We start from the raw sequence: 144,179 nt of genomic DNA on the forward strand, positions 1-144,179 counted from the left end.
TCGCGATAATTGCGACCGTCGGCCTCGTGACGAGACCCTATGGTAGGGCCTAGGCTGCCGCAAGGCCGAGTGGAATTTCTGCTCTAATAGTAGTGATGTCAGTAAGACCTCCCTACAAGCGCCAGGCATTCCTAAGGGAACGTCTGCATTTGTCCAGCCACCCCCCTACCCTCCCACAAAACGGGGCGAGCTGTCACTCACCATCGACAGCCGCCCCGTCTTGTTGCGAGCCTCGTAGTGACTGAACATCAGTCGCTTGGCGGGGCTCGAGCACGTGCACACCGGACGCGGCGTATGCGCAGTGCATAAACATCGGGCCGCTTGCGAGCAGCTCTGAATCAGGACCTTAGACTCAGAATGAATTTGGATGCAGGGAGTGTGGTTTTCAGTTGGCGCTCCTGGGAGGTAACAGGGGGGTGGCTAGGCAGATGAGGGATGTCATGGGGCGTGTCGCTGACAGCGGCTGTGTCTAAAGATGCATAACCGCTCACAATAGGACGCCATATTCAAAGGGAGAAATGTTACCTGTCATAGGGCTGGTGCAAGTTTCTACGGTGTGTCCGATGGTGGTGTCTAAAGACAAACAGAGACGGAATTTCCCAGGCGCTAGAAGCTGTAAGTGATTTCAAGAAATTGACCGTGGCATTAGCATAAAGACAAAAGAGGCAGCTGCGTATATATGTCACTCTGAATGAGGCCCTTAGACTGCTAACTTTGCCACCTAACTGGTCGCAGTCTAACCTAGTCCCTGATATCACTGGGCCTGATTCAGAGCCGCTCGTAAGCGGCCGCTCGTTCGCTCCGAGCGATGTTCGCACAACTGCGCATGCGTATGGTTCGTAATGCACATGCGCCAACCAGTCAGTGCTGTCAGAAATCGAGCGCTCGCAAAATAGCGAGTGCCTGCTAATTTGAGTGACAGGATGAGGCATTTGTTGGTGGTAACAGGGGAAGGTGCTTGAAAACGGGGAGTGGTGATCCGAACGCAGGCGTGCCAAACGGTCAAAATGGGCATTTTAAGGGTGTGCATAATTAACAAAGCAGCGTCATCGACCACGTCACTTGGTTGTCTCGCATGATTGCGGTAGAAAAATCCTACCACAAGCACTGCGAGCAGTTCAGACGTCTTTCGATGTACTCGATTAATCTAATAAATAGCGGAGATGACGTATGATGCGAGCAGCCAGGGGGCGTCTTTACAAAATAGCGAGCGCATGTTTCATTCGCTCGCTCAGACATAGAGGCATCAACAGACCGCAAAGAGCGAGCGCTCAGTTTAAATAGCCGGACCCTTTTTCTGAACGAGCGAGCGCAAATAGCGTCCGGCTCTGAATCAGGCCCACTGTCCATTATACCAACAAAAAAAAACACAATTTTGAAACAATCTTTATATTAATTCTGATATATACGAACATTTTAATATTTGAATATCTCTTCAACCCTCCTTCACCATTTTGTTAAAAATAAATTTAAAAAATCAATATAGACCAAATGAGAAATAAAAAAAAAAATCCTGAAAACTCCACATAAAGAGAAGAGCCAACTGCAGCTAAATAATAAAGTCTGTAAACCACCAGTACTAGCCTTCTCCAGGTAGCAACCAAAACCATTTCCCCTCATTGGTAGATGAAGGGAAGTCCCAGTGGCTCCCAGTGTAATCATTTCATCTGCAGGGGAGAGTTTATCTTAGTTTTCCATTTCTATCAGAGCAAGAAAGAAGTTTTGTGAAGGTTTATTTTAAAATTGTGTCTGATTTTTCTTTTACTGTTTTGTTATAATGAGGTGTTTCCAGCCCTGTGCTGACTAGCACTTTTGAGCAGCGAATCTGGCAGAGAACTGAGCAGCGAATCTGGCAGAGAACTGATTCAGATATAACAACATGAGAACTTAACAAAAGGGGGCCAGGACGCCGTGACCAGCTTGCCAATGCGAAAAGCCCCATGAAGGGCCATTGCAAAGGCAAATCAAAACAAAACTGACTTGAAGGGAGATGGATGAATAGGTGAAATAACTAACAATAAACAACCCAATAATGCCACGGAAGTAGAACACCTGCTAACAGCAGTTACAGGGTCCAAATGTACCCAGCCTTTAAGGGCATTCTGTACCTCCCATTGGTTCTAATCTGAGCAATACATTGTAAACGTCTGCGGGGCAATAGACCGCTGTGCTAACCCTTCCATTCCAGCTAGATAACCTGACAACAATGAGAGGGGCAAATGCCACCAACCAAATCTGCTAGGGGTGCCAGTTGTCTAAACTTATCCCACTGGAAATGGGAAAGTGCACCCGCAACAGAGTTGGAATGTGACAAGTCACTAACCAGATGTTAAGCGACAGGCAGCGCAACGCAAGCTGCACCAGTAAAACCGGAAGGCATGAACCACCCCAGGATTATCACACTAAAACAGCACGTGTCAATCCTGCAACTACTCTAACCGTAATTCCAGAGAACAGCTCCAGCAGCAAAAAAACCTGTTAAGCAATTCAATCGGATAGCCAGGGAGAAGCCGACTAGGAACCCATCAAATAAGAGCAGAACCAAGAGAAGCCCGCTACATCAGTAAAAAGCTGGAGCCGAGTGCTAGCCACGGAAGGGGACAAACAAAATTAGACACTATTAAATTTAGACAAAAAGACGTCCCAAATCCAAAGGTTCCTACAGACTTCAGCAGATAATATAATAAAATGGAGTGGCTTGTGTACACTCTATGTTGTACATTTGAGCTTGCGACAGAAAACTCTGCCCGTTGGTATAGCTCTACAAGCAAAATTAAAAAGGCCCAAAAGTGATTCAATCTGTCTCAAGGTAACCTTACCACAAGACAAGGCTAAGACTACAGCATTGCATTAGCAACTTTTTCAGATGGCAAATTATAACAGCAAGAGACCTTTTCAATCTCAGTGCTACAATATGATAAACAAGTGCAAGGGTCCTCTCACTTATCAATCACTGCAGTGACCCTGAACTTGGAAAACAAGACCCACAATGAATAAAGCAGCTGAGCACAATGGGAGGAACCAGCTGGCCCACACAGAGGTATTCATGAGGGTACAGTAGTGGTCTACCCTGAACTCCCCTGTACCCATGCAGTTGCACCAATGCAAAGAGAACTAAAGGGTTCAAAATTGGAGCATGAGACTAAACAATCGATGGGCAGGCATTTGTTGATGTAAAACCCATTGTCCAGACTAAAGCCCATGGACCAAAAAGAGTCTGGGTGCAAAGGCAATAGCCGAAAGGCATATTCAACATCGACCTTCTCTAGCAGCGCATTTGGACCCGCGGACTTTACAAGTAGGGCCGTTTCAAAGGACTAATAACAGAACCTGGTGAATGATTGCAGGATTGTGTCACTGACTGATATACCAGGTGGGTGAGAAAGGTGCAAAATGAGATTAAATTTCCCAGGCACCTACTTTAGGAAAGCACCAATTGTGCTCAAGGAGAATCAGCAAAGAGCCCAACTATGTGCCCCAACTGAACCTCCTTCATCAGCTTGTCCTTAAGAACCTGGGATATCTCTACTGCCAACCGCATGTTTCTAGGGTAACCCATGGCCTTTTTCTCCAACAATCGGAAGCTGAAACCCCTCAATGAAACCCTGCAGCAAGAATGCCACCTCCATCCGCAGTGGACACATAGCTAATCACTTCCTCAAGGAACCTACTCAAACCGCAGACTTAGTAGCCCCAGAGCCAGAGGGTTTGGCAGCAGTGGAGGGTTCAGACAACTTAAAGCAATACTTGACTGGATGCAGAGCCTAACAACGCAAGCGGTTCGGGTACATACCGCTGTTCATTACAGCAGTATGTACCAAGAATTTTGCAAAAGACAGCTCTCCTGGTAAGAGCTGTCCTTTGCGATGCTGCCGGGCAGAGGGACTTTCAGGTCTTAACACCCAGAAGTCCCACTGGCGTCCTTCTGCGCATGTGCAGAAGGATGTCGGCCATGGGGGCTCATGGGAGGGATCCGATCACCTTAGAGCATCCCAATAAGAAGCCCAAAGGATTCTATTGGGTAATGCCACCTGAAGATGGTGTTACCCATCAGGACGAAGCACCAGAATGCATCGCATTCCAGGTGCTTAGTACATTTGGAGAATGCTGTAAAACTCCCAAAAACTGCATTTTGGGGGGTTTTACCGCATTTTAACCTTCGGTACATACATCCCGGCCATGGTATGTATGACATGCTGCTTACTATGAAACTGTCAATGCCTTCTGCACCTAAAAAGTTAGAGCAAATATGTCCACATACTTCCCTTTCATAATGTGCTCTTGCATACCTGGATGTAAACCCCACAGCACGGCCGTGTTAGCGCTGTGCACAATGGCGCCTGGGAAACCAAACCACTATCACTGCTTCTGTTCCCATGGTGATTACTACCATGCTGTGAGCACATACCCGAGTGACCTCAATATGACTGCTTCACCTTGTGACATTGTGCACCCCTCAAGCTAGTGCTTGATATGGAAGTGAAGGTATCCTCTTCAAGCACCCAATCATGATCCATCTCACCTGCCAACCAGTCGGACTACTGTAACAATGGGTGGCAGCAGGGGGAGCCAGAAACTTGCTCTTGACACCACTCACATCTCTGCAATTGCTGCACCCTGAAACAGAAGAGGAAGATGCAGGAGTCTTCCGAGCAACCACAGCAAAAGCACGCCAAGTTGGAGCACAGACAGGCATAGTAGAGGGCGAGGTAAGTGCAAAAAGATGCAGAAACCGTTGGTGACACAGCAGGAACACCATATAGCAAATAAAGCTGCACCACCAGTGGCACTATGGACAACCTGACATCCCCACTCCCATGTGCAGTGGAACCCACTACCGCAACCCCAATGCCTGCTCCACCAGTATAGGGGTAAGTGCACACACCATAGAAACCAAAATACCTATTACTGCCCTTAGGTCAAATGGTGCAATTGCAGGCACAACTGCAGAGCACCCCCCTGTGAGCTGCCAGGAGGCTGCAAAGGCTGTGGTTACTAGGGATGATTGACATCCCTTAAGCTCCACCCCTGGCTGCAGTTGCATGGGCCGCTCAGTGCCGAGAACCAAGCTGACGTGGAGTCCTCCAATCAGTTCATCCAGGGGCCCGGCCAGCAGGTAGTCCTCTGCTATGCACTGTGCTGGATGTATAAAAGGCACCGCCATCCAGGCAAAAAAGAGGCAGAGCCCTGCCTCACAAGTTACAAAATGCAAAGTCAACTAATTGCAAATCTGCGCAACCAATGGATGTTGCAAATTACCACTAAGGGAGTCACCGTCCCCTATATATACAATTGACAAAATACCAATGTGGTATAACGCTGCAACTTATGAGTATGCGGCAGTCTCTCCAACTTCAGAGAAGATTTCTTTTCATAGATGTCTCTGAACCTTTGATCAAATTGATAGGTGTGGGATCAACTTCAATCATTGTAAAGCTACCTACTGAAATATGTAGCTGTATCCTGTCTGACTGGCCCCTTCATCTCTTCATCAGGGACAGGCAAATTAACTTTAAAACAATGATTTGGGAAGTAGAACTCTGGGCCTGATTCAGACCTGGACGCTATTTGCGGACGGTCGTTCCAAAAAAGGGGCCGGCTATTTAAATTGAGCGCTCGCTCTTTGCGGTTTGTTGACGCCTCTATGTCTGAGCGAGCGAACGAAAAATGTGCTCGCTATTTTGTAAAGACGCCCCTTTGCCGTTCGCAACACACGTCATCTCCGGTATTTATTAGATTAATCGAGAACATTGAAAGGCATCAGAACTGCTCGCAGTACTTGTGGTAGGATTTTCCTACCGCAATCACTGCGAGCAGTTCAGGCTAAAAGACAACCAAGTGACGTGGTCGATGACGCTCATTTACTAATTATGCACTCCCATTAAACGCCCTTTTTACCGTTAGGCACGCCTGCGTTCGGATCTCCACTCCCCCGTTTTCAAGCACTTTCCCCTGTTACCACCCACAAATGGTACATTCTGTCAATCAAATTAGTAGCCCCTAGCTGTTTTGCGAGTGCACGATTTCCGACCGCAATGACTGGTTTGCGCATGCACATTACGACCCATACGCATGCGCAGTTGTGCGAACATCGCTCAGAGCGAACGAGCGGCCGCTTACGAGCGGCTCTGAATCAGGCCCTCTGTCAGTAGCAAGTTAGCATTCTAGGATATTCGCAGCTCCTCCACAGCTTCTCATCACAGGCACAGGGAGAGGGAGAGGGAGGGGGAGAGAGAGAGAAAGAGGGGGAGAGAGAGAGAGAGAGAGAGAGAGAGAGAGAGAGAGAGAGAGAAAGAGATGATATCTCCACCCCCTAAACATACCCCTATCATACTGATTGGACAGGTAACCAACTATATTTTAACCTCTTAAATCTCTTTGACATGGCTACAACCCTACACTCTCTAGGGGTTTAAGCTCACTCCTGCTCATTGCAAGCACTCACTCATCATTACAGATAGGGGCAGATTCAATTAGCAGTAGTGTTATCACAGGGCTATAGCTCCAGATTTAACACCCGGGACTATTCATTTATTAGCCAATTTCTCTGCGCTGTCAACCAGTGGCTAAAACGCATTGGACCTCATTCAGACCCGGTCACAAGCGCTGCGCACTCGCAACCGGGTCGATGTTTTGGTCCTGCGCGCACACTGTGGCCGCACTGCACGTGCGCAAGCCCCGGAGCGAGAGAGAAACTCTCTCGCTCTGGAGCTGACTACAAAAGGGCCGGCTGTCGATGTTGATCGACAGCTCGGCCCGTTTTGTAGGCGGGGCGGTGGCTACACAAACTGAGGCGTTCCTGATGGAACGCTTGCCGTTTTGTGGGCGGCCGCACTGACATCAGCAGTGATGTCAGTGGGGAGCTTCCTGCTTGATCAGAGCAGGAAGCTCCCTGGGGCTTGCGGTTGCCGAGGCCCAACCTTAGGGTCTCGTCGCAAGCCCCGATGGTCGCGATGGTCTTGATCATCGCGACCATCACCCTGGTCGGTCACTAAGCTGTGGGTGGTAACCACAGCTTAGCTAGCGACCAGGAGGCCGCACTAAAAAATAGAAGTAGCCGCCCTCATTCAGAAAGAGCGTTTGCTTCTTGCGAGCACCTCTGACTGAGGGGCATTAACCCATAGATTCTGGATTACGTGCCCGGAATGTATGGGTTACTGCACGTGGCAAGCACCAGAGGGTGCATTTAATGGAATGTTTTCCTCACAGCTCCCGAGACTGCGAGGAAAAATCTGCGCTAAGTACACCTTCTGGGGGCTTACCATGCAGAGTAGTGACACTAATTGAATAGCTCAGTGCAGAGCTTTAGTAGCGAGGTATACCCAGTGGCTAATTTGATCTGCCTCATAGGTGTCACTTTGGGCCTGATTAAGAGCTGTACACAGTGTCAGTGTTTGCGCAGTTGAGCAAAAAGTCTGAGAAACCCCTATGGCGCACGTGTATCACTGGGTGTATGCAGAAACAGCTGCTGTGAATGGAGTCGCTTGTAACAGAGCTGGAGACGGTCAGCCATTGGCATTCCTGAGAGGTGGCCGGAAGTGAACACAAAATAAGGGCGTCTCATGGGCGTGTTATGGAAGTATCAAGGGCATGTCAGTGAATGCGGCTACGTTGTCAATTGCACAGCCTGCGGTTAAAGAGGCAGTGATTAGAGACAGTTCAAAAGGAGTCACTACACCAGCCATAGGGCGTCATAAATGTCGATGGTAATTGTGATGGTTCGCTGATGGTGGAGTGTTTAAGTTCAGCAGCTCACATTGAAAGCGAGTGTCTCACGGCTTGCAAACTCCAGCAGTCGCAATTACACATTATGGGGAAGGCTGAGACTAGCATTTACATATTATCGCAGCAGTGAATCTAAAAGAAATCTCAGCCGCAACTGCATTAGCGCCCACCTCTGAGCCTCTGAGCCAGGCCCTTTGTTTGATTGAATATATTGTTTTGACTTCTTACTGAGATGAAAGGAAATTTCTTTGGGAGGGTTGCCACCTTCAGACCCGCTCGCTAAGATGCATACTCTCCCTGCTGCCGATGGTATGCATTGTGCGCATGTGCATATCTTAGTGAAAGTTCACAATGCATTTGCTCGCTGCGCATAGACAGCCCAGCAGAGGGAGTGACAGGGGAAGCCGTTTGTAGGTGGTAACAGGGGCTGGCCATTAAAGTCAGGGGAGTGAAGGTGCAAATGCAGGAGTGCCTGAGCATCTCAACGGCATTTTAGAGGTGTGCATAATTAAAAGACAGCATCATAGTACACGTCACCTAGCTTGTTTTTACACTGAAGTGCTTGCAGTGCTTGCGGCAGGGTATGGTCAACCTCAAGCGCTGCTATAGTGACGTGCACAAGTGGTCATCTTAAAACAGACTGGTGGGTTTCTGCATACACTATGTGATCGCTCTCTAAGAAATACTTGGCGTGCTAATGCATTGCTGTGCGGGAGCACTGCCTACGCAATTTGCATACACATCATGCGAGCGATCGCATCTAGCGAGCGGCTCTGAATCAGGCCCTCAGTTCACACCCTGATCTCCTGTGCTCAAGTATTCAGTTCATTTGCCAATCTCCTGTGTTCAAGTATTCAGTTCATACCCTGATCTCCTGTGCTCAAGTATTCAGTTCATTTGCTTATCTCCTGTATTCATGTATTCAATTCTTTTGCTGATCCCCTGTATTTAAGTATGCAGTTCATACCCTGATCTCCTGTGCTCAAGCATTCAGTTCAGTTGCTGATCTCTTGTGTTCAAGTATTCAGTTCACACTGATCTCTGGTGTTCAAGTATTCAGTTTATAGTCCCGGTCTTCCTGCCACTCCCAGGTACCTGTCCAGAAGGCCGCGACCTGCTCACTTGGTGCAGTGAAATCCATATCTCAACTGGTGGGGTCACTGGTGAAGACCACCAAGTGAGTTAGACTCCGCCCCTTTGGGCAGGCCTAGCCAAACCTGGGTTTGACTGCAATAGGGAGACCTAGCACTATCACTTACCTGCTTGTTCCCAGCCATCCTAACCCCCTGGCTTTTTCCCATAGGGTTCCTGACACAACCCTTATTAAGGAAAATGAATCTGTCCTGCGCTCCTATACAGGGCTGCCAGATGTACCTGCTCTATTTACTCCTAACATTGACCCAGCTTTGGCCTCTATAGTGGGGGATAAAAGACAAAATGACCCCTCAGATCATATGTTAAGGAAGATCCAATACAAGATAGCGGACGCAGCCAGCCCCTTCTTTTCGTACTAGATAAAGCAGACAGAGAGGGAAAGGTACCCTAGATTCTTTGGTGGCATCTAAGCTCGCTCTTCTTAAGGCTATTAGCAGAGCAACTCTTATAATAGGTCAAACATTTAATCACATCACTAATACCCCGCAGAACTAGGTGGTTAACTAGTGCAGGTCTGGCAGACCTTGCTCCTAAATCTATGGAGTTCCCTAACCTTACAGATGCCAACCTCTTTGGGCTGCAGTTTATAGAGGAGGTCAAAACACAAAGCTAGGAAATTCTTTTATGAAATTAAAAAAGTGAATGAGCCTCCCAGGAGGAGGCTTCATGCAAAGATCCCATGATACCCCTCGAGAATCATCCTCAGGTGCATGGAACAACACCAGAAGAGGATGCGGTTTTCAGTAAGTCCACACACACGCTCACTTCACCACAAAATCCTAAAAGAATCATATGCGGGTGGCAACAAATTACCACAGACAAGTGGTTACTAAAAATAATACAGTCAGGATTAAACCTCCATTCAGTCCGCTTCCCTCACCAGGCATTTCATACTCCTTGTTCAAGGAGTTGCAATCCTCTGCTGGACTATGTACTGACTCTGACCCTACAACAAGGGATGTCCAGCTATGCCTGGACAATACGACCGCAGTGTTCTATATAAACAAGATCGGCAGCACCAAGTCAACATCCCTATGCAAGGAGGCGTTAGAAGTCTGGGATTGGGCAGTCCAGAGAGACATACTTCTGGTTGCAGCTTATGTCCCAGGGGAGTTAAACGAATTAGCAGACTCCCTATCCAGAAAAAGAATCTCCCTAGATTCAGTAGCACTGAAAAGTCAAATCTTTCAGAAAAATGTTCACACATTTGGGAATTTACAGATAGATCTCTTTGCCAGTCCCACGGACGCTCAGATTCAGCGGTTTGTTTTCAGAATATGGACAAAAGGGGTGTGGAGGATGGATGTAATTTCCTTGGATGGATCTGACTTGCTCATATGCTTTCCCTCCCCCTGCCCTTCTCCTGAAAGTCTTACAAAAAATCAGGGAGGACAGAGTGCCGCAAATTGTAGTAGTATACCCCATATGGCCTTCCAGAGTCTGGTTCCCTCTGATCAACCAGTTCCAAATAGGTCTGAAAATTCCCCTAGGGTTATCCCAGGAATGCTTTCAGGGGACCCCAGACCTGTTAGAGACACTTCCCCAATGTATGTGGATGACAATATTACTAGGCTGTTAAGTGATGTAGCTTTAGTATCACCCACAAAAGCCCTAATCAATGCCTCTTTAAGGCTCTGGTCAAGGGCTAGATATTGTACAATCATTAAAGAATTTAACCTTTGGCGATCCAAAACAAACCCCTCTCACCACTCTTCACTGCTCCACTTAGCATTAGACTTCCTAGCCCCTAAGAATGAGTCAGGCTTAGCATTGGCTACCATTAAATCATATGGTTCCGCTTTAGCTATTATGATTCCAAACTTAATGAACAACAAGCTATATCTACATTTATTAAGAGGCATATATCTCATATCACAGAATCCAATATTTTTATTTTATCCCGTAAATTATTATCTTTGTTAGCTCTAGCCATAGCAGCCAGAGGAGGTAAACTAACCCTTATACACATCTCAGACCCATGTTTAGCACAGACTCCTACAGGGTACCACATTATCCTAAAAGGTCACACCAAAAACACGTAATTTAATAATCCCATAGTTGAATTCAATGTAATCTATGACCCTTCAGAACCTAACCTTTGTGTAGCTTCGTGTCTGTCTTCTTATTTGGCCCTGAGTGCTCAGATGAGAGACAGTATCACGCAACTCTTCATTACATGTAGGAAACCCTTTCACTCAGCAAGATCCTCCACTTTCAGAAGATGGATTGTAGCATCCATGAGGGAGGCAGAGGTAGATACAAACCAATTCAAAAGTCATTCCCTTCGGGGAGCAGCAGCCACAAATGCGGCAGCTAAAGGCATCCCATTAAGTCAATAATGCTAGCAGCGAGATGGTCCTCAGCTCGTACATTCGCTAAGCACTATTGGAGACCAACCGATCTACATAAGATCGAGTTTCTCAGAGTAACCACCAGGTATGTGGTAGTCTACCCACCTGCTGTCGCTAGGTGACAAGCCTCCCGGAGAACAAAACACTAGTTTGCAGGAATCTAAGACCGGCAAACTGGATTTGTTCTAGGGAACAGGATTGCCACCTAGCAACAGCTCTCACTCTACCCACCCTTTCTCCTTTGGCTAGGACTGTTGTTTCCTCTGGAGATTCTATGTCTGGGTATTAATAGTTTTTTCTCATATTATCCCTCAAGGCGCAGCAAGGGACCCAAAGCCTCAAGCAGCCACCAATAAGAACCAGAAATAGAATACCAGCCAGCGTTTAACTCTGTTCCGGAAAGTCGCAACCAATACCATTTACAGTTTCTTTATTTCTTTCCAGTTCCGATCTAATTAAATAAGCAGTTTCTAAGAGTTAGCTGTTAAAGTTCAATAAACTTGTTCTTGGTTGAAAATCACTTGTGTCCTAGTCTTCAACCACAGACATAGGGGTAAATTTACTAAGCATCGTGTTTGGGCAAGATTGCAATCTCATGCGAGTTTTGCCTGTTTTTCCGACTCGCAAATTTACTAAGGGCAAAGTCAAACAGATGTTCCAGATGATCTGTAACAACATATTCCATTTATATGACCAAGTCAAAGTGGACCTAGAACCTGACACAGCACATTCCCCCTCTGTCTCTGGCTACTAGTAATTTTCAGTCTGTGACCAGTAGGGTTCTCGTGATATCCCAGTCAACATCCTCATGGTACATACAGTAACTCTGGTAATGGTGGCATTTTAGCCACTAATGGATACCTGCACCTGCTTCCGTAGCCAGGAGTCACAGTGGCATGCAGTCAGGGAAGTTTTTTTTTAGCATTGCAGGCATGCCTAATGTCCTGGGTGATATGGCATTCTTGCATCGGGTCAATCTGCTGGCAGCCTTTCATCCAAACAGCCTATGGTGAGATTTCATGACCTCCTGCACAAAGGACCATGTTCTACTCCACAGAAAAATTCACATTGCGCCCCATCTTGGTCTTGCCATTCTGCCTCATCACTGCTGCCTGTACTGCCTTATAGGGCCTCTTTAGATGCAACCTCCTCCACCTCACTCTCTCCCTGCCTCTCCTCTATCCTGGACATATTCCTTTCCCCCTCCCTATACAAATGCAAAACACACAGTCAAAAAGACAAACGCACACAAACCTCCTCTCCTACTACACACACACATGCCACACATGAAAAAAACACTGACGGGACCAAAGAAAAACAGAAAATTGTGACAAACAGATATATGACAAGATAATAAATAAGCACAATACCAAGCAACAGTCTATTCCAGTAGCCAAAAACTCTCCTACACCACTAAACACACTCCTCACTGTCCCTCTGCAAACTCCAACCAACAAACCCTCAAAAGTTTGGCCATTTGTGGTGTTTTTATATCCTTAGACAGTGTGTGCATGATGTGACTGCTTCAATCAGGACATGTTTCTAGGATGATGTATGCATTCTCCTGTGTGTTTTCTAAACACAACCATTCTCACATGTGTTTTATGAACACCCATTCTCACATGTGTTTTGCCTAAAACTCACACGACAGAACACTTTTGCATCCACCATCAAAAAACACGATTTTGCAAAACTTACTTCTTGGTAAGTTTGCGAGTTTGGTCTGGGACAACTCACGTGTGTTTGGGGGAACCTGTTCGAGTTTAATCTTGCCCAAACACGATTCTTAGTAAATTTACCCCTTAGAATGTAGAGACAGTTAAGCCTAAAATGTTCTTCTGTTTATCCACTATCCCTTCTAGAGTTGGTTAGCGAGCTTCTGAAAAAATCAGACCAGTAGTGCCTGCATGCATGCACGTGACCGCGGGCGTGCACATGACCTACCGTGCACATGACCCGCGCGTGTATGCGCACACCGCTCAATGTTCAGGGTAGAGGGAGTGAAAATTCTTTCACTTTCCTCTGCCCCAGCGTATTCGGGAGGCTTGCTGCCTAACCCACCCACCTGCTGTTGCTAGGTGGCAATCCTGTTTCCTAGAACAAATCCAGTGTGCAGGACATAGATTCCTGCAAACTAGTGTTATGCAGCTCTTTTGAAAGTTAGAGGGCTGCCCACTGTTGCCTCTGAAGTGTTTCAGGTTACCTATCACTGGACTATCTTCTATGTTCAGTGACAAATTCATTCATGTGGTTTTTAACTCTTACTGTTTCCATTTCACTATTTTACAAACTGACATCATGAGAAATAATAGGAAGACTATAGCTTCAGCTTGGTATCTGAAAACTCCAGGAAGCAAGAAGTTGATAAATAAGTAATATCCTCGGCTTTACAGACATTGAGAACTCTTTCTGAGCCCTATGGGTCTATATAGCTTTTTATCAAGCCTATATTTTCTGTTAATCCTGTAGAAACTGTTTTTATCACTAAATTAGTTAAGAGACCTATTTATCAAGCCAATATCACAAGAGATATCACTTATATATCTCCTGCAGTATTGTCAGAATGGTAGCACACTGCCACCCCCATACAATGTATGAGGATATTGCAATTGTGCTCTCTATCCTATTGAAAGAGGTACTGGGGTGCAAGAAGGGATGCAATTACTTTCCTAAGCCACCTACTGGCTCTTACAATGCACATTTGCAACCTAAGGTTGCGCTTACCCAGCAGTGCAAACTGTAAACATCTCCCGCTGTCCTTTAAACCACTTCGCTGCCGAGGTTTTCTCTACCCTTGGGCTGAGGCCATTTTTTAATGTTAACGCTCGTCACATTCCAATATCACTGATTTTCTTATGTGCTACCCACTCAAATTATATCTTATTTTTTTCAGAAGAATTTTTATTTTCACAAAATATCATTAGTCTTTTTACTTATTCTACCACATTAACATTTTTTTTAACCCAAATAGTCAAAAAAGTGCTATTTATTTAAATTTAAAAGAAAGTGAACCAAAAATAAACTTTTTTTTCTTCTACTAACACCACAATTAAATAGGTATAAGAAGCGCTGACTCAATATATATATATATATGTGTGTGTGATTGTGATTGTGAAATCTATTGTAAAGAATGTAAAATATTACTCTATCTTCCGTTACTGTGGATCAAATAAATCTGCAAAACCATTCAAACAAAAGGGGGGAAACTGAAAAGAAAATTAAATTAAATTAAAATAATATAATATAAAGAAAAATAATACAAATAAATATAAATATAGATAAAATGAATCAGAGTGATAGTGTTTATGGTCTTTCAGGGGTTAAATGGGTGGCCGCTGCTGTACTGCAGTGCTGCGGGTAACTGTCCCTACCTTTCCCTGAGACGCGGAGTTTGTTGTCTGCACAATTCTCCAATGCCGGTGGTAACTTCGGTGCTCAGTGTTAGAGGGACACGTGTCCTGTCTTAGATGCAGTGGCTCGCTCCTGACCCGCTCTAGTCTTCAGTCCCCTTTTTGGCTTGCTGGCCAAAATGGGAAAATGCTGATGGTGTGTTTGGGTGAAAAGGCTCCAACGCGTTTCGTCCACATGACGGACTTTATCAAGGAAGCCGAACTGCCAGTAATTGCTCCCATTAGTACTCTGGGGTTTACGATGATTGGCTGATAGGTGCTGTCACACCAATGTTGATTAATTACCTCATTAGGGTTCTACACTTTATTAGTAAGAAACATTAAAATACTTTAAAAACACCTTGTGCAAGCCATACACGCTGCTTGCTGTTTAACACATTAAATGCTGTAAAATCATATTAAAATGATAACTAAATAAATGAACAGATAAACAAATAAATAAAATAAATAAAATAAAATAAATAAATAAAATAAGAAAGAGTAAAATGATAAATTAAATAAAATAAAGCAAAATAAAATAATGGTTTGCAGAAGTTATTAAATTAATGAACTATGAGTATGGTCTCAGTATGAATTAGGGATGTGCAGGCTCGGTTCTACTCGGTTCCGTTCGGTTCTTTTTACCGGATCTTATTGGGTTTCAGCTGTCACGAGTTTTGGATAGCCAATAAGATTCGGTAAAAAGAACCGAACGGAACCGAGTAGAACCGAGCCTGCACATCCCTAGTATGAATATTATTTATCCGTCAAAAATTAACTCAGTTCAAAATCTATATTAAGGCCCCCTGGGTACAGGTTTAAGGTTTAAGTTTTTAAGCTCATAGATCCAATGGGTTTCTTTTTAGACATGCGATGTAGATAGTTCCCTCCTCTCCAGTCTTGATCCACTCTTTGTATTGCCATGAATTTTAATCCATTTGGGTCATTGTTATGTTTCACGTGGAAGTGGTCTGAGACACTATGTGTTCTTAGTCCTCTTCTGATGCTGTTAATGTGTTCACAAATTCTTGTCTTCAATTTTCTTTTTGTGCATCCCACATATTGTAATCCACATTCGCATTGTAATAAATAGATAACTCCTATGGTATTGTATGTTAAGTGTTGTTTCACCGTATATTCTTTGTTGGTGACCTGTGACTGCAAATTCATAACTCCTTTGGTTGATACTGTTTCCATTGTGCTGCATCCTTTACAATGGTTACAGTAATAAAATCCTCTGTTACTTTTGTTGCCACTTGGTCATGGCAGTGGAATATAGCTAGAGATTAATGATGTTTTCAGGGTGTTCTCTCTTCTGTAGATCATTGCTGGTTTTAATGGGATGGTCTCTGTTAAAAGTGGGTCTGTCTTGAGGCTATGCCAATGTTTTGTCAGAATATTTTCCAATAATTTTGTATTACTGTTATATTTCGTGATGAAGGCTATCTGTGGTGTGTTTTTTTTCTTCAGGTTTCTTGTATTTAATGAGGTCATTTCTGTTCTTTTTGTACGTTGCTTTTAGACTGCTTTCCAATAGTTCTTTATTATAGCTTCTATCTTCAAATCTCTCCCTCAGTTTATTGCTCTGTGTTGTGAAATCCGAATCTTTTGAACAATTCCTTCTTAGTCGTTGAAATTGTCCCCCAGGTATATTCCTAATACATTGAGGATGGTGATTACTTGATGCCAGTAAATAATTATGGCAATCCACTTCTTTTATATATGTTCTCATTTCAATCCTATTGTTTTCTATATAAATTTTAAGATCTAAAAAGTTTATGGTGTGTTTACTGTATGATGATGTAAACTCCAAGTTAAAATTATTCGAGTTGATGTATATCAAGAACTTTTCCAAGTCTTCTTGACTTCTGTCCCAAATCAATAACACATCATTTATATACCTTGTCCACATATGTATATTTGCTCCATAGGGATTGTTCTCCCAGATGTAATCATCTTCCCATTTTGACACAAACAGATTTGCATAACTCGGTGTGAATCGACTGCCCATTGCAGTCTCGGTCTGTTGTTTATAGTACTTGCCCTCGTACCAGAAATAGTTATGTTCTAAAATGTATTCTATGCAGCTCATGATGAAATTAGCTTGACTATTTGGAATGTCCGATTGATTGCATAGATAATGGTAAGTGTGGGCGCATCCATCTGCATGTCTAATACATGTAGAAAGTGATTTGACATCACAGGTGACAAGTATAAATGAATCCTTCCACTCGACATTGGCTAGTCTTTGTAGCGTTGCTATGGTGTCCTTTATATAATTCTTTGGTATGGCTACAATTGGTTGTAAATATCAGTCCACATATCCCGAAATATTGGATGTAATAGATCCTATGCCTGATACTATTGGGCGCCCTGGGGGGTTTCTTTTGTCTTTATGAATCGGGATTTGATAGAAGACTGGTAGTCTGGGTACTGTTGTGTTGAGGTAGGCATACTCATTTCTGGTTAGTATGTTTAAATGTAGACCTTCATCTAAAAGTTCTGTAAATTCTTTTGTGTACCTTTCTGTTGGATCTGCTTCAAGTTTTTGATATGTTTCAGTGTCCATAAAAAGTCTAGCTGCTTTGAGTTTATAATCTGCAGTATTCATAATGACCAGGCCACCACCTTTATCCGCTGGTTTGATTATGATATCTTTATTGGTTCTTAGTTCCTCCAGAGCCTCTTTCTCTTTTTTTGTTAAATTCATTTTAATTTTAGGTTTATCTGGTAACATGTCAATATCTTTCTCAACCAGTTTTTGGAATATTTCCAGACCTGCTCCTTTCACATGATAGGAGGTGAAATGACTTTACGGCTTAAAATGTGTGTGATTAAATTCTTTATCTGTACTATTCTGAACTAGTACTTCATTTCTTAGGGCTGGTTCCTTTGCGAAGTATTTTTTCAAACAGACCTTGCGTATAAATGTATGCAGGTCTATGTACATTTCAAATTTGTTAGGTTTCGATTGGGGTGCAAATTTTAAGCCTTTACTTAATAGGCTCAATTCTCCTTCAGTAAGTGTGGTAGAGCTTAAATTGAATATGCCTTCCCTCAGAATAGAATTGGTGTTTGAGTTCGCTTTTTTGTTCAGGTGTTTTCCTCCCCTCTTACCTCTTTTGTGGGTAGATTTTTTTTCCTTGATTTGTGGTGTCAACGGATGTGGATCCTCTATTTCGTCTAGAAATTCTAAAAAATCCTCATCAGATTCAAGTTTTGTTCTCTTTTTTGATGCCGTTGATTCTTGCTTTTCTTCTTTGTTTTTTCTGTGAGTCTCTGTCTTAGTTGGTAAGAAAGTAGCAAATTCTCTTTTTGTGCTTCTTTTTTCCCGATGTTGAAGGATTTTTTGGCTGTATTAATATTATATGTTCTATCAGGAATTTGAATTGAACTGGTAGCATTGCCGTAGCTAAAGTTCCTTGAATTATAAGGTTGATAATATCGGTGTGGCTGCACTTTGATTGGAGTTTGTAGCAGATGATTTCTCTGTTTATATTTCTTGGGTCTGTCCCTCAATTGGGGTTTATATGTATTGTAGGGAACTTTTGGGATGTTTTCAGCCTATTTGGTCTGATTCTGTCCTTTCTTTACTCCACGTTTTTCTTCTAAATCCCTTACAAATTTTCTCCTTTTCCTCTCTTTAATGTCACATTCTAACTCGTCAATTCTCTTATTGGTGAGACTGAAAAGTTGTTTGTAGTCTTCCATGTTTTTCCGAGGGTGGAACTCATCTTCCAACATTTTAATATTCTCCTGTATGGTTTTCAATGACTGTTCTCTGTCTCTGATGATAATTTCTATCAGAGCCTTTGAACAGTTTGTAAGTATATTGTTCCAATTATCCATAAACCTATCGTTTTTCGGAATAAAGGTGGGTTTTTTAAAGATTGTTAACCCCCTTGGAACCAGATTCCACTCAAGATATCTTTTCAGGGTTGTTATTTCCCACCATTGTTTCATTTCTGTTATACATAATTTTTCAAATTGTAAAAATTTGTCACAGAAGCTTTTTTTGACTTCTATTTGGATATAATTTTCTTGTAAATCTATATTAAAAAATTCCTCTAAGTTTATACTCCTTTATTTTTGTGTGATGTCTGACATGACAGAGGGTGCAGCTGAATTAATCATGTACAGCTGGTATACACTAAAGAACCCCAGTGTACTAATGGGAGCAATTACTGGCAGTTTGGCTTCCTTGATAAAGCCCGTCACATGGACAAAACGTGTTGGAGCCTTTTCACCACAAACACACCATCGCCATTTTCCCATTTTGGCCAGCAAGCCAAAAAGAGGACTGAAGACTAGAGCGGGTCAGGAGCGAGCCGGAGCAAGCGGCTATCACCGCATCTAAGACGGGACACAGTGCATGTGTCCCTCTAACACTGAGCGCCAAAGTTACCACCGGCATTGGAGAATTGTGCAGGCAACAAACTCTGTGTCTCAGGGAAAGGTAGGGACAGTTACCCGCAGCACTGCAGTACAGCAGCGGGCACCCATTTAACCCCTGAAAGAGCATCAACACTGTCACTCTGATTCATTTTTATCTATATTTATATTTATTTTTATTATTTTTCTTTATATTATATTATTTTTATTTAATTTAATTTTCTTTTCAGTTTCCCCAATTTTGTTTGAATGGTTTTGCAGATTTATTTGATCCACAGTAACGGAAGATAGAGTCATATTTTACATTCTTTACAATAGATTTCACAATCACACACACATATATATATACCGTATATATTTTGAGCCAGCGCTTCTTATACCTTTTAAACTGTTCTTTCCTATTGCAAAATAGAAAATATAGAAGCAGCTATAGGATTCCAGGTGCGCTATTTTTATTACTTTCTGAAACCACAATTAAATACTTTGTAGATCTTGTTTTGCCAATAATCCACCTTTTGAAAATATTAATTCTATGTGTAGGTTTTGATGAAAAAATATGAATTTGTAATGAAAGTGCATTTTTGTTTCTAAATTTTTGCTGTCTCGATTTTAACTTACTTTGTGTAGGAAGAAAATGGGAGCCCAACAAGCGCTACCATTTTATAAACTCAACAAACTAACATTATTGGGTCTATTCACGATGTTAATTATCGGAGTCTGAACAGACCCCGATAATTAACATTCTAACTCACTCCGAAAGGATCCCTCCTCGCAACCTGGGACTCCTTCCCACAGGGAAGGAGCGGTTTGAGAGTCCGGAGCAGGAGCACTCCCCATCTGAAGATGGTGAATGCTCCCGCACGCAGGCTCCGACAATAAAGTATTTTTGGAGCTTGATGAAATCTGTCCCCATACTAGTGTATGGGGACAGCGGGCCATACGTGAGAATAAGGTAAGCAGGATATATCTGTAATATCTCCTGCTTTACCTTCTTGATGAATGGCCTGAATACTTAATTTCTCCAATTAAAATTTTCACCTGCTTTTGTAGAAATTAAGTGATGATGAATAGGCCCCTAAATGAGGCACCATTTTTTTGATCTGCCATAAGTTAGGGAAGATATGAGCTTTAGATTTCCCCATCTTTGGAAAATTTATTTTTTTGTACTCTTTCAGTTATTGTCTGGGGGTCACCAGACAATAACTACTAAAAGAGACACAGGTCCAAATGCAATAGGGTCTGTGTTTTGAAAATGTCCGAGTATAGCGATATGCTCACACATTTTTAGAACTCACCCAATATAATAGGATGCGAGAACATGCAAATTTGCATGTTGCTCGCATTACTGCAACTTGTAATGGCAAAACTTGCATCCAGATGTTTTGTCATTGTGAAGATACAACTCGTCCAGTGTAACAGAGGGGGTGATTCAGCTTTGGATGGAATTGCAAAGCTGTCGCAAGCATTGCTCATTGTGGGGATCCCCATGGCGCTGGAGTGTGGGCGTCCCCATATTGCCCAGGGTCTGCTGACCACTGAACCAACAATCCGCTTTCTGGAGCAAGGCACCTGACTATCCAACCAATCCGGAACCAGCAGGAGCTATAAAGGGACTTTCAGAAATGCTGGCCAATTGCCAGTGCAACATCTTTCACAGTCAGCCCTGTGACCAGACCCTCTGCGCTCCTGTGGGTTCTTCATCTCTACCATTGGGAAAGCAAGTGTCTACCTTGTATCCAGTAATTTCAGTTCCAGCCTTGTTCAGAGCAATTCCGATTTCAGCCCGGTTCAGGGGAATACCATTTCCAGCATGGTTCAGAGCAATTCTGGTTCCAGCAAGGTTCACAGCAATTCCAGTTGCAGCCTGTTTCAGTGCAATTCCGGTTCCACAAACCCCAGAGTGGTAGTGCAGAGCCAACTGCGTGTTATCCCGCTCATCACATCAGCATCTGACAGGAGTCAGCGCCAGGCTCCAAACTTTGCATGATCAGCTGGCTGTCCTATTTACACCACTTCACGGGGGGCCAAAGCCACAGCTTGTGGTAGCAAGCCCATACAGAGTTTGCTGCAAATCTGCCTGCTCACAATGTCAGCGCCAGATTGGTGTAAGCATTGGGCTCTGAGTAACATCTGATAAGCCTGCCGTCTTTTCTATACATCATCTCACGGGGTGCTAAAGTTGAAACATGATATAAAGGAATAGGACGTTCAGTACCACTATAAGAGTACCAGCCTTTAATGTCTGTTCTACCAATTGGGTAAGATACATTGAATGGCAAATATTGTGTGTGGCTGTCTTTTCTCTACAAGCTCCGATTTATGAACCCTATACTACAAATTTAACCCATTTGGTGGCTTCCAGGCCTATAGATTGACAAACTTTTTGGAAGCATCTCATATAAAGGATTAATATCTAAGGTAATATCTAAGGTCATTTTGGTTGTTTTTTTATATTATATAATTTTTTATGATTATATCCAAGTATACGTGTATTTTTGTAATTATCTCATTCACATATGCGCATATGTTCTTCTGTCAGACATACCCCTTTTACACCAAAGTCCCAGGTGTGACTGGGATTTGGAACAGGTTTCAACCAAAGACAGACCCCTTTTCCACTGTGACGCCAACCCAGGTTATGCCTAGGACGGCACCATTCACAGTGGTCCCAGGTCTGCAGTGAGCCGGGTCTTCCCGCATCACAGTGGATGCTTTAAGATGATGTAATCTCCAAGCGCCACTGAAGCCGGCCAATCAGCTAGCATGCCGCATGACCTAGGTCATCGGTCATGCCGTTTACAGCATGACATGGGAACGACCCGTCCCCAACCCTGCAAGCTAGTCGTGTCTGATCCCCGGGTCACTGGACCTGGGTTGATCCGCTTACACTGACAAAAATCCTGGGTTGATGCGCATTCATGTGCAAAAACCGGATATTTTAATGTCATTGAAAAAAGGGTATCACAGGGGTGTCAAAATTATTTTATGTTGGGAGCAACATAAAATTGTTCCTGCACTTTCCCCCATCTCCCCTCCCTTCCACTTCCCTCCCCTCCACCATTCCCCTCCCTCTTACCTGAGCAGCGGCTGCGGACTGTCACGGGCTGTGCTTTACAGCAATAGGCTGCACGGCCTCTGCACCGCACGGAGGTGCAGGTGTAATGTGGAGTGTTTTAACTTAAAGACCACACATTACACCTCCTCCTCCATGCAGTGCAGGGGCCGTACAGCCTATTGCTATAAAGCACAGCCCCTGACCGTTCACGGCCACCGCTCCTTTGAAATGTTTGGGGGGATGAGCTACCCCCTTGCCTCCCCCGTTCTGATTCAGTTACAGTATATTTGATGTTTAATGTGTATTGTCTTTAACATAGTAGTTGCACATTGCTTTTTAAATTTACCAATTTATATCTGATTTTTGCGCTCACTCTTTTTGCTATGCATGCTCTACATGACTGCTGTCTAGGCTGCATGGCTTCTGTCATCCATGACATCACTAGATCTGCTGGAGCATAGGAAAACACCTGGGAGGTCAGTCATTGGTAGAGTCACAGACCAGATAAGAGGCAGGAGCTGCCTGCAGTAAGGGGGAAAGGTATCAGCACCATAGAGCAAGGAGGAGGTAGTATGTAGTCTTTGGGGACTCCACAATATTCAGGAGTCTCACAGACGTTCTGGGGGAGTATGTGAGTGTGTCTTAAAGGCAAATGTAAAAATATACTCCTTTTCATTTTGAATGTAGTACAGTTAGGTAATGAAGACCGAGGCCATGTAATTGGTGCAATCTGTCACTGGAGTGCAAGAAGCATTTAATGGGAGAAATAGAATTCAGTAGCAGTACTATATATGTCAAAAACTGCTTACTAAATTGCAGAAAGCATTGCCAGCACACATAAGAAAGACAGAAAGGAAAATGATCTCTCTATTTTCCTTACTTTGTCTTTTTTATTATGGGTAGATTTATGGCTTTACAATAGTAACGTTATATCACAGCTCACAAAGCTTCACATTTTACAGGGTATGGTCTGTGAGAGTGAATAAAAGAATAGACTGTGTGAAGATCTAACACTGGAGTCAATAGGAATGATACTATGCTGTATATCAGAGTTAGGCTGCTGTGGAACTATAAGTGTCAGCAAGATGGTAGTTCCTCAACAGCTGTATTACTATATACTGTACTGCCCAAGCTTGCAGTTGATAAATGCTTGTGAGTAGGTCAATCTCTCTTGTTGGCCTGAAAAGGCTGATTGCTATTATTATAGGGTGAAGATGACATTTTCAATTATAACAAAATGCAGGATGCGGTTATAGAGAGGCCCCATAGAATATAAATACCTGGTGCTATCCGTTCCGCAATGTTTGTTATGTCGTTGCTTTCAATGCAAGGTTACATACATTTTATTTATACTGACTTCACAAAATAAATGGAAAAAAACATGCCTGCAGGAAAACTCAATAATCAACATGTAAAAAATTTACATGCATGCCACATAAACATACACCATCTCACTTCATTCCATATAGATGTGCAGGTATGACAGCACAACAGGCTTGCCTACCTTCCCGATTTGGCCAGGAGCCTCCCGAATATTGGGTGCCGCTCCCGGCCCCTGGAAAGGGAGGCAAGCCACCCAACCCCACCCCCCAGGGTAAACTAGAAACCCCCACAGCGGGGGCTCACCACCGTTCCCAAAAATGAGAGTGTGTTGTCCCCATTTTCCAGCAGGGATGAGGCCAGAGTCTGCATCGGTGGACGCAGATTTCTTGGCTTCGCAAGTGACCAGGCACTGGCCAGACTGAGGTAAGCTTCAGCTTACGCTGCCTTGCCAAAAGAGCAACAGGTTGCAATGGTTGCGATGGTAATCCAAGACAGTGTCTACGGATGCTGCACTCAGATTCCCGATTATCCGGCGCCGTCCACCATTGCAACCAATGATCGCCATGGTTATCCCAGACTGCGACCTCGGTCACAGTGCTGGGATTGCAAATGCAGCAGGGTTTGTCAGACACCTCCTGCTGCATTTGCATATTAGCAAGGACGGAATTGCAAAGCTGCTTGTGTGCGGCTTTGCAATTCCATCCTGTGTTGAATCACCCCTCAGATCGCAAATGCAGCAAGGAAGTATCTACAATTACATTTTGTTTGACAGTATTGCCCAACCTGTGCAGCTGTGCAATTCTGTCCATCTCTGAATCAGGCCCTAAGTCCCCTGCCAATCTCTCTATGGGTAACTCTCCCTCGGCAACACTCTCAGGGCCTGATTCAGAGATGTATGCTAACCTGGTGGTTAGCGCACATCTCCGAAGCTAAGTGGTCTGCGCTTACGCAGGACCCATTCTGCGCATATGCAGAACAGGTTCTGCGATACTGCATGAAATTCCCCCAAGTCTCTGCCCAATTGACAGACATAAGCATTTGGGGGATAGTATGGGTGCTGGAATGGCCTGCATTCTCGCAAATGGGGGCGAGTCATCCCAGTATTCTGAGAGTCCTGAGACCAAGGTTTGCATCCATGGACACAGACTTCCTGGCTGTTTACAGTGTGTACTATTTAGCACCTACACAACTGCATTTCTATTAGATATATAACAAATATACAGTGTATATGAACTGAATCAATTTTCAATCAGGATGTGGGACTAAATGGCTGCCCTCACTGTGTGTTAGCAACAGATACTCTGCAGATGTCAGGCTTTAGGTGGTTGGTTTACACAGGATTGGACACAAGTGGGCTTCAGTGAGCCTGCTTCCATATACAACCTAAGTGTCTCTGTGTGGACACTGCATATCTTCTGACAAACTCCATGCTCAATTAGTGAACCTTCTCTAGATCAAAGATGTCTTTTAGGAACTGAAGAACTTGATCCTACATTGATCCTCCCTCATATATTTTCTTCAGAATCAAAAAATTAAAATACATTTACAAACTAATCAATCCTTTGTTCCTTTCCCTGCCTTCAACTACTCCATAAACATACTCCATCTCCTTCGGGTCTCTGATCTAGTTTTTTTTATTAATGAAAACATTCTTGGTTTCTCTATAGGGTTGTATAGTTTATTAAACTGCCATACTGTCTGCCACTGCAGTGCCACTTTCCTAGACATGCCATGTTGGAAGCTGAACTGCCACATGTATGTGACGCCCACTGCTGTTGCTTAGCTCAATCAGCCAGATAGCATCGGTGCAACCTTTTGGCCTAAACTGGATGAAACCAACATTGTGAGCTGTGAGGTGGTCAAAACTGACTGGAAATAAATGTTATTGAGATTAATAATACTGTAGAAACAAAAACAGGCCCAAATTATATGATTTCAGCTGTTTTTATGATTTTTAGAAAAAGATACAGATCCAAAACCAAAAGGCGGTTTTGCAAAACCAAATCCAGATCCAAAACATGAATTAGCTACAGATCCAAAACCAAAGCCAGCAAAAATGGCCTGGTGCACATCTCTACTTATTAGGTGCTTTTCCCACTGACAACACCACTGTGCTGCAGCAAAATGTCTTTTGTTTTCTTTTTCCTTTATCTCATCTTCCACCTACTGTGATGGATGCTTCCTTGGTTCTAGCATTTCTGTTTTGTCACTAATTTCTCCAGCTTACACTTCTAACTTTCTGGCCACAACCTCCTGTTCTTTAACCACTTAACTGAAGTGGTCGTATGGGATGCGAATGCAGCCAGTTGTGCTTCAGCTAAGAAGGTGCGAATACAATGCCTCGCTGTGTTTTTGAAAAGGAAATTTGTTCTACACATGTGCAGAACGGATCTCCTCTGACTCCCTGGATTCTCTTGCGGACCCGGCAATTTCTGACCGGTTTGCAGGAAAAATCGTCAGTTAAGTGGTTAACCCAAACTTCTTTTCTCACCCAAAACCATGTGCATGCAGTGACATCTAACTCCAGATGTGTTTTTATTTCTACTGAAACTGCTCCTATCTCGTGTAACTGCCTTTCTGTACTAAGCTTGCTCAGAAATTGAGTGCCCACAAGTATAGTTGATGCATTTAGGTCATGACTTCACTTACGACTGAAGGTGGAACTGGGTTGTGATATGGTGCTCTTATGTAGGCTCGTGTATGCAAAGTGGCTCATGTGCTACACATTCAGATGTGGTCACAATTCAAGATGCATGCTATACATTTATTCCCTTGCTGCTTCTATTGTGCAATGTATGCCCGATTTACTTCCTGCTCTGCATCTGCTCCAAATTCTTTGGTTAGCCAAACCTCTGCCATGACATGCCAAACAGATACATGTAGCTGAGTTAAACTGGATAAGTCTTGCTCCGGAACTTCTTTCTGTGCCAGTTTTTCCCTTCCCATTGTATGCATGCCTCTTACATCTTTAGTTGGTCTTTCTCTAATGGAACATTCTCATCTTCAGCTAAACAGACACACATCTCACCAATCCTGAAGAAACCATCTCTTGCCTCATCCTATCTGTCAAACTACTAGTCTACTGACCTGAGGCACCCAATCTCAGATAAACACCACTCACTTCACACAACTGACACAATCTCACGCTGGACCACACTTGCTCCTCAGCTGTGCTCTCTTTCCACTAGATTGTAAGATCATTATTTCACAGGTCCATTTTTTTCATCTACACTCTTTGTCCCTGTTTTATGAATGCTCTATTGTATCCACTATTGAGCACTGTTGAGCCTAACAAATCAATGTCAATAATAACAGTGGCCTAATTATTGGTTATCAGGTCCGTTCAAAGCTACTTTAGATACTGGAGTGGCAAGTGATCTGTGGCAAGATCATATGAAATGGAAAATATATTCCAAAAGTGCAAAGTTTTAAGCCATCAGAGATAAGCAAAACTAGGCAAAAAGTTATTATTTATTCTGGTGCAAATTAAGATTTAGTTTACATTTAGAATTGGTAAATTGTGAGGGCTACTTGTCTACTTTCCTAGAATGTCTTAGAGACTCCTGCAGAGTACAGCTTTCTACCTCTCTTTAGGGTAGATGTATGAACTGCCGAAGCGGCATCAGCGTATGTTATGTGCGCTGATACCGCTTCTCCCCCATGTATGATTGGCGGGCTGGGCAGTAAATGACAGGGGCGCTAAGCGCCCCTGTCATTATTGCAGCTGCCATCTACAAGATAGCAGCGCGATAACCTGGGCAATGTATGAACAGTCAGCTCAACTGACTCTTCTGCCCATTGCAGCTATCGACAGCTGTAGTTTGGCAATGCCCTATCCCCAGAGCAGGGGCAGCGCTGTCCCTGCTGCAGTGGCTGCCGGCTCCAGGGCTGCACATGGGATTTTGCAATACTTGCGAGATCCCGTGCATGCCTAGTGGAGCCGGCCGGGAGTGAGACACAGTACATCAGCATTAGGCTGATGCGCTGTGTGCTCTAGCAGGGATTGCCAGAGGGGCGAATGTTCACATCTCATCGTTAGTACATCCTGTTTTGCCTTGGTAAAGAGGTGAAGCAGGAAGCGTTATAGCGGCACGATAAGTGCCGCTATAATACATCTTCTCCTGTATCTCCTGTAGCTACTTAAGTGAGACTGTTGTGTTTCACTAGCTGTCACTCACTGCTCCTATGCCAGCCTCTTATGACTAAGGTTGCCTCGACCTGCCTCCTGACTGCTGTCCCCAAAGATAGGAAAGGAAGGCTAGCAATGTAGTTTCTGGCTCACCTCCGTGCTGTTTCATAGGAAGAGGGCTTTGGATGGTCCTGCCTGTTGCCCGTCTCCTAACTGCTTACTAGCACTGCGGGGAATGCTTTTAAGGGCTGGCTTAGTTCTCCAGTCCACCCTGGCTTCGTCTCCAGCAGCTGCCATCCCACCCTCAGCTCCAGCCGCTCTGGCCCGCTGTCACCAAAGGTCTCTCCCAGCCTGTCAGCTGTGGTGACAAGCACGATTCTCCGGTGAGTACTGACGTAGCTCCTGCCCATTAGAGTGCTCCCTCAGGACTGCTCAACTGTCATCTGGGCAGCTCCTTTTATAACCTCCCTCCGTGTCCTGTACACGCGCCGGCTCTGCTCACACCGGGGTCGCGTGCTGTACTGCTGTACCACAAACACTCTATTAGCTAATTGTTTATTAAAAAAATAGCATTTTGAATAAATCTGCATCTGAGTAACATGTATATGTTTTATGTGTATATTTTTATGCTGTTTTTAAGCAAAATTCACTTAATTAAATTGATAATTCGCATCAGCTGAGAATGAAGTGGTTCATTTAAGAGGGTATATAAACCCAGCTAAGACACACAATGAGTCACCTTTGATAAAGCTGCACTAGGACAGCAGTGAAACGCATCAGAATTTATGTCTATATTCTATCAAGAACCACTGTACCCTTGTGGAAATGTTTGAACCAAGACTGGACTATTCACTGTTTGCAGCTGAGACCTTATTGGACATGGACTTATGCTCATTTACTGGTGGATAGGGCTCCACTAAAAAGACATTGCATATTGGTGAGGAATCACACCCCCTTTTCCTTGGATTACTGCTACCATTATCAATACAGGACTTTATCCTCCAGTGGTGACTTTACGGTAAATACCTAATATGTAGTTATTGGATACTAATTAAAATTAATATTGAATTCTCCCCTAAATGCAGCTAGTCCATCTACCAATATCAACTGGTCCACTTTATACATAAACTATAACAACATAATTGGACTGCGCTATTCTGGCTGGTAATAGATATATGATGTGTCAATACTTGTAGCTTAGTAGCACATGTCTGAATGACCAAAAAAACAAGGCTTCTCTTAAAAATATACAATTATAATATAACACAATATGATACACATAACCTACTAACATGACATACATTGTTAAAAATATGAAAAAATTGATAAATTGTATCCAAGTAATAAATTGTTGGTCGATGAATACTAATAACTATGTAATGTATTACCGCTATGATGCACATCAAAGATATCCAATATCCACAATTCTTTAATTATGCTTGGTGGATGTGTTGCTGCACTTCAAACTTGTGCAGCAATTGTGATATACAGCCCGTATACATAGGCAAGTTCTCTTACCCATCGGCAAAGTGGTGAGCCCAAATATATACAAGTAATTGTAGTAGCTGTAACTCGCCTGGTTAGGAAGCTTTGAAGCTCTACAGCAATCTGATGAAAATAACACTGTACTATAAGTCCAATCCGTATTTGGGGAGACCAGGGTACAGATAATGCAGCGGCTGCCGGCTAGCACCCGGTCAATCCCTCCGTGGCTGCTTGTTCTCCGGCACTATCATGGGACTTGCTCAATTGCCGGATGTTCGAGTAATAGTAAAGTGGTTGAGACGAGTTGAATGTCTTTCTTTTCCTAGCAATATTAACCCTCTCGTCAATGCGTATCACCTGTCTGAATAAGGATAAAAAATTTATCTTTTTTTAAAATTATTACTATTATCCTTTATATATATATATATATATATATATATATATATATATATATATATATATATATATACAGTCAGGTCCATAAATATTGGGACATTGACAGAATTTTCATATTTTGGCCTCTATTCACCACCACAATGGCTTTGAAATGAAACAAACAAGATGTGATTTAACTACAGACTTTCAGATTTAATTTGAGGGTAATTACATCCAAATCAGGTGAACGGTGTAGGAATTACAACGGTTTCTATATGTGCCTACCACTTTTTAAGGGGCCAAAAGTAATGGGACAAACTAAACAATCCTAAATCTAAACTTTCACTTTTTAATACTTTGTTGCAAATCCTTTGCAGGCAATTTCAGCCTGAAGTCTGGAACACATATACATCACCAGACGCTGGGTTTCATCCCTGGTGATGCTCTGCCAGGCCTCTACTGCAAATGTCTTCAGTTCCTGCTTGTTCTTGGGGCATTTTCCCTTCAGTTTTGTCTTCATCAAGTGAAATGCATGCTCAATCGGATTCAGGTCAGGGGATTGACTTTGCCATTGCATAACATTCCACTTTTTAGCCTTAAAAAACTTTTGGTTGCTTTTGCAGTATGCTTTGGGTCATTGTCCATCTGCACTGTGAAGCGCCGTCCAATGAGTTCTGAAGCATTTGACTGAATATGAGCATATAATATTGCCCGAAACACTTCAGAATTCATTCTGCTGCTTCTGTCAGCAGTCACATCATCAATAAATACAAGGGAACCAGTTCCATTGGCAGCCATACATGCCCACGCCATGACACTACCACCACCATGCTTCAATGATGAGGTGATATGTTTAGGATCATGAGCAGTTCCTTTCCTTCTCCATTACTCTTCTCTTCCCATCACTCTGGTACAAGTTGATCTTTGTCTCATCTGTCCATAGGATGTTGTTCCAGAACTGTAATGGCTTTTTTAGATGTTGTTTGGCAAACTCTAATCTGGTCTTCCTGTTTTTGTGGCTCACCAATGGTTTGCATCTTGTGGTGAACCCTCTATATTCACTCTTGTGAAGTCTTCTCTTGATTGTTGACTTTGACACATATACATCTACCTCCTGGAGAGTGTTCTTGATTTGGCCAACTGTTGTCAAGGGGTTTTTCTTCACCAGGGAAATAATTATTTTGTCATCCACCACAGTTGTTTTCCGTGGTCTTCCGGGTCTTTTGGTGTTGCTGAGCTCTCCAGTGCATTCTTTCTTTTTAAGAATGTTCCAAACAGTTGATTTGGCCACACCTAATGTTTTTGCTATCTCTCTGATGGGTTTGTTTTGATGTTTCAGCCTAATGATGGCTTGCTTCACTGATAGTGACAGCTCTTTGGATCTCATATTGAGAGTTGACAGCAACTGATTCCAAATGCAAATGTCACACCTAGAATCAACTCCAGACCTTTTACCTGCTTAATTGATAATGAAATAATGAGGGAATAGCCCACACCTGTCCATGAATTAGCTTTTGAGTTGATAGTCCCATTACTTTTGGCCCCTTAAAAAGTGGGAGGCACATATTGAAACTGTTGTAATTCCTACACCATTCACCCGATTTGGATGTAATTACTCTCAAATTAAATCTGAAAGTCTGCAATTAAAGCACATCTTGTTTGTTTCATTTCAAAACCATTGTGGTGGTGAATAGAGGCCAAAATCTGAAAATTCTGTCAATGTCCCAATATTTATGGACCTGACTGTATATTTATATATTTTTTTTTCATTATTTATTGTTTTATTTAATTTTACTTATTCTAGAGCATAACATATCGAGATAAGAATGGAATTTATGTGTTGTGCAGACAGGAAAAATAGAAGAGAAACATACTGTATATCTCTTCATTTACAAATGAAATAATAGTGGATACTATGTTAGAGACATCCCCAAAGTTGACTAAATTATTTCACCAGTTGGAAGATCTCCTGATGGAGGAGATGCGAAACTGATGGGATGGAATCTCATTACAACACTATATAGATAAGAATTTTATTCTGAGAGGTCTAAGATTGTTTAAAAATTTGTCCATTAATGCCAATCCAGACCTACCTAGAAAGTGAAATGCTACACTCGATTCATGTTCCATATCTCTGATGAGATTACTGATAGAATATAGGGAAAACAAAGTGACAGGGATCACAGAAAAAATTGATAGACTGAAAGAAGAACTTATTCAGTTAAAAGCTAAAGCAGAATTTAAAGAAAAAGACTCCACCACAAATGAAAACGTAGTGAATTTTGAGAAGGAATTACTAAATAAATTCATAAATTTTCAAGAGATCCTAATGATTATGAAAATGATAAAGTAAAGACCTAGAAAAAGATCAAAACGTACTAGCCAGAACCTGCAAAAAAAATCCACCTGTGATTGAATATAAATCGAAAACTGCCCCAAGATATATAAATATCCAGGGAAGAGGTAGATTGAAATCTAGTAATAAATAATCTAGTCCTATTCTTACCACTAGACCTAGGCTTAGAAGTAGTTCACCCCCCTCTACATCTAAGGAATTTTTATCCAGGGAAGACAGACTGAAAAACTATCATCACAGAAACCCATTTGGTCCCCTCAAAACAATTACCCCAAAAAGATGAAGAGACTTATAGGAATAAGAGGAAAAAGTAAAATAAAAAAGAAGATTATAAATAATTCAGAGGGGATATTTAACCTATCAGAAAGAAAACTAACAGTTATAGAACTGAGGGTATTAAACAAAGGATTGAATCATGCCCCCAGTAAAGAACCCAATATTTTTTAATAATTTTTAGATTTAAATAAATATGTGAGGACACTGTGCAAATTGCGCTATTTTGTGAACAAAAAATTAAGGGCCTGATTCAGAGCTGAACGCTCTGACCAGAGCGCTCGCTCTGAATCAGGGCTCTCCTACCTGTTTTAGGAGCGTCCTCATGGACACTTGCATAGCTGTGGGTTACCACCCACAGCTTATGCGAGCGTCCATGATGATGGTCGCGATGGTCAAGACCATCGCGACCATCGGGCTTGCAACGGAGACCCTGCGGTAGGTCTCGCTGCCGAAAGCCCTGGAGTCAGAGCCAAAATCACTCCCACTGACATGTCAGTGGGGCCGGCTTCAGACGGTAGGCCTTCCCATGGGAACGCCTCCGTCTGGCTGCCACGCCCCCGGCACGTTCACCAAAGGGGGCATGCTGTCAATCACCATCGACAGCACGCCCCTTTTGGTGCGAGACCCGGAGTCACAGCTTGGCTGTCGCAGTCCGGGTCTCGCGCATGTGCATGACGGAGCTCCCTCCATCGTGCGCATGCGCAGTGGGGCAACATCGACCCGTTTGTGAGCATCCTTTGCTCGCGAATGGGTCTGAATGACCCCCTAAGTCACAACAAGAGGATGTATGTCCAATTGTATTGGACAGAGAGGACTTGGATAGTTTATTAATATTGGAAAACTTACAAGATAAGCCAGAATCCACTACAGGTGATCTTTGTTTAATTTTTTTATATGGATACCAGTAGACCCCTTAAAAAACAACCCAACTTTAAGAATAGATCCAATTTCTTCCATTTGGAACACAAAAGTGCAGCAATAACAGTTTTTTTATAATAAAACATTAGAGTCTTCAAATGTCTCTGTAAATCAGGTGAGAATGAAGAAAACATAAAAAGCAATCTTACTAAGTGGGAATGCAGAGCCTTGAAATGTCTGAGGGAGGACACTTTGATAGTAATTAAACCGGTGGACAAGGGGGGTGGGATTGTTGTCCAGAATAGAAATGATTATATTACAGAAGCACATAGACAACTGCTTGGTGAAGGTTTCTATGTAGTTCTGGATGGCAATCCCACCCCCAAGTTCCAATCACAGTTAAAACATTTGTTAGATGATGCACTTAAAAAAGGGAGTTTAAATAAAGACGAAGCACAATTTTTATTTTCACAACACCCAATCACCCCTATTTTTTATCACATTCCCAAAATTCACAAGACACTTTGTGCACCACCAAGGAGACCTATGATTTCGGGTATCGGTTTACTCACCTCCAATTTGTCTTTTTTGTTGACACACATTTGCAAGCTCACGTCATCAATCTTAAATCTCATATTAAAGTTACACCTATATTCTTCAGAAACTGGGTTCGATTGGACCTCAGGGTGTGGGTTTCTCATCCTGGATGTCCAGGCTTTATATACCCATATTCCCCATGAAAAAGGTGTGAAAGCAATTAAATATTTCTTGGAGCAAGATGCAACACTTTCGGAGGGACTTGATTTTGGATTCAATTTTGTTTATTTTAACACACAATTATTTTTTGTTTGAATCCACTTATTATTTGCAAGCACAGGGGACGGCCATGGGACCAGGTTTGTGCCTAGTTATGCAAATCTCTATATGGGCTGCTTTGAAGAAGACTATATCTGGAGCGGCCCATATAGAGGTAACCTGTTCATCTATGGCCAGTATATAGATGATTTGTTTATTATTTGTAAAGGGGTTTTTGATTTGGCATGTCAATTTGTGATTATTGAAACACTAACACTTTTAATTTGAAATTCACATACAATTTTAGTTTTGAAAAAATAGATTACCTTGACATGTCCTTCCTCATAGAGAAAAATAATATGGTGATTGCCTCAAATTATAAGAAACCTGTTGGTACAGGTAATTATTTACACTATCGAAGTGGACATTATCGTTGTTGGTTGTCGGTGTGGTCTGTCACTGTGCAAGCAGATGTCAGTCGCTTCACTTGCGACGGATCCTGTGGACATATCACTCTTGCCCTATGAGATTGGTATGATATTGGAGGTACGGTATCCACCATGTTGCTAAGCAGATATGTACCTTCTGGAGTAGTCCAGTCAGCATACTGATGTTTTTTTCCACACTTTGTACACCTATCCTTGCTCATAAGTTGTATAGAAGAGGCAAACATCATTTAAATATCTATCACACTACAGGTGGGCTAGTATGGATAGGTCAAATTATGTATCTAGATTTCACATTAGTAGTCACCCATTTTTAGGTTTAGTTTTTATTTGTGGCCCATTTATAGGAGGCGATTCTATCATATGCTTCATCATCAAGCCCCAAGAGACGTAGAAATGAGAAGATGGATCATTTTGGGAAGCTAAGCCTGTATAAGCGCGGTTAGTATAGAGATGGGAGACCTCAAGAGTATCATTCGTATAAATAGTAGTGATCACTGGCTAGTGGGTGTCCTTATTATATTGTTTTATATTTTTCTGTAATAGTAGAGATATACACACATAAATTTATATATATATACTGTATATACATATATATATATAAATATATATATACACTCTCTTTTTCAATTAGTATTATATATTATGTCAAATGAAAATAATCAATGTTTGTGGTTTACCCTATATCTGCTCTATTTTTACTTACAGTATACAGTATGTGAATATTTGTTGGATTGTTTGAATAGGAGCATAGCTATACATAATATATGAATGAAGGTGCAAATTAAATTGTAAGACTATTAATAGATTTAAAGTTTTTATGGGGTACACACCATGGAATTATTATAGGTAATTAGATTGTCTGTACTATATTATGTTTAATACTAGCTTTTTGTGTTAAATCCTTAATGCAATATGCTGAAAGTAGACATTAACCAAATTAAGAAAAGGTATAATGGGCATAGTGGTTAGGTTGAGAATATTATCTTTATGCATTACTCTTTTCTAAATTTAATATTTGTATAGATATAATGATTAATATTTTTTAGCAAGGATTCTCTGAGTTTATAATATTGGATATTATTTCTTAATGTATGAAAGTTGTGCACACGTTTATTTTTATACATGTATGTTAGATAATGTACAAATATACGTGAACGGCAACCTTATGTGTTTATATATTTACTGACCTGCTTTTTAAACAACTAATGGATGACAGCTAAATACTCATGTTCCCAAGCAGTTATTTATGATCAGATCACACAGCTGAAATAAATGACTGAGCTGCTAAATTGATCCTGGTGTGAGAAATTAAGCAATTAAACTCTTGGTTTATAAGGACACTTAAGCTGGCCACACACTAGATCAACTTACAACCAACCAGCCAACTAGTTGATTGGTTGGAATGAAAATCTGGTAAGGTATGAAAGCAAATGTCAATCAGCAATTTGCTCCCAAATGCTGAAAAATGGACAAAAACTGTTGTTTGAACAAATTGTTTAGATCAAACATTTAACAAACTTGTCTGACGGCCATTTTCATCTGTTTTCTGGCATTTAGGAGCAAATTGCTGATCATCACTTACTTCCATACGTTACCAGATTTTCATTCCAACCAGCCAACTAGTTGGATGGTTGGATGAAAGTTGGTCTAGTATGTGGCCAGCTTTAGAACCAACAACCATTGTCTTGAAAAAGCTCCCAACGTGGAGCAAAACACGTCGACGAGAGGGTAATACCGCTAGGAAAAGAAAGACATTCAACTCATCTCAACCCGTTACTACTACTCGAACATCCGGCAATCGAGCAAGTCCCATGATCGGAGACCAAGCAGCCACGGAGGGATTGACCGGGTGCTAGCAGACAGCTGCTGCATTATCTGCACCTTGGTCTCCCCGAATACGGATTGGACTTATCTAGCAGTGCAGTGTTATTTTCATCTGATTGCTGTAGAGCTCCGGAGCTTCCTAACCAGGTGAGTTACAGCTACTATCTATTTGGGCTCACCACTTTGCCGACAGGTAAGAGAACTTGCCTATGTATACGGGCTGAATATCGCAATTGCTGCACAAGTTTGAAGTGAATCAACACATCCACCAAGCATAATTAAAGAATTGTGGATCTTGGATATCTTTGATGTGCCTCCTAGCGGTAATACATTACACAGTTATTAGTATTCATCGACCAGTGATTTATTACTTGGATACAATTTATCACTTTTTGCATATTTTTAAACAATGTATGTCATGTTAGTATGTTATGTGTATCTTATTGTGTTATAATAAAATTATATATTTTTAAGAGAAGCCTTGTTTTTTGTGGTCATTCAGACTGGTGCTACTAAATTAGTATTAATCATAAGTATTGACACATCATATATCTATTACCAACCAGAATTGTGCAGTCTAATAATATTGTTATAGTTTAAATACCTACAATGTGGATTATGCCCCCACGTGCAAGAAGTCCTTATATCTGAACTGATCAACCATAGTGTAGTCCAGTTATCTGAATAGGAACAAGCATTGTTATATACATTGGTTCTTGTATTATAAAGCTGATGTGATAACTGATTTTAATTGTTTAAGCTGTTTTATATATTGTAATTAAATACTAATGCATTATTACTATGAGGTAATTTTGTGCATCTAATTTTTATCAAACATTTGTTAGAAGCGCTGCTATATTTTATGTTATACAGTTCTTTTGTGTGTGTAGGTGACTTCTCCTACTGTTTAGTAACTGCTTTAGAACAACACCCCTAATCAGCGCCCGAATATTACCGTATTGGTTATTTGCTACTGTTCCACAAAGACAGTTGGCAATTAACTCCAGTTCAGGCAGGGCTCCCCCATAATGTCCAGTGGGAGAGTCCTTGCCTCACACTCCCCTTTTAGAAGCAGTTCAGACCAAGTGGGGAATACCATAACACTCCATGATAATGGGGTACAGTCTTTGGCATGATGTAAAACCAATACATAACAACCAAGTCACAGTACAGCATATATTAAATTATCTCATTTAAAACATATACAATAAAGTAAAGATAGAAATATCTCCCAGCAATGCAGGGGTATATTAACAGAAATAATACTAATAAAAGGGGACTCCCAGGCCTAGGGGTACCACAGATAGAACCCTGTCTCTTTTCCCCCCCTAAGGACATCTTCTATCTTGTGACCTGAAGCAGGTACAACATTAGATACAGCGCAGCACATCTCTGAACCCTAGAAGACTGTGCACTAACGAAATAGACCACCAGTGAAACATGAGACCATTGCTCCACATGTCTTTATATCAGTTACCTTTTTTAAATTATTCATTTATTGATATCATGTTTTTTTTATTTGCATAGTTGAATGTGTTTAACTTGCATATCTCTTTTTTCATGTTTGCTTTTTGCACAGGTACACATTTTATTGACCATTTCTTTTATTTAAATTCTTTAAAAGTCTTAGTGTTATTGACCATGTGCTTTATTTGCAAACAAATGTGTATTGAAGTCATGTTGTGCATTTGTATAGGTCTTTATTTATATTTTCACCTAGCTATACATTTAAAAAATGTACAGGCTGGTTCAGCGGAGACCCAACACCCCTCTCAAGACAGCCCTCTGTGAACCCAATATTAAACTGTTCTGTTAGACTATTCTGAATTCATACAATTATGTCACATTTCATCAACCTTTTATATCTTAGAAATACATATTTTGGTTACAATATAAAGGACAAGAATGCAGGTGTAGGCTGTCTAAAGAGGTATTAAGCACCATGCGAAAAATTTGTGTAACAATATATTTAATATTGCTATATGTTATCATGACGTTGTAAATGCAATTTTTTAACAAATTGTCAATTCCATCTTCCTAGATTAAAAATTAATTTCTATAACAGGGTAAATGCCAATTTGAAAATACATAATAACATAATGTCAAATACAGGTATTGCATTCTGGCCTCTCCATTAGGATGACAGAACAAAATAACATGTGTAGAAAAAAATCCACAACAAATAAAAAACAAATCTTTAATAATGGGGAAAAAATAAATCACAAATTGGCAAAAGGTTCACAGCAGACACGTATTCCTCAGGCTCCAAAATAAGTTCACAGCATGCCCCAGTCTTCTTTTTTTTTTCTTGAAAAATAAATACAATAGCCTGAAAAGACGAGGTCAAGTGTGTACTGCAGTAATGACAGTGATTGCCAGCGCTTGCACAATTTTTGCACACTTTTCCAATACAAAACAAAAAAACAGCATAAATGGTTTATAATTTTCTTCCTTTCAAAAGCACTGATGAGCCCAGGGAATTAAGTTCAATAGTCCTTTCTTCTGAATGCGCATCTGATTAGATGGATTGTCTGCCTGTCGTTTCCTTTTGGTTCTAATGCCGGTGGCAGTTTCAAACCAAGCCTCTTGTTGCTTTTACATTAAGCATGGACAAAAGCAACAACTAAGGTGATCAGAAACACAAATTGCTATGGAGAAAAACATATAAAAAAATATACATATCAAGCACCAATATACTCTGTGACACAGCCAGCAATTACAGTCAACTCGCTGTACGTGTGTGTGCACATATTGCACTTTTTCTACACGAAAAATATTGAAGTGATATAAACTCTTTCCAGTGAGTAAAAGCCCATAAATCTAATCTAATACAAATTGATCAATATAAAATAGCTACTAATGGCATTCAGAAATATTTATGAATACATTCTAATACATTGATAGAATTTGAGCTATATGAAATTATATTTATATATGATGTGCCAAGTTCAAGCTATCATCTTCTGAAGGGGTTGGGTATGAAATCCCGGCTGTCGGGATGCCGCTGGTCAGCATACCGACAGCGGCATTCCGACAGCCAGAATCACCCATAGCAACTAATGGTAAGAGTTGCTAACCCCTACCCTAACCTTCCCTCCTAGTGCCTAAGCCTAACCTCCCCCTCCCCACACCCTAATCCTAATCCTCCCTCCTCGGTACCTAAACCTTACCTTCCCCCTAGTGCCTAACCCTAACCCGCACCCTAACGCTAACCTTCCCCTCACACCCCTATACTTACCTTTGGGTTGCCGACGGTCGGGATACTGGTGCCGGGATCCCGACCTGTTGGGATTTCGGCGCCGGTATTTAGACCGTCGGCATCCTGCACGCCAGGATGCCGACTGCATCCCTTTCTGAAGAAATAGGCCAATCGCAGTATCCATTAAAGAGATCCAGTTGGATTACTGACAGGAAGACCACTATGTATATGTGAAAAACAACCTTTATAGTCACAATATGATCTCAAATATCGAATTCACTAATTCTCCTGAAACTATTACATATCTATGTTTGACTGATACTAGTGACTTACTTCTTATATAAAAACAACTCACATATAGGGCTATTTCACACACGCCGGTTTTCTCCGGCCAGAAAACAAATTGTCCAAAGCCAGACGTTTTTTATTCAGGCAATCAGTGTCTTCCTCATGCAAAGGCTTTGAGACATTTTTAACGTGGTGTTTTTTTTCTTACTGTATTGGGCATGCGCAGCAGCTGTACATGCTGAGAAAAGCCGCCGGCGTGTGTGAAAGGAAACATTGTAACATATACTTCACTGACTTGCAGGCACGGCAGCCATCCTTGTCAGTGGATATTCCTGGCTGTAACACGGCGACCGTGCCATGTGCGTACCGTCTGAAAGGACCCATCCATTTCCATACTTAATTACATTTTACACACGGCAAAAAAACGCCCTGTTTTTTGCCAGCCAGAGAAAACCAGCATGTGTGAAATAGCCCTTTAGGTTTAATGAATCTTTATGCCCACTTAATGTGCCACTCACCCAAGTAATACCACTTACACCAACTAATGGCCCCTACACACTACACGACATCTTAAAAGATCTCTCCGATTCTGACACATTGTTACCACCTCATCGTTAAAAATGTGTAGTGTGTATGCTCTACATCGTGGAGTGCGCGCTCCCGTGGGGTGTTCGGCCTCATCGTCTGATCTTATGTGCAGCATGTAAGATCAGGCGATGCGGCTGACGATCCCATGCAGCACTATGCGGGGGGGCCTGCATGTCGGTCACAAGATCGCCCAGTGTGTACGGACCGCCCGATATGTCGTCCCGTCAGCACTGGGACCAGCGGCGACATCGCTGGGTACACACATCGTTTAGTGTGTACCCAGCTTTAGTAATAAATAATATCGTGGTGTAAATCAAGACAATGCTGGAGTGGATGGGACCTCCATTGAATGTCTTTATAAGTAGGGAGGTGGATAAGTACTGAAAAGACGAAGGAGGAAATTTAATGAACGATGATTTGTCAAAATCGTTGATTTTCTGAGTTTTATGCTGCAGGATTTAATTTGAAAATTAATAAAAAAAAATGCACTACTATCCTGATTTTGCTATTAAAAATATTGCCTGCTTTAAAACGCTTTTCATTACATTTCCCAATACAGTATGTCTTAAAGTGCACCTCTAGTACATTTAACATGTAGACAATGTTGGCAGCCCACGTTAGGGGTTAGGGTCACGGTTAGGCTGCGGTTAGGATTAGGATAAGGTTTAATTGAATGTAAAATCATATTGTCGACATGCCGACTGTCAACATTTTGCCAATGTCGACATTCTGTACATGTCCACTTAATATACCACACGCCAAGTACAGGCATCATGCATATAACATAGTAATACACATTTCTTGTAAAGTATCTTTTGACAGCCTGTAGTTGTCAGAATTGTGACATACATCCAATACAAACCTTCGCACCAGGGGCCTGATTCGTTACGGATCTCTATAGCGATCGCAGCTGCAATTACGCACGCAGGGCTGCTGTAAAAATATGCTAATGACTGCAATCACAAAGCCGGCGCTCAGTCAGCATAGACACGCCCACTGCCACTTTCTCACATCCGTAATACATTGCAGTCCTGCGTATACATCGGAAACATCGAGTAACATCGGCCCGTCATGCACAATTACAACAGGTCTGACCTTACTCAGAAATTGCTAACCTCGTAGCACGCAGTGAGTACTCAAGCTGCGTATGGCATCGCAGTGGCTAATTTATGCACGCCCATGCAACGGCGTTCAAATGGACAGGCACATCTGCGTTTCTCCTGCCACTCCCCCATTACCACCCCAAAACGCTGACGTCCTGTCCCTCGGTCTGCGATGGCTCTGTACCTGCATAGGTGATCGCAGTGCAATCGCAATGCTAACTAATGCGCACGCACTGTGGTGCATACGCATGCGCAGTATGCACCATCGGCCGATCTGCATATGCTGTTGCAGTTGCCGTCCGTGATGAATCAGGCCCCAGAATTGCACTTTTTATTGCTATATCATCCTATATAATATGGACTTTTGCACATAAAGAAAATATTATTTTTTAGTAGATTATTATTATTATTATGAAGTGTGAAAATATCAACGCCTCTAAATATTACAGTGACACACAACACGAAATAAAGCAAAAAGTATATATACTAAGAAGACATAAAAACATTTAATAAACAAAGGCAGCTACGGAAATGTTGCAGCGCCATAAACTTTGCATACTAAACATACATGTGACTTTTTCCTTCGAACACAACACTTGAGTTTGATTTGTAGATGGTCTGCATGAAGTAATGTATATTTCAGTGAGATGAGGCTCATTTGTAGCTGAGAACAACAATACTCGCAGATCGCAAGTCGTGAAGACTCCTGCGCTTTGGAATATCTCCTCCTGCGGTGGTGAAGAATGCTGGGCACTGTGAGGCAGACTGTGACTTGTTGTCATGCAAATTCGCTTATAACAACAAAATCACTAGTCTTCCACAAAGAGTCAGCCTGCGTGAGGTCTCTTTTCCCATTTATGGACTTGGTATGTCTCCTGCTCTGAGGTGATTGGGGATGTGGGGGGCAAACATATAAGAAGCACAGCCCTGTCCGGCAGAATGTCTTATTTGATGCCTCTGCAACCGTTACTGTTGTCAAGTCCAGGAGGTCCAAAATCTGTGTCCTATGGCATTGGCAATAGTTGCCCGGAAACTTGGACATAAAGATGCGTAAATCAATGGTGACATCGCTGATACATTTTCGATGGGATGGATTTCATATATAATAAATCCATTGTGAAATGTAGTTTTCATTTAACACACAGCAGTTGTGTTGCACACATGCGTACATGCAGAAAAATATACAGATTCCGTATGTATAAATAAAATGACAGGTTATGATAATCTAGCATGCAGTGTGTCACTTGCATGTATTTTAGGCTATGCATATAGACTCCTTTACATGTAAAATAAAATAAATTACAGAGTAAAAACAAGTATTGCTCTCATTTAATAATGAGGGGGTAGATAAAATATAGTCCACCTATAGCTGAGAGCTGGAGACACATTTAGTTATCTTGTTTAAGGAGTTTGTGTGAAAACTCCTACAAAAAACAACAGACCTAGTTGTACAGGCTGATGGCAGCACATGCACAATAGGACTCCTAAACCCAGCAGTCCTCTCTTCTACCATTAGTTACAGCGGGTATTCGTGCATACCGGCATTATTATGAGTATGCATGCGATAGAGGGTAGCATGTATCGCATAGTATATAAGTACAGGCATAGTATATGCGTGTGATACCTCCCTCCCTGAGGGTTATTTATAACTATTGCTCAAAGTTGCAACTCTGTACTAAACATATAGCTAGACAATGAAAGCAATTGTCTGATTGTTTGATATAATTATAGTGCAGATTTGCACATTTATGCAAAATTATAATAAAAAATAATCCTTATTGACTGAAAAAACAAACTGGCTTTAAGTTCTTTCGTTTTTACTGTAATTTATGTAAAACAGTGTGTAGCTGTATTCAATTTCATGTCTTAATCTGAATGTCATTGCCTTTGCGTCTTAATCTGTCAGGAAATCATCCACTGACTAAACTAATTTAACATTTCACACTACTGATGATTAAAATTCACATAAAGATTTATTCAGTTTGACTGCAGAAGAAGTGTCCAGTTCTGACATTATGTGATAAGAAGACTAAAATTTTGTATTCAAAATTGAACTATCAATAAATGATTCAAATACTGTTAGTGAACTTTCCAACAGGCATTAATAATATATGATATAGTACAGTGGTGTATACACCATGGGTAGAGGATTTGCAGGGTACTCTAACCTATGAGCTCACACTGACTCCTTGTCTTATAGATCAAACCGACGCCCATGGGCCAAATCTCTTGCTACTTGCCACCTTTTCTTTAAAAAAAAATAAAATAAATTCTTGCTTTAGGCTGGGAGGTCAGGCTCCCTTGTCATGATGGCATTGGCTTTGAGGTAGTCACTAGTAGAAGGCCCCTCCTAAGGGAGCAATCACCCAATTAAATATTCTGCTTGTTACAGCAGTGCTCTGACTGCCTGTGAGTTGTCTGTCAACCTTGGACGGGGTGCAGAGCCAGTCAGGGCAGTGCTGTCCATTGATGGTTCTGCTATCGATCGCTTTAATCCATTTGTAAGAAATCATTGATGGTTAAACTCCACAACTGATGTATACCATTGGTGGCCTTCCATCGACCATTAAATTTTGCTAATCAACAATGGTTGATAGCCTAGAGCATAGTGCTAATCCAAGTGATTGTAGCTCTTCACTCCCCTGCACGTGGCGGTCCCCACTCCAGAGATGCATCTGAGCATGCACATTGGCCAACAAATGTGCAGTAAAACCCCTCATATCTGGGTACTGTAATGGCCTCACAACACTGCAGTCATGGTAGTTCTGCCATTTTATCCCTTACAACTTGTAATTCTTATTTAAGATTAGTGGGGACCAGCAAGGACACCCTGAGCATTGCCCCTGACATAACAGTGCAAGGGGCGAGGGTGTACAGGAGGATGGGAGTGAGGCAATATAACTGAAGGGATAGTTATGTGGCATAGTAGAGATGGGGAGAAAAAGGGTTAGCATATAAGCAGAGACAATCTATTGCTGAAACAGGACAAGTTTCATATATTGTGTTACCCAAGTTTTCCATGTTTTCTGTTTCGACAATATGGAAATGTAGCCTTACTGTATGTAATATTGCATTTAGTGTATGCTCTTTTTGTATGGTACAATGGGATCCTGACCTTTCATTTCTATGCAAAACACTGTGGGTCTGAGGTGCAGTGAGCAGTACACCAGAATGTGTAGCATAACTTGTGTGAAATTGCTCTATGCATGACTTGACATGACTTGCATGATGTACACATGTGTCTATGCAGACCAGAATGACTCTGACATGTACTCCCACCTGTACCTGGAGAGGCGAGATGGAAGCAGTGTCTAACGCAGGCAGAGCACAGTATGGGGGCAGTCACATGACTGCAAGACTCATGCAGAGCAGCAGCCAAATGCATGTACAACTGAGTAAGTGGTAGTGGTGGTGGTGGGGGTACAGGGACAGGTGCAGATGCACTGATGATTGGCTAATTGTGAATAAATCCTCTAAAGCTCACAGGTGCATTGATTGTTTGCATTTATTATATGATTTTATTGTCATTTTTTTAAATACATTTTTTTTTACACTGTCATTTGTACATGAGAAGTAATATTATATCTGTTGCATTATAGAAACCATTGAAATCAAACCGAATATTCAGTGCGTTAAAAAAGTGTATCTGGGATTTAAAGCACATGAGCGTAAATAAACAATATACAGTGCATATGTACACGGACTGGCCCTTCAGGCCCTCAGACGTATGTGCTTAAGAATTGCATGCACACAAAAAAATGCATTTCTTCGCCAGTATGCAGAATCGCAATGCCAAGCATTCCTCCGGTCATCGCATGCATGCCGGCGTTGTAAAAGACCCCTCTGTCGGTAAGAGCGGCCCTTAGCAGTGGAGGGACTTTCGGGTCTATGACCCAGAAGCCCCTCCGGCATCCTTCTGTGCATGTCGCTTGGGGTGCTGGGAGGGATCCGATTGCCAAATTGCTGCATTTACCAGGGGCATGGGAGACTCCCTTAACTTTAGGAAGGTGTAATTACACTTATATCCAACTCTGCGTAGCTCTCAGTTCCGTAGTTGCTCCCCAACTGAACTCTGCCTACGTGAGAATACCCTGTTACAGCTGAGTTTTGCCTCTTCAGTCTTAAGGGTAGATGACTCTGCATTGCCCCTACTGTGGGAAATTAAGTATTACAACCAAGAATACTGTTGATAATACCACTTTTCTTGTTTTCCCTATTTGGAAGTGATTGAGGAAGGGATGTCTCAAGCTTTGTAGAGAGTTGGACTTTGGAGTAGTTGTCCAAAGCAACCAATCAGCTTCCAGCTGTCATTTCATAGAACATGCTAGATAAATGACAATTATGCTGGGTACACACTGGCCAATATATATAGGCTGTTCAATTGAATGGCCAATATATTGTGGGCACATCGGCGTGTGTGTATTAGCGATATGTCCGTGAACAATGTTGTTCTCAGACATATCGGGTCGGCTGTTCACAGAGATATCGTGTTGGCTATGCAGCACAGCCGATGGGCGATATATCTCCAGATATATTGGCACATTGTGCTGTGTGTAACGCCTGTACACTTGCTGCATAGGCCACCGGTGACTGACATCACAACTGGACACATGTAAATACCCGCCCAGTTGTGCTGTCAGGCACGACACATCGGGCCAACGATTTGTAAGTGTGTATGGCCAATCCATCGTCCTAGTGTGTACCCAGATTTAGAAACTGATTATTTGCTTTGGTCAACATCTTCTTTATATCTCCCCCTAAAGGTGTCTTCAAGGCAGATGAACAGTGTAAATCATGATTGTACTCAATTATCATACAAGTTTTACAGTTCACCTGAATAAAATATTTAGAGATTGTATGTGTCGATCATCGTTTAATGAGCATCTTTGTGTGTACCATATAACATCCGGCTCTATCTTGTGCAAACTACCTTAATAACTCTGAATGAGATGCACATCGTCTCCTTGCATCAGTGCACACAAAGAGGAATATAAACAGCAATCTGACAAGAGTTTTACTTACTTTGATCCTTGCAATTTTCTCTTAACTTCTGTGCATTATTTTTCCGCAAATGATTCATCATAACAATGTTATCCCACTGTGCAAGCAGAATGAACAAGATGTACTCGCTACATGCACGGTAGAGTAATTGTAGTAAAACATCTCTATTGAAAAACAAAATTACCCTGAATTTTAAGAAGGGTTTTAATTCCACACTCAGGCAATGACTGTTTTAGGGCAGGTACAGTAGCTGCAAATCACTGGACCGTTGAAGAGCATTATACTAAATGCAGCATTTTACTCATAGTTTAAGCTTAAATGAAAGAAATGTGCTATTTATAAATGGGGTTTTATTTTTTTAATCAATAATAGCTCAATAAAACGTGAGCAAAAGGAAATCTCTACAAATATTATATTTCTCTTTATAGTTGCACTATTGTTATAAGATGTCCTTTTAAATCATATACTAAAGAATATTTACTACTGTTTGATGCCGCTCCCATGAAGATCCTCGAGGTAAAGGTACAATTGGGAGGTGCGAGGGCATCCCAGCAATTTGTAGAATTGTGCAGTGGATCACGCAAGCGTGTTGGGTACGGGATGCCAACGCCAGCATCCCGACAGGAATAGGATATAGATACCTGTCGGTTGGTATCCTAACCCTCCCCCTTTCCCTACCCCTAACCTTCCCTTTATAGAGCCTACACCTAACCTCCCCCCTAGTGGCTAAACCTAACCTCCCCCTACCCGCAACCTTAACCTAACCATCCCCACTTAGTGCCGAACCTTAACCATCCCCCTAGTGCCTAACGCTAACCCTCCCCTTAACTGCGCTACTTACCTTCGGATTGCCAATGCCGGGATTCTGACAAGTGTCGGGATTCCGGCACCAGCATTCTGAGCGCTGGAATCCCCGCAGTCGGTATTATGACTGCATCCCAGGCAAGCAATGTGCACAACTGTAAGAGATGAAATAGCTGCCTTATCTGAAAGGTAGGACAGGGAGCATGCAAGGTACTAAGCTATGCTCTCTTACCTACAAAAGTAAGTTCCAAAATTAGACTGCAACAGGTTCCCTCACTAACCCCACCAACCATATAGATTTTGTGCATGCTTGCCAGTGTTGACTACAGTTACAGTTACTACAAATTGTACTGGAAATCTGCATACTAATAAATATTTTAAGAAGGGTAGAAGATAGTAAATTCCACAAACTTTTTAAGTACTAAAAATGTTTTAAAATTAAAACTATAAATTGGGTGTAGAACACCTTCACTAAGGCCTGGACAAGTGGACATTGCCTATTTGTTGATCTGTTTATCGGTGGCATTTCCTGAATTGACAGCAAGAGGAGAAGTGGCAAAAAAATTCAAGAAAATAGCAGGTCTTTGCACGGCATTAGCAAGCTGTAACGTTAGCAGACTATGGGGCCTATTTACTAAGCTGTGCTAGGAGATAAAGTGAACGGTGATAAGGTACCAGCCAACCAGCTCCTAACTGCCATGGTCACAGGCTGTGTTTGAAAAATGGCAGTTAGGAGCTGATTGGCTGGTACCTTATCACCGTTCACTTTATCTCCTAAACAGCTTTGTAAATAGACCCCTATAACATGTAAGCAAAACACACACAAGTAGCCTTATGTTTCGTCAGCTTAAAGTGCATGTTTTTAAAATTAAAAGTTTGGGAGCTGGATCCTCTTATGTCTTTGTTATTACAGAGTCTTGTTTCATTACTGTTTGTTCCCCATTGTAAAGCTCTATGAAGTATACTGGCATTGTATAAATAGATGTTAATAATAATAGCAGGCTGTCTACAGGTTGGATTTCTGTTTTGGCAAAAACCTGATGTAAAATGCTGACGTTTCATGTGTTAATGGCACTTATTTATTTGTATTTATTCCTTTTTTTTGCATGTCACTTTTTTTTTGATTGGTACATTATACTGAGATAATGTAACAACATGAATGCCAAAATACAATGCATATAATTTGAAAATATAGAACAGTATAATTATGAAACAAGGTGCATATTTCTTTCTAGTGCACACAAAGTAAAGAATAGTAAGAACAGCATACACTAGGTAAATAAATAAAAATGGAGAGGGAAGAGGGAGAGCAGAGAAGGGGGATAGGTAGGAATGAGGTTCTGGCATTACCACAAGGACACCTAAAGGCTTATTAACAGCATAGGAAGATAGCTTAGTAGGGCAGAGACAGGGTCACTACCACTTTCCATTAATAAAATGGTGATGGAAACTGGAAAGTTAACATTAGTGATCCAGTAATGTCTTTGTATTCAGTCAGAATGTCAACAGTCAAAATGTCGACACCAGAATGTTGACAGGTTCTAAATGTTGACATGAACATAAGGTCGACAAGAAAAATGACAACATTCACAACTTTCGACATGGTGAAATTTCAGCATATTGACAGTACATTTTATTTGTTATTTTTAGGGTTAGGCTAAAATATGCAAAAAAAACTGTATGTCGACATTCTGGTGTTGACAGGTTAAATGTCAACATTATGAATTTTAACTATGTCAGCATTTGTGAATGTTGACATATTGCTTGTTGAACTAATGTCCATGTTGACATTTTGACTGTCAGCATTCTGAACCTGTCGGCATTATAAATGTCAACTTTTCATACTACACCTGTAAATCGTACTTGTATTTTCTTTAATATAGACATTGAGCTCCTAGATAAATTACTGTACGTATGTCTAATCCTAGGCCAGTTTTCAAAGCTAAGAACCTCTCCCACTTTCTGTTCCCATGTAATTTCACGAGGTTACTTTGAATGATCTTGATGGCAACTAAGACACATTTTCACATTTTGTATCACATGATCCTTTTCATATTTGTAGTGAGGGGTCCAGGCAGCACCTTATGCATTCTTGCTCTGCATATCTAAGTGGGATCTGTGGCCATCAGGTTTTCAGCCCGAAGGCAGAATGCCAGCTAGGTATTTATGACAGGCGTTGAGATACCGACGCCTGTCATAATCCCGACGCCGGAATCCAGGACGGTGCGGACCCAAACGAGGTGAGTACAGGACACCCGTCCTGTTAGCCGCAGGAGGGGGGGTTAGGTTTAGGGCTCCCTGGGGGAACTTAGGGCCAGGCTCCCCCCTCCCCCGGGAGGGTGAGGCTAGGGGAAGAGGGGGTTAGGGTTAGGCACCCCACCCTGGGAAAGTTAGGTTTAGGGTGCATGGAGGGGAGGGGAGTTAGGCTTAGGCACCCCTGGGGGGAGATTAGGGTTAGGCACTAGGGGGGGAAGTTAGGGTTAGGCACCCCTAAAGGAGGATTAGGGTTAGGCGGGGGAGAGGGAAGGGTTAGGGTACTTACCTCACGCTGTCGGGATTTCCGCTGGCATTACAATCCCATTCCAAATAAACATCCTTTCTTTATGCAGTGCAAGAACCCCTGATGACCCAAACACATTGTTATATAAATATTTTTTAATTCATTAGATCCCTCAGAGAAGAGACATAGTAGGAAAATCATTGATTGCCATATAAATGACACTTTCCAGAAGTCTGTAATACCCCTTTTCCACCAAAATTCCGGGTCTGACCCAGAGTTGGAACAGGGTTCCTATCCGGATCAGACCCGGAATTTAGCCGGCGCCGACTCGGGATATTCCCGAGTCGGCGCCGCTCACACCGCAGTCGGGTCTTCATAGACCTGGCATTTCCGTCATGAAAGTTGACGCTTGGAGATGACGTCATCTCCAAGCGCCACTGAAGTCGGACCAATCGGCCGGCTTGCGGCGCACTGCAGGTCATCAAGACCCGGAGTGCGCCGTACACACAGCAGGGTTTCACGGGCAACGCCCGTGTTAAACCCTGCTATTTACCTGGTTTGGATTGCCGGGACCCGGCGATCCAACCCTCACCCCTTTTACACCAAGGAGCTGCCCGGGTTAACCCTGAAATAACACTGGTTTTAGCTCCAGTGTAAAAGGGGTATAAGAAGACTTTTGCCTCATTGTTACTAATGTTTCAAGTTGGCCCTCTATACAAATCTTACACCAGTTCATATCTCACATTAGCTTGCTGCACAGCAAGAGCCTGAACAGAGGTGCACTTATTGTTGATGCTGCACAAATGTGGACGATGTTTTCAGTCTGTGCATGCATCCCAGTCGCACTGCGCATATGCCCCGATGTTTAGTGACGGCTGCTGCAGAACGGGAGCTAAAAAGAAGTGTCGCAGTCGCATAATGTTTATACCCACTGACATATCTATCACATATGCCTGACACTGCTACATTTCTATCACGTTGTCACTTCTCTATTAATGTTCTGTATAGAGCATGGGGTCACACGTACTATACATACAATTCCCATTATCCTCTCCCAGCTATTACATTCTAACCATTTCAGACACAGTGGAAAATTCATTTAAATTCATAATTTGTCTACTGTACATTCTTCCTATGTCATATTGATAATTAATGAGCGAAAAGATCAGTGTAATTAGTCTCCTCTATAATTCCATACCTCCTGTCTCAAAATATGGCATTAAAAGGAAACTCTGCATATATGATTATCCCCAATTGAAAATAATATGGTTTTTCCAATTATTGTTATTACCCTTTTTCTTGTCTTCTATATAATACGTAAAGGTTGTTCCCATCCATTAAGCATTAGTTCCATATGTACTGGTCATTGCACTGATTGCTATCAAGGGTGATAATGGTGCAGCACTAGAATTGTTTCTCTAGTGCTAAACTGCAAACAGGTAATGGCTGGGCAACTACTGTACCATTATAGACTTAGGGGGAGATGTATCAAGGCTTGGAGTGAGATAAACTAGAGTAGTTGTCTAACACAACCAATACGTTTCTAATTGTCATTTATCCAGCATGCATAGTCTCTTAAATAACAGTAAGGCTGGGTACACACTGGAGCGACAGGCATTCGTTCCGACATCAGAACGAAGGCCCGTGAACAGTGATTGTGCATCCAGACTGGATGACTTTAATGAACAACGAAACGATCACCATTACGTCATTCATAACAGTGAGCTGGTCACTAGCGATATCGCTAACCTGGTGACTGTCGCTAGCCACCGTAGGAGCGCACAATCATGCGTACACACTGATCAATGTAGGCGATATGTTGTTACGAAGCGGCATATCGTCCAGACATCGCTCCAGTGTGTACCCGGCTTTAGAAGTTGGTTGGTTGTATTGGGCAGCTACTCCACTTTCTTTCTGTCTAAGGCTTGATACATTTCCCCTAAAGAGGGAATTGTATCAAGATGTTGAATGAAAAGGTGTAAAGTGTATAGTCCATTAAAAATAAAAACTTAAACATTTTTATACTTGTCCAGAAAATTTTAGAAACAGATCCAGGGGTGTAGTAAGAGGAGGGGGGCGTGTGCAATCTCTGTCCGGGGCCCCCTCCTCTCTCTCTGGCAGCCTGCAGTGCACTGAGCATAGCGCCATATCAGTAGACTCTGGGCACTAGTCTGTGCCTAGAGTCTGCTGCCTATGCGAAGGTCACAGAAAAAATGGTGCGGCCGCCATTTTCCAAGTGATTTCCCCACTGTGCATGCGCAAAACGTTGGGAAAATGCCAGAGGCACCCACTTTCCAGGCGTTTTGTGCAGGGCTGCGATACCTGACGCGGGACTTCGGAAAGTTAAGTATTAGAAACTGTGTGTGCCCCGCACACCCTGCACCCATTATAAATACGCCCCTGAACAGATCATACTTTAGGAATTACAGGCATAATTATCGTATACAGTACAGTATAAGAAGAAAGAAATTCAGTTACTGGCGATGTGTTACAGAGCATCACTGTAATGCTTGGCTGTGCACACATCAGCCAGTTATGGTACTCCTGACATTGCAAGTTTTCCTGCACACCTCTATTGAGTGCAAAGTGAAACTTGCGATGTGGGTGGCAATGATGTGCCATCAGATTGAATTGCATCGTCTAATAAGAGTGGTTTACACAGTAAATCATATGTCACACACAGGGCCTGATTTAGACCCGCTCACAACCGCTTGAGCACTCGCAAGCGGGTCGGTGGTGGGCTCTGCGCATGCGCAGCGGCCGCACTGTGCATGTGCAAGCCCCGGAGCGAGAGAGAAATTCTCTCGCTCCGTGGCTCACTACAAAAGGGGCGGCTGTCATTGTTGATCGACAGCTCGCCCCGTTTTGTAGGCGTGGCGGGGGGATGGCTTCACAAATGGAGGCGTTCCCAAGAGAACGCCTGCCATTTGTGGGCGGCCCCACTGACATCACCATTGATGTCAGTGGGAGAGCTTCCAGCTCCTTATAGTAGGGTCTCGTCGCAAGCCCCGATGGTCGCGATGGTCTTGACCATCGCGACCATCATCCTGGCCACTCGCAATAGTCACCCACAGCTATGTGAGCGGCCAGGAGGCTGCACCAAAAAAAAAGCCCTGATTCAGAGCGAGCGCTCTATCAGAGCGTCCGTCTCTGAATCTGGCCCACAGTTCACAGTGATATAATTTACAAAGACTATTGAGAATGTTGTAGAAACATCTTAGACCTTTTCTCCACAGTATTGTTAATAGTAGAGAATTATCTCCTTTATTTATTGTCTTGTCCAGGGGTGTATCTAGGGGTCCGAGCACCCCTGGCAAACTAAGGGACTGGCGCCCCCCTCCAATGACTGCTTCTACTAAAAAAAAAAATAACACACACTGTGGGTAGTTTAATTCACGCATGTGAAGAAATAGGGAGAGTATAATTTTTATTTCTCTTTGTAATATATATATCTTTTATAGAACTTACTCCATTGCAAACCACTATATATAAATTTATTTGTGCAAAAAACACAGGAAAAGCTTAAAAACATTGAATCAAAAACAAACAAAATGCATTATGGGTAAGATAATTTACATATATTCAAATTGGGCTATCTATACTGCTTTACGCTTTCTAACAACTGATACCTACACTCCACCTTTAATTTACTGGGATGATAGATCTTTTATATTTTCCCACATAAGAATGAAAACAGTCCATATTGACCATGTCTTATTCCCAACATGGGGTTAGCCACCACCTAAAAAGATCATAGCCAGTCCCCCAAAATGAGGAAAATATAAATTTATTACACTTACACCAGGGGTAGTTCAATTTACATGCCTGTAGAAATAGGGAGACAATATATATATATATATATATATATATATATATGAAAAGCTGATGATGCCCGGCACTCTGTGGTAGCTCCAGTAGTGCTGCGGTGCCCTCTCAGGATGATCACATCCAATGCATAAGAGTACAGGAATGAGCGGCACTCAGCAGACTAAGTTATGTGATGAAATAAAAGTCCTTTATTCCTACGGCGTTACGGGGCTGTCCCTGAAGACGGGGGCATAGCCCCGTAACGCCGTAGGAATAAAGGACTTTTATTTCATCACATAACTTAGTCTGCTGAGTGCCGCTCATTCCTGTACTCATATATATATATATATATATATATATTTATTTATTTTTTATTTTTTTCAGTTATAACACTTACTACATGAAAAGCACTGTTTATTAATTTCTATATGTCAACAACACAGGAAAAGAGGGCATCAATAACAAACAAGATGCATTGTGAGCAACATAATTTGCATATATGCAAATTACCTTTGCGAATAGAGCCTTGTGATTGATGTGGTGCTTGCACTCTTTTCCTGCACAGTTGACATATTGGAATTAGTGAGTGGTGATTGGTATGTGTTGGGTATTGTGGGGGATGAAATATATTAGTGATAAAAATAAAAAAAATGTACTCTCCCTAATTTTAAATGTTTCTGATATAAAGGGACATATAAGAAGGCTAATACATAGTAACAATTGATGGAGAACACTGGTAAGAGAAGAGGAGACAGAATGAGACCAGAGCTCTTTGCTGCAGCTGACTGCGGGACACTGCGAGGAGACAGGAGATTATGTGCTAGTGATGTCGGGCTGAAACAGCGCCCCCCATCAGCCGGCGCCCCTGGCAAGGGCCATCCAGGCCAATAGGAAGATATGCCCCTGGTCTTGTCTGTCAGCAACCTTAATAGCAGGCTGACACTACATGGAACTGGTTATTGAAACCGTTCCATATCAGTCTGCTCTGGCTTCACAATAATGTGCTCTTCTTAAAGGTAGGTTTACCCCCGACATCCCCTGATTGCCAGTACACAATGCATCAAACCTGACGATGTCACATGAGGCAATGGGAGCGCCCATATCATGCATACACGATATGTTGTTCCGATTTTGGCCAAATCAGAACTACATCGCTCCGGTGTGTACCCGGCATAAATTGAGTACACACCTATACAAGCACATTTTCGATGGGATGTTACCATCGACTTCACTCCATTGCCGCATATACATCTGTAAATCTTACTTGCAATCTTCGATCCCCCTTTGACCGAAATATTGGAAGTAATGATTGTACCACCATACACACTCTCCCAATTTGAGCTGTAGGAGCATCGCAAGAACAGTCGGCAGAATGGTCAAAGTTGCGTATACACACTTCACTTTTGGTTCGATATGGCACCATTGATTCGGATGAAAATGAAACCGCACATAAGATGCGATCTTTCAACATGACCTGTTTTCACCCAACAAAACATGATCAAAGGTGCATACACACTTTTGCTAAACAGGTTGAGAATGCAAAAACAACACAACGATTGTACTGGTATGTACCCATGTTTAGGAAGCAGAAAGGTTGCAGGTGATTGGTCGAAGGTCATAATTTAATGTACGGGAAAAAGAGGTATTGTAGGAGTCAGGGACACAAGGCCTCTCTAGGGGTATGAGAGCGCAGGGGAGGCTTAACTCCATCCACTATGATTTACAGCCACATTCCCTCCAGTGCCCACAGCCCTCAAGGACCAGTACCCTCCCAATGTATCAGTGGCTCTGTTTGGAGCAATGCACTCTGGGCCTGATTCAGCAAGGAATGCAGTTGCTTATACGCATGCAATTGGTCAATTGTTGCATTCTGCGCATGCATATGCATCGCAGTGTGCAAACCAACAACTGTAATCGGGACAGTGACCGCAGAGGATATGCAGACCCATGGCAGAGTGATTGACAGGAAGTGTCCTTTGTGGGTGGTTATGGGAGGGGGGGTTTGTTGGGCGAAACCAGGCATGCCAGTGTGTTTAAATGCCGTTTCACGGGCGTGCATAAATTATCCACTGTGAAACCAGATGTCTCCTGAGGCCTCATAGCATGCACTGAAGTAAGTAATTGCTGTGTGAGGTCTGAGCTTCATTAACTGTCCGATGTTACTCGATGTTACCAATTGTTTCTCTATGTTGGTCAACTATACTGTTGTGAGTAAGGGGAAGTGGGCATCCTTATGTCAGGCTGCAATCTCAATGCAAATGCAATCACTTACTTTTCACCTCTGATATTAGCAATTGTGTTGCATGCTTATAAGCAGAATAGCGATCCGTAGTGAATCAGGCCCTCTGTTTGCTCTGTGAACAGGCTGTGCTCAATCACATCATGACTGACAGCAAAACTCATGAATCATAATTAAACTTGGTTTAACGACACCTTTTACTTACAAACCAAAGGGACCGCCATGGGAACAAAGTTCGCACCTAGCTATGCCAACCTCTTTATGAGCAAGTGGAAGGAGGACAAAATCTGGCAAGGGCATGAGCTTGGTGCGAACCTTGTTCTCTGGCAGAGGTACATCGACGACATCATTTTTATCTGGCAAGGATCAGAAGATAGCCTCCGGAGTTTTATTACACATATGGATAACAATCCCAACAACCTTAGCTTCACTACCAATTTCAGCAAATCAAGAGTAGAAATTCTAGATTTGGAAATTTTCATCAAACAAGGAGAAGTACATACCAGAAATTTTAAGAAAAATGTGGACGTTAACAGCTATATTCTAGCCAACAGTGGACATTTACACAGTTGGCTGGCTAATATACCCAAAGGACAATGTACGAGAATCAGGAGAAACTGTAGTAGGTTGGAGGACTATGAAATACAGGGAAAAGAATTAACACAATTATTCTTAGATAAGCATTATGACCGATCCCTAGTACAGGAGTCCTATCAAGACGTCAAGATGCTTGACAGAGACACATTATTACAGGTAAAGGAACAATGCACCACCAATAAGCAAGATTGCCCCTATTTCGTTACACAATACAATCAATCAGCTAATGACATTAGGAAGATCCTACGTAAACATTGGAACATTCTCCTACAGGATCAAGACCTTAAGACCATCCTTCTAGAACAACCCAAAATTGTGTTCACCAAGGCTCCTGACATAAAACAGAAACTTGTGAAGAATCACATCCCCCCAAAAGTTACCATTCAAAGCACACTGTCTAATAACCTAACATCAGGTTTTTTTTTACTGTGATAGGTGCTACGCATGTAGAATTTTGAAAAAACGTAGCACAAAGGCCTCACGCAACTTTACATCCACCACTACTAGCATTTCTTATGAGATTAAGGAACATATGACCTGTGACTCCAAGGGGATAATCTATCTTCTTAGATGTACATGTGGAATAGAATATGTAGGCAGAACTACGAGACCCTTCAAGCAGAGAATATATGAACATATGCGCAACATCAAGATAGGCCTCGAGCATCACAGTGCATCCAGACACTTTAAGGAAAAACATCATTGAAATTCCTCTGAAATTGACTTTATAGCAATAGACAAACCCAAGCAGAATTGGAGAGGAGGGGATTTTTTTAAATTTTTGAATAAAAGAGAGGCCAATTGGATTTACACACTAGGGACTTTAGAACCCCGGGGCCTTAATATTGACTTCAATATTGCTAGCCTCTTAAACTAATATTGACCATTCATCATGCATGCTGGGGTGCACTTATCAAGGGGATTTGTTCACTTATGTATGGCCAGCTAATACACATAACGTACGTGGGAGGGTATAATCATAATATGATCATTTTACATGATAATGTAGTAACCAGATCCTCTACACGGACACATGTAATTGTTTGGTTTACCACTTATGTACATGGTACAGATATACATTTTCTAATAGATATAGCATCATCAGATAGTTTAACTGGCTATTAATCTGGTATGATCATTCACAGATAGGCGTATATAGTTATTCATTAATTAATTTTATATCATAATCTGTGCGGGCCATCACCTCATTCCAGATATCTTATATTACAATCAGTCTTCAGGAGTTGTTTTTTAAGACTAAGTTAGGTCTATTGGCACTACATTTGACTTGTTTATCCAAAGATAGGCGTACACACAATTATTCACTAACCCCTAGTGAATAATCTGTGTGGAGTATCATTCAGATACTTTTTTATCATGCAATACATTCAGTCATTATGTGTGGTATAGGTTAATTGTTAACATTTCTGCACCTGTATAGTTAGTCATTTTACACTGACAGACTCCGATTTGGAACCATTCCCTTAACCACACCCCCTTTCTTGATTGAACCAACCCCCCTTTAGGGTACATAAGTGCCAGGGGTTACAACCAATGAGCAACTCCTTGACAAAGGCGCAAGCCGAAATGCATTGGAGAGAGACACAGCACCTAGCAGCATACAGCAGTTCGCCAGTGTTTACACAGACATGAATACTTGAGGTCTGTTAGTCACGTGACCATCGCCGGGACAACACACTGAAGATGCAGGACAGAGAATAAAGAAAGAAGACCAGCTGGTTAGGAGGAGGAGCGGCTGCCGGGAGGCCACGTAGGGAGGTAAGTGTCCTCTTAAAGGACTACAGGCATCGGGTCTTCACCCGACCCACGCCGGTAACATCCCTCTTGGACGGAAGCTCCCCCTGTGATCCCTTCCTGTACCATAGACGAGCGGCTGGATCACCCAGCCTCCACGCCAGTGTTCTGGGCAGAACACGAGTGTAGAGCACCCGTCCAGGACATCATAGCCCCATACATATAGCCCTGCAGCCGTACTCCCTCTACGGGAAGACATCCCCGGGGCATCCACCTTATTTCTACAGCCATATTAGCGGGACGCCGCTCCTGCATCTGAACAGTGTTTTTTTCAACACGGATACCTCAGACTGGCTATTTATTTTATCAGATCAGCTACATTTGTGTCTGACCTGCTGTGGTCATTGTTTATTGTTTAACCCACCGTGGTCATTCTAATCAATCTCTGGACATTATCTGGTTCATCCAGGACTATTCATATGGTATTGAAATCTGATCTTCTCTTTTTTACACTGAGTGTATGACACACGCACAGGATCATTGTATAGATCAGTAATAGGATATCTACTATTTTATTTGTTATTATATCTATCAGTAAAATCATTTTGCCATATAACAGTGTGCTGATATTTCTCTTACATCCATATCAATAAGGGATATTGGTATATCATTATTTATATACCCAGTTTAGACGCCTCATTCATTTATGGTCCTGGACCACATCACTCCATTTCCATATATATTGTGTAGGGTGTAGCGCTTCGGAGCTATCATTTAATACTTGACAGCAAAACTCAACAGACCATTCTACCATATAAATTTGCCAAGATGTTATTTATGTCACTGAAAATGGAAGGTTAAACATAGATGAGACATGCATAATATACACACACGATCCCAAATGATGAATGAAATCATGTGGTTCATACTTACAATTAATGATTGTCATTATTCTGTGGCAAAACTCATTTTAATTTTTTTTCGTCCACACTAAAGGTATCTTTCATTGCAGACAGATAATAGGGAAATGGTTTGACAGGTCAGGAGAGGCTGCAGTCACATGTGAAGAATGGTTGTTTCTCTTGGAAGTGAGAGAAAAGCATAACAAATACCCAGCAGCTAGAGTGGCATGGCCTGGCTTAGAGAAATACACGTTTCCAGATACAGAATAAATGCCAAGTTTGAGCTAGATGCCTTAGTGATTTCAGTCCCAGAAATAAATCCTACCCTTCTGCTGTCCGCTTATGCAAATTATCTTACTGAGCCTAATAAGCATGCAGGTATGAGCGAATCTTAGTATCTTCCAAGTTAAACCAAGTTCCTTTTTGCTAACAGCAATTGTTATGCTTCACTAATCATCTTTACTAATATGATTCACTGTATCCAAAAATATTGTAGTATTGCATTGTAATTCAGCTACAGATATTTGTATATATTTTATTAATACACAAGATCCAAATCCAAAATTCAAATTTTATATTGAGACAGATACACTTAGAGGTATATTTACTAAAGTGTGGGTTTACAAAAGTGGATATGTTGCCCATAGCAACCAATCAGATTCTACTTGTCATATATCTAGTACCATCATAAAATGATAGCTAGAATCTGATTGGTTGCTATGGTCAACATCTACACTTTTGTAAACCCAAACTTTGGTAAATATACTCCTTACTGGTAGAAATTAGTAAAATATTTTCTATCAACAGTAATGACTAGAAATACAGGAATGGTGGTTATATTTTATCACTTAATTAATACTACTATAATCTGTAAGGCTATGGTTACAGACAGCACAGAGAAGTGGTGTGACAATAGAGGTTGCTTTGTAGTTGCATAGAACTGGGATATGGTTTTCATGCGATGCTCTGTTGATAACATTTATACTAGAACTTATTTTCAGAATTCTCCCCTGAGTAATTGTTTCTGGTACTTGCACATGATCAGAGACAACATATGGGGTTAAAAATACATCAACAAAATGGAAAATACCATTGCCAGCCCCAATGAGTGTATGTGTGTGTGAGGGGGGGTGGTAATCAACATCTTTAGTAAGAATAATTAAATATATTTTGTACCAGTGTCAGCTGTTTTAAGCTGCTAGCACTGTGCTTGGAACTTGTTTTCTAATGTGGTATATTTGCTATACATTTTATATATGCAATTGTACAGTATCATACCTCCCAACCATCCAGATTTCAGTGGGAAAGTCCACACTTTTCTGGCACTGTTCCACTGTCCCACCCACAGGCAGGGAGAGGTTGGGGAGAAACTGTCACTTGCTGCTCTGCATAGACAAAAAATGGGGGCATGACATGTGGCCATCCCTCCAAAATGGCGTACATAAGGGGGCATGACCTCATGGACACAATGCCATGCTCCCTTTTGAGCTCCTGTGCCACAGGTGCATGCGAGTTGATGAAGGAAACAGAGATAAGATTAATCAAACTTTTTTGTTGCCAATGTAAGAGATTGTAAGAAAACTAAATTAACTAGAATGTCTGTTTGGGGTACTCCAAGAAAGTATTATCTTTATAGAAAACATAGAGGGCCAAAGCAATAACTTCCTCAGTCCATGTATGAGAAGACCTCTGTATAAATGGGATGCGGTCAATATCCTGACCGCTGGGATTGTGGCACACAGAATGACAGCGGCTGAATCCCGACACATGTCCAAATACTGGCACCGGCATCCCGACGGCCAGAATCCCATAGGTAAGTAGCTGCCTTTGTGACACAGAAAAAAAGCCTTCACCAAGCTTCTGGATAATCTACAAAACACACAAGCAGTGACACAAAATGGCGCTCAGATAATAATCAAGTCCACACCTAAAAGGAACACTTCCTGTTGGATTTCAAGATATAGGGCCTGATTCAGACCCACTCGCAAGCAGCTGTCCGCTCGCAAGTGGGTCGATGTTGTGCACTGCGCATGCGCACGACGGCGGGAGCTCCGTCGTGCGCATGCGCCAGATGCGACGAGCAAAGGACTTTCCTTCGCTCATTGTGTCTGATCAAAGGGGGCGTGCTGTCGATGTTGATTGACAGCACGCCCCCTTTGGTGGGCGTGCCGGGGGCGTGCCTCCCTGACGGAGGCGTTCCCAAGGGAACGCCTATCGTCAGAAGCCGGCCCACTGACATCACTAGTGATGTCAGTGGGAGTGATTTTGGCTCTATAGAGCCAAAATCACTCCGGGCCTTGCGGTTGAAAACCTCAACCGCAGGCTCCGGCTCGCAGTGGCGATGGTCGCGATGGTCAAGACCATCGCGGCCATCAAACTGCACGCTCGTATAGGCTGTGGGTGGTGACCCACAGCTATACGAGCGTCCAGGAGGACGCTCCATAAATATGGAGGGCGGCCCTCATTCAGAGCGTGCGCTTTGCTCAGAGCGTACGGCTCTGAATGAGGGCCATAATTTCTGTAATCAGTTCACCAGAAAAGCGTCTTTATTTTTCAGTTGGTGTTGTCATGGAATAACTTGTTCTTTCCAGATGTTTGATATCTCAATATAAAAGAGAGAAACTAATAGTGCAATATTGCCGTAAAACAAATATAACATTTATTTATACAAATTGCACTCACATTTAGACATTTTGTTTATAAATGAAAAATAGAGATGCTTTTCTGGTGAACTGATTACAGAAATTATATCTTGAAATCCAAAAGGGAGTGTTCCTTTTAGGTGTGGACTTGATTATTATCTGAGCGCCATTTTGTGTCACTACTTGTGTGTTTTGCACAATGTATCTTCCTAAGGAATCAATTTAATGTAATAATGTTATAAGTTTAGCAGATTACCCTTTTTGTGGTTTTGTGGAATACAATATAGCTACTAAGTTCCAGAAAAGTGTTATGCTATATTTTAGAACTCATTACTAAACTGTTCACGGACCAAAAAGGTCATGATTTGTAAAACAGCTGAGCATGCCAGATTACCTTTTTCAGTCATGTAATAAGGGGGTTAAGGAAGGTGGAAGATTGTAAAATTGATTTAATAATTTTAAAAATTGACATGTATTAGTATTGAACTGAACCGACAACTAATAAATTAATATGTATGGCCTTCTCATTTGTATGCGGGTATTATTTTTGTAACTGAAAAATGGCAAATGTTTTTTATTTTTTGCTGCAACCCATAGTCCAGTTTATATATGTAATAGAGTGTATTTAGTACTTGCTTGATATATTTTTATATTTAAAATGTGTATGTATAACTCCTACTACCCAGTTATCTGTCTTATATAACTGGCATGTCCAACATGAAAATCTGCTTTCAGATTTTTTTTTTCATAGAAAGAGGTGATTTTCTAAAACATGACAGCCGAGGACAATATCACCAAATCCTCAACTTGAAATAATGTCAAACTAGGTAATTAAATCAATCTGTTATTTAAAACAATGATGGAAATGAAACTTTGTGGGGAATAAAGCTCTACATTAATAAGATATATTGTTTGTACAGTATATGCTCCGCTGTGGCCTAGAGCTGAGCATATGGGCCGTGCCAAGTTGAAATTTGTATGAATTACATAAATTCAGGTACACGGAGAATAGAATCAGAGCAATCATTGTCAAACAAACACTAAAAAAGCTAAACGTGCTCATGATTGAAAGAATAAAATAAACAAACTTTAAAATACTGTAGTCTAATATCTTAAGCACTGATGTTTTCACTGGAAGGGAAACTATTACTACTCCACATGTATTTCCCTGGATTATTCTTCCTCCTACGTTGCTACTGAGCCTCCAAAGAAAACTATTACTGTTGTTGTCAGCAATTGAGGTGAAGAGTCTAAAATTAACTTCTACACAAAGTAATATAAAAGTAGAATGCACAAAAATCCAGGTACTGCTTAAAATGCTGACATGGAGTATTTAACTATAGTGGTACAATGCTATAGGTTGTGGTATAATTAGCCTACGTTCAGGATGTTAATGGTATAATCACTTGGAATATAAGCCTGATCCTAAACCTAACTGCAGCCAAGTGCCATAATTGGGTGATACAGCGTCCTGTGCCAGCCATGCCCCTTGCGCATATAACATCATGGTGAGGGGGGATGGGGTCGCATCAAGGAGCTATATAGGCTGCAGTGTGCATGTCTAGAGAGTCCAGAGGGCGCTCCAGGCGGCACCGTTGCAGCGAATATCCCTTACCACTCCATAGTGGGATCGTCACGGCAGATATAGGTATTTTGTCATGCTTTTTTGGGATAAATTGCGGCAACAAGAGTTTTTTTTATTGCAAAACATCATAATCAATGCATTTGTTTATATGGGTCACAGGAGTATATTTACTGAAGTGAGAGTTTTTAGAAGTGGAAATGTTGCCCACAACAACCAATCAGAATCTAGCTATTATCTTCTAGAAGGTGCTAGTTAAATGTTAAGTAGAATCTGATTAGTTGCTATGGGCAACATCTCCATTTTTAAAAACTCTCACTTTAGTAAATATATCCCACAGTGTCTAAAATACCATTTATGAGGCTGGGGGCTGTGTGTCCCCAATTACATTACTATGTGGTTGGAGTTGCAGATATCAAATTGTTGTTCCCATACACAAAACTGCTGTTTCTGTTTCTTAAAATCTGTCTGCCGCACAAAGCCAACTGGTCAGAAAGGACACACAACACACTTATCAACAGTCTTTTAAGTGACTACTGACTTCTGTTCAACTTTACAACAATTACTTAAACTTCAGCACTATCGAAACTTCTCACGTGTGCTTACTCTACACATTTATCATCTTACTCAGGATTTACAGTTAGGGTGTGATGATGGTGGACAGATTGGATCATTTGCCCCCAGACACCCTAAGAACAAAGATCCTAGGAAAAGAAGCTATTGTGGACCTCAAGGCCTAATCTGGTTTAACAGTGATTATCAGGGTAAGCCCTGGTCTAAAAGTAGTTGCCAGCCCCACCCTTGGTATACTTCCAGGTGGTTGGCTACTCCCCATTTAATTGCATGTGCTGTGGATTAGTGATTACTTCCTCCTCTCTCACTTCCCATGCCTTCTCCATCTCTCTTCTCTCCATCCCTCTCCTCTATTGCCTCATTCCATACACAACTGTCCTCCACGGCACAGATCTGGGGCTGATGTAGACACCGTATGGAGTCAAATAGAGGAGTCTATCTCCTGCAGCTTTCAAGAGCATGTACTGCATGTGTGTTCTGTTGGGATTAATATAATATGGGGATTTATGAGTGGTTATGTCATGTTAGGCTTGGTGGAGGGTACTGATATATTGTGTGTGTGGGGTCATCAGTTAAATTTCTAAAGATAATAATTTAATGTTGGTGCTAAATGGAGAAAACGTAAATGCTAGTAAATTGATATTGTGGTGGTGGTAGGGGGCTTATTTATTTAATGTACATACTATAAATGTATCATGAGGGCTAGTGGAAGGGGACAACCTATTTATTAAATGTGAATGCTATTAAATAATTTTGGCTCTGGTAAAGGGGTGGGAGGCCTATTCATTAATGTAAATGCTATTCATTTAATGTCAGGACAGGTGTTGGACAAAATAGGCAGGTAGACCTAAGTTTTAAAAGCGAGTGCTACTGATTTAATATTTGGGCTACCTGGGAGGAAGAAATCCTGAATGTTTACTCATTACTTGGGTGATGATAGCACTCTCAGATTTACTAAGCGATGGAATTAGAATATAGATATTTATTTTTCCAAGTGAACTTGCTCTGTCACTGCTAATGAAATAATTACTTTGGGACAAGTTTATGAGAAGTTAAACAGGAGATGGTGACAAATATGTATCAATTGAAAAGAAATATAAGCATCCCATGTCCCACAACAGGTACAGAAAATAATTATAATAATTATATGAAGAGAGTGTGTTACAAAATGTTGACGATCAGAAAGTCGACATCAGAATGTCGATATGCCCTGTATTTTACAGATGTAAGTGGCTGGCGCTATGTTCCCTGTGAAGGTTAACGATAGACCCAGAATGCAGCGAGGAACAGCAGGAGCTTTCAACAAGGCCCTTCAAAAGGATAATTGTATTGTGAAGTGGTTACAGCGCTTCCAGTGATCTAATGAAATCTTTTCTTTTTGGTATTTTTCTCCAAAAAATATATGAAAAAGAAAATATATAGTGTAAAACCGTAACAATGTTTTATAAGTCGTGAAAGGTTGATATAAACTCACCCTTTAGAAGTAAGTTGTAGACGTTGGACCTAATGTTCACCGTGGTCCTGCGGTGGTTGCAAAATGCAACACTGGCCTTTAAGGTGAGGTCTTCAATTCCTCCCACACATAGTGTTGTAAATGGGGAAATAAATACAACAAGCCTTCATGGTACAGATCAATTTACCCAGTCCAAGATTTTATACAATATGCAGTGTACTCACCTTGAATGGGATATATTATACGCCTTGGACACTCATTTTCTCATCCCGATGTCCATCGGTATATTACTATGGGTCCTTATACCCAGTCCAAAAATAATTGTGTATATAGACTAATTTCTTTATAAAACGGTAATTTTATTTCTTCATCTGTATATGATAAAAAGGTCTTAGCGGTATGTTGTTAATTTCACCAGACCTCAAAAAACATACAACAATTTCTGTTTAAATAAAAATGTTAAATATATAAAAATGCAAAATGCAACGCTGACCTTTAAGGTGAGGTCTTCAATTCCTCCTACACGTAGTGTTGTAAATGGGGAAATAAATACAACAAGCCTCCATGGTACAGATCAGACGTAGGATCTGAGAAAACATGTTGCTAGGTATTCATTATTAGAATCCTCCACTCATTTATTTCTCTTTTTTCTACTTTTAAGATTTGGAATTATCTTTGCTTTATTTATTTATTTTTTGATTTTTGCAATTTTATATATTTAAAATTTTTATTTAAACAGAAATTGTATGTTTTTTGAGGTCTGGTGAAATTAACAACATACTGCTAAAACCTTTTTATCATATACAGATTAAAAAATAAAATTACTGTTTTGTAAAGAAATTAGTCAATATACACTATTATTTTTGGACGGGTATAAGGACCAAGAGTAATATACCGATGGACATCGGGATGAGAAAATGAATGTCCAAGGTGTATAATATATCCTATTCAAGGTGAGTGCACTACATATTGTGTAAAATCTTGTCTTGGGTAAATTGATCTGTACCATGGAGGCTTGTTGTATTTACTTCTCCATTTACAACACTACGTGTGGGAGGAATTGAAGGCCTCACCTTAAAAGCCAGCATTGCATTTTGCAACCACCGCAGGACCACGATGAAAACTGGGTCCAACGTCTACAACTTACTTCTAAAGGGTGAGTTTATATCAACCTTTCACGATTTATAAAACATTGTTACGGTTTTACACTATATATTTTTTTTTTCTTTTTCATATATTTTTTGGAGAAAAAGACCAAAAAGAAAAGATTTTCATTAGATCACAGCAGGCGCCGGAACCACTTCACAATACGATATGATCTGAATGTCAACATACAAGGGGAAATGTATCAAGCCTTGGAGAGAGATAGGTGGAGATGTTCCCTAAAGCAAACAATCAGTTTCTGTCATTTCATAGACTGTCTTAGATAAATGACAGGTAGAAGGTAAGTGGTTGCTTTTGGACACTTCTACAATTTATCTCTCTCCAATGAGAAGATTTATAACAGTTTGGGAGAGATAAAGTGGAGAGAGTTTGAGAGGGAGATTTATCAATTCTTGGAGAGAGATAAAGTGGAGAGTTGTTTAGAAAATACAAGAAGAAGAATATATTATGCACAAACTGGATCAATAACTACAGTATAAACAAGAACTCCACCCCCATTTTCTTTACTTAAATAAAAACTGCAGTAGCTGTTATTTGTTTAATTTTGTACACTTCTCTAATGCTGGCCATACACGCTACAATTATCGGGGCGATCTGCCTGATATCGGCGGATCGCCCCGATAATTGTAGCGTGTGGGGGGGGCGACCGAGGGTTAAATATTGCTCGGTCGGGCATGCCAGATTGTCCAGCATGCCTGTCCGATGCGATATTTACCAGTAATCTGTCGGCCGCATCGGGCAGTGTATGCCCAGCCGCGGCCGACAGACAGACATTTCCTGTGTTCCTTCCTACGGAAGGAACAGGGAAATGTCTCCTCCCCCGGGGCGGAGAGTGGATGTCGGGCTGATACACTGTGAGAGAAATCTCACAATGTATGCCGGCGACATCTGCGGCTGGCAGGCTGCCAGATAAGTGTAGTGAAAACTTTGGAGGAATCTATGTTTTCTCTAACTTTTCACAGTTTTTTGAAATGACAGTTTCTGCCATTGTAACCAATGGAACTTTTTCCAGATCATATTTATATAACGGTGTTTGGAGATAAATATCTAATTTTTTTAAACAAACTTATCACCATCTCCAGATGGTGATAAGTAGCATTTCCCCTTCAGTTCCTGAGCTATCAGCACTACTTTCCCATAAACATATAATGGGGCTCGTTCAGAGGTGGATACCGCAAGGATTTCAGATGCAAGCGGCTAATGTTTTACACTGCGCATACCTCCCGATTAATACGCCGGTGGACCGGAACTAATTTGGACGCATAGAGATCTATTTTGGGGGCATTTTTTGGGTGTAACGGGGGGTGGCTAGTCAGATGCAGGCGTGTCGTGGCCAGCGACTGTGTCCAAAAGACGCAGTTACACTGGAATCAGTGGCCATGGTCCGACGGACATTCTGTGCCTCCATAGGGCTGCTCGTGTCCGATATTGTGGGCGATGGTACGCTGGTGTGTGATTTTGCGAGGCAGCAGGTGGGTGTCTCAGTAAGAAGTACATAGGTTGTGGCATTAGCATAAAGTCGCAGTCGCGCTGCAGCAAAAGATGTAGTTGCAGCTGAAACTGCATCCACCTCTGAATCAGGCCCAATATATCTGTATCAATAGATAGAGACATGAATGTGTTCCCACAAATTAGGAATATAGAGACCCCGTTAGTACAAGGAAAAGGAGGCAATCCACAGATTAAATTTTTTTATACATTTTGTGAAAAATGCAGGCAAAGTAGTTAACTATATATATATTTTATATATATATATATATATATATATATATACACAGTATGTGTATCCATATGTGTATATGTATCTACCTATCTATATATATATAATATATATATATATATATTTAGTAGTGGAACACAACAACTTCAAGCTGATAGTTGACTAGCTCCACTTTATGCAGTTACACTGGGGGCGATTCAATTCAACGCGAATTGAATAGCGCCAGGAACGAGCTCTCGGAGCTATTCAATTCAGTGCATTTTCTGACCAAAGTGCCACGTCGCACTAAGCAGAAAATCAGCTGTGCACCCGGCACTTTGGTCAGATTTCTCCTCGCATCCCCAGGGGGGTGCGAGAAGAAATCCTTAGCCAGCCCAAACAGCGCACTGAATTGAATAGCTCCGGGAGCTCGCTCCCGGCGCTATTCAATTCACGTTGAATTTAGAGATGAGCGGTTCGGATTCTGTGGAATCCGAACCGCTCCGAACATTGGGGATCCGAGTCCACCCGAACCCTGTTCGGGTGTTCACCGCCTGACTCGGATCCCCGTTCGGGGCCGAACGGCGGCCGCCTGATGTCGGATTCTCACTAGAGAATCCGACATCAGGTCTCCTATTGTGCAGGGCAGAGCGCTGTGATAGTGCTCTGCCCTACACAGATACAAACACACAGCCGCCAGCGGCAGCTGTGTGTTTGTTACAGCAGCCAATGAGAGTCACACAGACTCTCATTGGCTGCTGCACGGAGGGAGCCGGCTGGAGCTCACACATGAGCTCCGTCTTCCGGCTCCCTCCGCAGTGTCTGACAGGCTCAGCAGAGCGGATGGCGCGGGAGCGGGGAATCAGGAATCAAGTAAGTTTTTTTTTTTTTAACTTGTGAAAGTAGTGCAAGGGCCGGGGGTGCTACTGGGGGGGGTCTGCTACTGGGGGGGTCTGCTACTGGGGGGGCCTGCTTCTGGGGGGCTATACTACTGGGGGGGTCTGCTACTGGGGGGGCTATACAACTGGGGGGGTCTGCTACTGGGCGTCCATACTACTGAGGGGCCTGCTACTGGGGGGGGGCTATACTACTGGGGGGGGTCCGCTACTGGGGGGGCCATACTACTGAGGGGCCTGCTACAGGGGGGGCCATACTACTGTGGGGGCATACTACTGGCTGGGCTTACTACTACTGGGGGGGCCATACAACAGGGGGGGCCATACAACAGGGGGGGCTACTACTGGGGCAGCCTACTACTGAGGGGGGCCTGCTACTGGGGCAGCCTACTACTGGGGGGGCCATACTACTGGGGGGGCCATACTACTGGGGGGGCTGCTAATGGGGGGCATACTACTGGGGGGGCTGCTAATGGGGGGCATACTACTGGGGGGGCCTGCTAATGGGGGGCATACTACTGGGTGGCATGCTAATGGGGAGCATACTACTGGGGGGGCCTGCTAATGGGGGGCATACTACTGGGGGGGGCCTGCTAATGGGGGGCATACTACTGGGGGGCATACTACTGGGGGCACTGTATAGGGGACCCTACTACTAAGGGGACTGCATAGGGGGCACCACTGCTGGGGGCATTGTGTAAGGGACACCGCTACTGTGGGCATTGTGTAAAAGGGGCACTACTGTGGGCATTGTGTAAAAGGGGCACTACTGTGTGTCGTAACATAAATAAGAGACATTACTTTATGGTGTAATGTGAATCAGGCCCTATGTGCGGTGTAATGTGAATAAGATTGTGCACTGTGACTCTTTGGGCCGTAGCCCACTATGTAAACAAGTACTGTGACTCTGCTGGCCGTACCCACTGGGTGGGTGCACTACTTTTCATTTCTGCCACTGCTGTGTGGCAATGTGTCATAGATGTGCTTTATACTGTGGTGTCTATGTCATTGTGCCGCTGCTTTGTCGCTTAGTAACCAGTCAGCTCACAGCAACCTTTGGCCAATAATGTTGAAAACAATATTATAAGCTGTGATATGATCTAAATTGACTGGAAATTAATGTTATTGAGGTTAATAATACTCTAGGAAGAAAAAAAAGACAAATTTATGTGATTTTAGCTTTTTTTGTCAATTTTTGTAAAAAAAAATCCAAATCCAAATCCAAAGCCAGTCACCGCAGTTTGGCAAATCCAAATCCAAATCCAAAGCCGGACGACGAATTAGAACCAAATCCAAATCCAAATCCGGCAAAAATGGTCCGGCGCACATCCCTAGTTGAATTGAATCGCCCCCTCTGATAGAATGACAATAACCATATGTGACATTTCTCTCATGATTTGCACTGGTCAAGAAACACACTAGACAGGTGAAAAACATTCGCTCAAAATGTGCAAGTTATTCGCATAAATAAAACAACTGGAAGCGACAAAACTACTCTGCTAGATAACACTGATCAATTTGATGTGCGACACTTGAATATCTGTGTGCGAATCAGTCTGAATCTGTAATACAAATTGATACGAAGCAGTGACTGCGTTTTTTTTTTTTCCCAACTTCATTGTGCTTAATCTGCGACTTTGTACATATTTAATACTAATTCCTGTTCAGTTAAAGTCCCAGCCCAGCATCTCTAGTACACTTTTAGTGCCAATCGTGAAAGACTCATCATTTTACTAGTAACAGTCTGCAAAACGGCTCATCCTACCATACACTGGCAATCTACAGCCTTGATTGGTCGGTAAAATCCAACATTTTGATTCACCGATTCCGATCACTAATTGGTCGGAATCAGTGATCAGGGGACCCCATAAATTGCTGATTTTTTTTTTACACAATCATCTGTAAAACGCAGAATTGCTCCAATTAATTGCTGATGTATGGGCCCCTATACAGGAAAAGGTTAAGGAACAGTTCTAAGTATGCTGTTTCATATATTTATATTTTAATCATATTACATTTTTCATGTTTAATTTTACTTGAAATTGCTTTGCGTACTTACAGTTTATAGATAATTAAGAATTGCATTCAGAAATTCTAAATATCTGCTTACTACACTCTTGCATCAAATGATAAAGACAGGAAGGTAATGAATATATAGTGTGTTTGTTGGCATTTAAACCAAACACAATAAATCTTTAATGTTGACTTCGCAGTGGCTGGTTTCATTATTGATTTGCCCTAGATATGAAGCTGTTTGGGCTGATCTTACATCTGAATCCAAGGGCGGCGATGGTTAATATCACTAAAGCAATATCCTAAGCATCCTGGTGGCCAATCTGCATTATGGGAATCCATTCCTGAGTGATATCCCTGTGCTTTCGGACAATAGTTAGCAAATGTAGCTGAGGCCCCTTTCAGTGCGAAATCAAGAGAGGGAATCAAGTTCCTTCCATCCTATTAAAAATGACTATTGAGGAGGACATCTTGACATTTCGAGAGCATGCTGGCTATTTCGCTCCCCATGTGTGATCCACATTACCAAAGAGCAAAGTGGAAGTAAAAGACGTTATATGGGATTAGAGCCAATTAGCTCAGTTCATGTTCTTGAATGTAGATCAGTAATTCCAAGAAACCTCCCAGAGCGTGATAATGCTCTCTAACAATCCCTTCTCAAGGTTTTCTTCACTGAAAAGTAAAGGCAGGGATGTGATAAATCTGCAGTATTTCTTTTTTCTCCATGTATTCAGCGGGACCTGCTAGTAATTACATTTTTGAAAAATTAATCTGAAATCTCCCACTGAGTTTAGAATAGTATTTTACATATGGCTGAATTTATATTAAGATTCTTTTAAAATTCAGTAAATATGGATAAAATATATTTAAAATGAGAAATTACAGTCCGTATTGCATAGATAATTAATTCTATAAAATTATTTCCTTAGTAAAAAATAAGTAATTTTATAATTATGTTGTTGTCGTTTTAGCTTTACCTTTTCTGCTGGAAAAAGAAAAGAGAATTTTGCTGCCACAACGCAACATTCTCAAAATATATATATGGATGGATATACAGTAGATGTGTCCTCACACACTGGGTACCTTTACGCCATATGGCGCAAGACAGTCTGCATGACAGGAGTAGCATACCGTATTTTTATTTAAATTTTGCGTCTTAGTCACATCACAGAAACAGCAAAAAGCCACTCAGTGTACCAGAGACGCTAGGCTATGGCCCGTATTCAATTTGAGCTGAGCCGCGATACTTTTTCACCTCCCGGACTTTTCGACTACATCGCGTGTTTTGCAGGTGGAAAAGTATTGCGCACGTGCCCGCGTATTGCCATATTCCATTTGAAAGTAGGCGAAAACGGGACCCGGCGAAACTTAAACAAGTGGAAAGTACTGTAAATTTTGGGGAAATCAGCCTGACACCCCCCAAAAGATGCTCTGACATTCCCTTTGGTACCCCACGATTTGGCTTGCTGAAGGTATTTGGTGTTTTTGAACGGGCTCAATAGCTGCTAAATAGCGTTTTGTATACGTGGTGAAGAATAGCATTCAGGAGTTTTTTTGGCAGAAAATAACTTATCCCAGCAAATTTGGGGTACTTGAAAATTGGGGCCAGCATATTTTTTTAAAGTTGCTAAAGTTAAGTTTAAAAAATCATTAACAATCCACCTTCCGCAAGCCCCTGCAATGACAAAAACACCTGGGGCATACTTGGGGACCCCCAAGAGTCAAGTTCGCTAAATTTTAACTTCGTCCCACAACATTTTTTTTTTTGCCCCCAAATTCAAAATGATTTTTTGGGGTCTTCTTAAGTCTTTTTTAAAATTTATTTGATACAGTCTACCTTTGGGGAACTGTCTAAAGGCTGCATGGGGGTTCCTGCAATGTTGCACCCCACAACCCCAATTCTGCACTTTTTTCCTCCTGCTATTCATAGGCGAAACTTTTTCGCTTATTACATGGCATTGACTTTCCTCCTAGGCGAAAAGTCTTCCAAATTGAATACGGAGTAAAGTCAAAATAGGCAAAAATTACGTCATCGGCGAAAACGGCTTTTCGCTACAAAATTATTACGGGCCTATGACTTTAACCACTCAGGAAATGGTTTTACACACGTACAAAATTGCAGATGAAGCACGAAATGGGATTTGGCGTGAAGAAAAGCCACGGCTGCACACGTCGGAGCCCTTTTTACACAGATTCAGACTCAGTTGGACACAGATGTACAAATGTTGCAGTCCCCGTGGTATGGGTGTAGCTATAGTGGGTGCAAGGGGTGCCAATCCTATGGGGTCCAGAGGCTTAGGTGGCCCCAACCTAGCTCATATAGTTGTCTACCATGATCCCAAAATTGCCTGCTAAAAAAATTGGTCCAGCCCATTGCCCAGTCTTGAAAAAGGGGACATGTCAGTGGCAATCTCTGTCTCTCCCTCCCTCTCAGTAAAGCTCCACACTGATCTGATCCACCTCACACACTCCTGTTTCATGCCCACAGACACAGCTGAGCTAATCAGTAAGCCCAACACTGTTGGAGAATAGGCCTCTCCTTTTTTTACATCCTTTGTGATGCTGGGGGTTGGGAATTCAGTTTCAAGATTATGACTGTCCCAGAAAGGGACAGTGGGCCTGATTCAGAGCCGGACACTATTTGCGGTCGTTCGTTCTGAAAAAAGGGGTGGCTATTCAAATGAACCGTTCGCTCTTTGCGGTCTGTTCACGCCTCTATGTCTGAACGAGCGAACAAAACTTGCGGTCGTTTTTTTGGAAACTACGCCCCCTGGCCGCTCGCATCCTACGTCATGTCCGCTATTTATTAGATTAATCGAGTACATCGACCAGCGTATGAACTGCTCGCTATTCTTGTGGTTGGTTTTTCCTACCGCAATCATGCGAGCAGTTCTGTCTATAAAATAACCCAGTGACGTGGTCAATGACGCTGCTGTATTAATTATGCACACCCATAAAATGCCCGTTTTGACCTTTAAGCACGCCTGTGTTCGGATATCCACTCCCCGTTTTCAAGCACCTTCCCCTGTTACCACCCACATACGCCTCCTCCTGACACTCAAATTAGCAGGCATTCACTATTTAGCGAACAAACGATTTTCAGCTGCACTGACTGGTTCGCGCATGCGTATTACAATCCGTACGCATGCGCAGTTGGGCAAACATCACTCGGAACGAACGAGCGGCCGCTTACGAGCGGCTCTGAATCAGGCCCAGTGTGCTTAACTTAAGAAAATCTCCACTCAAAATGGAATGTCTTGCATTATGAAGTATCCCCCTCAGGTAGGAGCTGGTTTGTCTCAGCCCCCTGTGTGGCATAATGTGAATTGGAGGCACTGTGTGACATAATATACTGTCAGAACTTCAATGTGGTATAATCTGAGGGGGGGGGGTACAATGTGGCACTGTGTGGTATATTGTGAACTAGGGCACTTCTATGGGGCATAAAAAGGACTAGTGGCACTATTACTGGGAATGGGATTGTTTTACCGGCGGATGTTTAGCCGCTGGTTCAAATCCCAAAAGGGAGAGCCCGGCAGGACAGAATGCCGACAGCGCAGGTGTTAGTCTAACCCTCCCCTCACCCCCCTCCTAACCCTAACCTCCCCCCATTGTGCCTAAACCTAACCCCTCCTCCCCGCTCCCTAACCTTAAACCTAAACTACCCGGGGGATGCCTAACCCTAACCTTCCCAGGGGGGTGCCTAACCCTAAGTGCCCTAAACCTAACCCTCCCCACCCCCGCGGCTAAGTAGAACGGGCGCCCGTACTTACCTTGATCGGGCCCGCGTCGTTCTACTTTCGGCGTCGGGATTATGACAGGCATCGGTATCTTGACGCCTGTCATAACTCCTTAGCCGTCGTTGGGGGTGTGTAGTCATATAACTACATACCCTATTACAGTATGGTGTATAAAATGAACATGGGCAATATTATGTGGCATAAAATGAACAACCACTGTGGAGAGAGGTGTCTCTCGACTAGAAGTACTGTGGAGGGCCCCTTCAAAATGTTGCTATGGGGTTCACAATGTTCTGTCTACGCCCCTGCCCAGTGGTCACTGGCCCTGATTCAGAGGCGCTCGCAAAAAGCGAGCGCTCGCTCTGAATCAGGGCGGGTGCTGTTTTTTTAGTTGCGACCTTTTGGCCGCTCGCATAGCTGTGGGTTACGAGCGGCCAGGTGATGGTCGTGATGGTCAAGACCATCGCGACCATCGGGCTTGCGACGAGACCCTTTTGCGGTAGGGTCTCGTTGCCGCAAGCCCCAGTGGACTTCCTGCTCTAATAGAGCAGGAAGTTTAGCTACTGACATCACGAGTGATGTCAGTAGGGCCGCCCACAAATGGCAGGCGTTCCTGCAGGAACGCCTCCGTTGCTCAGCCAACCCCCCGCCCCGCCTTGCAAATGGGGCGAGCTGTCGATCAACATCGACAGCTGCCCCTTTTGGATGCGAGCGCCGGGGCGAGTGCTTTGTGCGCTCGCGCTGCGGATCGCACACTGCCTAACAATTGACCCGCTTGCGAGCGCATAGCGCTTGCGAGTGGGTCTGAATCAGGCCCAGTGTTTGTTAGTGAAAAAGACACTCGGAGTGGCCGAGACACACGGGACCTAGCCCCCGAGAGGAGCTATTTGGCGTAAGTTAAGTCACAGTATATGAGGACACATCTATATGCTTATTTAAATAAGTATGTATTAAAAGTGATAATACTAATAATATTGCATGCAGTAACTGCTAAGAGGGTTTGAAAAAATAGAGTATAATGAGATTTATGGGCTGCAAATCAATTAGAAAATAGTGACATACTGTATGAAAAGTGTGTGAAAAAGATTTTGGAAAAATACAGGAGCCAATCAAAATGTAGGCACTCATCAGGTGGGATCAGGTTAAGTGAGTTAATTTTGAAATCCTAAATACATGTACAGACAGAGACAGGTTTAAACTGTTTGGGGTAAATTTACTAAGATGAGAGTTTTTAGAAGTGGAGATGTTGCCCATAGCAGCCAATCAGATTCTACTTAACATCTAACTAGCACCTTCTAGAAGAAAATAGCTAGAATCTGAATGGTTGCTATGGGCAACATCTCCATTTATAAAAACTCTCATCTTAGTAAATTTACCCCTTTAGGTGCATTTTCTGGAAGGTCTTTCAAAATTCCATTTTATAGTCAACCTAGACAATTGCCTGGGGACAATTTGTGGTCACTGTATATGATCTGATTACTTTCTTTGTCTGTTACACTTATTACAGAACTAGAGTATACTGTTTTTTAAATTGTGATTCTAATTATTGATCTTAAAAGTTTATACATAACTTAAAGGAAAACAACCTGGAATATAGCTCGGAAACGGTGTTGTATGTAGCTTAAGTTACCTTTTTCTAACGCCAGTGCCCACTTTTTTTATTTCCCATGTTACAGGGACATACACAATCTTATCGTCCATGGCAGAATGGGGGCATGTACTGTTTGTGCAAGGCAGATAAGAAGGTGCCTACTGAAATGTACTACTGCATGTTTGCATTTGTGCAGTTTTATCAGTTACCTTTTGTGCCACAGGGCCTGATTTGGGTGTGATATGTATTACCGCCGGCAGCTAATCTTAGATTACCGCTGTTTGTACAGCATCACTCTCACCATCTTTTAGATGGCGAGAGCGATGCGGGTCCCATTGCCAGCAATGGAGGTCTGGCGGTGCCTTTCCGGCTTCAGCAAAGCTTTCCAGGTACTGCTGGGTCTCCCTGTCATGCACATCCACAGACGGACTGTCGCGCATGACACTGGAGCCCTAACGCTGCCAGCAGCCCAGCTGAGGACCTCGCCGAGGACTAGGATTCCACTGGACGTCGCGGAACCTCGCCGGAGAGGTAAGTATTACTAAATACCAGTGGAATTTTCGTTTGTATCACAGTGATACTAAACGGAAATTGCTGCTGGTATTTCCCTTTGTTTGTAAATGGGGCCCTCAGTCTGGCTCTGGTTGTAGCAGGTGCTCATGTCACTGGGCCAATTCCATTAAAACCTGTGGTTTTGGGTGTGAGAATCCGCACACCAGTGTTCATGTAGTTCAGCGATTATTTGTAACTGTGCATGCGCAAAGAGTTCTTGAAACCCCTACTAGGCATGCGATACATGGAGAGTATGCACAAAGCTACTACTACAAGTGTGGTGTCAGAAATGGGGCAGCTAAGTGATGGGCATTGCTGGGCATGTTATGGGAGTATTGTGGGCGATTGAGTGAAAGCAGCTGTGTTCCCAGACGCACAGCTGCACCCACAGAGGCCATGTTCAGACAGAGAAACTGCACCTGCCATAGGCTGGTGCAAGTGTCAATGGCGTGAGCGGAGGTGTGCCGATGGCCAAGAATCACCAGCGGTGCTACAGCGCACAGAGACGCAGGAAGTGGGCATCTCAGAGCTTGCACACACAGACACAGGCTACTACACCAGGGGATGGCTGAAACTAGCATTGCATATTATATTATCCGGTGACTCCGGCAACAGACACAACAGCGGACGCAGCAGCATCCACCTCTGAATCAGGTCCCATGGGCTCTATTTATCAACATTATTTTTACTAAAATAATGTGAAAAAGGGTGTTTTCACACCCTTTTCACATTATTTTAGTATCACCTATAGTTATTACAGGGCAATTGGAGTAGAATTCGTAAAATTCTACTCCAACCCCTAAGTATCACTTATTTTTAGTAAGCAGATCGCATTTCCCATAACTGTAATGGGAAATGTGATCTGATCATAGTTACTAAAAATAAATGTGAAAAAAATACCGGGGAAAGCCCTGTGATAATAACGCCACCTGGAGGTGGCGTTATCCAGGGTCTCCCCCGGTTACCGGCCTCCTGCCCTGCTCTAACGGGCAGAGCAGAGCCGAGAGTCGGTCCCTGTAATCAGCTGTGTGGTCTAAACAGACCGCAAGCTGATTACTGTAAAAAAAAAGAAAAAAAAAAATAGTAAAAAAAAAAATTACTTACCTGACTCCAGGGACCGGTGATCGGGCCTCCGGTGATGACTCCCCTCCGGTCAGCTGGTCTCCCACTGTGCACTGCTGCCCGGTCATCAGGTGATCGGGCCCCAGTGCAGTATGGGAGATCACCTGACCGGTGGAATGGAGAACATCACCGGAGGCCTGGAGCATGCAGGTAAGTGTAAGTAAAGGAGGGGGGATCGCGGGGGGTCCGCAAATTCGGGGGCGGGGCTTTGTGCCTGGGGGCGGGGCTTAGCGCCAGAGGGGGGGTAGCTGCAGCGAACGGTCGGCGCATGCACGGGCACTTAATCACGGTATTTTTTGCGAAAATACCGTAATAAGGCTCCGAAGAGGATTAGCAGGGACAGAGCTTTATCGCAAGCTCTGTCCCTGCAAGGGAATTGTAGTAAATCCCTGTGATATTGCCTGAATTCGCAATGCGAATTCACTCGGTAATATCACACTACAATCTGCATTACCAATGCGGATTGTAGTAAATAGAGCCCCATGTGTGCAAATAAGCAGCTGCAATGAGAGTGAAGTCAGTAGAGAGGAAGGAGAAGTGTTCAGGTGCAGACGGCGAGCTAGGAATATAACCCGTTCATATATATGACAATTCTGCCTGCCAGTTACGCCACCTTTTGCAAAATTGGCCTCTTATTTTAGTGCATGGGTCAAGCAGCTGCTGATGCTGGTGGAGCCAATCAGGGCATTATGGTGTGCTGGAAAATGCAGTCAAGCGATGGCCAAAACCAGACAGTACGTTGTCACTTTCTGATCGCCCTAATTGTGTCCCTGCTAATGTCAAACAGCACACTCTTTCTGATAGGAGAGAAACTAGGAGCCAGGCAAGATCAGTGAATAACCAATAGGTGTGATTGTGACTATGCAGTGAGTGCATTGGAGAGTCAGAGGAGGTAATGATATTTGATAGGCGAACTGAATGGTTTCTAAAATAAAGGTGGATAAGAGACGAAGTAGTGCGGAGGCCAAGGTCATGTTGAGTAGCTCCTGCATCTCTCTCATCCATAGAGATTATCTAATGGCAGGTGCCATGCCAAGCAAATGAGTCCCAAACTAAATGGCAGTGACCTTGGCTCAGGATGAACTGCTGGTGTTCGATTAGCACAAAGGATACAACTGTTCTTGATTCAGGCAAGGTGTTCCTGCAGTTCTTTTTCGGCTGCTTGTCATCATCAGCATAATCCATTCCTCTGCCCCTTTGGGTTTTCAGGGTTTTTTTTTTGAAAGCTTATGGAGCACCTGTGAATGTGAACAACAGAGGAGAGCACAAAATGAGCTATACAGGGTATAATTTCAGCACAAAACATGACACGTGCACCTGCTGACAATGAATAGCATTATCACACATGCAACTTGTCCGCGTTTCTCTTGGAGCTTTTAAAGTGCCAGCACAATAGGGGCTGAATGACTGCGTTCCAGGCTTGTGGGGAGGATGCCATTTTTTCTGCCTGTAATAATAACATCTGCAGAATCTATTTTTAAGGAAATTGCTGCACTAAAAGCATTCCCAGCAAAGTACTCCCAGCATCCTCAGCAAGGGACACAAAAGGAAGAGGGAGTGTTACAAATAGGCATTACGGAGGGTGCAATCCACCAAAAGTGGATAAAAGCCTGGACTGTTTTGATGGTATTTTCCAGCCCCTTAAAGTTAAATACTCACCCTGAGTATTTCATTGATTTACTACAGCACTTCATTCGTGTCACGTTTTTCTACAAAATTCTATCTTTATGCTGTTCTCCTTTTTTTTTTTTTTCCATGAAAAGGTTTAAGGGTTCTCATTGAATAATTATTATTTTTGTTATTATTATTATTATTATTATTATTATTATTATTATTATCATTTTGTTAACTAAATATAAGTTGTTTCTAGATTTTACCTTATATTGCTTTCAATTTGCCTTTCTTTTTCTTCTGTGTTAACTATATTGTGGTTTGTAATATACATAGTACATAGGCTTAAAAGAGAATCTATATTAAATATTTAACCATTAACTGACATCTACTCAATTAGCAAAACGGAAGGAAGGAGCAGATTTGTGGTCTCTGTGGTTCAAGGGTCCCCGAGTGTTTTTGCTACAGCTCATTCTCCTGCTGTAGTCGGCAGGAGAACACGGAATTTTACAGTAGCTGAAACCTCTTGTGCTAAGAGCACTGATTGGATGACTGCAACCACTGTGCATGAGGTGATTTTTTCTTAATCTGCTAGAGTTACACCTTTAGAATAGGTGGACATCTTTACTTACAAGTATGTTTTATTTATCTACTGTATACAGAAAAACAAATGAACAGATGATACTCTACTCAGACAAGTATGCATTGTGAATTGGAGATGTTATGTTGGATACTTGGCTAATGATGTAGAACTAGTTAATGATTGAATGACATCATCCTTTGGGCAAGCTACAGCATGGCCCAATCATGGGAGGCATGGCCACACCCAATTGGAACAAAAACCTTTTTGCAGCGCCGCGGCTGGAGAAGGGGGCGCTGTGAGCCACTCAGCCCAGCGCAAATCCAGAGGTGAGCGCGATCAGTGTGATCGCTCTCCCCCACAGACAGAGGAGACAGCTGGTGCTCAGCAGCAGTGAGCAGTCTCCTACTGCAGCCCAGCACACAGCAACGTGTGCTGGGCTGCTGTCAGGTAAGAGGCAAGGGGGGTGGCGTCGGACCCGTGGTCCCCGCTCAGCCCCTCCAGCAAGCCCAGGTCCGGGTAATTAGTACCCGCTCCTCCCCCTCTTGGCGCCCTAAAACAGAAGGTCAATTGGGCCTAAGAAACATTAAACCCTAAGGTTTGGTCCAGGTTAACAACAAAACATATTGTGAGTTGAAAGACTTAAATTGAGTCTATGGGCTGTGAGTGTTCAGTGGAAAACCATTTTGTATTTTGGGTTGGTGACCTTGTGAGAAATTACATAAGGAAGGAGCTGAAGGGCTTCTTTTTCCATTTTGATTTCCAACCTACTGTTCCTGTTTTTGTTTGTATGATTAAGGTGCATGGTTGGTTTTGGGCAATAAACTCATAAACAAGAGATGGGAAATACATGGTGAAAGTTGGAGTGAGATAGGGCACATGGATACCACCCACAAGGTTGTCTAATGTGGTATAAAGGTTGTAGGGGGTGGCAGGCAGCATCATTTTTAAAGCATATTGTGCAAGGGTGTTCAGACCCCATTTTTGTTTTCATTATCATTACTGAATCTCATGATTCTAAATTTCCCTAATTGCTCTTACTTTGGCTGCCACCAGTTTTTCCAGTTTACCTTAGTTAATCTTCATACTTCACATAAACCATTAAAAATTTATTTTTCCAAACTCAAGTCTGTATTTATATTATTTATTAGTAAATTATTTGTCGGTGGTTAGGGTCATCAGCCGTCTGGGCGTTTATATGACTAACATGCTAGGTGTGCAACAGAGCATCTATTATCGTATCTACTGCAGAGTGAGTGCGGAGGCTTTATTATTTACACACATACACACACACACACACACACACACACACACATACACACCTTTATGAATCCAAATTGTAAGAATGTCGAAAAATACTCATAATAGTTATGTATTTATTCTAATTAATTTATGCTTTTAGATCTAAATCAGTGGTGCACAAACTTTTTCAGGCCACTGCCCCCTTGTTTCCATGAAGTCATCCCCAGCACCCCCAACGCCTTGAGGAAAATAATAACACAAAATAGCAATGATTCATTTAAAATTGTTCAAAATCGAATCCACCCCCCTTGGTAAACCCACAACCTAAGAGAGCGGTATTGTCTACTTTGGCTACCACTACTACATAATGTATGATTAGTATATACGTAAACAACACTTAACTGTAAGTTTCAATTACAAATTTGCATAGAATAAATTACAAATAATAGCCAACTACTGCAAGTCAGGGAATCAACTGTACAAGGGACATAAGCTTTGACAGGTCTTATGATCTTCCTGCTTTCAAAGATTGCAATGATTACATGGTTAGTTAGTTAGTTAGTTAGTTAGTTAGCTAGTTAGTTATTTATTAGTAGTTTTTCGTGCTTTAAATAGTCTTCTAATGTTGGTATAAAACATGCTATTCTCTTGGCTCACACAGTGATTATTTTATCTTAAAAAAATTAAATGAAATCTTAGTCTCAGATGTAAGCTAACATAGGGAACATTACAATTTTACCATGGGTCAGCCCATTGCTGGTTTCATGCAATAATGTTAGTAATTACAGTCTAGCAATGTTAGATTGAGACGTCTTCCTCTTACAGGGATTCTACAGACAATAATATATCCATTTCCTCATAAATGCTTACAGTGGCTTCTAAATTCTACATCTGGCTTCTTCCTCCGCATGACATCATGATGTCATACTCCCAGAGGGGGGGGGGGCTGTCAGAGGGCACAGAAAAGCCCTATTATGGCCCTGCCTACTATGTCTGTGCTCATCTCTATCATCTCTAAGATGTAAATAAAATAAAATGTTCATCTTTTATGCTGCCCTTCTGAATAATGCTGAGATAGAGTTCATTTATATAGTAATTACAGAGCTGAGATTATATATTGAATTACAATTTATATAAAATAGCAACTTCATTATCAGTAACATCTTTCTTTCCTGGTATATCAGAGAATCAAGGTTTACTAGAAATTACAGACGGCAGCACACTGTTTTACGTTAGTGTAAGTCTGTGGAATTACAGTGATAACAATTTGATGTCCAGTACATGTAAGACTCTCTAATCATTTCTGGCTTATTACCATGCTCTCCAGGAGATGTCAGTGGGGCAGGTGCAGGTGGGAGGGGCAGTAGGCGTGGCCTCCGTTAATAGCATCATTATGGCTGTGGCTGCTGTACAAGGCCATTGTATGAATTATGAAGCAGGTGGCGGTGCTGCAAATGACACAATTCACAACAAAACACGTCATTAAGCCCAGAGACTGACTACTTCTTTGGGGAAGGTGGTGGTTCTGTAGGCTGATTGAATTACTCCTTGATATTTGGGAGGTTCCTAGACATTCCGAGTGAGTAGGAAATTATGGCTCTAATATATATATTTTTTGTTCATTAGTGTCTCTTTTATCATTGTACATGTGCACATGGTACAGTGATTAAACACGATGGTACACAGGACCACATCTTATTCATTGCACAGTTTTTATGCACTAAGACAGTGGGGTAGAAGAGATGGTGGTAGCGTGGATGTAATATTGTTTTGCAGGTGATATAAACTGGCATAGAGCTCTAATGACAAAACCTGGGGTAGCTCTCTATTGGGCAGCACGATTAGAAAAGATTAGAAAAGATGTTGGGGCAGACCAGTGCTTTATATGTGCTTAACACACCCCTGGAAACACAGAGTTCAGGTGCCTCTATTCACAAAATGTTAATTATGGTAGGTGCACAGTCAGTGGTCATGGGCTTCTAGCAGTAACAAGGAACAGATAACATTTTCAAATTTCTCTCCTGCTCCTAATAATCTTCTCTTTTTTACATTTTAGGTTCCAAAGAAAAGATGTCCTCTCTGGGTCTGATTCTGAAATCTGAAATTCTGAAATTCACAAAAATGTGGCTGTAGAGTAGTTGTGGGCAGGCACGAAAGCCTTATTTGGGGGTCTATGTACTAAGCCTTGGAAAGAGATAAAGTGGTACCTAACCCTAACCCTAACCTCAACCCGTTGGTGCCTAACCCTAACCTCCCCCCGGTGATACCTAACCCCACCCTTCTGCACCCTAAACAACCCTCCCTGGGGGGGGTGCCTAACCCTAAGCCCCCCCGGGGGGTGACTAAAACTAACCCTCCCCACCCCCGTGGCTAACAGCTAATAGTCCCTGCTTACCTTCATTCGGAATGTAGGGCGTCAGGATTTCGGCGTCTGGCTAAAGATAGGCATCGGTATTTAGATGCCTATCTTTAGTACAGAGTCGGGATTCCAGCATCGGGATTCCGACGTCCAGCATTTCCGACGCTGGTAAATAAACTGCATCCCATGTGGGAGATATTTCTGACACAAGCTTCTCTTCTCTGTACAGAGGACTCATAATTGCACAGAGCTTGTTATATATGCCCACGACACTCCCACAAAGGTGGTTACGTGAGGTCACCCCGAAGTGTCCTATTCATGAAAAGACACAGAGTAGGACGGACATACACAAGACAGCCAAAGATTGTTCCTATAAAATTGATAAATTCTAATAATTTCCTGTTCATTCCAAAAAATGTCTTGGCTCCATTATGAATAAGCATCCTCTTCACTTAGATTCTGTTGAAAGGTTTTACAAATGAATTATACAAATTATTAAATGCTAAATGCATCAAGATGCCAGCGTACAGTATAAACAACTTGCTCACTTCGGTTTCTACTGTATTTTTATTTGATATTACATATTTTCACAATGAAGGAAAGGTATGAATCAGATTGTGTATTTATTTTAAGAAACAGGACCAACTAGGGTATTTACTTAGACCAGACCCAACAACAACAGCAACTATCAAAGACAATGAAGGAAGAGAAAGACAGTTTCTTTATCCTACATAATGCTATTAATATGTAGAGGATATAATTACTAGTCCCCAAGCCGAGGATGTAGCAGTGAAAATGCATACTGTAGTAGCTAAGGATCAAAAGGTCTTTGCTGTCTCCTGTACCAGCACCATCTTTCTGAACACATCACTGGAAAGATGGCTCCACTGGCAGCAGTTATAGGTGGGGCCCACGGCACAGAAACAGTGCTTGGTCTGTTCTGGATGCCGCGTGCTCATTACAGGGCCCTCTTTGACCCATGTGCTCATGTGCATTGCACACCCTGCACCCAGTATAGCCAAGGGCTCCATACTTTAAAAGATTCAGTTGTGTGCAGTCTACAGCGCATTTCATCCAGCTTCATTCCCTGCAATCCTGCTGTGTGATTGGAAGATGGCCAAACACAAAGTCCAATAGTACAGTAAATGTCTTCAAACTACATTTAGCAACATGCCCAGTAATGGTCCTATTAATTTTAGTTACAGCTACAAATACAGCCCTTTATTTGTTAGTGTGTCCTTCATTATATACATTATGTAATGGTCCTATTAATTCTAGTTACAGCTACAAATACAGCCCTTTATTTGTTAGTGTGTCCTTCATTATATACATTATTTAATGGTCCTATTAATTCTAGTTACAGCTACAAATACAGCCCTTTATTTGTTAGTGTATCCTTCATTATATACATTTTGTTCACTATGGAACTATCACTATTTATTATCTACATACCAGTCTGTATGTACAGTAACACATACTTGGAGGGGAGATGTCGGTGGGCAACGTTGTGGGATTAGAGCATTGACCAGTGAGACGGAGCCTGATAATGCAATTCACTGAATATCACAACAGTAACACTGCCCATCTCACCATTTCATTAGGAAGTGTCCGGGATGCGGGATGCGGGATTGTGACTTGTTATCCCTCAAGTTCAAGGGTACTTCTCCTCATAATATAAACAATAATTGTAATGATAACATATGGTACTGGCTGCTTATATAGGAGATGAGCATATGTCTATGTCATTTTACATTTAAAGCCATTACTCATGTAATACAAAACCCACATCTAAGAGCATAGAGAGGATTATATCACATGTACTGTCTACAAAGTGGTCAAACTTCAGAAGGCAAGACCTTTACTAATACAAGTCTGTCTACAAGAATGTTAATGGAAAAATGGGATTTCTAACTGGTTTGAAGTCCTTGACACTCTGGTCTTGGAAAACAAGAGTACAATTTGATTCCTGAAGTAAAACCTGATTAAATAAAAAGTCAAGCAGAGATTTGCATTCCCTCTTACAGAGAGCCTTGGGGCAGAGAAATGTATCCGTCCCACTCTGCGGACATGTAAATTGAGTTAGTGTGACGACCAAAGCTGACAGTTAATGAGTTGGAAGCATCTAGGAATAAATGAATAGATCTACATAAATTAGTCCTCCACTGGGAAAGAATTTGCTGCCAGTCCTTTTATTTACCAGGAGTAAAACTTCTTACTGGGTTGAGATGAAGCTTGTAGATGATGCATCTGACTGGAGCTGTGCAGGTAGAGTATCTCTTTACAGCACATGACAGTGACAAGAGCCCAGGTGACTTGCCAACAAAAATGATTACTTTTGTAATCTTGTGGGTAGTTATCACTGAAGTGCACCAGGGAGGCATTTCAGTGTATTTTTCAATAAATAAATCAGTCTCTCTCTCTCCAAGTTAAAGTGTAAACTCTAAAGAGCAGCAGATGGCAGGCAACACTGCAGCATGATCCCATGTTATATAAAGTATACTGTACAATACAGCAATAGATTGGGGATAGCACCTTCTCAAGAACTATTGGGTTTTCTGACAAAGTTTGTTATTGAAAGTGTTTACATTTAACCCAGCAGAAGACTTTGCCACAGATTAGAGACATCAAATAAAGCATGATCATCTATAGACTGACTTCCCGTGACGATTGGTTCAGACCTAAAGATAGCTATCTCCACTGAATGCAGGTGTTATGTGCACTTTAAATGTGAGGAAACATACATAGCACGGGATGCATCAAGCATCGCATTTTGAATGCAATGCATCACACCACTGATCACATACATAGTAGTGTTTAGTAATGCTTTATGCATGTACATTTAAGCAAAAGACAGCTCTTCCAATAAGAGCTGTCTATTGCGGTGTGGGGGCTTCCGGGTTTATGAGCTGGGAGTTCTTCTGGGAATGCACGAGCCACGGGGGACCCTGGGAGGGAACCTACTGAATCCTACTCAATCCCTCTCTGATAAGGCAATGCCATCTATAGCAGAGATGTGCAGTCAGGGTAGGCAGGGGAGGCATAGCCTCTCCTGTCATACTCCTGAGATTTGATATAAAATGTATTAGAATAATGCAAAGAAGTTATTTATAACTTATAAATATCTTCTTTGTTTATTGTACTCATTATTATAGTTAACACTCACCAGCTTTGTGGAGCTCCCTGGGACTGCTGGGAGATGAGAAATGAGGAAACAATAGTTCAGCCTCGCTTCTCTATAGTCAGACACTGCTTGCAGAGCTGGGGGCGGGGCCACACCATGAGCAGTAAGCAGCACTGAAAGAGAGCTAATAGAGGCATGCCTCTGAGTATGGGGAGGTGTGCCTTGAGCACTGCTGGACACCTTGGATGTGTCATGTCAGAAAGTGCACTGCAGTGTTTACATATCAGAGCTTAGTCAGAAGCAGCAAGACAAGACACATTGATGCAGGTAGGAGAATCATTGGACACTGAAACTTAGTGTATAGAGGGGGAGAGTTACAGTGAGTAGGGGGTGAGACAATCTCCCAGCACACACACCCATCTCCATGTGTGCCATTGACCTCTCCGCACGTCACTGATCTGTAGATGCCTATCAGGTCAATGCTCTGGTAAGTATCGCTTTCCGGAGTTTGGTGCATATGGTGATTGCAGTCAAACCTCCAGAAATGGCATTTTCGGAGGTTTGACTGCATTTTTCAGTATCGTGCATCCCGCGCAGCAAATCTAGAAACTGACATAGAAAAAGGCAGATTGCATAGTAGCTGCAGTTAACTGAGTGAAAAACATAGGGTAATGAGGGTAACAAAACAACAAGGCTTATGTGATTTATAGATCGTCATTATAGCTGTCCATATTTTGTGACCAAGAATACACATTTTGTGAATCTGATGCTGATAAGATAAATCACATAGAGTCCCACAGGCTTTAAACTGTATATTCCTGACCTTTCTCTTAAGCTACAGTTATTGCAACCAAGCCATGTTTTTTTTTTTAAATCGACCCCTTTGTTGACTGTTATTTGTACACCAACCACTGATTCACTCACAGCTGCTCCATAAAGCCATGGCTGCTGGAGCCTTCCAAATCAGTACATTCAGGAAAATACAGGGGCTTTACAATTAAGCTAAAGACTTACCAATTACTCTTACAAATGCAAAAATTATTGTAATTATTATTATTGTTGTTTATGTGTAAGACGCCATAGTGCTCACAGCATCATACTGTAAAGAAAACAAAAGCATATGTATAGAAAATAGGGAAAGGCAAGGTATATAACAAGACTGCCAGCATAATAGCACAAGAGTGAGCGTGACAGTAACAAGGCTGCCCAGTGTCAGTAGGGTAGGCTTTATTAAAGAATTACGTTTTTACTGAGCAGTTAAAGATCTGAAGGCTGTGGTAGGGAAATCCTTAAATGGGTTGTGACAGTGTAACAGTCTTGTAGACAGAAGTGAGGTACAGTAGTTATCAGACCAAAGGCGAGGCACAGGTCATAGGCAAATCTATGAAGGCGTGAGGAAGAGTATTTCCAGGTAAAGTTTAGGATGTATATATCAGTGATGCTGTTGAGAACTGTGTAGTTGAGTAGTTTGAATTGGAATTTGGAGTATATGTGTAGGGAAGGCAGACTGGCACAGAGTGTGTGAAGCAAGATAGGCATAGCTTTCTTACTACAATATTTAGGTCAGACTGTAGTGGGGATAGGTGGGTGAGAAGAATGCAGATGGGGGGAGGTGGAAGTAGTCAAGTCAGAAAATTAATGGATGCAAGCAGCAAACCAGAGGGTGGAGTGAAGAGTGACACCAAGGCTTTCGGCTTGGGAGACTGAAGAAGTTGTGGTGGTGGTGGTGTTGATACTGAGTGATATTTGAGGAGTACTGTTGACTTTGGAAAGATGATGTTATCAACTTGTTGAGCATTTGGTAGCATTAGACTATAGTAAAGAAGGGGAGGTTAAAAGTGGAGAGATAGTTTTAGATGTCATCAACATATAGGTGTTACTGGAAGCCAAATAAGTAAATTTGTTCACTAAGTGAAGAGGTGTATAGTGAGGGACAACAAGGATTTTTTTCAGGATGGCAACAAGTAGTGGGATGGGAGAGAAGGATGTGCCAGAGTTATAGGCACTTAGGAAGTAAAGTTAGGATGTCAACAAAGAGTGAATAGTGTTACTAAGGCCAATGGAATGACTGGTGTGTGGGTGAAGAGGGTGATCTACGGCATTGAAAGAAGGCCAGTAGGATGAGTATAGTGAAGTGACCCTTAGATTTTGCTGTAAGCAGACTGTTGTTCTATTTTGTGAGGTCAGTTTCACTGGCACGTTGTGTGCAGAAGTGTGATTTCAGAGAGGCAAGAAGGACGTTTGAGGAGACAGAGTGATTTGGACAGTTGTACACAAGCTGCTGAAATACTTTGGAAGCAAGGAGCTTGAGACAAATATGTTAGTAATTAGTGAGATAGACTAGGTCAATAGATGGTTTTTAAGGAATGCTGAGATTAGTGCTTGTTTACAGGAAAATTGAACATGTCCTAAAAATCTGCCATATGATTCATTTTTTGGGCAATAACATTGTAATAGTGCAATAAATGAACACATTTATGAAAAGTGAGCACATGTAAGACGCAGATAGATCTTATATCACTGTTTTTCCTTTTATGTTACAGTTCACAATGAAAGCAAAAATGTAAAGAAAATTCACTAGAGAATGGTTAAAAAATTGATAGGAAGAAACTGACATCTAATAACAAAAGAACAACTCTGAAATCAAACACACTCCAGCGCTACTCAACCAAAAGTATTTTGACATTCTCTTAAAGATAATCATTCATGTAATGTGAATGACTTGAAAATCCTTCTGAAATTGACTCAGTAATTATGGTTTAATATAACAATTACCTGAAAAATTACTTTGATAAAACTTTTATCATATGCGATTGTGATTTTTATTACAGATCTTGTGTCTGAATTTCATTTAACAGCAGCCTACAGAAATGAATAGCCTGAGGCAACCATTTGTACTACATTTTATTTACTTCCCATTTTTTAAATTGTGGTTTATTACTATATTTGTTTAGCTTCTTTAGGTCCATTAGGCCCCCTACAGAATCAGATATGTGTATTTTGAGTTATTAGTTTCTGAAAATATGTGCAACTCAAAATACAACATATAGCTATAGTAGCATAAAAGATACATTCAGGCATATATACAGTATGCAACCTGAATAGAGCAGTCATCATCAACAATTTAAATAAGATGACGGCTATAACTTTCATGGCTGAAAAAAAGAATAAAATAAATATACATTTTAAAATGGTTATCTCCCGTCCATCCAGATACAGTATATAACCTTCACCGTTACTGCAGCCAGCATGGTTAATTGCTAATGCAGAGGGACAACAAGCACCCGCTAAACTATTAGCAAGTATCATGCAGTGCCAGTAGGGCTTATCACATTGTAACAGGCACCATGGGATCCTTCCAGTTCCAATGTGAAACCTCAGCCTAAACAGCACAATGCTGAAATCCAAAGGGCATATGGCACATAAAACATTTCCATCTGAACTACCACCACCATGTTGAATAGCACTTTGGGTTGTTGGTACCAGGTTAATAGAGTCAATTCAAATGAGATTAAATATTTTTGTGGAGATACAGGTCCTAGCATGCACTGCCAGTCATTTAGAACTTCTACCTGCCTATGGCTGTCAGAATGTCACATGCCTCTGGAGCCTCTGGAGTTCTTACTGGGTCCAACAATGCTGGTCCCCTCTCTCCTCTTCTGTTAAGCTGGCACATTGCTCTGAATGTGAGGGTGGTGGTTTGGGTTTGATTTCCATCTTCTTGCCGGTGTCTCGCTCCGTGATTGTTTATACCTTCTTCCATGCGACAGTTGACAAAGAGGCGTTTTAAGAGAGGAGGGGGCCCATGTGCAGCTTCTGTTTGGGTCCCCCTCCTCTCTGTCAGAGCATTAGATTCTGGCTCACCGAAATCTGCGGAAAGGTAAGTATATCTAAATATGGGTGCAGGGTGTGCCAACCTGGACCCAAGGGCCCGTGTGCACCGTAGACCCTGCACCCATTATAAATACTCTCCTGAGTTGACATCAGGCTGAGTGGGACTGGAGAAGGTTGGAGAATGGGAGGGAGAGGAAGAATGAGAGTAGGAGGGAGCAAAGGAGTAGGCTGGGAAGAGGTAGGCGAGACAGGGGCAGCTGAGGTTATGTGTGTGTACTCTTAGAGAGAGAGTAACAAGACAAGAAGGCACTTATAGTGTAGTAAATAAAATACCAATTGATGGTTGTAATATAGGTATTGTGCACAGGGCCATAGAGAGCTAGCCCAGGCCCCATTACACTCAGGGTGGGGGGGGAGATTACGACCCCTTAAAAAAAAGCACGCTGACAAGGGGGATGCTGTGAGCCCCACAGCAATCAGTGTGACTGCTCCCACTCACCCCCAAACAGGTAGAGGAGACTGCTGCTGCTCACCAGCAGTAGTCTCCTTGGTCCCACTGCAGCACTGCTGACAGGTAAGAGGGAGGAGGAGAGGAGTGGCAGCGGCTGACCCAGGCCCCTCCAGCAAGCATGAACACTGGTAATTAGTACCTATACCCACCCCTCTCGGCTCTCCTACTTCTGCGCAATTTTTAGAAACTATGGATATGCTTATATGAATATGTTTCCACTCAAGTGTAATGGAAATGAGGATAAAGTACTCTCTTAGGACACTTTTTTTTTTAATGATCTCCAAATAATACAAAAACATCACAAACAGCATATCAATCAATAAATTCATCCAAATCCTGCTGCAGACTGCACTTGAATAAGTCAGAGCTCCCAATAGCAGTGGTCCTTCCTGGGTGAGGGTGTCCTTAGAAGATGAACAGGAACCTCCAAAGCATTTTGTTTGAAAATAACATTCCTCAGGGAAACACATTGGCAGTTCCTGTTCATCTTCCAAAGACACCCTCACCCAGGAAAGACCACTGCTATCAGGAGCTCCCATTTATTCAAGTGCAGTCTGCAGCGGTTGGACCATCCCTTCCACAGGATTTTGGTGAATTATATTGATTGATACTCTGTTTGTCAAGTTTGTATTCAGTCTTTGAACACTGAGATGCACACTTGTACACCAGGGGAACGGCTGATGTTAGCATTAGCATAAAGTCACACATGTGACTACCGGCAAAAGAGGCTAAAGAGGTCATAGCAGTGTGCGAGAATCAGGCCCTTAGAGTCCTTAAATACCTTTTTACACCTTGATAAAGGACACTATGTTAATCAAAACATTCCTGTTATGCTTTATGCTTGAATAAACACTCATTTAACAACCAGGCTTTACTTTGAATTATTGGAGTGCCAAACTTTCTTCACTACAGTATATATAGGTTGTTTGTTCTGATTGATGATGATGATAATTATTATTATTATTTAGCATCAATTCAAAACTGTTTTGACTGAGTAGATCTAGAGTATTCATAATTTTAGAAAAGTACAGGAAAAGGCCCAATTACATGTTTATTATTAGAATGTTAAACTCAACTTTCAAGGAAGGCATGAATATTGTATAGTCCAGTGGTTCCCAAACTGTGCGCCGTGGCACCTTGGGGTGCCTTGGAACACTTGTAGGGGTGCCTCAAGTTGGTGGTCCAGCACCAAATCAAATTATTTATGGTCAATGTAATGTAAATAAGTGGACAAACAGAAGCTTAAAACCTGTCCACCACCTCATAACTGACCCTAAGGATGACAGGTAGCACACTTCCTTCATTTTACTACTTTACTACATTTCTCAATAACAAACGTTTGGCTTAGGGGTGCCATGAAAACAATGCTGATACTCTAGGGTGCCGTGGTTCAAAAAAATTTGGGAACCACTGGTATAGTCCCTTGTCAGTCAGTAGAATAGTAGAATAGATTTTAGGGCACTTTTGTTTATATTTGGAACATTGTATAAGCCTGATACCATTTAAGGACTGATTAATTCTTTAGAAGTTGTTCTTACATGTGTCTTTTGTTTGTTTTATTCTGTTAATTGTTCCTTGCCTGTCGTGCTCTGTAAAACTTGTTGCGCCTTATAAATAAACTTTCGTGATAATGTGGTTGCAAACTTTGGAGACAAAATTTGTTTCCTGAGAGCTTGAAAAGTTTGCAATTGCTGTGGAATTAGTTAACTATTAAATGACATAGAAACCTGTTTCCATCACTAAATTGATCCTACATTAGCACTTTCAGTTATAATTTTTTACAACATTGCGGGAATGGGAATGTGACATATAAATGTGCATATCCTGCAACATTGTCAGTAACAAATTGTGGCCACATCCTTTATCCATTTTACACCTCATATGATCTGGCCCCCTTCCAGGTGCTCCAAAACTTTTTTGGTTTGAGGGGCCCTATACAATCATATATATTCATATATACAGTACATATACATATATACATATACACACATACACACACATTTACAGATGTGTCCTTGCTCATTTTTGCTGTTGTCGCGCCAAACAGCCCCTCTCGACGCACCTGGTCCCGTGAGACTCTGTTAGCCAGGAGTCTTATTTGCATCTATTTTTTTGCTGAAATAACTACGGCGCACTAGGAGACGGTGCTGATTGATATGTGAGCGGCTGAGATTGTAAGCGGAACTTGGCATAGAAAAAAGCTGCAACTGCTGCATCGTAGCACTTTGCGTGCTGATTCAGAGACTCAGACACACACAGATATACAAGTGTTGCATATCAAATTAATCAGCACAGTCTCCTAGTGCGTCCTAGTAGCATTGTGACTAAGACACATTTTTGGCATAAAAAGACACCCGATGCTAGCAGAGTTACATGGAAGCTGGTGGCTTACTCACGCCAGGCATATCGCGCTGCAAGGCGTATTGAGGCTAGATGAGCAAGGACACATATGTATGTTAAAATATCATAGAGGACACTATGGGGATGGTCAAAGCTCCCTATACATGAAATGCAGATAATAGTGTATTAGTATAAAATGACAATTAAAATTACAACAATAAGGCGCCCATTTATTATTTATTGGGTTTTAGAACTGAAAAATAGAATTTCTTATCGCTGTTATTCGCAGCAATAAGAAATTAATTTCTACCCAGATGTATTAAAAATCACTTCCAGGGAGAGGCGCTCCGATAGAAGCGCAATTCCTGCAAAGTGTAAAGTGATCGCATCAGAGAATGGGTGAGGCGTTTGGGTCCAATGGGGGAGAGAGAAAGGACAAAGAGGAAACTGGAGGGGGAAAGGGGAGGAACATGTTAAGTGTGAAGGGAGAAGGGTGCAGGCCTGGTCACAGAGGAGGGACCAGTCCACAGTTACCAGCCAGATAGTGTAGAGGTCAGAGTTAGGTGGAGGGGGAAGGAGGAAGACAGAGAAGGACTGTGGGTAAGGAGGAGATAGAGCAGCCGGGGATTATCTTCATGTCTGACCCTTTTGTAACCCTAGATAGTGGCCGCACTGCTTCCCATGACCCAATACATTGATTGGTGTTTGTGGGGCAAGCCACCCCCTTGGCCTCCTGTTTTGGCGCCTATGAACCCTTCTTACTCATAACAACAACTGGACTGACCTGCAAATAAATGGGATGCATGAATATGTCCTAAAACATTCCTCGTTGATTGTTTTTAGTGACTTTAGAAGAGAATAAAGTAAATTCCTGAATAAAGCAAATTCCTAAAACTATTAGGGTAGTGACAAGGCGAAGGATCGCAATATTTCATTATACATTAATACAAGTATACAGCACCACATTAAGCAATTGGTGGACCCTACAGATTAAAAAAACATCCCTTTGGAGGTATCCCAAATTCATAATGTATCAAATCCATAGTGCATCCCACCATATCCCAGATCCATAGTGTATCAAGTTTTCCTAAGTTATTTTATGTTTCTACAGTAGAAATTACATTGTTTAAGTTATTTTTGTGCAAATGTAGAATTCACACAAGATATATACATAGTGTGCTTAGGTATGTCTAAGCTTTGTAACGATTGTATTTGTCAAATTATCATATATCACCTACTGTATAGATGGCAAAGATGAACATTAAAAGGCTCATTTAGAAATGGATGCATTTGCTTGAGAAGTGTAAAAAAGACCAGCATATTTGCTTGCTCCCCATTCCTAATGAAAGGGGCAGGATGGCTGACACTAATCATTCAGTATAAAAATATGTTTTTTAATTTAGCTATTTATTATCACAACATCCAATGGATCGTGTATTCGGAGGATCTCTAGTGCTTTCAGTATGAGGCTGTTTTTACTAGGGATAGGGACCCACATAGTTTTTGCTGGCATGATTCCCCCCGGGCAAGATATTTTGTTTAGCATTCCTGGACTCCTAGCAGAGTGAGCCAGTCCCCCGTATGCTGCCCACATCACTGAGTCTTAATTGCATGAGTTGCATCATCATGGTTGCTTCCTCACTGTAATGCCATGAAATGTGGCATTGAAGAGTGGAAGGTGAAACCACAATGATGGGATTACAGCACCATGCACCCCTGCCCACACCTCATACATGGCTGCCCCCTCTGGTACTCTGTAAATAGCTAAACTAGGAAAATTAGCCCTGTTCTGCATAGGCTGAGGCTGAGTCACATTATGACAGGTGGACCTAATGCCGTGGGTTTAGTATAGTGAACAGCCTCTTATAGCCTGTTGTTGGTTGAGGCTTTTTCATGGGGACCCACAGTGTTCTCCCCCCAGTAATTGCTGCAACCAACCCAGGCTATGAGCACAGGTGCTTTGATCACTTTTGGCGGGTATGCAGTTATTTTTTCTTGATGAAATATCCTTTAACTTCTATTATATATGTATATTTTGTCCTTTATTTTACATACTACAAGGTCTTTGCTGATTATCATCGGCAGCACAGATCTTTGCTCCAGGGAGAGAACATCTGCAACAGATAGCCATCCTGACAAGATTGTCTATGGTTGTGTCTACCTCTAAGTAGAGCGCAATTATGTGAAAATGCCTTTACCGTGCTTAGCTGTAAAAAGTTTCCTGTCTCATTTCTAGGTCCCACAATGCTACTTGTTATTTTGATACATTTGCTTCTCTTTTGTCTACAATTAAATTAAACATTACTCAAATAAACATTTTATGTTTTTATTTTTGTCTGTATTTTATTATGTATGTGCTCTCGGGTTTGGCCTTGACCCCATAGTATTTGTATATTCTCAGATTTGTTTTTTCCCTCAATATATATTAACTGCTTGATATTTATTTTCTACCACAGTTAATTCACAGCTTTATATATTATACCACCTTTATTTAAACAAGTGTTAACTGAATTTGTTTAAAAAAAAAAAGACAAAGGAAAATAAGGGGTAGCTAGGGGGTAATGCAATCAATAGTATACAAATATACAGTACATATTAGATCCTGAACCAAAAACATCAGCAAAATATAATTTACAGGTGACAAAAATTCTTCATGTCAGTGACAAAATACAATTCTAAAGATACAACAGCAGGGGAGTAGAGTCAGGTTCACAGGTGGGGTCTGGGCACAAACACTCATACAGATTAAAGGCCAGAGGAGAGAAGTGGAAGGAACCCATAATAATCTCGGCACAGGGACTGCATTGGAGTAAATACAACCGTGATGATATCGAAGATATGTTCCATTTTATATACAAACCGATTTCTCTACACAATAGAGAAGACAGAAGGGGGAAGGGGGGTTCCTTCTTTTTTCGCAATGAACAGTTACTTGGCATTTAGTGACATTCGCAATATGCCAAATTAATTATTTGCCTATAATTGGGTTTATTAGAGAAGAACCATAGGGGAAGAGACCACATCAGTTACTGAGGCTTCAGCACTTTAGTGACATTGAGGATTAGAGGGCTGATTTAAAGTCAGAGCACCTGCAGCCACTTTTCCTTATGGTGGTCGCAGTCTACTTATTAGCTTATGCTAATGCAGGAATCCACCCGTGTGTGCTGAACAACCATGTGTCTGCACATGGAACGTCGTCCTGTCCACTATTTTTCCGTCTGCAGCCACAACTGTCATCATCAGTATCTGGACATTCGCTCACTCTATGTTAGGTGCAAAAGACCTGTGTTAAACATATGTCCCTATCTCCTTCCACACACTACTGAAGTTGGCTTACACACCCAAAACACTCCCTGATACTTCCACTTGATGGAACAGTTGCGTATGTTCTCCTCCAGTTACTGCCCAGAAATGCCTATTTCACGAAAAAAGAGGTTCAATCAATCTGTCCACACTTGTGATCTCCGTCTGTGTGCATATGCCTGATTTGGTGCATGGGCAGTCACTGATTTCTTTCTAAGGAGCATGAGCAGGATGCTGATAACCGCAAGATACATCCACAAACCCACTTGCATCTGACTCAGGCCCAAGGTGATAAACTATTTCCATAAAAAGTGGAGTTGAGTACCCACCTATCCATATTTTCACCAACATGGAGATGAAGCATTCTGCAAATATTGTCTGTATACCTGAGGGGACTAAATACAACCTAAGAAAGACATTGGAGCCATTTTCTCTGATGCACCCACTTGATGAAGATGTTGTCATATTGGTTCTAATACGTAATCAGATTTCAGGATCCAGGACCTTCTACAAGCCTCATTCCCAAGCAAGCTTGTGGTTAAATAATTCTATCTCTAGCACTAAAATGACCATAGATCAGCCAAGTCATCTGGGACTTTATTAAACTTGGTCATATATGTATACACTTATCTATTTCAAATTTTGGAAAATCTACTTGCATCAATCAGGGCACTATTATTGCTGTCAGACAAGGAAATAATACACATTCATATCCAGTCATCATCTGACTGCAGTTATTATTATTATCTTTAATTTATATGGCACCACAAGTGTACAGCAGTGCCTTACAGAGTACATAACTTAATAAGTGAACGAGAAACAATTAACTTACCGTACATTACAGTGCAGGACAAGGAGATAGTTGATACACATTGCTGCAAAAGCGATTAAAACATTCATAATATGCAGCATGGAGTTAGCAGTCAAGTGTTAGGTGCCTTTTTGGGGAGTGAGGAGTAGAAGAAAGTGTAAGGAGAAGCACATGAGGGAAGAGGTCCTTGCTCGTGAGAGCTTACATGCTATAGGGAGGGGCAGACAGACAGGTGTGACACAGAAAGGATAGATATGAAGGAAAGAGCATGAAGTGGGTTAGGATAAGAGCTGGTAGACCTTGATGAAGTAGTGGGTCTTGAAAGCCAGTATGAAGATTTGTAGAGAGGTGGAGAGTCTGATAGGGAGAGGGACAGAGTTCCAAAGGTAGGGAGCAGCACGGGCAAAATCTTGGAGGCAGACGTAGGAGGAAGTAATCAGTTGGCAGGAGAGACGGCGTGCATTTATTGAGCAAAGTGGATGGGTGGGAGTGTGAAGGGAGATGAGGTCAGAGATGTAAGTGGGAGAGGATTTGGTGTGAGGTTTGTAGGTGAGTGTAAGGACCTTGAATTGGCATCTGAAGGGGAAGGGGAGCCAGTGTAGAATGTTTGGAGAGGAAAATGAGCCGAGCAGCAGCATTGAGGACTGATTGTAGTGGAGAGAGGTGGGAGACTAGGAGGCCAGCTAGGAGAAGGTTATAGTAGTCCAATCTGGAGATGATCAGCGAGTGGATGAGGGTTTTAGCAGCATCCAGGGAGAGGAAATGTCTAATCCTGAAAATATTTTTGAGATGGAAGTGGCAGGACTGCGAGAGGTGCTGAATGTGTGGTTTGAAGGAGAGAGAGGAGTCTAGGATAACTCCAAGACAGCGCACTTTGGGGCTAGAGGAGATAGTTGTGCCATCAATAGATAATTCAATTGTGGGAAGTGAGGTAATGGAAAAGGGTGGGAAGATGATCAGCTCAGTGTTAGACATGTTAAGTTTAAGAAAGCACTGGGACATCCAGGAAGAGATAGCAGAGAGACAGTTGGAGATATGGGTAAGGAGAGAGGGGGAGAGGTCAGGGGTCAAAAGGTAGATTTGAGTATCATCAGCATAGAGATGATATTGGAGGTCAAAAGAGTTGATGAATTCACCTAAAGATGATGTATATAGGGAGAATAAGAGAAATCCAAGTACAGAACTTTGGGGAACTCCTTGTGTTAGTGGAATTGGGGGGGAAAAGGAGTCATGAGAGGAGACAGAGAAGGAACGATCAGAGAGGTAGGAGGACAGCCAGGAGAGGGCAGTGCCACGTAGACCAAGAGAGTGAAGAATTTGCAGGAGGAGAGGGTGGTCTACAGTGTCAAATGCAGCAGAGTGGTCAAGGAGAATGAGCAGAGAGTAGTGGCCCTTGGATTTGGCAGCAAGGAGGTCATTGGATACTTTTGTGAGGGCAGTTTCAGTGGAGTGGAGAGAATGGAAGCAGATTAAAGTGAGTCAAGGAGGGAGTGGGAGGAAAGAAAGTTGGTATGGCGATTGTAAACAATACGCACAAGATGTTTGGAAGCAAGTGGGAGTAGAGAGATGGGTTGGTAGTTGGAGAGTATGTTAGGATCAAGGGTAGCTTTTTAAGAATGGGGAGACAAGGGCATGTTTGAATGCAAAAGGGACAGTGCCAGATGATAGGGAGAGATTAAGGAGGTGGGCAAGATGGGATCAGGCATAAGAAGACAGGTAACAGAGGACACGGGAAGGGATAGAGTCAAGGGGGGAGGTGGAAGGAGGGGAGGACCGGATGAGGGCCATGACTTCCTCTCCAGTAAAAAGGGGAGAATGATGTCAGATTTGGTGAGACAGATCGGGAGGGGCAGGTACCATTCACCCTAACAAAAGCCTGATAGCAATTAATGAGATATGGTTCTTTGACCTTGAAAATCACAGAAAACATGAGAACTTATCAGCGTGTTCAAGCAGAGTTTCCCATTCAACTTCCTTCCTTTGTTGGAAGATATGAGTAGTCAAAAACCATGGTATTCAGTGTAAAGAAAAGTAGCGGTGTAGTACTTTCCTGTCATTGTATACACTGAAATAGCAACTCAAGCAGTGATAGGCCTGTGGATATCCTTAGATCAATGTGGAAGACCATTTAGCTTGTTTCTAAGTTGGATTTGTGATTACCTCGTAACTATACAGATTTATCAAACATTTTCCCAAATTATTTTTTTTCTGGCCACATAGGGGTGGAGTTTGGGCATACCCGGGGACTGGATTAATTTGTTCTCATATCTAAATGTTCTAGGTATGGTATGAGAATAAATAGCGGTGCATGGTTGCAGTCATATGCCACAGACATGGTGTGTTTAGGTCTGGAAAGATCTTGAGCCCGACAACCAAGTTCAAAATATAGCTGCCTGCTACTATCATGAACAAACTTTTTGTAAAGTTACTGTACCATTGATACAAAGAGGAGATCTCTGTTTATCATTGCTTTCTAAGGGGCCGATTTATCAATGAGTTTTATCATACACAAAAAGTTTTAAAACTGATTGCATATGATAATGGTGCTCCAGCCAATCAGCTCCTAACTGTCCTCTGTTTGAAAAATGACAGGTGGGAGCTGATTGACCTGAGCACCATTTATCATACTCAATGAGTTTTAAAACTGGTCGTGTATGATAAAACTTGTTGAAAAATAGACCCCTAAGTGTGCAATTACGAAGGCGCCAAGACAGGATGAAGCAGGTACAGATTCCTGGGCTGGGGCTTGTGTTGGGGGCTTTGGAGGGGCCCAAGCCATGGTGCAACACCCATCTTGGTATACGCTGCCAATTATGGGTTGCACGCACAATCTTCACAGGCCATCGTATTTCAAGCAGGGAGTGGCCAAACCCACCTGCTTGGCCACACCTCTTCTGTAGTACCTGGGCCCATGAGGCAGAGCCATAGCTAGACTTTTTGGACTTTTGAAAGATAATTGGCATCCCCCCCTGGTGCCCCCCCCCTCATTTTTTAAATGGGGACATAAAATAGTGCATCTGAAAAAGGGCCATGGCTTTATGGGGAAGGGCCAGGGAAGAGATAGTGGAGGCCAGGAGATGCTGGGGCTAAAAAAAGAGGTATATAAAAGTGAGAGTGATAATAAACCGGAAATTTGACAGGCCCAAACAGTGACCCCTGCCCTTCGGTGCCCTGTACCACGGCACAGGTCGCACTACCCTAGTTACCGTGCTGTGAGGTGCTCGACCTAGTCACAATACAATTTAGTTACAAAATAATGTAAACCTATCAAATACAATGAATAGAAAGTTAAATCAATAATAAGTAATAAAAATGATCCACGGCACTTAAAGTGAGACACAGGACCTAGGCCTCTGCTGTCAGGGTCTAGATATGATGTGGGCCAAAGCAAGAGAGCAGAAAGTTGAAAGTCATGTTGCAGGCTCTTTACACCTTTTTGTGTGGAGGTGCAGGGCGCCATTTGCAGTCCCTTAATATAGAGCCATTAGTGTATAATAATATACACTATATTATAGGAGCAATTTGTATCTAGCTATACATTTTCTTTATAAGACTTTTAAAATCATACATTTTATCAGGCAGCTAAAAGCATTCTTTAAATTGTAGCACTTTCACGGAAAAACCAATAAGAAGAATACAGACGTACAACAATGGCAGAATTCTACAATTTGGTATGATGAGAGCATGATAATTCATATCACTAATGCATTTGTCATCTTTGCTCCGTAATATACGTGATAAGGAGTTAACCAGAGACACATTCGAAAAAAAAAAGATAATTCTGCAATCACATTACGCTAGCAGTTTGATTATCATTGTGTTTCCTCATTTTCCGTGGCATTTCATACAAGGAGTTATTAAAAGTCAGACACGGAGGTCCAAGGTATAATTTCCTGTCTGCAGAGATAAGCTATGCTCTACTCTCCATTTAATTAGCACCATTATTTTGAGTTTTTTTGCTAAGTGCATTATTTTAATAGGATTTGTTCTAGGCTGTTTGTTCAATATGTTATTTACAGACCATTTAATGTTTTCTTCCTTTTCATCATTTGCTGTAATGATGATCATGAGCCACAGCGGAGAGTGTGGATTCCATAGTTCCTATTTCAAATTTTTAAATACAAATTAGAATAGGCCATAATGAAACAATTGTATAAATAACTGTTTTTAACAAGGATCAGCTGCTTTTGTCCCCTCACCTCTCTAGTAATTAGGCAAAATAATTGTTGGGGGTTATAATTAAGACATACTTAAAATTGTAATTTATTAGTGGAGAAACTACATGTCATCCTGACTAGTCATCATTTGGTATAGTTTTCTCCATGTTTTCTTTTTTTGATAGATAATAAAAAAAAGTGTTTTGGCAAACATACAGTATACAATTGCTATATTATTTGAGATGTCTATTCTATGTCTAAGTTAATTGTTGGCTTCATTTCAATCAATTAGTCAAAATAAGCGTACCATATGCACATCAAGTATGCCAAGATGTAATTTGCCAAAATAGTAGCAAATTTAGCACTTAATATTATTTAATTCAAATATATTTGATTTTTTTATTTTACAGTATGTGTTCAGAACATATACATACGTCTTTGTGCATTGGAAATTCAGTTTTGTCGTACTTATTTTGCAACTCAAAATTGCTACTTGTGAGGCAAATAGAACACAATAAAATACAGCATAAAACACAGGACATGGAGCCAGGCGGCCTGTCCTACACATGCAGACTGCAGGCCATTAGAGTGATCTTTTTTGTAAAAGGGGCCGTGTGAGGTAATTTACAGAGACAGACATGATTTAGAGATAGAGATTTAGAGATATGTGAATACGTGACACAAAAGCTGTTTCTTACCGCTTAATGTAATTTCATGTCTGTGCTCCATTGTGTCTGTTTTAATGGGCAGGCAATTAGTGCATGAAAGGCGCATAAATATAGTTTTTATTGTATGCAATGGTGTCTTTCACACCAACATGCTTTAAAATGTAAGCTCTCGGTTTAAGGTTTTAAACTGCTTCCAAAACTATTGTTAATATGCTATTGCTCAATCATTTCATAACAGGAGGAATAAAACGGCTTTGGAACTGCATGGTAAAAATCAATGTGTTTTTAATAAATGTTTAATGTGTTATTAAATATGCATATATTATATCAATGTAATATAAAATTTCTGTAAAAGTGCATAATATAAAGTTAATATTTTATGATAATATATAAAATAATTTATATAAACAGTAAAAGCACACTAAAAGGCATTAAAAAATTGTTCTTTTGTGATGTCAGTAGTCTACTTTTGCACAAATGCACGCATTTTCAGACTGTAGTGTATGGATTTACGGGCCAAGATCTGTAGGTAAACAAAACTGTCGCTATCCGGGTCTCGCGCATGCGCACGACGGAGTTCCCTCCATCGTGCGCATGCGCATTTGGGTACCTTCGACCCGCTTGCGAGCGTCCTGCGCTCGTGAGCGGGTCTGAATGAGACCCTATATGCTTTTTGCAGACATGCATTTTGCAATTTCAGATAAATAATGACAAAAAATTTCTAAGATAAATCACCTGAGCAAAAAAAAACCTATAGTAGAAAAAGAGTACAAATAAATATGCCAAACTTCTGCATCCTACAGAACATAAATGATCTACTGTATGCTGATATCTGAAGTTGTTGAAGCACTGGTTTGTACATTCAGTAATATACATTATATGATATACTGTAACTGAAGCAGTCTCCATATATAATACAAATTAATTAAGTGAGCAAATGCAAAATTTACAGTCACTGTACCTATAAATGACATAGTTGCTGTAAGTGAGCCCATTGTGGACTACAAGTCAACTGTAGTGGGTTCTAAGTTGATGAATATTCCACCCTGACTCTGGTTAGAAATGCCATCACAATTGTGATTAAAGCAGCAAACACTGATTCTACCATGTGGCATTTATACCGACTTACACAATGTAACGTTTTCATTGTATGCTGTTTATATTAGTCAGTGCTTTTTATTTCATGTTTTATTATTCATTTTGCTAAATATATATATTTTAGATATTTTATGATTGACTTTCAGGACTGAGGCATCTCTATCAGAACTGACCTTTAAATTCAAGTAAACCGGATTTTTAAATATGAAAGTCTCTAAATGACGGCGATCACTGAGATATTCCAAATGAATTCAATCCAGCACGATATCTACCAATCTCTTTACTGACTGGATATAGTTGTAAGAAATTGCTGGGGAGGGTGGAGGTACTCTATCCTGCAACATGCTGAAGCAGTCCTGAGGCAGGAGTCTCAGTATCAGATATGTAATCTCTTTGTTAAAAGTATTGTTCTGTACATACATTGTTGATTTATAGATAGGGGCAGGAACAGAAATTTCACTAAAGTTGAAGAGGAAAAAACGTTAAAATTTTCTTAATTAAAATAAAAACTTATTACATTTAATAAAAATTTGAAATCTTGATTGATTATATAAAATATAAAAAAATACAATGCATAAACAAACATGATCTATTTTCCAAGGTGATTTCTGTGACAGGTTCAGTCATCTAATGCTTAGTGTTATGCAGTGTTCACTACTAAAAGGCCTCCAATCTCTATTGAGCAAACACAGACATATGGCTGATATTCTGTCCAGCTCACTTACTGTCCATTTACAACAACTATCTGTCTTCATCAGGGGGAACCATGTCAAATGATAAGGCTCATGTATAAATGCACTTTTCTATTGGCCAGGCTGTGTGAGGGAGAGCATCCTGCATCTATTATACAGTAGTTTTATATCATCAGATTGTGACTATATGACAAATAATTTATTGTACAATTCTAGTATTTGATTAATAAGCCAAGCTGCAGTGACGTTTTGTGCTAACCGAGTTCTGCAGTGGAAAAGACCATTTTGCCTAAATAGAAAGGTTCGGCAATACAATTTTCCAATTCTGCTATTGCTTCACTGTTCCATAACATTCAGCACTTATACACAGAAGAGTAGTGTGGAACCATGGCGCCCGGAAAAGTGCATGTCGTAGCGGCTCTTCCCCCCTTGTACTCAACTGTGCCAGCAAGGTATGGCCAGCCTGCGGAGTAATACTAAAATGAAGAGAAAAACAGCAAACAGTGGCAGTATCACGTTGGGCATTGAGGTCCCATTGGGAGAATAGAATGCTTTGTTGATACACTATCTGACATTATTATTATTATTACCAGTTATTTATATAGCGCACACATATTCTGCAGCGCTTTACAGAGAATATTTGTCCATTCTCATCAGTCCCTGCCCCTGTGGAGCTTACAATCTATATTTCCTACCACATGCTCACACACATACGCACTAGGGTTAATTTTTGTGGGATTCAATTAGCCTGACAGTATATTTTTGGAGTGTGGGAGGAAACCGGAGTACCCGGAGGAAACCCACGCAAGCACAGGGAGAATTTACAAACTCCACACAGGTAGGGCCGTGGTGAGAATCAAACCCATGACCGTACTGCTGTGAGGCAGTAACGCTAACCATTACACCGTCTGTGCTGCGCATTAAGGAGCAGCTCCTTTGGCACTGTTTTATTTATGTATGGCACCTAGGATCTAACTTTTATCTAATTTGAATCATTGTTATTAGTCAATAGAGGAGATTGTAGTATATATTCTTATCATTTAACTTAAACTGACAGAATACATGTGCTAGAGTGAAACTCACCAGGGTGCACAGCTTATTACTGCAATTACTGCCCCAAGCAGCTTTCACTGGAGTGGGAACACCTATAGAAAGCTCCATTCTCAGCTATGCTCCTACTTCGTAAATATACATTGCACTTATATAAATGTACTACTAACCATGTCATGTACTGACTACCACCATTATTATTATTTCTGGTCTCCTAATACAGCATTTTTTAAAAGACCTTTCAAATATCACTTTGTGGTCATGGAACACCTCAATACTTTAAATAATAAAGCAGTGACTTTTTTTAAAACTCATACCTGCCAATAAGAAAAGGAGAGGAGAGGGGTGGTGACAGAAGCCAATAAGAAAGGAGAGGGGAGGGACAAAGGGTTGATCAGAGAGGGGTGGTGACAGAAACCAAAAAGAGAGGAGTGGACAGGGGCAAAGAGCCGATCCCATGGTAGATAGGGGAGGGAATTAAAGAGGTGAAAAGTGAATGTAAGCAATCTGACAGGAAAGAGGAGGTGACAGAAGATGATCACAGAGGGGGGAGGGCCGGAGGGGAGCCCATTATGGGCATCTACAGGGAGCATGAAATGTAGAAACGGATCTCAGATCCGTAACTTATTTAAGATGTAGAGCAAACAAACCGACATAAAACTAACAGGCAGTCGTCATACTGTCCAGCGCCCCATGAATTCCAGAACCCTGGATGGCGCCCTCTGTCCATTTTCGCACCCAGAGCTCATGCTCCACTGGAACCACCCTTGCTACTCCCTTACTTACATGTAACCCTAGAACATAAGAAGAATCAATCCGCCCAAATACCACCCAAAATAGCTTTTTCAATGTACATTGCATATTAAATACATAGGGTCTTGTTCAGAGTTAGGAGTAAATACAATTTGCTTCTGGAACAAACAATGCTGCAATGCAAAGACTGCAAATGCATTTATTTTTATTTTTTGCATGCAGGGAAAATACTCTCTGCTTTTGCATGTAGCGAGCAAATACGGGGCAGCTTTGTTTTCACATTGAAATTTCAAATTAGCTAGGACACACCCCTTCCAAACTTAATCTCTCTCTGTACATATTAAATCTGCCCCACCTGCGGTGCAACATAGTTTTTGCCAAGGTGCAAATTGCTAGGTTTTTTCCTCCTGTTTTTAGTTTGCTAAATACCAATAATATGTTACTTAGCAGTGGTATTTTTCCTATGACAAAAAGGTACTGCTTCTCGGAAATAAGGTACCGCAATCACCTAAAGTTACATGTTTATACAGGATTTATAGGAGCTTCCACACTTTGGCCAAGTTCTTTGGCCAAGATGCCTACAATATTTTTTTGATTTCTGAAAGAAAAAAAAAATTCCTGTGTCTAAAACTAGTTACAAGAATTTTAAAATTTAAAAGAGTAGAAAATAATTACACTACTCAACAAATTTTGAAAAAATGATCTGCATCTGGCATGTGAATATGTGTTTTTACCTAATTTATGGATGCTGAATTCAGTGTAAGAATCAGATTTTCTCTATCACGTCACATTTACTGGATACACAAATAACAAAAGCTGCAATAGCTATATCTGAAAAAAAAGTAAAATAAGTTAGCATTTCAATTATACTAATAAAACTATAGAAACACTTAAATACTGCAGAAACTAAACTTCAGAAACTCTTAACAATCCAGATTCCAAATTAGCCGTAATGTAATTGTTAATAAAAGATAAAATGTAAAGTTTTCTTTAGGAAAATAGGATGTTAACGATTTCCATTTTTACAGTATCTCATTGGTCTCTCTAAAAAGGAACCAGCAGTAGTCCCCCATCATGGCAGGGTCCCAGCGTCCTTGGTAGCGCGATGCTCCAATGCCAGAATGTTTTGTTGAAACTTTCCCCATGTTCATCACTTACAATATGCAGAACCAGCACATGGAGGAGAATGAGGAGGAGGATTCTGATGACATACAGGATGAGGAGTCTGGGCAGGATGCGTCTCCCATAGCACAGGCAGAAGGGAGTCTTGCTGAGCAAATACTGTTATAAAATACTTTAATTTTCAAATTAAATTTTTCTAAATATCTCAAAAAGCGTACGTGATATCCAAGTGACGAGGCTAGGATTGCCATCGGCTGATGGAGATTTCCTGGTCTCTTTTTAACATCTGTGGCGGACGGCTTGTGTGACCCCATGGGTCACTTAGCTGGCATCTGGTCTTGCAGATGATCCGATGTTGCTTTCTAGAATGCAACTTGGATCAGTAATGCATGTGGGAGACAGGACGCCTCCTGCTGCATTACCATATTAGAGCTATCGCAGCTGCTACAATGTAAGCGGCTGTGATAGCTACTGCGTCCTCTGCTAAATCAGGCGCTAAGCAAAACATTTGGTGCTTACAGCATTGAGCAGAGTATAGGATGGTTAGAGCTCTGAGCACTCGTACAGTAAAAGGTCATAGATTGCAACATGTGAAAGATTATAGAGTGGAATGACACAAGGGAGATTACATAATGGCATAACAGTTGGAGGATAGAGCATGGAACAACACATGATGGTTAGAGAGTGTAACAACATATGAAGGTCAGAGAGCAATACAACATATTGAGGCTAGATATCGGAACAACACATGGGCCTTAGGGGAAGATGTAACAACATTTCTAAAGAGGGCAGATGGAGAAGTTGCCCATATCTACCAATCAGTTTATGTCTATCATATTATAGAATGTACTTGATAAACTATAGCTAGAAGACAATTGTTTGCTATGAACAACTTCTCCAATTGTCTACTTTAGAAGGTTTGATGCATCTCCATCATAGAGGCAAAATATAGCAGAACAGAACAAATATATAGCACACAACAGCAGAGGACAGTTTACACTACTGAGCAGCACATGGAGAAAGACTGGAGAGCATATGTAGGAATACCAACCATGCTTGTAGAAAGTACATACAGTATAATGGCAAGCCACATGCTAATGACAACTACAGTCACGACTTATTAAGTAGTGAGCAGAGACACTTTAGAGCACCCCTCTTACCAGCATGCATATTTATAGTAGAGATGTGCACAGACCCTCAAGTTTTGGTTCTGGCTCTATGTCATTGTTGTGTTTTGGTGGTGTAAAAACCACTCTTAACTATTTTGGTTTGGTTTTGGTTGTGGATATTTTTTAAAATGTGTAAAAACAGCTAAAATCATGTAACTTTGATCTGTTTTTATTATTTTTATTACTTATATTATTATCATTATTACTTGTTTTTATTACCAATATTATGATTAACCTGTCGACTCGGTTCTACTAGGAACCCCAAAGTGATCAGAGCTGGGACTCTGTTCGATTCGGAACCCCAAAGTTTGGGTGTGTTTAGTTTTCAGCAAAACAGATCAGCTCATCTCTAATTTTACTGTAATCCCCAGTAACTTTCTATGCCATTACATGACCACTGATGAGCTGACTGACTGACTCTGACTCAAAGATATGGTTACACTTCCCTCTTGAACCATCATCAGAGTTAATGATAAATGCTTCTAGCTAAGAATAGGGATGGCCGATGGTTAGCAACAATCAATGTTATAAGCTTGATGGAAATAGTTTTGCCATTCAGTGTCGGGATTGCTTTGGCTGCTATCCATTATACACCTTCTGATGGCTCATCAGATGCTGCATGTCTTCAATACAGGATGGGTACAGGATGCCGGCGTTCAGAATCCCGGCGGTCAGAATCCCAACTCTGGCATCCCAACAGGGTTAGAAAGAATACCGACGCTTGTCGGTCAGTATTCTAACCATCCCCCTCTCCCTACCCTAACCCTCCCTCCCCGATGCCTGACCCTAACCTACCCCCCTAGTTAATAACCTACTTCCAAACCCTGCTACCTACCTTTGGGATTCCGCGGTCGGGATGCCGGCGCCAGGATTCTGACAAGTGTTGAGATTCCGGCGCCAGCATTCTGAGTACCAGAATCCCCGTGGTCAGGATATTGAACGCATCCCCTTCAATGCATATGCTGGAACACGGAGTCAATGTTTGCATAACAGTACCTTTGCAAAATCCTGCATTTGCACCACATTACAATCGATGGTTACTTTGCAATGGCTACATGCAATCACAAGCGATGTTGCAATGACTGCATCGCTGCCACTATTCTATGGTATCCCTAGCTAAGAAACATTTGCTTACAGTGGCAGCCATCTCAATCTGCCTCACAGAGAGATTTTGCAAAGGTGAAAAAGGAAATAATAAAATGTTTAAATTGGATTGCAGCATTAAATAGACACTACATTCTACCCTAACACTTGGGAGAGACTAAAGTAGTTTACACATCTAGTATGCTAATTGGTGAACTGGACAGTGCTATGTGTTACTACTGCTGCCCTCCCTGCTCTACAGTACATCAGTGCTCTCAGCCCTTTCTAATGGCTGCAGCATTGTCATTAGTTCTATGGGACACCACAGAACATTGTTATCGTCCATCTACGCAGAATCTTGTGGGATCACTACAGATTTTATTTTATGATATCTCAATTGTATAAAAAACGTGTTCAAAGAACTGTTTATTGTAACTTTTGGTCCTTTTTTATTTATTGAGTTTATTAAGTTGAATTTTCCATTTTTCTCAGTAATCTGCTCATTTACATAATATATCACTTACGAAAGTACATGATCACAATTTTTCTTTTAAGATTTTATATACACTTTTGTACATTTACTGTACAGTATATACATTGGCTGACTTCCCTTCAAAGCCACGGTCTACAGAATAAAAACAAGGACAGCCTTCACAAATATTATTTAAACAACATACAGTAGGACCTCTGCGGCCATCTAATGTATGCTGATAAATGTTCCCAATGTGTAGTAAATAAAGAAAAACACCAGGTATATAAGGAGAAGGTGTGAGTCAGAGACACTGGGTGGGATGCACTATGCAGAATAATGCGGTCAAACCTCCAAAAATGCAGATTTTCTGCGGTTTGACCGCATTTCCCGAACGTGCCAAGCTCTGGAAAGTGAAACATCATGGAACTTGGTCCCGATAGGCTTTAGATGGTAATTGCCTAATAGAAGCTTATGTGCTTCTTTTTGGAGTTTTTTCCCAAGAGGGATCCAACAGGAGGGACTCCCAGGTCATAAACCCAGAAGTCCCCATTACGCATAGGACAGCTGTTATTGGGAGAGCTGTCCTTTGCTTAAATAAAAATGCATACAGCGTTACTAAATGCTGGCATGCATGCAAACATTGGCGGGATGCATCACATTCAGAATACGATGCTTGATGCATCCCACCCACTGACTTAGATTTACGGTTATTACAACACCACTAAAAACGCAGCTCATCCTCGCTAAACCACTACGCTTAGGAATGTTCCAAATTTACTTTATACCAAATTTGCGTAAAATAAAAAAATAAGCAGGAAGGGACTAAGGAATGAAAGGTAATTTAATTTTAGCTTCTAGTAATTTTATGGTATCCTGCAACTTAAAGTCACATCAGGAGCAAGATAAAACATTACAGAATCATTTAAGTTCTGAACTGAAATCTGAATTTAGAGCTGTGCAAATTTGTAGTAAAATTTTTTATAAAAAGATTAGTCCATTTCAGAGAGAGGTGAAAATGTTCCACTTTTGCTCCTGTGCCAATTGTTTTATATTTAAATCTGTCAAATAATAGCCTATGGTTATAGCTCAGGTGACTACAGTCAATTAATTCTGTGTTGTGATTGGATTACAGTTAAGAAATTTTAGGCCAAATTTGGTTTTGGGAAGGAAACTTTTGAAATTTCTTAGCCAATTGGCAGGTGAATATTTTCTTTAGCAAATTGTGCTCCTGTATACCTGGATTTAATGCATTGTATGATTATACAACCCCTTGCTTGTGGTATTTAAGTGAATAATGTTTTGTAAATCTATTTTCTTTTAAATATATTTTTAGATAGGTGTTCCAATGTGACAGTCTAAAGATAGAGCAATTATACATGTGTCCTCATACACCTAGCCTCTATACGCCATGCGGCGCAAGACAACTAGCATGAGTAAGCCGCACCAAGTGGTGTAGCATAGCGTAATTTTCTTTAAATCTGCATCATATTCGCACCGCAGATGCAGCAAAACACCACTCAATCTGTACCAGAGACGCCGGGCTGCAACTTTAACCGCGCAAGAATTTGGTTTAAATATGTACAAAGTCGCAGATGAAGCAACATCGGAACATCAGACTCATTTGCACACAAATGTACAAGTGTTGCATATCAAATTAATCAGTGCAGTCTCGTTAACCGGTTCTGTCACATCACATTGCGACTAAGATGCATTTTCTGGCAAAAAAGATGCTTAACGCAAAGCAAGCGAGTCACCGGAGAAGGGCTCTTTGGCGTAACTGCAGCACGAGTGTATAAGGACAAATCTGTAGTTTCTAAAATGCTCTTAAGTAGAACCACTTTCTTCTCTTTTTACACTGTGTCTGTATTATCTTTAGAAAATCTTCAGTGTTATCATAAATAATATTTTTTCAGACGCTGAGCTGACCAGGCACAGCAGAGGCTTTGTGTGGATAAGGTAGCACAGCAGGAATAAATATTCCCTCAGCCAATAAAACAGCTGGATATGACCAGCCAGTCTACTGTCACTCTATACAACTCTGCACGTGTAAAATGTGGCCTAGTTTTATCACAGCATCAAATTCAATACACATAAACATAGGATGCCCTAAATCACTGGACTACAGTGTAATGCATTGATAACCAAACCACATGGAAAATCTGTGAAGGAAATGTTTTATTGATACCTACATGAAAAACTTGTTTTGATTACAGGTGTTTCAAAATCAGAATTTCTATAAGCCTGACTGACTGAATAATTTCTATTGTACCTATAAACTCTAATCCTGTTGGATTACACTGATTAATTTAATGGCACAGACTCAAGATGCAAGTAAAATAATTAATATCCTATCAATAGACATTCAGGGCAATAGATTTGGCAATAGATTAAGATAGAGCAAGTAACTCTGTACCTGGACAATCCATGTTTTAATACAAGGGGAGCAAATACATACATTTATTTTGCATGTGGGGTAAATACTGGTTGCTTTTGGATGTAGCCCACAAATACTGCACAGCTTTATTTTTACACTGCAATTCAGATGTCAGTTTTGACACAGTCCTCCCAAATCTAAATCTCTCTGCACATTTTACAGCTGCCCCACCTGCAGTGCATCATGGTTTTACCAAGGTCTTCCACTACAGCCCAGCACACAGCAGCGTGTGCTGGATTGCTGACTGGTCAAAGGGAGGTGGGCGGCCCTCCAACAAGCCCGGGTAATTAGTATACCACCTCCCCCCCTCTCGGCACCTCTGGGTATGACATATAGGAAATCAGACTAAAGCTGGCCACACATCTAAAGATTATCTGTCCAACCAGCCAACTAGTTGATTGGTTGGAATGAAAATCTGGTAAGGAATACAATCAGCAATTTGCTCCCAACCCTGGAAAATGGACCAAAACTGTTCTTTGAACAAATAGTTTAGATCAAACATTTAACAAACTTGTCTAAACGACCATTGTCATGTTTTCTGGCATTTAGGAGCAAATTGCTGATCATCATTTACTCCCATCCGTTACTAGATTTTCATTCCAACCAATCAACAAGTTGGCTGGTTGGATGTAAGTTGATCTAGTGTGTGGCCAGCTTAACTGCTAGTGAATGAAGCGCTATCAGCTGAAGGGGTCAATACGTAAACAGCCAATCAGCTGCAGCAAGATAGCACTGCTGGTTTAAAAATGATCATCACCACATATCTTTATACCATGCTCTGGCTACTGCAAAGATATGAAGTATGTCTGGGTATGTGCCCAAATCTAATTAGTTTATATCTCTAGAGGGTTCACTACACTTACAGCTGCTGTACTTACATTTGTCCACTTCACATTTTAGTATGATTGAAACATACTGTATGAAAATGCTAATTTCAACACCCCATAATTGGACTTACATCCAACTGTAAATGAGGCACTGTGCCTCACTCTGAGGTGGGAGGAAAGCAAAAAAGAGCAAGTAGCACTGAACCTTGGTAGAACCATGTTGCCCTGCATGTGGGGCAGATGGAAAATGTGCAGAGATGTAGATGTGAGAGGGGCGTGTCCAAACTCATATACAAATTGCAGTGTAAAAATAAAGCTGCCCAGTTATTTTTCTTCAAATTTTGCATTTTATTTGCATTGCAAATCCAGTTGGATGTGTGATTTTGCAAAAATTTTGTTGACCTCGTGCCCATTACCACAAGTATGCATGCTCTCGATTCCCGTGATATTCAATTAAAAAATGGTCACCGATTTTTTTTTTCTGGGCAAAATCCCACAGGGGGAGAAGCAACCACCTATACCCTATAATCACCTATGTTACAGCACTCCTCTCTCGGGGTTGAGTCTACATCAAAGATGGCTAAAGGACTTTGCCACTTCACCTACCCCTCCCCTATCCCTCCCCTCCTGCAGTCTGTATGGGGCACTGTTGGTACTTCTACAGCAGGTTCTTTGACCCTTTCCCCTTTTCTCCCCTGCCTGACTGTAACTGTTGGGAAAACGTTGGCAGCTGTCTGAAGGATCTGGTACCCTCTTGCACCACAAGTGAGAAGAACCAGTGCACATGACCAAGGATATAAATAAACAGTGCAGGGCAAGGCAGGCACTGACCAATAGTGTGGGCTCCTGACAGAGAGTGGATGTGCCACTGGCTACTTCTGACGGGCGGTGACTGTAAGAGAGCCGCTGTTGTTTGTCTTCCTGATCCCATGGTGAGAAGAAGACCCAGCCTCTGTCTGCCAGTGAGGATACAGTGGTCTATGGGATGGATCAAAGGAAGCTGCTGACCAGCCAGGCGGTACTGCCATTGAGCCGGCCCCAGAGACGGAGAGCTTCACCACAGCAGGGGCAGAACTTTGGGAGACAATGGAGGCGCCTGCCACCGGGCTCCAGGTCTGAAGGGGGCACCTCCTCCATTGTCCACAACATATTCACCCCACTTAGTGCTATTACTATGTACCCGGAGTGTTCCATCATGGCCCTTCACGGCATCTAAGAAGCCCCCATACACTAGTGGAGAGCTCTGTGTCAGACCATCAGCTGCTATAGCCTGTCTTCATGCGAATTGCTACATTACAGTGCCTGCGGCTGTGACGGGGGGGCGCCAAATTATAACTTGCCTCTGGGCGTCTGGGATGAACTTACGCCACTGCACCACAGACCATCCATAAACCAGCCCTCAGTCTTCAGAGGGTTGACAGTTGGACTTGGAGGAGATTGCAAGGCAGGAGATGATGATGGGAGGTGGCAGAGTCAGCAGAAAATCCCTGAGGTGGCACTGTGAGTGACTGGAGGCAGACCCGAGGAAAATATAGTAGCTGGCACCACAGTGAAAGGAGGCAGCCATGGCTGTAAAAGGTAGGGATGGACATTGAAAGCCGATGGTTAGAAAACATCTATGTTTCCAATTCGATGGAAGTACTTTTTCCACTGAATAGCAGGAATTCGATGGTTGGCAGCCATCGGATGCAGCTTTCCGGTGCCCATCCGATGGCTGGCAATGGGGGGAGCACACACCACTGCTCTGCATAGAACAGCAGCGGGTAAGCAGAGGGAGAATAGATGCTGTGCGCATGTGCATGGCATCCATTCTCAGTGTAGGAGGGGCCCGGGAGCAGCCCAGCATCTTGGAGAGTGCTGGGCATAAACCCACAGTGATATGAACCAAGGCTCTGCCGCCATTGTTAGAGGGTCCGCTCCCTTTTCTGCCTTAAGTGCGTATGCATGAAGCTATGATTGCTTCTGCACATGCACAAAGTATAACCATCGCGATGGTTATACCATTGCATCGCTGCATTTGATGTCAGAGGCCCAGCAACCATTCGATGCCGGGCTTCCGATGTCTTTCCCTAGTGAGAGGAGAGTAGTCCGACTGGGACAGGGATCAGGGAGAGCTCACGTTAACTGGACAGTAGGCCTGATTCAGGAAGGGTCGCAACTGCAAATCCAATAGTGATTACACACACAGCCTCACTGCGATAGTATGCTAATCCATTGTGATTGCTATGCCGTTGCAGCACAATAGAAGGACGCCCACTTTACCTTACACACATCCATTATCCTTAGCAAGACTGTGAAACCATCAGTAACATTAAGTACCATCGCAGCCTCACACACACTTGCACAAACTCTGACCTTACTCAGGAATTGCAAACTTCATCGCACGCTGTGAGTACACAAGCTGCATAAGGCATTGCAGAGGATAATTTATGCACACCGCTGAAACAGTGTTCAAATGCCCTGGCACGCCTGCGTTTTGCTGACCACCCCCTGTCACCTCCCACAAACGGCACTTCCTTTCAATCACTCTGCGATGGGTCTGCGTAGTAATTGCAATCACAGTCCCATTTGCAGTGGCTGGTTTGCGCATGTGCACTGTGATGCATACACATGCGCAGAACGCGACATTCGGCTGATTGCTTGTGTAATCGCAGTTGCGATCGGTAATGAATCAGGACCAGAGTCCTATTATAGATGAGTGGTTTGGTTTGGTTTCAGTTACAGTATGTTCAGATCTGAAAAACTAATCCTACTGGTGTACAGTACTCACGTGTTTTGGATAGCCAATAAAATAAATCTGAACTTGCGCTAATTTTGGTAGAAAGAACCAAGTAAAACCAAACCGCTAATCTCTAGTTTCTATAGCTCAAGTTAACATAGCAATTAACCTATTTGAGTTTCTAAAGTGCACCACCTAAAGCCTGGACCTCATTCAGATTCGCTTGCAAAATGCGAGCGCTCGCTCTGAATGAGGGCGGCCGCATCTCTAAAATGAGCCGGGCTCCTGGCTGCTCGCTCAGCTGTGGGTGACCACCCACAGCTTTAGCGAGTGGCCAGGTTGATGGTCGCGATGGTCAAGACCATCGCAATCTTTGGGGCTTGCGACGAGACCCTTGTGGTAGGGTCTTGTCTGCCGCAAGCCAAAAATTGGACTTAGGCCCTGATTCAGAGCCGGACGTTCTGACAGAGCGCTCGCTCTGAATCAGGGCCGTCCTTCCTGATTTTAGAGCGGCGTCCTGGCCGCTCACATGGCTGTGGGTGACCACCCACAGCTATAGTGAGCGGCCAAAAAGATGGGGCTTGCGACAAGACCCTTGTGGTAGGGTCTCATTGCTGCAAGCCCTGGAGTGCTTTCGGCTCTATCAGAGCTGAGAGCACTCCCACTGACATCACTTGTGATGTCAATGGGGCTGGCCCCAGATGGTAGGCGTTCCCATGGGAACGTCTCCGTATAGGCAGCAACGCCCCCAGCACGCCCACCAAAGGGGGTGTGCTGTCACCATCGACAGCACGCCCCCTTTGTAGCGAGACCCATAGCGACGGCTTGGCCGTCGCTATCCAGGTCTTGCGCATGCGCACGACGGAGCCGGCTCCCACTTGCGCATGCGCACTGGGCCAACATCGACCCGCTTGTGAGCACTCAGCACTCGCGAGCGGGTCTGAATTATGCCCTTAGTCAGGAGGTGCTCCAAAAAATTTGAGCTCTGCATGAAAAAATAAAAATCACGCAACCTATTGCTAGGAAAAAACTTGCAGCTTAAGGAAAACCCCGGCTGGAATTGGATATGCTCCATACTGTACTAGATACTCTGGGCTGTGACTTTAATTGCACAGGAATTAGTTTTAAACACATACAATATCAAAGATGAAGCACTAAGGAACTTGGCGTCTGAAAAAGCTGTGGCCGCTGCTTTGTATCACTTCTTACACAGATTTAGACTCAGACGCACACATATGTACAATTGTAGCACATCAAATTGATCAGTTTGACCTAGCAAAGTAGTTTAGTCATTTGCAGTTGTTTTATTTATGTGACTAAGACGCACACTTTGAACGAGAAAGACGATTGTCATGGCTGTGACCTGGGACCTGGCATGCTGGATGGGGCAGTTTGGCATGACATTAGCAACTGTGTTTGAGAACATTTCTGTACAAATTGATTTTCTGTTGCAATTTAACAAGACAACTTTGCTCCATTCGATGTCTAAAACTCTGCCGACAATACCTGTAACTCGGCCGGTAACATATTTTCGGACACAGGCCATCGGAACAACTCGGCACCACTTTGCCATAGAAAGCAATAGGACCTGGAAATTTACTAAGGATTCAAATTTGTCATCGCGGCCGAAATATAGTGCAAAACGGCCACCAAAGACACTAAAAAGAACCAAAATAGAAATCTCAAATAGAACACCTTTTTCAATTCAAGTTTGACATCTGAACATATTTAACTATCACTGACAACTCAAATCTGTGGCCACTAAAAGGGGGTTAAGCATATGCATACACTTCTCTCCTATTACAAAGATAATTTTTTTAAATTAGGGAAAGAAAACGGCATAACCACCTCTCCAAAAGAACAACCAGCACCGTGCTCTGGAGACCCAGTACTGGTTGTGCTAAATACAGGGGACAAATGACGTAGGGGTCCCCTGTATTATGAAAAAACAGCACCAGGCCTGGTTCTGGAAATACAGGGGAAAAAATGCGTGGGGTTCCCCTGTAAATTCCAGAACCAGCACTGGACTGTTTCTAGTTGGGGGGTAATGCCACAGTCAGGGAAACCCTTTCACCAGGTCCCCCTGACCGTTAGTCAGCCCAGGCCAGCGATCCCTGGGAAGCTGGGGAACCCCCCCAATAAAGGGGTCCCACTCTCCAGAGCACCCCAGGCTCAGGCTGATAGCCCTGGCTGGTGGGTGCCGGGTTTATAATGTAGTTTGGTGTAAAAAAATAGATGAGATAATATTGTCTTTTTCTGTGGAACTACAGGTCCCAGCAAGCCACCCCCACATGCTGGTACTTGGAGAACCACAAGTACCAGCATGCGGGGAATTACAGGCCCGTTGGTACCTGTAGTTCCACAGCAAAAGAAATATAAAAAAAACACAGAACTCATACATCGTGACAGTGTCACAAGGGAGGGACTTAAATGCCATAAAAGACACGAGAGATAAGTTTTCTCTGGATCTGAGATAGGATTTGCGGGAAGACCCGAGCCCGGACTCGGTTTGACTTCGGTTTTCAGCAAAACTGAACTGCTCATCTCTAAATATATACTGTACACACACTTTAGATCGGGCTGAACCAGTGACGTGCGGTCAGGTCAATGGCTGAGGAGGCTCACTGTAACTCTCCCCTCACTACACTAAGCTTCAGAGTCCATTGATTCTCCTATCTGCATCACTGTGTCTTTTGTTGCTGCTGTTGAGTGAGGTCCGATCTCTAAACTCTGCAGTGCACTTCCTGGTCTCATGGCACCTCCAAGGTGTCCTTCATTGCTCACGGCATGCCCCAATATTCAGAGGCAGGCCTCTATTAGCTCTCTTTCTGTGCAGCTTACTGCCTGTGGTGTGGCCCAACTCCCAGCTCTGCAAGTATTATCTGACTATACAGAAGCGAGGCTGAGCCGTTGCTGCCTCATCTCTTCTTCTCCCTGCAATCCCAGGGAGCTCCCCAAAGCTGGTAATAAACAAAGAAGATGTTTATATGTTATAAATATCTTCTTTGTATTATTCTAATAATTTTTATATCAAATCTCAGGAGTATGCCTGCCTACCCTGACTGCACATCCCTGGGCTAAACTTCCCTTTAAATTGTTACACACATGCTGGTAGGGATTAATCCAGCCCCCTTTCCACCCTGCCACCATTAATACTGGGCTGGCATATCACATTTGGGGGGAAATGTATCAAACCTTTTAATAAGCGGAGAAGTGAGCGAGTGGAGAATTTGCCCATAGCAACCAATCAGCTTCTAGCTAGCATTTGTCAAGTACATTCTATAAAATGATAGAAAAAGCTCATTGGTTGCTATGGGCAACTCAACTTCTCCACTCTTTAGAAGGTTTGATAGATTTTTCCATGGGGGAAATCCTAGTTTCCTCATGTTTTTAGTAACAAACCCACTCATTATTAAGGGCCCACTGTGGCCGCCTAGTATTCAGAATAACTCAGAAAAATTTAAGTATTTGGGGGTTTACCTGCAAGAATATATGCTATCTTCAGATTTTAGGTCATGCATGCCCACTGACCCCTGTCACATCGCAAATCCAGCTCTGACCCGGGATTTTGAACACGGATCCAACCCAGCTGCGACCCAGGTCAGACCTCTTTCACACTGCACCTTCAACCAGGGTTATTCCCGGGTTAGCCCTGTTCACACTGAACCTGGGTCAGCCATGTAAAACCCTATGGATGTCATTAAAAATTTACTTTTTCAGGCTCACAAAGATAAGATCACAAAAGGGAACACAAGGGAGGGGTGGGGATTGCTCACAGCATTGCAGGAATCATGGCTGATGGATTTCCATTGTGTAGCCCTGAGTTCAGGAGTGTTTGTGCTTTACTGCTATTTGATTCAGCTAGAGAGAGTATGATGCAGCTTCTGACAACATAGTATACAGTTCACTTCTTCATCACTCCAATTAGCAATCAATGTAATGACAGTAGTGGTATTATTAACCCCTTGCTGTTGTGTGCAGTGTGCTGCCTGTGTGTCTGGCTGCTGACATCATCAAGTGAGACCAAGGAACATCCAATCAGTGTTGTTTGCTGAGTCCCAGGATGGATAACCCGGGTAGGGCCTGTTCACACTGCACTTCAACATGGGTTGTTCCCGTGTTCAACCCTGCTTGATTGCAGGGTTGAAATGCCAGGTTGCTCGCCCCGGGAAATTGTTTGGTGACATGTTCACAGTGCATCTCAACCCGGGTCGACCCGGCAATATCCCTGGTTATATATAATGTAGATGGCAGTACATATAGAAGCCGATGGCTTTCTTTTTGCATAAATACTCAAGAGGGTTCCAATAGCATGCACAATAGGGCTCCTGGGTCATTAACTAGGAAATCCTAATAATGCAAAGGATAGCTCTTATCAGAAGAGCTGTCATTTGCGTTATTAATTGCATTTGTACATGCATGCGGCATTAAGTGGCGGTATGTATTCCATTGCATGCAATATGCGATGTATGATGCACCCCGCCCAAAGTATGATGAATTCCAACTGTGCAATCAATCTAAATTTGGTAAGGGGAGGTGGATTTATTAACAGTATATAATGCCACCGTATTACACAGCGCTTTACTGAGAATTCATATCGCTCCCTGCCCTGGTATAGCTCATACATGAACTCACTTGGGTTAATTCTGTACGAAGCCAATTAACCTACCAGTATTGTTAAGTCACTGTGCTGGGGAGATGTTTTTATGGTATAATTCATTGGATATTTCAGATGTACATTATTAATTAGCTCAGTAATATACATATTAAAGTAATAATATTTAAAGTGATAAAGTAATGTCCAAAAGTACCTAAAATAATTAAGTTAAGTGACCAGTGTAACACTAATTGCCTATAGTTGATGCCTCATTATCTAGGATGTACTGTTGCTAGACATCACTTTGTACCTGCTCTCTAGGAACTGCAGCATTACAAGGTATAGATGAACTACATTTTCCCAACTGCTCCACAGAATATTCACCTCATTGTGCATTTGAACACTGTACTCATTTCATTGGAGGAATTAGTATAAATATGTAATAAATAGCATCTCAGTAGCCCTGAGGAAAAGAACAGTCAATGCATAAACCAAAAGGTTTACTAAAAAAAATAAATGTGTTAAACATATTAAAGCAGCGATTATATTTCATACTAACATATGTGCTTCACTGAATATTCAACAAGGTGTATACTGTACAAAACAAGGCTGTTCACATTTACTGTAAGTACTGCACATAAACAACAAAGAACTATTAAGTTAACCTTATATTCTATTTCAAAGCATGAGTGAAAATTATTTTATCTAGTTCATTTATTATCTGAAATATCCTTAAATCATTATACTCACTGCTAATTAAACTTTGTTGTATGAGTATCTAATTGAGTAGATTTGTAGACCAAGATGACTCTATATTTTATAAATTATAATGAACAATCTGGCACTGTAAAGAAGAACTGATTTGTGTAAAACATACTTTTTTCTAATCTAAAAATGTTCATTCCAGGGTCTTCGTGGTGTCAAGCTCAGGAGAACTGATCATTATTGGTGGAGGGTTGAGTAAGTAGTAAAAGAAATTTGGGATGGAGCGTCCGGCTGTTGGTGGAAGGACACGTTTAACTATTTCAGCGCAGGATTCTGCATTTGGAAAATATTCAGTAAAACAGATGCAGACATCTATGTACCTGGTAAACCGGACATAGGCGTATCTATGATGGGTGCATTGTGTGTAGGGATGTGCAGGCTCGGTTTTACTCGGATTTACTCAGTTCTTATCGCCACTTTACCGCAAATTCGGATTGTGATGCACACGGGGTGCCCTGCACCACTCATCCTGCACCCAGATACTAGTTGGTACTTCTGCAGACAAGCAGGGGTCCCTCTGCAGCAGGCGCCATCTTTCCAGTGATAACTTCTGAAAGATGGCGCTGCATATTGAAAGCAAAGACTCTGGCACAGAACCAAAGCAGAACCAAAGCCTTTGCCTTGTTCTGCGCATTTGCCATTTTCCAGAAAATCACTGGAAAGATGGCGCTGGCCACAGAAGGTGTGTGTGTTGTGGCACTGCATAGATAAACTTGAGCCGCTGCACACACACCCCACTCCTGGGAGTTAATAATATGCCTCTGAAACCGTGGCAGGTGCACATAAGTGCCACATCCTCAGAGGTTGTAGTAATAATATAGCCTCTCAATCAGTATTTCACTATACTCTCATGTTTTCTTTTATAGCTACTATACTTTTTTACTTTTATCGAATTATACTACTATACATTTTGGAGGGAATGTAATAGAGTATGAGTTTGTAAAAGCAACAATTTTTTGACAGATTTTATAGAGAAATTTATAGCAATAATTTTGTGAAAGACAAAACGCGAGATGTGGGCCGACCCCCGTGTTTTGGTTTTGGATCCGGATTCATCTTCGTGTTTTGGTTTTGCAAAACCACCCTCTTGTGTTTTGGTTTTGGATCTATATTTAAAAAAAATAAATAAATGACTTCATTTTGAGCTGTTAACGTGCAATCCAAAATCTGAGTTCGGTTTTTAAATCTGTGTTCCGAAAAGCAGGAAGATCCGAACCAGGACTCAGTTCAACTCGGTACCCCAAAGTGATTCTGACTGAGCCCCTAAATTTGGTTGTTGGTTCTTTGAGAACAGTATCCACGCATATCTAGCCAAAAACAATTTCGTTTTGTCTTAAAAAAAAAATTGCAGAAAAATCTGCCTTTTTACAAACTTGTACTAAATTAATTCCGCTTTTTTGTCATACTAGTATTTCTGTCCGACAAACATTTTGTTACCACGGGCTCCCTATTTTCTAACATTAGCCATGTAGTATAGCAGTGGTTCCAAGGATATTGTCATAACTGCGCACTTTCAAACCTTTTATGTCGGCTGTCCATTTGCCAAACTAAAAGTTTAATACAAAGCAATTTCCATGGCATGTTTGCTCCATCCCCTAAACCTGTATTTAAATCACTTATTGGCAGTAATCACTTGTTAGGTATTCCCTTTAATGCCAAAGACCCTTGTTAATTTGTGATTCAGCATGTATCGCAGTCTGATGTGTAATTAGAAATCCTAAGGCCTGTCTCTCACCATAATTGCCTTGACTAAGGCCTCTGCATATCCACTTGTTAATTAGTAAACCACAATATCCAGGGGGTTCGTGGAGAGCTGGCTTAATTGTATTTCAGATAGAACGAAGGGATAATTACCCTTCTCTCTCCGTGCTGCTTTTTTAATTTCTTTCTCTTTTCGTTATTATTTTATTCACTTTTTCCTTCGTTCTCATTTCCTCAACACAGCAAGAAGCAAAATCATATTCTTGGCCGGATCATATTCATAAGGCTATTATGTGGGCAATGTACGTATGACACATGTAGACAAAAAAAGTGAATTGAGAGATTATTTGCTTGCTCAGACTATTGCTCCGCTAAGCTCAGAGCTCCTTGACAGTAATAATGTCACATGGCATGTTTGGAAACAAACAGATGATGTCATTGTGAGATCAGAGTGTGAATACTGGAGAAAGCACTATATATCATTTATTTGTGTTTACACATTATGTAGACTACATCATAGACAGAAAATATGCTCAGTGTGTTGAAAGCCAAGCAGCACTATAGTTCTCTTCTCTCAAGCACCTTCAGAGAGCTGAAGTAGCGGGACAGCAGTGGCTGTGATTGTGTTTGGCATGCTAGCCGGGTTGATTAGAATGCTAAGCAGCCTTATTAGCATGCTATTGTCCTGAGCGATAGAGCCACTCCCTGAGGAGGGTAGAGGGAAGGCAGGAAGTTCTTTTTGCTTTCTGTTACAGGCAATTCAAAGCCATTGTTTAACAAAAGAGTTCTGTCATATTTGGTGTAGAAGATATTTGAATAATTTCATTATATAGATATATAATATATAGCTAGATGCTTTTGGTAAATCCAGTGTTTGAGGTGCAAGTGAGAACATATGAATAAAATCGAGTCATATGAAAATATATAATATAGTTGCTGCCCACACCCGTCGCAGCTCTCTCTGGCTGCCTGGCGCCTTGACACATCATATTTTCTCCCCCAGTGCTGTATGGATGTACAGTACACGTGTGTACCCTCCTGTCCGTGTCCAAAGTCAGCGGGTAGAGATACCTGTTCTTGGTGGATCACCTGTCTTGAGTACTTCCTCGAAAACGTATAATGTAACTTTAAAAATTGAACAGCAAAACTATAAGAATTGAAAACTTTCTTAGGTGGAAAAACCATCTCTGTATTTACTTTTCCCTTCTCTCTTAAATCTACTAAAATACATTTTTACTTAGTCATTCAATTCTCCCATATATAACATATAAAAAAAAATATTAGCAATAATTTTCTAACTGTGATGTCAGAAGAAAATACAGATGTTGGAATCTCCTGTTCCCTATCTGTTTTTACTTCTATACTCATGTTTCCGGTCTGTTTTAACTTCTATACTCCTTTTCCAAACTCAAAAAACCTTATTAAAGTTTATAAAAAAAAAAGAACAGTTAGATGTAAGATTATTATCACTATAATTATTATTACTCAGGGCGGGATGTACTACGCATTGCATTTTGGATGCGGTACATCCCTCCACTTATCGGGTACATACCAGCGTTAATAACACTGGTATGTACATAGAATTGCAATTAAAATCGCAAAGGACAGCTCTTCCAAAAACAGCTGTCATATGTGATGGTTGGACTTCTGGGTTTATGACACTGGGAGGGATCTGATTGGATCGCTATGAGTGAACATTGTGGTGAAAAGCCCATAGTTGCCGATAAGGTCCAAGTCCTGAAAGTATCACATTCCGTAGCTTGGTACATACTGTATGAGATTGAATTTTTTTTCCGAACAGGCAATATTGCCGAGGAGTGAGTCAATACAATCTTTGCGGTTATCTTATGCCTCGCCATTTGGTGAAACGACTTAGCGTTATATATGTATGTTTGCATTTTGCTGAATTTATCTCTGTATATTTAGTTAATAAGTAGAGCTATGGTCATTTTAATGTCTCCTATGGTGGGTTTAAATACAAGGCAGAAGACTAGGAACACCAAAGGGAACATTTAATGACAATAAAAAATGTGGAATGAGGCAAATAGTTTTATAAATGTTTATTTTCTTTTCTTCTCACTATTCAGACCCCAAAACCAGAAAAAGTGGATTAAAGTGCAGAGAAGGGAAGAAATGTGGCAGCAGAAAAACACAGCCTACTGCGCTTGTAATACCACAACCTCTTGGTAGGAGGGGCATTGTTTTCTGTTTATAGACTTCATTACTCTTTCATTAAATAAAGTTAATCATTTGTCTAGGTAAGATTGTATTTTAATCCGAGATAGATAGATAGATAGATAGATAGATATCTAGGCTGATTCCCTAGTTACTGGGAAATTATACAATTACATAGAAGGACAAGACATATCACATAGGCCAGGATGTACTATAGGAAAAATGCGGTGAAAACCCCGTTTTCGGGGTTTTTACCGCATTTCTATATGTACTAAGCCCCGGCCGCCCTTTTATTGGTGCAGAAGGTAATGCCAGAAAAACCTGGCATTACCCTCTAGAAGCCTATGGTCTTCTTACCGCTCCCCGCATCTGACACTTCGCCGCCACCCTGCAGACGCGTAGCACTGGAACCCACTCACCTGCTCTCCATGGTTGCCATCCCATGCTCCTGCTGGGTCCTCCTCCTCCTCCTAATCTTCTTGAGGGGTGAAAGGAGGAGGAGCCCGGGGTTTCCTGCACAGGTCACCAGCAGGAAGCTTCCGGGGCTCGGAGGGGGCGGGGTCCCACGGAGACCCCCTCACCCGGCGTCGGCTGCTTCGCAAAGAGCAGCACTTATCGCAAGAGCTGTCCTTTGCAATACTAATCACATATGTTAGTACATATGTGATTAGAAAGTTTGCGGTGACTGGCGTAATGGTCACCGCAAGCATAGTACATCCCGGCTATAGTTAGAAACACATCTCGCAAAACTGCCCTCATTCACCAGGCCATGCACCCACAATTATGAGGATCACACCAAAATTACAAGGACATGTCCAAATCTTGGAACTTGGATTGGTTCAGGTTTATTGGCTCATGCTAGGCTCAAATACAACTTTTTTCTTTAAGCTGCACTCTAGGAAGGATAATAGTCTATTTATGTTGAATACCAAAGTCCATAATACCAATAATAGAGTTTTGTAATTTACTCTCTCTCCTGTCTTTATTAACATATTGTTATCTTGGCATGATGTGTTATACTGTTTTAGTATTCTGCCATGGAAAATAAATGCACTTTTGATCCATCCAGGAGGAAAAAGGTAGATAAATAATTTATGGCTATTATTATGAGCACTATAAACCTGTGAAATGGCAGAACTGAGATGTTTTTATAGCTTCTTGTTTGAAAACTATAAACAGATATAGATAGGAATAATAAATCCAAATCATTCTCAATGAACAGAATCTATATTTTCTAGCAACCATAACCAACAGACCGAAAGTACTTTATATTTTATGGTGAGAGATAGGTCAGCTGTCTGATGTCAGAGCTAGGTCTAAATCTAAACATTCTTCTGCCTGATATCAGAGCTAGGTCACAACCTGTGAAGACTTACAGTAGAGGTAAAGTATTTCTAACCATTCTGCTGCCTGATGTTAGAGGTAGGTCTCACCTAGGGATGGCCATCAACCATCGATGGTTTTACCACATACTAAGTTTGGGCCTGATTCAGAGGTGTACACAGTGACGATATTTGTGCTATTCAGTGATTATTTGCTACTACTTATGTCCTGGAAACCCATAAGGTGCAGGTGTACCACTGTGTGTACGCGGAGACCACTGTTGCGTATGGATTGGCTCCCATTTGACGGAAAGCCATGGGCCTCCCAGGGGGGTATCTGCAAGGTGGCCTGAAGTGAACACAAAAAAAGGCCATCACATGGGCGTCATGTGAATGTGACGGACATGACAGTGAATGAGGCAGCATATGCAAATGCAGATTCACAACCACAGAGGCCATGTTTAGAATTTCCAAAAGGAGACACTCTGCCTGCTAAAGGTGTCAATGGTGCAAGCAATGGTACCACTGATAGACAAGTGTTCACAATCACCGATGGAGTTACACTGTCCAGGAGCATTGAAAGTGGGCATCTCAGAGCTTGCAGAGGTAGATGTTGTAGAACGTACTGGTATGAAAATGGAAACATGGCGGAAAAAGTTTTTATTCTATTTTTGCCCTTGTTTCTAAATATACTCATATATATGCAAATAAATCAAATCACTATTCAAATAAAAAAAAATACAATATAAAATCACTAGTACATACTTAGTCATTACAGGTATTTCTGCTGTAGCTGACCTGACCACACAAGTTGCAAAATCTGCAGAGATCTCTGGTGGTAAATATACTATATAATATAATTGCCCTCTCAAGCTACAGTATTTACTGAGTACATTTTTATCCTTATGTTTTACACAGTGCAACCTTAAAAATGTATTAGAGGATAACAGCTAAAGGTTGACTATAATTATTTGGGCATTGTCCTAACATACTGAACTCCATGGAAAACTAAATTTTTAATTTTGCATATAGTTGTATTTATCATACATACAATAGCATTTAAATATATGTCATGTTGCGAGGTGTTTACAGGGGATCTGTAATGAAGAATGTACATAGGTGCAGCATTGTCTCTATGTACAATTGCTGTATTATGTACTGCATTATATACTGGAGAACTGAACACTGCATAATATAGTGGACATTTGGGTCTCCATTATAGGCTTATTACTGGGAGCTGTATAAAACAGTAGCGGATTAATTTCTGTTATGAGTTGTGTCGAAAAGGAGTGAAGTAAAGTAAAAGGACTATTACATTTTCTACTTTAACGTTTAATTAGCTCAATTTAAAAGTCACAAAATATATAAGATCACAAAGGGGCTGGTAGACTATACACACTGATTTTTTTATCTTCAGTCCTAAATTTAGCTTCCTTTGTTTAGGTTTGTTCAGGGTTGTCTTAACAGCAGTGTGGGCCCTGGGCAAAGGAATGCACTGGGGCCCCTACCTATCCATTCACAGGAAAAAAATTTAAATGGTCAATAAAATGAAACCCTACTGCATGCCCATCAGACCTCCCACACATGCAGAGAAACTCTGTCTGAAGCCGGCGGATGAAGTGAAATTGTGACTGAGGTGAGTACTCGTCACCGGGAGGGGGGGGGATGGGGTAGGGGAGGTTAGATAAGAATACAGTGCACCAGCGGCTGGCTTATAAAAATTTACCGTGCTGCAAGGGGACGGGTTGGTGGGCCCCTACAAGCTTCAGGCCCTTGGGCAACTGTCCAACAAGCCCAATGGAAGAGATGGCCCTGGGTTTGTTTTCCGAATTTGTAGATCACATGAATTAGGAAAAGCGATAGCAAGCCATGAAATGGAGCACTGGGCATCTCACAGGCTGCACATATGATGTTGGAACATATGCTATATTACGCCACTTTTTAAATAATTTATCTAGAACTATTATGGTGTATGGTTCCTTGTATGTAGGGCATTAGAAGTGTGTTCTGTGAAAAGTGTTTGTATCATGTGCACAACTGTCATGAGCCCAGAAGTAAGTAGCTTAGTGTGTTCATTAAAAAATAAATAAATAAGAAATGATTCCCTTATACGCATAGGCCTGTGAAGACTTGGTTGAACATTCTATTGCTGCACAGGGATTTGTCAGTTCCTAAAGCAAACAGTAAAACATATCTACTTATCTAAACAGTGTAAATTTGGAGTGGGTTTCTGAGACGCAATAAGAGACCGGCTGCTGTGCGGTATGCGCAGTGAAAGTATTCGAAAAAAATTATTCTCTGAACGCGATTCAATATTGGACCATGCAGTGTCTATTGCTATTTCAGTGGAGATATCAACGAAGGAAAGTTGTAGTTGACTTGCAATCTATTAATACATTGTAGATGATATGTACAGTTTAAATAATGACAATACTATTAAGATATTATTTGTAAATTGATGCACAATACATATGTGAACAAGGCGTTGGAACACTGAAGGGAATGAAAGGCAGCATTGAACTAGATGGAAAAGCTACTCTGAAATTTCACAAAGCTCGACCTGTAACATATGCTCTTCTATAACAGATTGAGGCAGAACGGAGTAAACTAGAGAGAAATATTTGCATATGTGGAAATCTTAAAACAACTTCTGTCAGTAGGAGAACACTTTACAAAATAGATTTAACATTATTTTAATCATTTACAAATGGAGACTCACGATGTGCCAAAGAAATACACAACAGCCAACAAACACAAAGGGTTATTGCAGAACAACTGTCTTGTCTTAGGAATAGCTTCAGCTCCAACAATTTGTCAATACCTGATACTCAATGTTACCAAACTTACATTATTATTATTACAGGAAAATCATTTAAACAATCTTAAATGTGTTCTCACAACTTTACATGACAAAGTGCTGAGAGATAAAAGTCACTTCATACTAGAAATGAGCAGTTCGGTTCTACTAGGTTACATTACGATCTGGAAAAAATAGCATCTTATTGGCTATCCGGCGCTGACATGTTTTGGATAGCCAATAAGATAAATCCGAACTTGTGCTAATTTGGTGAAAAGAACAACATAGAACCGAACTGCTCATACCTCATACATTTCTACCTCAAAAATCATCATCCATTGAATGCACTCTTACAGAACAAGAGGCCCTGATTCCGAGCCGGACGCTCTGACAGAGCGCTCGCTCTGAATCAGGGCCGGCCTTCTTGTTTTGTAGAGCGGACCCTGTCCGCTCGCATAGCTGTGGGTGACCACCCACAGCTATAGCGAGTGGCCTGGATGATGGTCGCGATGGTCAAGGCCAGGAGGCCGCTCTAAAAAAAGAGAGGGAGGGCACTGATTCAGAACGAGCGCTCTGAAAAAGCGTCCAGCTCTGAATCAGGCCCTTTGTCCCATTTCCACATAGCAAGTTGGCATGTGTCTTATCACGTACTCTGGAATGGCAGTAAGCAACCAATTGGATTTGCATCAAGGTCCCTAACAGAGGTCAAGGTCCCTAACAGAGGAAGAGCAAAATTATGCACAAATAGATCATGAAGCTTATGGTCTTAGAATTGCACCAGTATCTTTATGGGCAGGTGTTCTTATTGGTCGCAGACCACCAACTTCTTGTAACTTATATAAAAAAGAAGTTCCTTCAATGACAGCTGCCAGTTTACAAAGATGGTCCTTATTCTTGGGAATTCACACTTATGAGATCAAGTTTAAGGAGAAGAACTTTCACTGACGGATTGTCACAATTTCCTCTATAACAAACAGATGAGTCTATCCAAACAGACTAAGAAGATACGCATCACTCAAATTTGATAGAGCAGCTGAGCTAAAATGCAATATATTTGAATGACAGAGAAATCAGAAACTGCAATACTGTTATATTTCCATCATTTGATCACTAAGCTAAAGGATTCCAGACAATCAGAAATTTGGACACTGCAGTAACCAATGTAATGATTGTAATGAAGTTTAGAAGGACTAACCGATTATATTTATGTCTATGTAAACTGCACAATCCATGTAAAAACTCCTGAGAATATAATAATAGACAGTATAACTTATTATTGTTTGCCTAATTTTCCCTGTACACCGAAGTAAAAAACTTTATTCTATTATGCCACCGAAACAGGGGCAAACACAGGATTTTTATGTGAATGTATCGAGGGCACCTCGTGAGAAATGGGAATGGGAAGCCAGCACAGCTGGAACAAGGGAGTCAGTATGGCACAGAGCAGAGACGGGACAGTAATTAGGGTGCATTAGTGTGGGTAATATACTTAAAATTCTGAAATAAAGTGTCAATGTTCTGTTACAAAGAATATATTCTTTTTCTCTATAAGTTATTCTGTAAGGAGGCTCACTGTGTAACTAGAGGCTTACACAACAGTAATCTCTTGTTTCATTCACTCAGGTATTATGGCTAAGGCTAACTGGGCTATGAACAAATATATCAGCTAATTAGTAACAGTACAGATGGGATACAGTTGATATCGCGGCGGTCAGGATGCTGGCTCTCACGATGCCGGCACTAGAATCTCGACACCAGTAAAAATCCCGGCACCAGCATCCCGAACACGGATGGTAAGTATTGGTGTTAGGGGGGGGTTAGGATTAGGGTAAGAGGTTAGGTACTAGGGGGAGGGTTAGGCACTAGGGGGAGGATTAGTCAGGGGGCGGGTTATGGTTAGGCTACTGGGGGGAGATTAAGTTTAGGCTGTGGGGAGGGAGGGTTGGGGTTAGGATACTTACCAGCAGGTGTCGGCATCCTAATCCTGTCGAGATGCCAGAGTCGGGATTCTGCCAGCCGGGATCCTAAGCGCCAGCATCCCGTACCCAACCCGCACAGATACCTGCTATGTAGAAAGGCCTGAAACTGAGGGTATAAGTTTGCAAATAGTTAATTATACATAATTTGGATGATAAAGTTCTGTTTATATTTGTAACTCAGTGTCACTACATATATCACTAATGAGATATATAATTCTGTTTGACAATTGCTGTTTATTATTTTCAAAATAAATAATTTTTCAGTTGAATCTCCCATTATGGGCTGCACCAGGGGGAGGCTAAGTCTCTGTTATTGTCCCCCCAGTACTCTTGCTGTATGTGCTGTGGGCAGAATGTGCATTTTTATAATGGCTAAATAATTTTATATGAATAAATTCACTGTAAATGAAAATGAATGCCGGTGAGACAGGCGTCCTGCGGATCTCATGCAGAGAGCTGGTGTGCTGCAGCTTATTTGTACCTATCATTCATTCGCTGATAAAGAGCTTTTACGTTCACTGCTTTTTAGCAATATCAATCACAACACAACACATTCAGTCCCCTCTGAATTACCCTTGTGCCAGTCACTGATTACGCAGCTGGCTTAAAAGAAGCACTTCAAATAACCATGGTAACAATTAAATGTCTTTGTCTTTTTTTCCTGTGGTTTTTACATCATTTCACTAGAGAGGTGCGTTCTGTGGAAACCTATGTACAATATCTGTGACTATTTGTATGACTATCTATAAAGATGATATATTACAGGAATGGTCACTGGTAGAACTTACCTCCGCTACTCTCCTTATTATTACTCATGTTACCTATTTATTACCAGCGTCCATAGTTCTCAGTACCACTTACATACTAAACACTATCCCTTGCATACAAATTGAATAGTGTAAAATTTGTGTGGATTTTTTTCCAGACAACTTTGCAAGTGTAATTATAGTTTAGCTCCTTTGTTGTTTTTGTTTGTTTTGGTTTTTTTTTCATTCTAACTGCAATCTCCATTGCTAAATATTTTAAGGGAAAGTTAGTATCTCCCAATTAACAATAAGCTAATTTGCAGTTTATTGTTATTACTGTGTCTGCTGTTTTTGGATAATAGAAATAAAGGCATATAATTTGTGCAGAACCAATCTTCTTGTAGGGAGCAGATTTCGGGTAAAATGTTCCCCTCCAATTCCTAATTACTACAATTGAACATGGCAGTCAGCACAGCTATTTAGTTTTCATTTAATTTACTGTAACTACTGTATGTTACAGCTCTACAGCAGTTGATTCTCCTGTATACAAAAAAGCTGGTTAAAGAAATTTTACAGCGTCATAAGAAATTCAAATTAATTTTGTTTTATATATTCAAATATTTCTCAGCTGAATTATTTCCTTACTGCCTATCATGTTTGTTTTCTATTAACCTACAGTAGATTTCCAGTCAGACCTGGACCTTCATAGGTGTGAAAGGTATCACCTTGTGTCTCTAGGCGCTGTGAAGAAACTACACTTCCCTATATGTTTCCTTGTTCTCTCCTGTCTATGAATAGGTCACAGCACAGACCGTGTGCTACAGCTCCTGTGATGTAGAACTGACCAGTAGCAGCAAGTAAAAAAGTATGAAGTGATGGTGGAGGTACAGTCCATCCTGTCATTCAAAACACCACAAAATGTATCCAGGGGCACCCAAAATAGAAACAACTTACCAGCTGCAGGCTGCCCTACAGGCAGTGGCCAAAGACAGCACAGGTACATGAGTTATGTACTTACTGTATATTGATATAATGTAACAGAGGAACAAGCTGCATGAAGGTGCATGAGATTTAGTAATTATTTAAAATTTTACCATGTCAACCTGGTTATGTGTTTATTCAAAATGTCTACATCCCACATGTCAACATCTGTAAAATGTCAACATTGACAAAATGTCGACATATGGCATGACATTGTCAAAATGTCGGCAATGCAAATGTTAGGGTTAAAGTTAGGGTTCATGTTAGAGTTATGTGTCGGCATTTCAACATGTGAACTTTTTGTCGGTGGTAACAAGGTGCATGTCGACATAATGAACATGTCAACATATACTCTGTTGATACAGTGTACCTTCGACACACTCTAGCTTAGATTATGATTGTCGACATTATAAATGTTGGGAAATCATACAGAAACCAAGGTGTACAATTCTTCCATATATAATACAATCTAATTTATTTAATATAAATATAAAGGGTTGGACATCTTTTACACAGCACCTATTTTCTGAAGTGTGTGGAGCAATGATAGTGATCAACCTCTCTGGGAAATTAAGTAATGTGGAGGAGCAAGGGTCCCAACATCTATTGGCATTGGGAGGGAGGTTATAAAAAAGGGGTTTACCAAAATACCAAGTGGCATCACTTTACTTACTTTTCAATCAATTCAATGAGATTGGAAAAGCCATTTTAACTTGGATCCACAATTCAGTACTTAAAGTGGTCCTAGACACGTGGTGGAATTCACACTCCCTCTCCCCCCAAACCCCCAGCTTATTTAATAAAGATACAGCGTGCGCCTACGGCACATGCCGCAAAAAAGGGTCATGGTCTCAAAAAAGGGTGTGGTCTCAAAAAGGGGTGTGTGGTCACACACTAGAATTCCCAATTCAAGTTATGCCACACAGTAGCACAATCTTTATTCACATTACACCGCACATAGTGCCCCTGATTCACATTATGCCACATAGTAGTGTCCCTTATACATGTTATAACACACAGTAGTGCCCCTTTTGCACAATGTCCACATTAGTGCCCCTTATACACAATGCCCACAGTAGTAGTGTTGCTATTACACATACAGATGTGCCTACATACACCTTTCCTTTTTTGCTTCATTAGGCGCAAGATACCATCACGTCTAAGATGCTCCACGATGATTAGCATTTGGATGGATCTCAAATTTTTTTTCCTGCAAAAGTATTGGTAGAAAGTAGCAGAATAAAGGCATGGCTAGTTTGGCCATATAGCTAGATTTTAGGAAAGGTGTATGTGGACACATCTGTAATGCCCACAGCAGTAGTGCCCCTAACACATAATGCCCACAGCAGTAGTGCCACTTATGCAGTGGCCACAGTGGAAGTGCACATTATGCAGTACCCTCAGGAGGGGTGCCCCTTAAGCGGTGCCCTCTATGTAATGCCTTCATTAGTAATGCCCCCAGTGGTAATGCCCCCATTAGTAGTGCCCCAGTAGTAATGCCACCAATAGTAATGCCCACTGTAGTAGTGCCCCCAGTAGTAATGCTTCCTGTAATAGTGCCAACAGATATAGTGCCCCCATTAGTAGTGCCCCAGTAGTAATGCCCCCTGTAATAGTGCCCCCAGTAGTAATGTTCCTAGTAGTCATGTCCCCTACAGTAATGCACTCTGTATGAGTGTCCCCTGTAGTAATGCCCCCAGTAGTAATGCCCTCAGTAGTAATGCCCCCAGTAGTAGTGCCCCCAGTGGTAATGCCCCCATTAATAGTGCCCCCATTAGTATTGCCCCTTACACAAAAAACCCACAATACTTACCTTAAGCCGCACTCCTGCGTCTGCTGCCGTCCGACTGACTGCTCCTTAGAACTATGGGAGAGACATCATGACATCTCTCCCATAGTGCCCACTGCAGGAGCCGGAAGCTGGAGCTCAGGAGTGAACTCCAGCCTCCGGCTGACACTGTGGGGAAGGAGCTGGGTGCCCGCTGGTAACAAAATCTCAGCAGGCACCTTACAGCGCCGCGCTGACTGGTTCTGTCTCAAAATATAACTGATGGAACGTAGCTCCGCACTGTACCGGACCACTTTAAGCCCTGGTTGTTATAGATGCTGATTTGTCCTTTTGGTATACAATCTAGGGGGTTAACAATAGGCACCAGCAGAATTGTGAAATGGAATTTAGACCACACAGTGGTCTTAACCAGGCTTGCAGGTTTACTGAGGAACAGTGGTAGCAGCAGTAACATACACAGTAGTGTTGTGACTATGCAGCAGTGGTGATATCAGTAGTAATAGGTACTCACATCCTTCAGGAGCTAAGTGCTGCACATCCGTGCAGCACTGCGACACACAACACAGTAAAGATGGCGCAGCTCTGCATGCTCAGTAATACACCCGGCAGCCATCTTGGTAAAGGTGTCTGGCCGGCTTCACTATAAGGAGATACTGTAGGAAACAGTGCAGATTCGCACTCCTTTCCAACAATTATAGAAGTGGAGATGTTGCCCATAGAAAAACCAATACGATTCTACTTAACATTTATCTAGTACCATCTACAAGATAATAGCCAGAATCTGATTGGATGCTATGGGCAAAATCTCCACTTTAGTAAATATACCTCTAGGTTTGATGATCAGTAACTTTCCCTTTCATACCTGAACAAGACAGTAACAAAAGTTTACTGAGCAATTTAGCAAAATATTAGAGCCATCGCTAAACTCACCATATATTCTCACTTAAATTAAGGCCTGGTGGACAGTCATATAATATGCCCTATTCTTTGCATAGTTGCCCAGGACCATTTTACAGACCTACTGTAACCTCATTGCACAATTGTCCTTGCACATTGCATAGAACAAAGAGATGTTTTAGAGATGGTTGATAATGCAGCTGTGGTCATTAACGCTCTTGCAAAAGCAGTTGCAGGAATATGCAAATGCCAATCTTAGCTTTCCTTTTGCATGGGACGGTGTGATGGAGTGTTCAAATATGAGACGCCAACTTACAGGCTGGTCTGTGCATTTGTGATGGAGTTTGTAAACACACATCGACTCAACATCGGTCGCACCATTGACATTTGCGGTAGCCTAGAGTCTACTCTGGCCACTCTCCACAAATGCAGCTAAACATGGTCTCTGAGGCTGTGGACTTTCTATTGTTCCCAGACACTCTCGTAATACACCAATGAAATGGTCCCTTTTTATGATCACTTTAGGTTACCTCCCAGTCTCCATCCTGATACACATAAGAATCACAAACCCCTTCTCCAGTTTTAGTGATGCCGTACGCAATTGCAAACAGTATCGCTCACATTAGTTCTTGTGTGAGATGTAAGGGGTTTTTGATGCAGTAGCAAAACATTGCCCAATTGCATAAATATCAGAACTGCATCCATCTGTGAATCAGACCCAAAGTAAGGATCGGACATTGAAAGGCAACATTGGTGTTAGCAGCTTTGGGTGAAACATGCAGGAGGAAGCAGCGCCAGATGCAGCATTATGACATGCAGGAGGAAGCAGCGCTGGGTGCAACATAATGACATACTGGAGGAAGCAGCGCCAGGTGCAGCATTATGACATGCAGGAGGAAGCAGCACTGGGTGCAACATAATGACATACTGGAGGAAGCAGCGCCAGGTGCAGCATTATGACATGCAGGAGGAAGCAGCGCTGGGTGCAACATAATGACCTACTGGAAGAAGCAGCCCTGGGTACAGCATTATGACATGCAGGAAGAAGCAGCTCCAGATGCAGCATTATGGCATTCAGGTAAAAGAAGCAGCTTTATTAACATGCAGGTACAGTATGTACATCTACAAAACCCTTTACAAAGAAACATACTCTGTGTGTACTTTCCCGACAGCTCCCGACAGAAAGAGGTAGCTGTGGTCAAGCCAATCAGTAGCATAACAAATTCATCAATGGTTACTATATATTGTAAAATCATTACTGATGGTAAAATCATTGAATATTGGAACCAAAGCAGCAGTAGGTGTGATGTTTCATCATTTAATTCCCATCATTAGAACCAAGTTCAGCAGCCATAGCCAATGCTCTAGAAGCCAGTAGGTCTACTTGACTCTGCAAGGTACAGTACCTCTACTCTTACACTAACATCTGAATAACCCAGAAACACAATCACTTCTGCTGTGCACTGTAGACGAACAAAAAAAAGTGCAAATGTCCATAGTATCTCTAAGCAATTAGGATACATGGATGTCCAGGTTCGTATGAAAAGCCGGCGCCAGAAGCTCGAAATACCAGAATCCCTACAGGGCAGGTAAGTATACTATCCCTACCCTCCCCCCCCCCTAACCCTAACTCTCCCTTAGGGATGCCTAACCCTAAAACTCCCGAGGTGTGGCCTAACCCTAAGTCCCCCCGGGGGTGCCTAAACCTAACCCTCCTTTCCTGCATCCTAAACCTACTACTCCCTAACACTCCCCTGGGGGGTGCCTAATGCCTAACCTCAACCCAGCGGTACCTAACCCTTCCCCCCCACCTTCCCCTAGCCTAGCCCTCCCAGAGGGGTGCCTAACCCTCCCCACCACGGCTAACACTAACCCTTTCCCTGCTTTTCTGCATTCGGGAAGCTGTCTGTCAGAATTCTGTCATCGGGCTAAAGATAGGCGTCAGTATTTAGATGCCTATCTTTAGTACTAAAGGCCGTATTCATTTAAAGGTGAAAAGTTCTGTTTGGTGAACAGTTTCCACGGATTCGGACTTTCCGCCTGTTTTCAAAGTATCCCCATATTCAATTCCAGGACGATTTCACCTAAACTCAATGCAATGTAATAGGCGGAAAAGTATCTCCTATGAATAGCAGGTGAAAAAAAGTGCAAAAGGTTTATTTTGGGGTGCAAATATGTGGAAATGACTCAGAACCCTTGGAACAGCCCCCCAAAGGACAAATCTGCAAAACAAATACCTCAGAACACCCCAAAAAAGTACTTTTGTTTTGGGAGTGTAAAAGTAAAAAGTGGGGGGACAAGCATAAAAACCAGCGAAATAGACTTCTTGGGGCTCTGTAAGGATGGGTCAGGTGTTTTTAGGAATACAGGTGCATGGCGTAGGTGCGTTTTTTAAAAGTTCACTTTAGAGTCATTTAAATATGCTAGCACCCATTTTCAAGTACCCCAAATTTGACGGGACTACTTATTTTCACCAAAAAATACTGCTTTATGCCATTCTTCACCACTTTTGCAAAGACGCTAATAAGAAGCAATTTAAACTACTTAAGTATTCCAAACACTTTTATTAGGGTTATTAGTACACATCTACATTGATCCCCTATGTTAGTGCATCTTTTTTGGGGGTACCCACTGATTTCCCCACTTCTGACAGTACTTTCCGCCTGCTCTGCATTCGCCTCTTGCCGTTTTTGCTTGACCTTTCTCACAGCAGGTGCCCCAAAAGTTTTACACCATCCTAATCACATGTATATACAGTGACTTTGATACAATATTACCCCTTTTCCACCAAAATTCCGGTTCTGACCCGGAGTTGGAACAGAGTTCCTATCCGGATCAGACCCGGAATTTAGCCAGCGCTGACTCGGGATATTCCCGAGTCGGCGCCGCTCACACTGGAGTCGGGTCTGCATAGACCCGGCTTTCCCGGCGTGAAAGTGGACGCTTGGAGATGACTTCATCTCCAAGTGCCACTGAAGCCGGACCAATCGGCCGGCTTGCAGCACACTCCAGGTCATCGTGACCCGAAGTGTGCTGTTCTCACAGCAGGGTTTCACTGGCTATGCCCATGTTAAACCCTGCTATTTACCTGGGTTTGATTGCCGGGTCCAACCCTCAACCCGGCGATCCAACCCTCTCCCCTTTTACACCAGGGAGCTGCCCGGGTTAACCCTGCAATAACCCGGGTTTTAGCTCCGGTGTAAAAGGGGTATTAGTTGCAAGTCCTTTAATATATTGAGTTGGTATCACCAATTAAGTGAATACATTAAGGATCATCACATTGCAAACGGAGCTAATCTTACTAATACCCCTTTTACACCGGAGCAAAAACCCGGGTTATTGAAGGGTTAACCCGGGCAGCTCCCTGGTGTAAAAGGGGAGAGGGTTGGATCGCCACCTGCTCTGCCTCCTCTATGTACATTAGCTTTATTATCTGTCAGTGACGTACAGGCAGGTGGACATAGAGTGTGCAGGAGATCAGGGCTGCAGCATTCAAGTGTGCAAAAGAAAAAAAATTGAATTATTTATGGGCATGTGAATAATGATGACTGGAGCTAAACTGAAAAGGTCTTTCATTTCATGTAAACTACTTGTTACCAAGGAGTATGTATGCTTTTTCCCATTCTCATGAACACCTATGCATTCGGAGACAGAAAATAGAGTTGACTGGGGAGAAATTGATAATGAGACCTTTGTTGCTTATCATTAAAAATGTAATCCTAGGATTAGTCTGTTTCTATTAATTGTTTAGTTATTAAATAATACTCATTTAGGGTTGGGAGCTATTAGTAAATTTACTGACCCTTTTATACCGACATAAAAATCATGTTAAAGCACGTGAACGCACATCAATACGGGATTTTTGCCAGTGTTATACCCCTTTTACACCGGAGCTAAAACCTGGGTTATTGCAGGGTTAACCCGGGCAGCTCCCTGGTGTAAAAGAGGAGAGGGTTGGATCGCCGGGTCGAGTGACCCGGCAATCCAACCCAGGTAAACAGCAGGGTTTAACACGGGCGTAGCCCGTGAAACCCTGCTGCGAGAACAGCGCACTCCGGGACACAATGTCCTGGAGTGCGCTGCAAGCCGGCCGATTGGTCCGGCTTCAGTGGCACTTGGAGATTAAGTCATCTCCAAGCGACCACTTTCCGGCCGGAAAAGCCGGGTCTATGCAGATCTAACTCCGGTGTGAGCGGCGCCGACTCGGGAATATCCTGAGTCGGCGCCGGCAAAATTCCGGGTCTGATCTGGATAGGAACCCTGTTCCAACTCCGGGTCAGAATCGAAATTTTGGTGGAAAAGGGGTATTAATGTTATAGTGCACATTGATTTTTTAATACTTGTGTCGACACAATTTAGCAAGTCTGAGTATACATAATTGATGTCAGTAATTATCATACTGCTTTTTATTGGTTTTTATATTATTATTATTATTATTATCATTTATTTATATGGCGCCACAAGTGTTCCGCAGCGCCTTACAAAGTACATAGACAAATAAGTAACCACTGACTTACAATACAATTCAATACAATACAATACAATACAATACAATACAGGTCAGGGATAAACATTGCTATATTAGACCTTTACGCCCGCATAAGCAGCCAGGTGTTAGCTGCCCTAGTGGGGAGTAAGAGATAAATTAAATTACAGTAGGGAGAAGCACAAGAGGGTAGAGGGCCCTGCTCGAAAGAGCTTACATTCTTTAAGGGAGGGGAAGACAAACAGGAGTGACACAGAATGGGTAGGCGGGGAGCAGGGCCGGATTAAGGTCAGTGGGGGCCCCTGGGCAACAAACTTGTGGGGACCCCTAACACTAACAGTATTAAAGTGATGTATTGGCAATGTTATAATAGAAAGAAAATGTGTATATTATAATAGAAAGAAAATGTGTATATATATATATATATATATATATATATACACACAAACACTGTAGCTATATATACAAATACATACACGGCGTGTAATAAATATACACACAGTGTATGTGTGTATGTATATATATATATATTTATATATATATATATATATATATATCTCTAAGCAAAAAGAACCGGCGGCACTCAGCGGCATAGTGTAAATAAAAGCCTTTAATCCAACTGCGTTTCGGGCCACATGCCCGTTATCAAGGATACCATAAATGTGACACACTAACTAAGAGGTGAAGTATTGAACAGCATTATAGGCTATCCCAGCTATATATATCACCAAGGGACACTAAAATCTATGTTCGTTTTCCAAAAAAATAGGCTCGGGCCAGCCCTGGTCTCGCGAGATCTGACGTCATCATATGTTCAGGAGTCAGAACCAGAGCAGAGGGCTGAAAGTGCAAAGCGGACTCATGCCCAAGACAGCGTTTCCTCATGTATGAGGCAGACATCACAGATTGGATTATCATAAACTGTACGTCCCCAGTCCAGCCACGGTTGGTTTCAGGTTTGGTGGAAATATGAGACTACACATGTGTGTGCACTCACGAGGTACAGATCATAGCCAACTGGGTGTCCCCACCCCGGAAACCAGGACAAACTGAATATAGTATCCACAGGGCGGCACTCCGTAAAGAAAAAACTTCAAACAATACTGCTGAGTCTGCAACGTTTCAGCGCTGTAATCAGCGCTTTTGTCAAGCATGAAGCGCTGATTTTTCTTTACGGAGTGCCGCCCTGTGGATACTATATACACATCATGCTGAGACTTATGGTCTCCTGGCACATCATGTTGGGACTTATGGTCTCGTGGCACATCATGCTGGGACTTATGGTCTCCTGGCACATCATGCTGGGACTTATGGTCTCCTGGCACGTCATCCTGGGACGTATGATTCCCTCACACCCCTGGCACATCATGCTGGGACTTATAGTACCACAACTCCTGAATGGTAGCCCTCCCAGAAATGTGACTGAACCTTCTCCTTAGCAGACAGACAGGAGACAGTCTCCCCGCATTACACAGAGCAGAGAGCTTAGGGTCACTCACTTGTAGGTGAGTCCGTCTCCTGAAGAGCTGCTGCGCTGAAAGGCATCATCCGGGACAAAGCAGTTTCCCCGGCTCATCAGGTCAAAGATAAACTGCCATCATGCCCCAGAGGCCGGGTACAGCTGCGGCCTGCAGCACCACAAGTCTCCCTCCTCCTCCCCCCCCCCCGGCAGCTGCTGCTGCAACGCCCCTGCAGCGGTAACAGAGAGAGACACATTGGCACCTGGACCAGAGTGTCTGTTACTTACACTCAGCTCCTGAGCGCCGCCAATTGGTGCCTCCATCATCAAGCGCTGCTCGCAGCACGTGTGAGCTACCCACAGTATGTGACCGGAGCTTTTCTGTGCCTGTGGTTGCTATATTTTTTGCATGTTGTGTGCAGCGTGGCCGAGCTCAGCTGCGTAACCCGCAGTGAAGCTCCCCGGCTTCTGCTGTAAGGGAACAACTGAGCAGTCGTTGAGAAGAACCGGAGCGTAGCTGCTGTGCTTTTTTTATGTACTAGTTGTGGGGGCCCTCTATGTGTGAGGGCCCCAGGACGACCGCCCCTTCCGCCCCGCCTATAATCCGGTACTGGCGGGGAGAAAGGAAGATGTAGCAGCAAGTTAGGATGAGAGCTGGAAGGCTTTAATGAAGTAGTGGGTCTTAAGAGCTCGTTTGAAAGATTGTAGAGAGGTGCAGAGTCTGATGGGGAGAGGTAGGGAGTTCCAAAGGTGAGGAGCAGCACGGGCAAAATCTTGGAGGCGGGAGTGGGAGGAGTAATCAATTGGCACGAAAGGCAGGGTGTATTAAGTGAACGAAGAGGGCGGACAGAAGAGTGAAGGGAGATGATGTATCTATATGTGTAAATGTTTTAACATTTGTCTGACTATATAAAATATTTTCATTATATTTATGGTGTTTGAGTCAATTCCTGCCATTATAAGGTTTGATAAGTGCAATCACTTTTTGGTTTTGTTCAACATAATAGAACGCAATGGAGTTGTAAAGCAGAATTTTCTGCACATGCTATGGTATGTTACCTGCTGAACAGACCTTTAGGTCATTAGTGACATCAGCATGCTCAACAAGAGACTTGCACAGCTGATTGTTACCATTTATCCAATCATTCAATGAATCAATCAATTAATTCAACTAATCTGGCCCAGACCATCTATATACAACACTATAATTACACCACTGAGGCTGGGAAAACTGGAATAAAGCTATGCTTTTACACAATTACTGACAACTAATATTTTTACTGACACACCGTGATGCTGACTAATAATTTGTCCAGAAGTGAAAGCAAGAGAAGGTTCTACAAAAAAGATGCTGTCAGGCATTTTAAATAAGGACCTACAAAACTTTACAGTTTCAAAATCATTCTTGTAACACCAGAATGTATTATTATTGTTTAAAGGCTGCAAACATTTTACTAATCACTACTTTTGATGGGAGAAAATGTGACATGTTAGACCACTTTTACACCAAAATGCCAAAATGAAAACTGTTCCAACCCGGATCAGACCTGCTGGCACAGAACGGCTTCATATTGAGGAACCGACCCAGGATATTTCCGAGTCGGCGCCATTCACACCGGAGCCGGGTCTGCAGTGATCTGCCTCTTCCGGCGTTGCAATGGATGCTTGGAGATGATGTAATCTCCAAATGCCACTGCAGCCGGCCAAACAAGTGGAATGCGGCACGTGCGATCCAGGTCATCGTGACGCAGGCTGCGCAGTTTACACTGCAGGGTGACACGGGAACTACCCGTGGCAAACCCTGCAAACTACCCGAATTGGATCCCCAGGTCCCAGGACCCCGGTGGATTCATTAATACCCCTTTTCCACCAAAATTCTACGGCCTTACCCGGAGTTGGAACAGATTTCCTATCCGGATCAGACCCGGAATTTAGCCTTCTGAATAAAGCACACAGACATAAAGAAATAATACAACGACATATAAGAAGTCCTTAAATCAGGTCCCCGTAATAACTCGTCTCCAGACCATACTGTCAGCTGCAAATATCCTGCATCTGACTTGGTTTCGACCACTGAAATGGAAGGGTGACGTCACTTCGTCTCACGTCATTAAGCCATTCCCTACATGTTTCATCATTCAATTAGACACACACACAGCAATATATATATATATATATATATATATATACGTCCACACAGACGGCACTCTGTCCTCCAAATATAACAATACAAGAGGTGTAATGTATAACACCGACGTTTCGGAGCCTTTAATATAGCCCCTTTATCAAGGTACAACACCACAATACAAATGACACAAACATTTATACTCACTAGACTCCACGTATGCTGTCCGTGCCGCGCGCTGTCCATGACCGGGTGTCCCCCGCTGATGACATCACCCTACCTCTCCTGCACACCGGCGCTACAACAGCGTCAGCCCCAGGAGAGTGGAGACGCCCACAGCCTGGTCTCCCCTCGTCATGACAACGCGCAGTCACTGGACCACAATAGAAAAAACAAAGACATATACAATAATACATATATCACATTAACAATACAACATATGATACTTGACACAATCAATCTGCAATATTAGAGCAGTCGATAATTTACTTGTAAATACTACAAAAAGACCTACTGAACTCAGAGAGACAACTTAATGATGTTTCCATCGTTATCTGAACATCATAAACGATGACAATATCATGACAATTGACAATCATAAAATAATGTAGATAAAGTTGAAAAGATTAACCAAAATTGGAAAAATATGGAAAAATA

This window comes from Taudactylus pleione, unplaced genomic scaffold, assembly GCF_031769625.1.
Source record: "Taudactylus pleione unplaced genomic scaffold, aTauple2 ptg000556l, whole genome shotgun sequence".
NCBI lineage: Eukaryota > Metazoa > Chordata > Amphibia > Anura > Myobatrachidae > Taudactylus > Taudactylus pleione.